General features: G+C 41.8%; 2 protein-coding genes across 4 annotated transcripts in view; both read left to right on the top strand.

Annotated features, from left to right (window-relative positions):
• Positions 1–4302, top strand: part of trim44 (tripartite motif containing 44) — a 53906-nt gene extending 49604 nt beyond the window's left edge. For both annotated transcript variants that reach the window (XM_074632263.1, XM_074632264.1), the window contains exon 6: positions 2862–4302. In XM_074632263.1, the coding sequence (XP_074488364.1) occupies positions 2862–2946 (85 nt within the window). In that variant the 3' untranslated portion in view covers positions 2947–4302. The remainder of the gene's footprint in view (positions 1–2861) is intronic.
• Positions 4303–27301: 22999 nt separating this feature from the next.
• Positions 27302–123073, top strand: ldlrad3 (low density lipoprotein receptor class A domain containing 3). Of its 2 annotated transcripts, none has more exons than XM_074632262.1 (6): positions 27302–27763; positions 62970–63116; positions 76424–76549; positions 80617–80751; positions 119155–119557; positions 120818–123073. In XM_074632262.1, the coding sequence occupies exons 1-6, from the start codon at positions 27709–27711 to the stop codon at positions 121020–121022; spliced, it is 1071 nt and encodes a 356-aa protein (XP_074488363.1). In that variant the 5' UTR covers positions 27302–27708; the 3' UTR covers positions 121023–123073. The 2 variants fall into 2 exon arrangements, with proteins under 2 accessions (XP_074488363.1, XP_074488362.1); XM_074632261.1 differs by having other exon boundaries at positions 27562–27763; positions 80620–80751; positions 120818–121170.
• The last annotated feature ends 21106 nt before the right edge of the window (positions 123074–144179 follow it).

Here is a 144179-nt window from a genome sequence, read left to right as displayed (position 1 = left end):
GTCAGACAGGAGGGACCTGCGTGAGGGCGCTGGGCTTAGCTCAATGCAGACTCTCGTGTGTTGTGCTGACTATAAAGAATGAACAGCCTGTGTGATGCTGCAGACAGGTTGAATACTGAGTCAAACTGGCGTGGTACAGAAAGTACAAGTGGTAACTTTGCCAAGAATTTGAATGGGAACAGAGTAATGTCTCGGATGTGTAGAGATGGTATAACTACACAGCAGCGGCTAATCCTGTATGAGTACCTTATACACTCTGTCCAACATCATCACTTCTTTTTGGCTGTCAGTAAGTTGGCACGTGTTGCCAAGGTGTGTTTGTATGTGTATGTGTCTGTATATGCAAATTGTTACTGCTTTGTTAAACTCTAAAAGTGTCGTCTATAACTTCACCGCGAGGCATTTGAGTTAAAGCTGCCCTTTGATGAGATGCCCTGTTGTGTGTTTGTGTTGTGATGCTGTGCTGTGATGCTCGAGGAGGTGCAAGAGGGGAAAAGGAAGCAGCTCTTTGTTTTTGCCAACAGAAGTATGTCAGACAGGAATACTCAGGAAGCAGCGCTCACAAAGATATCGCAGCCTATTAACTGACGTGTAGATTTTTTTTTTCTCAAAGGTTGTGCTGCAATACAGCAGCACGGGCAGGACACGGAGGCGGAACAGTACAGTGTTGAAGCAAGTGAGGGGGAGAAGCAGAGATGGATGGATATGTGTCCTTGACAGAGTGATAGCAGATATATAGAGACGACAGAATATTACTAAGTCAATAAGTTTATATAGCATATAAAGGATTATATACAGTATTTTTTATACATATCCGAGACAACATGATGTGTTAAAGTGAAAAATCACAAAAAAACAATCACCAATTTGGGACACTGTACATTAAACTAATACTGGAAAACATTTCACACACCATCACATTGAGTTATATCGTACAACTGACTGTTTTACGTCATGACTAGCTGTCTCATCTTCTTGCTGCTGCTACATTAACTTCTTTGTGTTTGAATGTTTTTTTTTGTCAATGCTCGCTGTGCTTGTTCTGGGGAATGATTCATTCGTTTCGCTTACTGTGTTCTGTAACCATTCGTGTGAGAGATAATAATTGCTTGCTCTACAAATTACCTGTTGCTTTATTGGTTGTCATGAACCACTCTCCCTCCAAATGTAATAACTAGAGAGAGCAAAGCATCCGCACTGTGGTTACATACAGATGTAGCTGCTCAACTGACAGTGAATGTACAAATACAGCTTCATTTTGTAACAATATCAGTTCTGGCAATAGACTGTATGTATAGATGGACGACGCGTCTCCACTTCCTCCCACTGTACAAAAGTGAAGCCAAAATATCCTGGATATGGATGCTGCCATATCCAGATTTTGATGTCATTTGGAGCCAGAGTCTCCGCGGTAGTTATCGGGGGGGGCTGAAGCCGTGGTATCGAGATCCCGCCCACACACCCGCCCGAGCCAATGGCCATGGCCACAACTTGCGTGAGCCACCTAGCTGCTACGTTAGCACCACGGTAGCTGTTTGGCTAGAAAGACACAACTAACCATAATATCTCTACAAATATATTTATGATCAAAATGACACATGTTCAATTTACACCGACTCGTGACGTTATGGAAAGTTAAATTTACATCTCCTCTCGTACAATTCCAGAGCTTCGGCCTCTGCAATTACTTCACTAAGAGCATCTGTCAATCACAGCTGTCAATCATGACGTCTCACCCCCTTTTTTATAGCATCAAATAACTAATTAAAACCTTATCAGAAAAATGAACACTTGAACATACATCAGCGTGATAAGAACTACTTAAAATGACATAAACCATTATATTTAACCACATATTTGACGTGTACTTTGACTTTGTAGTTTGGCCCATGTCCCATCTGCTAACATGGAGAGGGCGGGATTTATGACCTATACTGCAGTCAGACACAGGCGAGCGATTGGGTGTTTTGGCATCAATTTTGGGGAGCTGTCATGTCGTCCATCTTTATACAGTCTATGGTTCTGACCTTGAACTTGTCGATTGTATCGGTTCTAAATCAAAAAAGAGTGCACCGTCAGTCAAGCTGCCAGCCGTTCACTTTAATTTCTACTCTATTTTGTGCCCTATGAAGCCGTACATCAGGATGACAACAGAGATTTGAGTGGAATACACTTTGATTCTTGCTTTGATAGATGACAGGAAAATTCACAAATATAAATGCAAACTAGCTGTCCAAGGTCACAGGAAGTGATTGTTTTAAAAGAAACATTTGAGTGGGGAAATTAGATGGCATAGCTCTAAAGTGAATTGAATCTCATTGAATTAAACAGCAACACCCCCCCCCCCCCCCCCCCCCCCACCCCCACCCCACCCCATACAGTAAGTGTGTGTTTAGAAAAACATGCTGACACATCAGTCTTTTGAAAATGGTTGTGCCCGTAGACGTATGGGGGGGGGGACTCATAATGTGAAGGATGGAGGGTGGAATGAGAGAAGTTACAGCTGCATCTCAGGGAGGAGCAGTACTCTGTCACCCTTACGACATTGTCCAATTAGAGCATATGATTAGTGTAGACTGTCTCCAGTGAAATTGAATCCATCAGCCAGGCTCGGCTTGCTACAGGTCCCTGCGATTTAGCTATCACTTTGTCTCTGTCACCGCAGAGCTGCTAATATAAAACCGACAGAATGGATGATTTCTACTTAAGGCGTAGCTTGATTGAAGCTGATTGCATTTCACAAAGGTTTATTATGTTTCCGTAATATGTGCGCGTGGCGGGAGGGTGTGTGTTTGTGAGAGGAGAAGAGTTACAGTCATATAATTTGTCTGTGTTCTGTTTTTGCTGTGTTTTTTCCCCAGGCTACCAGAGCCGAGGGCAGATCCCATGAACCCACGAGACCTCGACGACAATGATTCTGGACCATCCATGGACCACGCCCCCTGATACCAGCACACCAGACTCCTACTACATCCACCTGTCCTTCAATGTCTGCTTCAGCCAGCCGTCAGCCCTGTTGAGCTGTCAGACTGGCCCTCTCTCTCTCTCTCTCTCTCTCTCTCTCTCTCTCTCTCTCTGTCAGCCATCTCCCCTCCTCTTCTTCCTCCTCCTCCTCCCGGTGCCTGCTGGCAGTGAGCTGACCTTGAAGAGCGCTGCTGCGACAAATATGGATGGCCACGTCTTTTCTGCTCTCAAACTTCTTCTCTTTTTTTTTTTTAATTCCTCGCTAGCTACTAACTTTCTTTAATTGAAGCACACAAGTTATATGCAATCAATTACCATCAGGCTCAATTTCCACAGCCAGTCAGATCCTTGGCTTACTGGCGAGCCTGGCCGACTCGGAGAGGAGTCTGAGTAAGCAGCCGAGCGGAGCATCTGTTAAGCCCCGACAGATGTCAGAAACGTGGGTATCGTGTGACGCGGTGCGCTTCACACTTCATTTATGCACAGTATCATTCTGTTTCGTTTCGACAAACATTCTGGACAACTTTTTGTCAGATGCCACAATGCCTTACGTCATCCAGAGAATATATTATAAAGGTGTTCTGGGTGTCATATTTTGATTGTAAAAAAAGAAAGTGTCTCTAGCTTTTCTATAATGTTGTCTATCATCATGTTGCCTTCACCCCTCCTTTCCCTACTGTACAACCTCTGCCCTACCCGCTGATTCTTTATGCTTGTAGATTTTGCGCGTACTTCCTTGTGTGCTTGTCAGATCTATTATCCGAAGCGGGGGACATTTTGACACCGATCGATCGGCGAATGTTGCTGAGTCTTTGTTAGATGAAAATCGAACTGTAATTTGACTGTGCAAAACAGAACTCCGGCAGTATCAGCTCTCTACGCACCGAAATGTAAAGGCTCATTACTCCTGGCCAATCTGCAGCGTATGACGGATTGCGATCCAGGCGAGTGTGCGCACTTTCTACCTTGACCCGCTCAGCCATGGCCTTCATTCACGATGTACCGCCGCAGGTCCGTCTGTGTCAGCAGTTTGTTTTTAATGTGATTGATTCTGTTGCCTTACTGTACATTTAAAAATTGAAAGCGGTGTCACCCGTAATATGTGGGAAATGTTTGACAACGACATGACTCCACTGTGCTGTAGCGCTGCACTAAGATGAACTGAGAGTCGTATACCCACCCAAGGGAGATGTCGGTGTGTCAACAGCCTATTGAAATAACTCTGTCTTTATTCTAGTGTAACAACAGACATAAGTCTGACTCTCTGATGTTTCCTCTTGTTTTTATTTGTCTATTTTTGTCTTACAGTAAATCTATAAATAAACAACCAGTTTCTTAGATTGGATATTGAAGATGATATTCATATTTTCACTTAAACCTGCAGTAGGCAGAATGTTTTTGGCATCGTTGGGAAAAAATCCCATAATAACTTTTCAGCATATTGTAATTCAAGTGTTCTGAGAGAAAACTAGACTTCTGCACCTCCTCATGGCTCTGTTTTAAGGCTTTACAAAATCTAGCCTGTGACGAGAGACTTTGGCCAATCACAGGTCATTTCAGAGAGAGAGCGTTCCTATTGGCTCATTCAACGGAGGCAGCTGTCAATCACTCGCAAACTCTGATCAAACGGTCAAACTAGGCAGCGCTGATAAAATATGAATCAATATTCTGTTACTGTAATGCCTATTTCTCGTTTAAATGTTTTCAGAAACATCTTGAAGTGTACTGTTTAGCTGTAAAATGAGAAAGTTTGCTCCGGCTAGTGGGCGGTGCTTGATATTTCCTCAACTGTGCTCAACATGGCAGCCGGGTCACAAACTTTCTTTTTACAGCTAAACAGTACACTACAAGATGTTCCTGAAAACATCTGAGGTGAGAAATAAGAATTACAGTAACAGAATATTGATTCGTATTTAATCAGTGCTGCCTAGTTTGACAGTTTGATCAGAGTTTGCAAGTGATTGACAGCTGCTCAGAGACGGCAAGGCTCCAGCTCGGCTCTGATTGGTTGTTTCCCTCCGGTCTGTGAAATCTTGCAGATGCCATTAGGAGCACCGGAGGACACCGGAGGAACATGTTTTTTTTCAGATTACCTGTCTCATGCACTACAGTCAGGATAAAGTGACCGTTTTATAAAAATCATATTTGCTCCAGTTCTACCTACTGCAGTTTTAAGGAACAATTCCTGCAGTTTTTGTGTCTCTTTGCACAACACCACAAACACCTGAAAACCATCAGTCATCCAAGAGAGTAATATAAAAAACTTCCATGATTTATGGAGACAGGAGGAGAGATGAAGTGCTGTAAAGAGGGGATTCAGGAAGGGGAGTCTTCCTTCATCAAAATGCAAAGCAGCAACCCATCCACATCAGACTGGGAATAGTAGGTTTGGAAACAAAGGAGGAGGGGGGAGACTTCTTTAGGGTCTCTACTTCTCTCCACAGATGCATTTAAATGCAGACTGGTTTCATTCCTACAGATCCAGACGAGCCAGAACCCACTTTCATCAACTCGCAGCCTCAATCAGAAAGCCTTTGTCTCTCCGCTGTTCATTTTTCTTTCCCCACTTTACTTCTCTTTTCCTCCTCAGAATCGCACACAGTTCGCTTCACACCTGCTTTCTACCAGCTTCATCTAGCCAAGAGTGCTTTCTCAGCATGTCTGATCTCTTCCGCATTGAGATATCGACTCAGAGAAACTCATTTAGCCGATGGTCATTGCTGTCTGGGTGGTGGTAACACATCTGGGTTTGCATTCTCTTGTGAGTTTCCCTTTGCAGAAATAATGGGGCTTAATGATTTACCGCGTGAGTCATTGATCCTCAACGTTCACTAAGCCACTGCTGACTGACCAAGCACCAGAGCACTCGAACCCTTTTAGAGATTCTTTTTCTTCTTGTGTGTTTTAGTGTTTCTGCGACTAAATTGATTTCAGTTCGCTGCTAGCCAGATACGTGCTATCAAAGAGGAGGCTGGTTCTGGAGAATAATCATTATCCCGTCATCTGTGTGTCGCCTCGGTCATGGAGTCCAACCTGATCAAAGAAATAATAACAAACCTGAGGGGGCACAATGTGCCTGTTGTCTGGGGAGGAAATGGAGAGGAGAGGATTGTCTGATCTAATTTAGCTAGGGAGACCACGAGGCTCCCTTTTTCTTCCACACCCAATTACACCTGCTCCTCCATGTTCACTTCACTGAGCATGTTCACACTGAGGCACAAAGACGCGCAAAATAAACACGAGCGCAGCCGCAAGACCTGCGCCTTCCTGATGAGCGAAAAAGAGACTATTTGTGCACTTGTATCGACATGAATTAATTGCTTCATGGGTCGTGAGATTGAATTAGCTACGTGACGCGCTTGCTAGTGGTGATGCGGCTTTGATTTTTGTCGCCTTTTAATAGAGCCTATTCCTCTCTGCCGTCATTTAGAAGACAGTTGGTGTCTTTGGCTTCGCAGTAATGGAGCAGCTCCACCACCCACCAAACCCACCATGACTTCTGTTTATTAGCATGCAGGAGCTGGAAGAGAAATATGAAATGCCTCTAATAACAGAGCACACATTGCTCTGAGATGGATGTGTGTGTGTGTGTGTGTGTGTGTGTGTGTGTGTGTGCGCTGCATGTTTAAGTATTTGTGAGGATGTGTATTAGCGTGTGAAAAATGACAGTTTATTTGCAGAGACCCACACCTCTTGTACCATTCAAGAGAATGTATTGCTTGTCTCATAATGCACTTTCTTATTCATCTTTCCCCTCGGCCTCTTTACACACACACACACACACACACACACACACACACACACACACACACAAACACATGAAAACAAAGGAAATAGGCATCAGTCAAGGGATGCCAGCCTGGATTTTTACATTTTTCCACTGTTTGCTTTTGGTTCAACCACCCACTGAAACCAAGAGATGACTATTACAATACATGACATCACTCACGCTGTTGTGAAAGATCTTTGAGTTTAACATTATCAGCCCTTATGTGGGTTTCCAATGTGTTTATATGCATTTTGGATATAAAGTGGGAGGTGGAGAGCAGTGATAATGAACATATTGACTAAGAAAATTATGCACATAACCCAAAAAGTGACATTTCTCAATGCAGGGAAGTGCTGTCTATGTTTTTTATGCCTCCGTAACGGCGATAGCTGTGGCCGGAGGCATGTTTTCGGGTTGTCCGTACATACATACGTATGTACGTACGTCCGGTCCATTCTCGTTAACGTGATATCTCAGGAAGGCCTGGAGGAAATTTCTTCAAATTTGGCACAAAGGTCCACTCAAGGATGAACTTATCAGTTCATTTGGTGATCAAAGGTCAAGGTCACTGTGACCTCACATCCGTCCCACTCTCGTGAAAGCGATATCTCAGGAATGCCTGGAGGGAACAAACATCCACTTGGACTTGAGGATAAACTGATTAGAATTTGGTGGTCAAAAGTCACTGTGACCTCACAAAACATGTTTTTGGCCATAACTCAAGAATTCACTTTCTAATTATGACAATTTCACAGAAATATGTAACAGGATATAATGAAGAAGAGATGACATTTTGAGCAGACATGGATATAAACTGCAACTTGACTGGTTGGCGGAGGCGTACAACCGGGAGGAGATAATTCTAGTTGTTTGTATTTTCACTCCCAACACTCACCTCCAGCTTGTTTCCATTTCATTTAATGATGCTCAGCAAAGGGCTTAAGCACCTCTGAGAAACGCCAACAGGGGATGAATCAATCTCTTCCCAGTCGTCGATTTTTGGCTCACATGAGATCCAGCCAGTGAGAAGTTTGAAGCAGGTTGTGGACCATTCCAGCCTGACTGGCGGCGGGCATCTGTCAGACGTTGGCAGGTACAGACAGCTGTCTGGCAGCCCCGGCTCATGAACAATGACTGGGTGGAGACGAGATGGCCGGGGAATCCATCTCTCCTCTAGACAGCTCCCATCACTCTTGCATTCCCGAGTCAGCAAAGACACCTTAGGGCTTCTGTCTCTAACCTCTGTGCAATCTGTTCCTGTCTGAGCATCCTACTTGGACAAGTAAAGGAATTGTAGAGTGGAAAGGGAAAAGGAGACTGAGGGGATGCTGCGATGAAAAGAGCAGCAGATGAGCAGGCTCATACCGGGGTTTTTAGAATGAGGATGAGTTTAGAGTTAAGCTTGCAACGGGGAGACATAAAACTGGTCACGTGCGAGGTGATAAAGATGGGGATCATGATGGCATGGTGGATGCGGTGGAAAGGAGCCGGCGATGCTCCGTTTCCTCCAGTTGATAATGGAGCGTGCCTCTGAATAAAATGAACATCCCGTCTAAGATAACACCTACGGCTGCTCCTTCTGGGAGCTGTAACACATTATACTCTCTCTGTCACAGCTGTGATGAATCATCCTCACAACACGGATGAATGTAGAGGAGTGGGAGGCAAAATATAGCATCTCCAAAATCTCTGCCCAAAGGTACGTGGAAGAGGAAACAATACATGTCCATATTGTAATATAAAAACGGAATATTACATTTATTGGTTGACACGAATATGTCTGCATGTGTATGACGTCTAAAATGTTGTTTTAAAATCCTCAAGATGGGAGAGTTTGGCATCCGCCTACACTACAACTGTTCACAAAAACCTGGCGTCCTGACTTGATCCACTCATGTTTTCCCCCTCCATCTCTTCCCCATCGTTGCTCATGCCTCTCATCATTCATGCTGTGTACACAGTCTGTACCTTTTCTGGTTGCCCAGGCTCCTCCGGAGCTTGTTAATTGTGTCGGTGACACAGGTCTGTGTGTGAAGCAGCGGTAGTAATTGCTCCGGCCTGGTCCGAGGTGAGGAAGGGTGCAGCCGTCTGGCCTCTAGGTCTGCCCCAAGGCTACGAGATTAGATACACACCTCCATGTTTGATGAGATGGATAGCATTAGCAGTTTTATCATGGACACTTGTACCGCTGTCTTCATTGGGTTTGCCAGATTATACTGCAGATACAGTATAAATACTGTATACTTTTTTTTTTACCAGTAGTTGGAAAACAGTTTTGAAAATATCATGATGACATTCAGATTACAGCAGGGTTATCCGTGTTATCCATCCAGTTGTATTTGTTTCTCTTCACTCTAATACGGGGAGCTCAAATGCCATCACTTTGCATAATTTGTAGACTCACATGCACGAGAGTGGAAGACTTAAACGCCTGCTGTTGTACAAATAGCTTTCCCTCAGTTAGTAGCTTAGTGTCAGCGGCCCCCATTCATCAAGCTTTTCTGGAAAAAAAGACTGGAGATTCTACCAGGGAAATTATCCTAAATAAATCAAAGGCAGCATTTGGAGGGATACCAGCGAAATCAGTCGACCATTTACATATAAAACACTCAAAATTATGCAGTTTGGTTTATTAAAAGGAAGTCTTGGCACACCTTGGTGAAAATTACTGAAGCAGGAGGTGATATTTTTGTTCCAGGAGATGCTGTCGAGTCGGGTTTTTTTTGGCACTCTCTCGTAAGGTGTGGAGAAGGGAAGCGATCCTAAAAACGACCAATGAAGGCACAGGAATTTAAAGGAACAGTATGCAGCATTTATGGGGATTTATTGGTAGAGATGGAATATAATATTAATAAGTGTGTTTTCTTTAGTGTATAATCACCTGAAAATAAGAGTCATTGTGTTTTTTGTTACTTTATAATGAGCCGTTTATATCTAGATACGGAGTGGGTCCTCTTTACAGTGTCGACCGTCATGTTTCTACAGTAGCCCAGGACGGACAAACTAAACACTGGTTCGAGATGGGGCCATTCACATTTTCACATTTTTGCCTCGACCACCGTCGTTCTCCTACACGCTTGGCACACGCGTTTCAGTTGCTTGCAATCTACAACCTCACCGCTAGATGCCGCCAAATACACACTTCACCTTTTAATCAGATTAAGGCAAGGTGGCTCAGTGGTGGCAAGTAGGTCCTGGCTTTAAACAAAGAGTAAAGAAGCAATGGGCGAAACCCTGGTGCTTTTTTGACAATAGCTGCTAGATGGCGCTGAAGTAGCGTTTTCGCCATTTTGGACTGAAAACGTCAATGAGTCCATTGCCATGAAAGATAAAGAGACGTCTGTAAATCAGAGAATAACTATTTTTGAGGTAAATCAACTTCCCAGTATGAACACTTAAATAGCCCTCATTTAAATCATTAGGTCCTAAAAGTTGTAAAATTAACTAAAAGCCGAATCCAGAGTTATTTTCCTCGTCATAATGAACGTGCATCAGACCCACAGACATATCAGGTTCTACCAGCTTCCTGCTAGCTGTATGTGGCTGTAATAATGGATATATTAGCTGTAATTCATCACTTTTATCATCTTATAATACACCCATGGGCTGTATGCTGTAAGGTTGTACCGCGGTGGATGTATTAACGTCTCTGTTCCCAAACAACCGGCTATTAGCTAGTAGTGCTAGTAGCACGACATAAACAGAATTTTGTAGTTGTATGCTATTTACTAACACACAGAGCAAAAGCACAGGACACAACCTCTTATACATCCATGGTCCGTCGTCTATTGTACATCTACAGTATTTTGGAGGTCCTTGACATGAAAAAGCTTGAGATTGCTCTCAAAATATGTGTGCTGGATTTTTCTGACTTCCATTTATGTTCATCGCTCACTTTATGCTCCTCTGGGAAGCGGCCGGTCAAAAAGGTTAAAGAAATAAGTAAGTAATAGATAATAGTATGCATATTTTTAATATTTTTTATTGTTCAACACAGGCCATTTCGGTAGAGACATTAAAATCATGACAGTAGAATAGAAATAATTTTGTTTCACTTTTGCACGGCACTTTGTAGGCGGACGTTCTACCGGTGTCCGGTAGTCACTTTCAGTCCGAAATGGTGGAAGCGTAGCTCTGCTGCTGGGCACCGACGTTGCAATGGAATGAGCAATTGACTTTCACTTCTTAGCAACATACGTTCTTTGCATTAAACCCCAGCTTGGAGGCCTTTCTTTATGGACTTTTCCTCCTACCCCAAAATACATACATGTAATGTATTGGGAATGCACTCTAATATTACCCTTGACCAACGTACCGGCCTTAGACCTTGACTTGGTTGCTCGGGGCTGCGACACAGCTGCCCACTGTTGCTAAATGGGTCAAATACAGAGGACACATTTCCTCACAGTGACTAATGAAGTATAACAGAACAGGTGTCGCTTGAGTTTTAAACTTCAAGGTTGCATGAGTTGCTGCTGCCAAGAGTAGAGTTTTTGTTGGCAGTCGTAGAAGTGGGTTTAAAGGATGTCATAGACATAGTTTTTGGAAAGTGATGTAGGAAGCCATTGTGTTGGAGGATCTTAACCATTCTCAGGTCACAAAGAAACAATCTGTTCTATTTCACAATCTTAAGGAGCTGACAGTTCTGGCATCAGAAATGAAATTTGGCATTGAAAAAGGAAACATTGGCTCTGAAAAAAGTTCAACGGAAAAATAAAAAACAGGCATAAAAACATATTTTATTCTGATATTTTTTTTGCATTCTGATGTGTGTTTCAATGACTTCTGATTTTTTCTTCATGTCACTATTTTGTCAGTGTCAGTTGTCTTTTATGCTGACAGTTTGGGTGTGGGTCCAGAAGAGTGCATGACGTTCTCTCCTTAGTATGCAGATTATATGTAAATCACGCTCTCCTCACCTCCTCCACTCCACACCAAAACGGTGACAGAAAGTTGAAACTGGAAAAAAAAGACTGAAAAAGAAACTGTCATCGTAAAAAAACAAAACCTGACACAAAAGAGTGACATGAAGGAAAAACTCATTGAAAATTGAAAAACACAACAGAATGTAAAAAATATAAATATTAGGGCTGTCAAAGTTAACGCGATAATAACGCGTTAATGCAAATTTGTTTTAATGCCACTAATTTCTTTAACGCATTAACGCAATCAATGTTTCGGACGTTGCAGCGGGCTCAGTTTTAAAGCTAGAGTGACGATACTTGCATCATACGAAACTAGAAAACCTAAAGGCTCCATTGGTACCAACCATGTCTTACTAGCTTGTCACTTGTAAAGGAGGCTAAATAACGCTCCAAACTTACAAAAAAATGTTGTCATTGTTTTGTGTTGTTAATTAATTTCCAATCGTAAATTATATTTGTCCACTCCCATGTTGATAAGAGTATTAAATACTTGACAAATCTCCCTTTAAGTAACATTTTGAACAGAAACAAAATTTACAATTAATTTGCGATTAATCGTGATTAACTACAGATAATGATGATTAATCATGATTAAATATTTTAATCGATTGACAGCCCTAATCAAAATAAAATTAAATATCTTTAATGCCTGGGTTTTATTTTTCAGTGGAACTTTTTTCAGTACCAATGTTTTCTTTCTCAATGCCAAATTTTATTTTACGATGCCAAAACTCACTATCATTGTTCTAGCTCCATACAATTTTACCACCATCTGGTGTAAAACAGCACATTGAAATTTCCATGTACTTGTTCAGTCAGTCAGGAGGAAAATCCACCACACTCCTACCCAGAATGCACCGTGGGGAGCTCATTCATTCAAGTCTGCTTTCTGCCAGGGACATGACCCTATTTCTGTGAAAACTGGTGAATCCCTCTAAAGTATTCACATTCATGCCGCTTTAATGTAAAAACAGATCAAATTAAAGCAGATAACTGACTTTAGGGATGTGTAGTGTACAACAGCTGTTATTCACAAGAGCATTAATGGGATTCTAAATTCACGGTTTAGACGGGGAAAAAGAAAAACTGTAAATACATATTTATATAGACTATAGAATTTTTACAGGATTTTATCCATTTAGTTCTTTACTGACTGACATGTCCTTGTACTTCCCGCCTACATAGAATGTTTCTTTGGCAGACTCCCCGTGGTGACTGCTTAATCACCATGACAAGCAGCTTAAAAATCACACCCTAATTGGATGCAGTGATGATAAAGCATTAACTAAACATGCGCTCTTTTGTATTTTCAACAACAGACAACGCGTTTCTCCTCGGAAATTGTGTAGAACTGATTATAGAAGAAGCCCTCTATACCTCGTCCTCCTCTCTGTTATAGCCACAGATTCTAACACCTCTCAGTTTCCTGTTTTCTGTTGATGTGTCTGTCACTTTGTCGCTTGTACTCTGAGGCACCTACACATATAACACCTGCACGTATGGCAGATGTGCTAATGACCTCTGTTCAGCAAGGGGAACTGACTTCAACACTTCCTCTGCATAGAAATCCAAACATTGCTGCTGATACTGCTGCTAAGAGACTACAATCAATACACTACAATGTTAGATAGTATTTCAGGGTGGATAGTATCGTATAGCCCACAAACTCCCAGCAGACATCCGTTCAGTACTTTTTCAAACATAGCCACAAAAGAAGAAATGAAAGAGAAATTGTTATTTATTTTCTCTTGCATTTTCGGATTTCTCCTAAACTGGAGCGGCAAATTGGCAGAGTTGATATTTCAGTCTGTAATGTTTGTGATTTAGCTTCTCCTATTTTAGGGGAGAGAATAAAGGTGTGGTCTCGAGGGGTGATATTTTTCCCGCAGAAAAAGACCGAGGGCAGAGAGAGGCTTAATAAATAGTGTGTGAACTGAGGTGCCGTTTGAAAGGCATAACAAAGTAGAGAGATAAAACCTGTAAACAAGTCATGAGGCAGGCTCTGCACCTAGATCAGAATTCTATTGCAGATAGAAAAATGTTTTATGATAGAGCTCGTAGCATAAATACAGGTGTTATTGCATTCAAGTTGTATTCAATTTCCAGCTCGGTTTCTGCAGGTATAGCCTAGGAGTCTGCATTCAATCATCCTTTAGCGTTATTGATGCATATTTTATTTGTAGAGGAAATTGGACACGGGGCTTATAACAAAAGGGCAGACAATGTGGAGATGGAGTTGAATGAAAAGTAATTCTGTTCTCCAAAACTGATTGCAGTAAAATGACACATCAGGGCTGCTGCTGTGAAACAATGGTGGGAAGCGAGCTTTGCTTTCAAGGCTACAAGAGGAAGGCTGTTGTTGAATCCAAATCATGCATAATACACACGGCGGCACAAAGGGATTAAATGTGTTTGTATTTTTCACTCATGTCCACGTACGCCACAGGAGCCTGAAATCCTGTCTTTCTTCGATTTCATTGTCTCTCCAAAACAGGCCGACATCCATTAGCGCTGGCAGGCAGGGGATTGAGATGAATGTGTTCCAATTTTAACCACCCCTCTGAGTGCCCTGCAGGGTCTCGCGGTGTACGGGAGGACTGTGAAGCGAGAGCTGGAGCTGTCCCAAGGTAGCTTGGGCTGTTTCGGAGTGGCCTTGCGATCTCTATGTGGGTGGAATACCAAAAACCGCACATCTATGAATGTGCTCGTACGATTTCATATAAATATTTGCACGGACAACTCTCTCCCCTATTCTATCTGTTTGTGTGCTTCCCCTCTCATGTGCACACACGTATCCTTGAGAGCACAACACCTCAGTCTCAGCCTCACAGGTCAGTCTCTGAATATATATGTAATCGCTTCAAAGGTGGCCACTCTATCTCCATTAACGTGGCAGGTAATGGGCATAAAGATGGCAACAATGTGCATGCAAACACTGAGAGCCCTACCTGATACCTCGGAGGGAGATGAATAAGCAGCTTGTTTTGTTTCTGAGAGCCAGTATCTGTTTATTCGCACCGCACTTGAGTCATAGTTGCACTGAATCCTTTCCTTGTGAGAGCTTTGTGTATGACTGAGTGGAATAATGAGTGGATACAATAAAACTGTCTTCCCTCCCTCATATTTAACATCTGCTTTCTGTTTTCTGTGGTTGCTTTGAGATGACGTGTTAAAGAGGACCTGGTGTGCTTATGTTCAGGTGCATACTTAGTGGGTTTCAACCAGTGGGCAACTCCGGGTCTGAAAAGTGGAGCCACTTTGGAAGTGCCTTAAACTTGCATTCTTTCTAATTTTCGACTCCTCTGGTTGCAAAAAGAAGTCTGATTGTAAAGTCTATGAGAAAATGACCCTACTTCTCACTTGATTTATTACCTCAGTAAACATTGTAAACATGAGTTTATGGTCTCAATCGATAGTTTCAAGTCTTTTTCAATACAGCTTGATGTTCATTTAGTAAACTATGGTCCCATTTAGAGTCAAATAGACCATAAAGCAGGGTATGCTTTAGGGCGTGGCTACCTTGTGATTGACAGGTCGCTACCACGGCGTTGTCCGGTCTGGGAGTTGTCCGTGTTTTTGTCTTACAACTTTTTAACTCTTTCATAGTGTGTTTTCAGTTCATGACAGTTAACTGTAACATTTTGGTCGTCTAAAAATGTCTTATTCAACGTTCGGTTGTACTTAGCTCCACCCTCTCGTGTCACTTCTGGTTGCAAAAAATGAAGATGGCGACGGCCAAAATACAGAACTCGAGGGGTAGTAGCCTAGAAGGGAGCCCGCAAACTGGAGAAACTCTTGCAAGTTTGTTAAGGTTAGGCATTGACCTTGAATAGTTAAGGTTCAGATAGGTCATTGGGCAGCTAGTCTCGCAAGAGTTTTTACAAGCTTTTGCAGATTTCAGATCAGATTTCGCAATTTGCGGGCTCCCCTCTAGACACAACCAACCAAAGACTTCAAATCGGCAGTCCACAAACTAATGGATGACGTCACATTGACTGCATCCACTTCTTATATACAATCTATGGTTACTCCTAGAGTATGTTTACATGCTTATTTATTTTTCTCATACTCACCCCCCCCCCCCCCCCCCCCCCCTCCCCACTTCCAAAAAGCCCAGTCTGCTCTGATTGGTCAGCTGGCCCACTCTGTTGTGATTGGTCCACCGATCCAAACTCTTCAGACTCCGCTCCAGCTTTGCTCTAACTAGCTTTGTTTGAGGGCGTACCAAACTAGCCTCTAGGCAGGTATTGTGCAAAAGTGTTACTTGGTGATATCACCACGTTATGGAAGAAAAGACGGGACTTCAAGCAAGGTGTTTCAGGCAGTTCAGGAGCAGTGTTTCTGTGGGGGAGAGTAACTCCCTTTGGCGTGGCCTTTGGGCTTTGTAACTTGCAGACCTTTTACATTCACAAAAATCTATACAACACACTAAAGGAAAGGGAAAAAGCACAAAAACATAATGGGTCCCCTTTAAGCCTCTTGTTGGCGTAGCGAATCAGAATGCTCATTTAACCCTGTGCCCACCTCACCGCACTGGAGGCCGCAACTCGGTGTACAGCGTTTGACTTTAACCATGATATACTGTATGGACGGCCATTAAGATAATGATGAACAAAAAAATGGCCGTCTGATTAAACAAGCATCCAGTCATGTTAATTGTTCCTATGATGAAAGGTCAGGCTCAGCATGTGTCTGAGCGCAGGCGCCACCAGCGACGGCATTTAATGAGACTTTCTCGATTAAATTATCCACAGGGAAACAAAGACGGAGGCCAGCGCTTTCTGCTCCCAGCTGACATTTATAGAACATGCTGGGTCTTAAAGGCACTTGAACAATAAAGGGCAGTTTGTCGCCCCATCAACTGTTATGGAGGATGGATCGCTCCACACCTTCTTAGAAAAAAAAACACATCACAAACACTTCAAGCTCATAAATAATCATTTCAAGCGAGTGTAGTTAAGCTGTTGCACACAAGCATTCACCAACACTCCCCCTGCTGCCTACATGCTGGATTTGGCCTCCCTCTGCCGACATGCTGCGGTGGCCCGCCTTCCTTTGAGGATTAGAAACGATCAAAGCCATGCTCATTCCACGCTCACATTTCCTCCCTCCTAACAGCAGGTGGGAAACCCCCATCAGCCCACACACACACACACACACACACACACACACACACACCTCTGTATCAGCCAGCAGGGTAAGCTTCAGGCATGCTCGAGAGGGCCGGGAGATACGAGACCAAATACTGCTAAGAAACTTTCTATTAGCTGTGCGTTCATTCTCATGATGTTTCAGCGTGTTTTGAGGTCATGTCTGTGTCAGTGGACTCATTTATAGGTGGATCACGTCGCTTCACGAGACTCTTGTTTTGAATTTGAATGGCTCCCTCCATGTCGTCCAGTCAGAGACACGTTTTAGACTCTGAAACATATTTTCTTCACACTTCAAAAGATGTCCGATATTTCAACTACGTGTCCGCTGCTATTGTTTAGATGCTTCTGATCTCTTTTTGTCAGTGTGTCAATGCTGGCTATTCCCCCATGTCACTGCGTGTCACAGCCCCCGGAGCTCCTCAGTGGCGTTCGCCCGAGGCAAGGCAACATTAAAAACATTTGTTAGTTTGTGTGTGTCTATGTGTGTGTATTTCTGTCTATACGGATGCCAAAAAAAATGAATCAGAGCTAGCTGTGAAGCCAGAAAGGGGTTGCTATTTGAATATGAACATTTCCCGTGGTGTTTTGGGGTTGGGGCCCAGCAGCAGTGGGCATTGAGCTGGTAATTCTCCACCCTGTGATCAAAGGCCCGGTTCACAGCGAGCTCCCCTACCACCCTCTCGCTGTTCCCCTTATTTTCCCCTTCCCTCCTCTGTCCTCACTGCTCCAATCAGAGCCCAGAGCGACCAGGCATGAATTCTAACCCTGTGGTGGTGTTGCTTGTTATGCCTAGCAGATCCTACTGGTCCTGCTCCGACCCGTAACCCCCTCGCTGTGCTGAGCGTCCAAACCTAGCCTCCTCCTCTTCTGGTCAATCTCCATGCTCTAGCTGCAGCCAGACTTAAACAATCTCTTTCAGCCTTTAGGCGGTGCTACCTCCCCTGTGTTTAGTCTCTCGAACAGTTTCTGAACTCCACACATGATCCACTCTATCACGCCCTTGACGAAACCTCTCTTAATGCCCATAACTTTCAGTTTAGTTAAGATATTTCATGCTCCCTTTCCTCCTAACCCCCTTTTCACACACCCATCTATATTCATGCACTTGACTGCTGAATCTTATGTATGAACCAATTCTTTCTTCCCTGTTTGCTCCAACTTTCTTTTGTTCTCAATAGCTGTCCGCCGCTCCTTCTATTCTAATTCCCACTTCAATAGCTCAAACGTGTCACTCACACGCCAGCGTGCTATGCATATCTCGTGGACACGCAGCGCTGCTGTAATATTCTCAAGGTTACTCTCAATGTTACACTCCTGCAAATCTGGGTCCTTTTATCTAACACAAATATGGCCCCGAGCACAGAGCAGTCAGATGAGAAATGCAGAACAGGGCCAAGGCATGCGAGTGGCCCACTTTGGCCCATGAAAAAACACCTGCGACAGTTGGTGGTCCACTAAACGAAGGCAGACTGCGGGTGTGAGCAGCGGGCCAAACCGAAATGATTGCTATAAAACAGGCCAAGCCTGCTGGGAGCACTGGTGCCTCTTTTCATCCCGGCCTCACTCCATCACATGACCTTCTGGCCCTGATGCCCTGATGCTGTCTTCTCTCCTTCCTTTTCAAACCCTCTCCCCCCTCTCTCTTACTCTCTCTCTCTCTCTCTCGCTCACTCTCTGCGATATTACCACTCCTTCTACTCTTCAATATTTAATGAGATTTTGTCTGTAAAGTTGGTCACATGTGCCAAGACTTGTGCACAATGGGGAAGGAAGCAAACTGTAAAAGGTTCAGTTCTTTAATTCTGTTTAATCCCATTTTACTTTTAATGTTGCCTTTGATAACCAGAGTTATTGACTTTAATGTGAATACTCTTTTTAGGAGACTACACTAGCGACACCTGGCACAGGCTAAGAAAGAAACAAAAAAAATCAAAGAAGTGCAGCAAGGAAGCAAAAAGGATGAATTGTGTGAATTGTTTTACTCTCTGAGACATCATTTTTTAATGCTTAGTTGGGTGTAATTCAGTTCTGGTGCTTGTGAGCTGTCCAAAAAGTCAAAAAATGACAAATTAGTTCATTTTTCTTGCCTTCCAAAACGACACAGATCAGAATACAAAGCTTGTGGGGAAACATTATTTGTCTGTGCCTTCCAAAACAACATGACCTTTACAAATGAGCATTTTATAATGTGCAACCTTTATGGTTACGGTTTGGTTAAAGGTTTAGGCAACTAAAACTACTTTGCTGATGAAACCAGTGCTGACTGTTATGAGACGGGAGGGTGCAAAACTTTTTTTTCTGTGGTGTCAGAGTCAGATACTTTGTATGCCCGATCGATCTCCTCCCTCGGGGGGTTTGCAGCGCCACGTCATGCTTTTTCTGAGAAAGGACAATCATTAAGGTTGGCAGTGTTGGACAGCTGGTCCACCTGTTTGGTCCAGACTGAAATATCTTGACAAAAATTGGATAGATTGACATGAAATTCCGTACAGACATTCATGGTCCCAATGGGATGATCCCTGAAGACTTTGGTTATCCCCTGGCTTTTCCTGTAGCGCCACCTTGAGGTTAACAATTTTTGGTTTCCTGTGAAATGGCTGAACAACTGTTGAATGATAGGGTTGAATCAACACGTTCTCATCCGTCACATATGGCCACTTTGTCACGCACGCCCCTTGGCATCACTTTATTTTTGTCATCAAAACCAATATAGTTACAGTTGGCGTCACTTTAGGATTAGGCAACAAAACCTCTATAGTTCGGTTTAAGAAAGAACTACATGGTTAGGTTTAAAACTTCTACGTTTATACAGTGAAAATGACACTGAACGTTGTGAACGCAGGACACGAACAGCGGTCTCCTGGACTCCTTGTGTTTGTTGGACCCATCCATCTCCCCTCCCGCCCACCCGCTGTGTGTCTTTTCGCTCTTTAAACCACGTCACCATACTCCCGGCACACTTTCTATAAGCGTTTACTGTTGCCGTGGATGGGTTTATATTGTAATGGAACGCCCGGTGGGTGCGTTTCATACCGGCGCTCAAGGGTGCCTTTTGTGGCAGTATGGAACGCTGACAGCCGTGACAAAGCGTCAGTATTTGACGCCCTAGGAATGAGAACAGGCTGGGTTCCCCTATGACTTTGATGCTCTCCTGATTTTTCACATAGCGCCACCAGCAATTCATAGTTTTCAGTAAAATAGCTTCACATCTATGATATGGATTGGCACACAGTCTACCTTCATCAGCAAGTTGACAGTTTTAGTACAGAGTGAAATGTCTCAATAGTTTAGGTTTGAGGCAGACATTTATGCTCCCCATAAGATGATATGTTACTTTTCATTTCATGCCATCATCAGGTCAGGGTTTCAATTTGTTTCATGTTTCATTTTTGAACTCATACCTGCAAAACTAATGACATTCCCCTATACTCTGCTGAATGATGCTCAATGCACCTCTACGCCTAAATAGAGCCTCCCAGAGGACAGTCTCATTCTGACAACGCCGCCCTCGCTGTATCTGCTCTCTCTAATCAACCATCATTTAAACTCAATTGACAGTAATTTCATCATTTAGAGTGACACCTGAGATTGTACAAGCAACAGAATATTTTGCCTGAAGAGAGGGGCACAATCTGAGGGATGAGTGCTCACTGTTGTCTACTAATTACGTTTAAGTGAAAGAAGATTGCCCATTGCTCAGCTGGACTTGACCTTGTTTGAGGCTGTTATTTAGAAATGCCACTGCCTGTTGTTTCAGAGACCAGATGTGATAATGGACTACTGCTGCCTTGAGAGCCGCTTCACCGCAGAGAGAGTAAATCCAGCCTCTTACAGCTTTATGTTTGGGCTCATTTGGATCTTTATCCGTCAGAAACAACTACTGACTGGTGCATCGTCCTGTTTCCTGTGCATGCTTTACTGTTAAGTGAAAAATCATTTAATTGATAAATTATTATTGCTCTCATTGCTGTGTAATGAGGGCCCATTATTACCTTTACTGGAAGGAGTTTTAAGGAATTTCGATTAACATACACAGCAATGAAAGCCAGCAGCTATTTACATTTACTCAAATAGCCCAGGGATTGATCTTACTCTCTGATAGTCCTGTATTTTCCATTACAATAATATTATGCTAATGCTATATTTGTTGTACTTATTATCACCCGTGTGTTTTGCAATTTAATGTGTAACCCGTTCCAATCTGTACATCATTTTGCCTAATTAAGAAAGTAATTGTTGATGCTTCGGGCGTTTCATTCTCAAATTGTTATTGGCCCCTGCCTCTGAAATCCCAAATCAATATCTGTTCCTCGTTTGATTCCCAGCCTGGGCCTTATGGATTGACAGTCGCACACACGCACGCACAAACTACCCTTTCTATCTCCCTCTGATTCAATTGTTGATGCCTATCTGATGTCCCTGCAGCGCCGCTAGGCCAGGCGTCAGCTTTGCTAACTAATGTCAGTGGTAGGGGGCATCGGTCACATAATTGAATGATTATTCAATTAATGCATTTGGAGGAGCATGAAGGAGACTCTGGGTGAACATGAGTGTGGGGAAGTATGCAAAAATGTATAACTGTGTGTGTCCGTGCATGTGTTTTAATATGACTGGTCACAAGCGTGGTGTTGTGGAGAGAGAAGTGTGCTTTTCTTCTTAACCCTCTGAGACCCACAATAGAATTTTGCCTTTCTTAGGGGGGTACATGGGGTCTTTTGGGGGGCGATGGCAGGTGAACAGTAGATGTCACATAGAAGTGGTGTACATCATCTGAAAGCTGGGAACCTGAAGATTAATTTGAGATGTATCTCAGCACTGTGTGTCAAATTGTTCTAGTCATAAATTAGAAATAAACATGATTTAAACAATTAATGAATTACCATCCATCCATCCATCTGCAACCGCTTATCCCGTTAGGGGTCGCGGGGGGGCTGGAGCCGATCCCAGCCGACATTGGGCGAAGGCAGGGTACACCCTGGACAGGTCGCCAGTCCATCGCAGGGCTGACATAGAGACAGACAACCATTCACGCTCACACTCACACCTACGGGCAATTTAGAGTCCACAATTAACCTGCATGTCTTTGGACTGTGGGAGGAAACCGGAGTACCCGGAGAAAACCCACGCCAACACGGGGAGAACATGCAAACTCCACACAGAAGGGTCCCAAGCCAGATTCGAACCTGCAACCCTCTAGCTGTGAGGCGCCAGTGCTAACCACTGCACCACCGTGCAGCCCAATTAATGAATTACTTAAAATAAAATGGAAAAATGTATAAGGATTTAGAACATTGTGATCGAAGTATATGATGACAATCCCCATGTTCCATTATGTCTCATAAGTTACTGCAGCACTTTTTTGGGTTGATACCATTTGTTATACAGATTTGGTGCTAAATTTAACAATTTTTTACCACTCGAGAATTGATAAAAATAATCAATAAATCCCTTCAAAATACCACATTAAGACACCAAGACCTTGAGGAACACCATTAATAACCCATGTTTTGATTTGTTATCATTTTTGAGATTCCTGCAAGAATTACATTTTTCGGCGAATTGTATGGCGAGCACTTCTTTCTGAAAACTGCTCAGATACCTCATTATTGTCAATCTACCTCTAAGCCATCCATCCTCTAAATGCCCTAGGTCTATAGTTTGTGGTTGTAGTTTCATGAGGCTGTAATTATCCTAGAGGTCACCACCAGTCATTTTATACAGTGAGGTAAAATTTTAAAAAATGGTCTACCTACAATGAAATACTATGACTAACATCATCACACATGAATACAATTGGGCTCATTGGATCCACACGAGTCTCAGCTTTCCAGTGATACCCAATTTATGCAATTTCAAAGACTGTTTAGGGACCCCAGTGTGCAGAAATATTCAAATATACCATTTTAGAATAGGTGGAAATAACACATTTATACTGCATGCAAAAAACTGCATGCGATTATCATAAAGTGGGCATGTCTGTAAAGGGGAGACTCGTGGGTACCCATAGAACCCATTTTCATTCACATATCTTGAGGTCAGAGGTCAAGGGACCCCTTTGAAATTGGCCATGCCAGTTTTCCTCGCCAAAATTTTGCATCAGTTTGTAGCGTTATTTAGCCTCCGACATGTTAGCATGACATGGTTGGTACCAATATATTCCCTAGGTTTTCTAGTTCATATGACATTTGTAGCTTCACTCTCGCTCTAAAACAGTTGTGATTGCCAAGATCCCGCTGGTCTCAGAAGGGTTAATGGGCCAGCAGAAACATTTGCTGAAATCATAAGCGCATTGTCCCTCGATGTGTGTCCTCCCACCTGTTTTTTTCTCTCTCTATTGCTTTCTGACTCACTCACAAACAAAGATGTCCTTCACATCGGCACGCCGGTTATTAAATGTGAGATGAATGTCAAGAGGCTCACACCAGAGAGCGAGCCAGTCCTTTAGGGGCCTTGGCATTTCGCAGCTACCTCGACGGCGGTCTGACATGACGAGGACATGTCATCCTGCAGCTCTCATGAGTCGTATCATTGCTCTCTCACCCTCATTTCACACTCTCATTAGATATATTAGGAACGCTCTCGCTGACAGTGGACTCTTGTTGGTTACAGTATATTTACATTCAGTGATACCGAACAGCTTGACGGCATGAAATGCTATAAAATAAGGTTTTATTCAAATTTATCTCTCCTCTCGTTTGCTATGTCTTACTATTACAATATCTCCCCTGATTTTTTCCTCTCCTCTTTATTCTAACACCCTCTTCATCTCTCACTTTCCACATCCACCTCCTGATACTTCTTCTTGCCGTCGGCTTCCTTACTCATCCTCCTTCCCTACTGCTCTGTGAGTGTTGTTTTCTCTCTCTCCACACCCACACAAACATACACTCACATAGACTCCCTTTGTGTTGCTGCTGTTACACATCTCCTTACCTCTCGCTACATATCTGGCTGAATCTCTCCCTCTCTTTCTCTCAATGCCACCACTCACCCACAGGCAAAGTCATACCAGGTTGCTACACTCCCCCCTCCTCCCTCCTCTTCGCCAATCAGATGTCGTCTCACTACCTCAGAGTCATTTTCCAAATTTGGCCACTAATTGGGTTTCTCCTGCGATTAAGTCAATAACAACCTTCATATTAGCGTTTAATGTCCCCTAATGAGTCCATTTGTTGGCCAGCGGCTAATTAGGTCTGAGCTGTTTATAGATAGCCTAAACTAATTGATGGGCATTACTGAAACGCTGTGTGTCAATCAGTAATTTAGTTGAGCCAATTTCTGCTTTTAGCTCGCAGCCCTCTCTAGTGCAGAGCTCCCCCAAAAAAAGAGATTATACCGTTGTGGTTCACGGATCAGGCTGTATAATTTGTGAAACAGCTCGGCATTAACATTAATGATAACTCCAGGGGAGCAGGATGAAATCCATTTAACATTGACTGACAAATCTCCTTCCTCCTCAACAAGCATTTACTTTTATTAGTGTTGATTGTATGCAGGATTTGTGCTGAGGAGACTTGTGTCTGCTTTTGTAAGCTCATTAAAATATTCATATCTGCCAACTGTGGACGTTTTCAAGAGCGGTTATATACGCAGCGTGCATGCACAACCGTCTAACATCGGGACTCATCACAACAGATTGAAATACATAAGGCCCTACAGGCAACAATGGGGGGACGTGAGGACAACAGGCCCTCAGCAGAAGCTATCGAGACGCAATCTTTGACAAAGTTTTAAACAGATCCGACCGACATGCCAAGACCCTCCCCTGGAGTTTGAGTCTGCACGAGGCTTTGGCTTGATAAGGCGGCGTGTGGATGAATATAAAGTGGGCTGGAGGAGACTGATATTGGGACTCATCCCAATCATATGGTTAGCATGCTATCAAAAGGAGGGGTTTGTTTGAAGGGAGGTTGTCTGTCTGCGCACAGCTGCAGCTCTATGATAAAGAGGAGAGAGGTTTGATAGGTGAAGCCTCCTGTCCTTCCATCCCTCTCTCTGTCTCCCCTCTAATTCAATTCAACTTCAATCGGCGTGGAATAAAGCATTTCTTCCTTCCTTTCTGCCTTGTAGCTCTGTGTGTCTTGGCTGGACAGTGCTCCTTCTGGGTTGTTAAATATTAAATCCCTCACTGTGTAGAAGCGACTAGAGCCGAGTTTGTATAGGAACACCAGACGTACAACTGGAGAGAAGAAGTCTCTTTCTGTGCGTCTATCTCTCACTTTCTGTGCCAACACCAACATTTATTTTGCGCTTTGATTTTCTACAAGTATTTGCCTCTTTTAACTTTCATCAAGGCAAACCATCTGTTAAAAGATTGCTCCAAATACTTTTCCCCTGTGCCATCTGTTGCCTCCATATCTAGTTTTTCACAGTTTCAAAATATTTTCATCCCTATTAAAAAAACACCTCAGCAATATCGGGGCGGGTCGCTGATTTTGTTCAGCGTGCCACACTCTGGTGAACTGTAAATATTTCTGTAATATGTACATATTTGCTAAGGAGGGGAATTGAATGGTTGTGGAGGAATGTCAAATTATAGATTGAATGTAAGAAGTTATGAATTTAACCTCCCATATATAGAAACACAGAGTGGAGGGCTCACTTTTAATCCTTTCTACCTACAAAGAAAGTGTGTAAAGTGTGTAAAGAAAGTGGACAGGATGTCAATCCAATCACCCAATCATATTTAAAAACAGCCGATGGCCTGACCATTTACAGGTCACGTGGTGTTTTCAGAAATCACTACTTTGTTGCATTTTTTCTGTGATTTCCAATGGTTACTTTGTCCCAGCAGCAATCATCAAGACTTCAATTTAAAAATGATGTTAAGCTGCTGCATTTTACCTTTCTTTATTGTTATATCGCATAGTTGACTGTTAGGTTTAGCTGCCCCAGCAAAGACTTGAAGTTGATGATTAATAAAATGGTTGCTTAATTGTCTTTGAAGGAACCAACTGTACACATACTTTTTCTTTTTACATTTAGTACACGCTGCAGCTGCCATTAGAAAGTACATACATTTGCATGCAGTATACATACAATTGGAAATACTACTTCTTCATAACATTGCGCCTTGAACTCTGACCCTCTCGCACAGAGGATTGTGGGTCAGACATAGTTCATGTGAGTCTCACAAGAAACGTGCGGATCAAAAAGAGACATGCCGATCTATGGATGCATTCGGAAAAATCATAGAAATATTACAAGATAAGGGGCAGAATAGAAATGTTTATTATTTAAGTTATCGTAGATAGACATAGATTACCTATCAGCCTTGGTAACGTGTCCCACATTGTCCAACACAAACATATTGTCCCACATTTGAATTGTTGGGATCTGGTCACCCATACTGATACTAGGATGGGTCAAATGCAGAGATTAAATTGCACTGTGTGCTGTGCTGTGTACAATGCAATGTGTGACAATAAATCACAAATCTATTATTATTATTATTATTATATAACATAACCCCATACAAAGTTGTATCAGGTATAGGCCTTGTTGTGGGGGAAAATTAGTCTGTAAATGATCCTTTTTTCATATAAAGGAAACTCATCAATAAGCTAATTGACCCTCATGTTGTAGCTAGAGGTCCTGTCCTGTCCTCGCTAACTGTCCCCAATTTCATTTCTGTTTGTCAGAATCAGGATCAGAATCAGAATCAGAATCAGAATCAGAATCAGAATCAGAATCAGAATCAGAATCATGCTTATTGCCAGGTGCCACACACACACTACTGCCCCCCCCGCCCCCACTGCCGACACTGACTCTCCCCCCTCTCTCAATATTTGCACTATCTTTATATCATGTTTATAGCTTATTTGTAATTTGTAAATTGTACATTTTTATTATTTTATTCTAACGTTTTTATCTATTCTTTTGTTTTTATCTATTCTTTTGTTTTTATCCATTCTTTTGTTATTATACTGTTTGTCTCGCACCAAAAATGCCAAAGAAAATTCCTAGTGTATACCTCTTACACCTGGCAATAAACACCATTCTGATTCTGATTCTGATATACACTAGGAATTTGCTTTGGCTTTGTTGGTGCAAATAAGCAGTATAATAATAACAAAAGAATAGATAAAAACGTTAGAATAAAATAAGAATACAAAAAAATGAAATTCTACCAATATACAATAAACAATATAAGCTATAAACAAAAATAAATTCAATTCAATTTACTTTTATATAGCGTCAAATCATAACAGAAGTTATCTCAAGACGCTCATCATCATATAAACGTTAAAAAATGTTCATAGTGTGTGAGAAAATAATCGTTTGTAAAGTGCACATTAGGTTTATTTTATAGGTTTATAAACATGATATAAACAGATAAGTGCAAATATTGCCGGTGTGCAAACAGTGTGTGTGTGTGTGTCTGCTGAATATCTGCAGGTGAGATAACTGTAACTTTGGAGTAACGGTGCTACAGTATCAAACAGCTCCAGGTTTTTTTCCTCCAGTAGGGGACCGTTAGCGGTCCCTAGCCCGCAGTTTGGGAACCGCTGCCCGGACTGGCCGACCTCTGCTCTCCCCGGCTCTCTGCCTCTCCGACTCCGCCTCCCTCAGCACCAACACACCGACCGACTCCCCAGCCAGCCTGCCTGCTGCCGCCACCCCGAAGCCCCTTCCAGCTCCAGCTCCAGCCTCCTGTAAAAACCTTCTTCCCACTTCCCAAAACCGGACTCCATACTTTCTTCCCCAACGCGAACCAACCACAAATGCACTGCTAGTTTTTCCCCCGGAAGGAAGGAACAAAAAAAAGAATAGAAAAGTAGTGGAGCTGTGTCGGGATAAGTTTTTTCTTCCTTGCCCCCAGTTTTTCGGCCCCGCGGCGGGGCAAAGACAGGACAGCAAGGGCAGGCCGGGAGGAGGAGGAGGAAAAGGAGACCGTATGATGTGGATCTGGTACCTTCTGCTTGGTTCGGGGTCAGGCTCGAGAACAGTTGGTAAGTTTTGGAAAGTAATGTTGTCACGCTTCAGTGTACTGGTGGGTTAGTAGAGGAAAGGGTTCGTTGTGTGGTGGTCGGCTACAGCTAGAGACTGTTAGCTACAATGTTTCAGATGTTCTACCTCGACGCGTTCTGGAACTTATTGTAGAAACTTTCCATGAAAAGAAGTTTTTCATTTTTCATCGACTGAACGGTGTTTTGTTTTTTTTTGCTCTTTGAAATTGGGAAGTTGAAGCAGTTTGAGAGTTTTTCGTGCATGTCGAATAGGTGCATCATGTCCCCCCCTTTATTCACTTCTTCTTCTTCTTCTGAGTGAGAATATTTGTGCTCCAGAGAGACACCCTCCCTCCATGCCATGCCATATCCATCACCATCACCATCAACTGAATGTTTTTACTGAGATGGGGGTTATATAGTGTCTCCTCCGGGTTAGGTTATGACCGAGAGGGTTGTTGACAGGAGGACAGTGTTGACAAGTCAATCTGTTTCTCTCCAGCCACCGACATGGCAGCAGCTGGGGCCAAGTGGTGGAGGAGAGGAGGACACTTTTACAGGACACTTTTTTTTTTTTACAGGAGTTTATATACAAAGGACAGCCAGTTTGCACTTTACTCCTTTTAAAACCATGCAAGCTGTATAGGTTTGAGCTGGTATTCCAATCAGTGACTTATCTCCTGGTTAGATTAGGCTGCAGTGTGCTGAAAAAACTGTCCATTTCAGTGATGGCCTAATCACATTAACAGATGTTAACAGCCTCAAAGAATGTGTGATCACGGTGACTAAGTCCACTTCTTATATACAGTCTATGGTATTGAGTATTGACAAGTCAAAGTAAGAAAGGCACAGGTGTAAGCAATACGAATAATGATGGCTGAATTCCATTTAGCTGCTTTGGTTTCAGGGTTCTGATATTGTGCATGCTAGTGCTGGCTCACTGTCACACTGTCTTACATGGCTTACTGGGACATATGAACACACAGAGTCATTGTGAATGTTATTAGTAACACCCATGCTTTTCCTGCTATGACAAGTTCAAATGTTATGCTGTGAAAAAGGCCTATTGCAACACTCGGTGTAGACAAACACAAGACCTCTGAAATTGATGTTGACTTGTTATTGAACACAGGAAATAATACACACCTATTTAGGGTGTGTTTTTTTTCCACATGGCAAGTATTTGCATATGAATATGTTTGTGTCAGTGCAAGTGAAGTGTAAATATTATTAGCCTATATTAGGTGTGGAACAGAGATTTAGTGTTGACTGCCAAACCCCACCCTTGTTTGCTCTATTGGAGCAAAGGAGCATGTACACGTGATTGATGTCAGAAAATTTTCCCACAGTCTGTTTTCTTCAGTATTGCTTATGTGTTGTCAGCTTTGAATACACAAATTGTGCTTCAGCCTTTTATTAGCTCATAACCTGACCAGGGTAATAATAATGTCAGCTAGACTCTCTGTGTCTGTGTGTCGTTTTGGTGCCCAGGCCAGAACTGTATATAAGTTAGAATAGAGCATAGCTATTACCAGCCAGTTATATTTTAATGGTTAATATTCTACCAGTAATATTAGGTCCACATTGGGTGCACATTATTTTGCATTTGACATTTAGCACAGACATTAATAAAGGTCTAATGCATTTCAAAATCTATTTGGGTCTTGGCTGCAATACCTATTACAATGATAATCACAATATTGACATTTGAAGATATGGCAACCGAAAATTACATTGGCAGAATCTCCCACCACGCAGACAGTCTGTGATAAAACATAATAATGGAAATAAAATATGTATGAATGGAGTAAAATTGACCCGGTAGATGTGCTTTGGGCACAAGCTTCAGCATCTTTTTTCCAAGTGTGCATTGAAGAATAAATATTTTGGCAGCCTAATCGCAGCTATGAATGTTTGTGAGTGCAGTTCATTTCCTGCACATACTTCACCATGCAATAACTCAGTTTCTAAATGGTCAAGAAATGCTTCAAAATTGTCATGTGGAACCTACGATTAACAACGCAGTAAACATTGTTGTGCAGGCTGTGAGCAATGGCCTGTCATACAAACACTCAACAACAACAGATTCATTCATATTAATACATGTCCAGAACAGTGTCCAAAATTACTGCAGTTCACAATGTGGATTATAAATTGTGGGGCAAAATTTTATTTGGCACGACTGTGGCTCAGAGGGTAGAGCAGGTCGTCCACCATCGGAAGGTCGGTGGTTCGCTGCTCCGGTCACATGTCGATGTGTCCTTGAGCAAGACACTTAACCTCAAATTGCTCCTGAAGGCATAGCCATCAGTGTGTGAATGAGTATTTAGATTAGATCCTAATGGGCAAAGTTGGCACCTTGCATGGCAGCCTCTGCCATCAGTGTATGAAGGTGTATGTAAAGGTGAATGCTGACAAGTAGTGTAAAGCGCTTTGAGTGGTTGGAAGACTAGAAAAGCGCTATATAAATGCAAGTCCATTTACCATCCATTATAAAACCTATTAATGAAATAAAAGTGAGCCTTGCAGATCAGACAAAATAAGTCTACTAATGACTATGACTGTGATACTCAAGATGTAGATATGTTGTAGTACTACTTTGCATACTTAATGAGCCATACAATATACAGGATCATGTATCATCTGGCCCAGGCCAGTTTCAAGACTAAAAAGACATTCACAGTCTGTACTACATTTTGGAACTTTGCCAGAAATATCTGGGTAAGATGCACAGCCTCAGAAGGTTCCCGATTTTTCATCTCAGCAAGTGTCGCTCCTAGTTTCCCTTCTTTTACAACTTTATTTATGTGTGCTTTAGGTTGATAATTTGTTTGTTGTAGTTCTTTCATTTGTTTTGGCCCAAAACAAATAAAAAGTGCCCAAACCTGGCAATATTGAGATATCAAATCTAGTAAAGACCACACTTTGTACTCCTTTCAAGATGATGCATACAGACTTTGCTTTGTGCTGGACTGGACTCCTAGTCCTGCAGCCTTGCACCCTTGCAGCCTTGCAGCCCTGCAGCCTTGCAGCCTTGCAGCCTTGCAGCCTTGCAGCCTTGCAGCCTTGCAGCCTTGCAGCCTTGCACTCGCCCTCAATGCTGCAAGAGATAAATCAGTGCTATTGTGTAATATGAGATTCTGCCACACGACCCACTGACGATGGAATGTTGCAATGCAGTTACAAACAAGGCAAGTTTATGGTGTTGTGGTGTGCAGCCTGAAATTATATTTAAGCTGTTCAGCTGGTCTGCTAGGCCATGCACCAGGGGGAATATTGATATAAGTGAATTTAGGTACATTGTCGGAAAGATGAATTCGCTTTGTTTCAGTTATTTCCCCCTTCGGCGGAGGATGATTATTGCTTGTTAAGGTTCAGCATTGTAATATACTGTAGCCTATATGGCAACCTTATAAATGTTTAATTGCATTACTCTGACACACAGGGGTGCATGGGTCTTTTACAAATACATGTTCAAATATACTGTAGTCAGATTCTTTTACCAGCCATGACCGCGGCGCTGGTATTGTTTTCACCTTGGGAATCTGTGCAATCTGGAGACACCTACTGTAGCGGGAACTACCACAGAAGAGATTTTGAGTACTTTGCCAGATGTTTATATTTCTGTCTGTCTGTGGACAGATTTTGTAACAGTGATAGCATCACAACCATGCAAGATGCAGTCACGAAACTTTACAGGTGTGTAGTTGAGATCAAAGTGAAGGCAGAGTTCAAAGATGGGTATGGTCCAAGTAGGGGTGGGCGATATGACAAAAATATCATATCACGATTTTTTCAGGCAGGATCACGATTTTTTTCATGCTGGTTTTAAAGACAATTTTGCAAGTTACTGAACATTACAACCAAACTAATTTCCCCATTTAAAAAAAAATAAATACAGCCCTATAAGCTAATAAAACATAAGGGAAAAGAATAACAGATCATTAAGGCCAAACAGATTTTAATGGGCAATTCTGCAAAGTATGAACATTTAACAAGAATTTTGCTTAAATCCCATCCCAAAATGAACATTGGTTTCAAAAGGTAAACAACAGCACTCAAGTAAAGTGCACTCTTGCTACATAACATTAAAGGAATTGAGGTGTAAATTAGGTAGCTTATTAGACACAGATCCACAGGTGGAAAATAGACAGCCATAATAATTACTACTGTCAGCTTTCTTGGCAGATAGAAGGGTCGACACATAACTGACAGAGCTTCTAAATCAGGGGAACAATGACTGTCAGTGATTTGGCTGTTTTTACACCAGCCATTATGCACATAAATACAGAGACTGTTCCCCGTTGCTATAACTGTACCGCAGCACAGCAGCATCAGGTATCAGCGGGTGAAGCCAGGTCTCCGTTATTAACATCACGCAGCAGTCCGCTAACAGGCTTGTTATCTGCCATCTGTAGCTCCAATTCGTCCCTTTTGTGAATGATGGATCTGGCGTTAGAGAGAAAGATGCTTGATAGGTGGCTTGTGTGGATGCATCTTTAGCCCAGCCAGCAGCCTCACCCGGCATCCCCGCCTGCTTCCTCTCTCTAGGTCGCTTCTCGGAGCCGATAACAATCCACGTAGACCCCGGTGATCGGGACATGTCCGCCGGTATGTTGCGCGTCCTTTGAAAGTCGCTTGTAACGGCGGTACTGTGCTGTAATCCAACGTTGATCAAGTCTTGACGACTATACACATACTTTGCCTGACAAAACTCGACAAGCAAATCCAGCATTCACACAAATAAGCACCAAACTAGGAAGCGAAGAGCCGTCTGCTTGAAACTACCAGCAACGGCAACAGGTAGATTGTACACTGTATCACGGTTCTCGATCTCGCTGTAAAGGCAGATCGCAGAGACATTTTAATCGTTCACGATCTAATATCGTCATATCACACACCCCTAGGTCCAAGCAAGGGCTTCGGAAGTAAGGATGTAGGAAATTGGGAAGGGGCCATTTCCCCCACGCTTTATGCCCCTGGCCCGATTTGGTGCCACGAAACTTTACAGTTGTGTAGTTGAGATCAAATGGAGATTGCGTTAGAAATTGTGTGTGGTCTGAGTCAGTGAGCCGGAAGTAGGGGGGTAGGAAGTGGGAAAGGGGCTGCTGTCCCCTCCACTTTACACCCATGGACCGATTTGGCATCGCGGCGGGTGTGATCCCATCTCAAGTTGGTCTCTGGTTTAAACCATTTTTTAAATATATTTGAAATCCCTGCTTGCTGCAATCCCACAGTTTAGGAGTACTGATATCAGATATTACACAAAAGTTCAAAAAGCATGTTCTTGTCTGCCACTCGGTGCTTGTATGTGAGCGTATGAATGTCAGTGGGACCATTTCCCTTTGATTTATATGCACCAATAAAATGCAGGAGTGCGTTTGAGCTTGTTTTCATGTTTTCAAGGTCTAAAATGACTTGTACATTTGTATTAACATCCTCTCTTGACTTTTCTACTATTCATCTTGAATAAGTAATCTCACAGAGCTCTGAAAGCCCCTGATTTGCTTCCCTGATGCTTTACATGATGCTGTTATACTCACCAAGCATAACAGTTCAGGGGTTAGTTCACCCGCTCGCCCACCAGTGCAATCTGCAAAAGGACTATCAAAGCTAATGTCTGAGCTACTTAGTTTTTCTAGTGTCTTGTATGTGAAGAGACATACCGTAACTGTGCACACTCTCTTGTCTCTTAAATGGCTCAGTTAGACAACTGACATAGCCACTTAAGTATCTCCTCAATCAACATAGATGTGCGCTCCATTACCTGCTCTGTGTTACCAGGCCACACACACACAGGCCAGGTGGTTGGATATTTCCATTCAGAATCAAAGACAGACTATTCGGGTCATTTCTCCCACTGAACGGGGAGACAGAATCACATTGTCTCCTGCTTATTATGCTTTGTATTTCTGCACTGTGGCTTCTCAGAGACGGGCCAGTTGGCCCAATAAACCTCTGTGTCCATGCTTATCTTTGCGTGTCTTTGGAAGAGGAAAGAGAGAGAGAGAGAGGAAGAGAAAGAGATGTTGTGTTTTTGCACTGGCTGACATGGTTGATATGCTTCCAGCCATAGTCACACTGAGAAGGCCAGGGATTAAGGAGGGGCAGCATGGCTTTAGTTCCCATAGTTGTTAAGCAAAGCCACATGACTGGAGTCTCGTTTCAGACTGTGATAACAGTGCAGCTTTAAAGGTAGGGTTGGTCGTCACCTTCAAAAACAGTTTTGTTTAGAGCTGCAACAGTGAATCGATTAATTGATTGGTTGTCAACTATTAAATTAATTGGCAACTATTTTGATGATTGATTAATCCTTAAAAGATTCTCTGATTCCAGCTTCTTAAATGTTAATATTTTCTGGTTTCCTTACTCCTCTATTACAGTAAACTGAATATCTTTGAGTTGTGGACAAAACAAGACATTAGATGATGACATCCTAGGCTTTGGGAAACACTGATCGTCATTTTTCACCATTTTCTGACATTTTATAGACCAAACAACTAATCGATTAATCAGGAGAATAATCTGACAGATGAGTCGACAATGAAAATAATCGTTAGTTGCAGCCCTACTTTTGTTAGAGTTGTTGAAATTCTCCTTGACATGCTCTGACAAAAAATAGAAAAAGAAAATCTGGTATCTGTGGCTGTCGCAGGACAGTAATAAGCCAATCATTGGATTTGGCCTGAATGAAATGATTGGATGACCTGCCTGCCTGTATACCTGCTAGAGCTGCAACTAACGATTATTGTCATTGTCGATTAATCTGTCGAATATTTTCTTGAATAATCAATTAGTTATTTGGTCTATAAAATGTCAGAAAATGGTGAAAATGACAATCACTGTTTCCCAAAGCCCTAGATGTCGTCCTCAAATGTCATCTTTTGTCCACAACTCAAAGATATTCAGTTTACTGTCATAGGGGAGTAAAGAAACCCGGAAGCTGGAACCAGAGAATTTTGACATATTTTCTTAAAAATGTACTCAATCCGATTAATAGTAATAAGAGTTGACAACTAATCGATTAGTGCTCCTAGCTACTTTCATTGGAAAAGAGTTGGCAACACTGGGCTCAGTTTTTCATATGGATAATTTATACAATCTATTCTTTCTAGTTTCTCCAGATTACCGACCCTAGCTACTGCAAGCACATATTGTGTGGATTCTGTTGCATTATTTATCAGTCAAATGTAACAACACATTAAACATGTACTTCATGCTTTTGACCAGTAAAGCCTATTTGCACATTAGGTGTAAGTCATATTGTATTTTACTCTTGTGTGGGACGTAGGTTCGGTGTCCATTCTCTAATCTATAAGTCATGAAGCTAAATGTTTCATGAACCCTGGGAAGTATGGATCGAAGGAGACGGAGAGAAAAAGAGAGGAGTAAAATGTACTGGAAAAAGTTAGAAAACAGCTCATTACATATTGATTTGGGATTGATCTTAACTAATTTGCCATGCAGTGATGCACAAACTTTGTTAATCCCCTGACGGTTGCCTTATATCGATCCACCGCGTCCTTGGATGCCGAGATCAAACATCAGTCAGTCTGCTTATCTACTGAAGAGAGTTGTTTTGAGAATACATTAGGTTTTTTGCATTTTGTCCACTTGCGAATATATGGCACTCTTGCTTTTCACCAGTACATTGTATACTATCTATAGTTATTCCCAATGGAGGTAACCATGAGGACGGTTTGTGCTAGACATTGATTTTAACCGTCTACAGTGCCAGACCTGAAGGGTAACTCGAGATGGGCTGAGAGACGTTTGTTTTCAAGCGAAGCCCAAGCAGAGAATGTTTTTTGGAGCATTTTTGAAGATTGCTGCAGTCTCTCTCAGTGTATTTTTACAACACATGCAGGTGCACACATACCCATACTCACTGCACACGTACTGAATGAGAGGCAGAGCGCCCAAGAGAGGGCAGGAGATTTACCATCACTGTCAAGTTTTACAGTGGACTGTAAGGTAGGAAGATTGTAAACTCTCTTCAGTTTTACTGGAAAAGAGATGGAACTTAAAAACCCCATTCTGTTTTTTGGGGAAATCTCACCCCTCTGCACCTCTTATCAAGTCACACAGCTCCTTTCTCCTTAACTGATATCCCATTGTTTTACAGTTTAGAATAATCGACACCCTGTGCATGCCAAGATAGTAGAGCTGCAGCATCCCATTCATTGTCTTCGTAAAGCACTCGTCGGGCGGAACGGAGGGAAAAGTTAATTTAAATGAACTGTGACTGAAAGAGATGAGAAATTGCAATGCGGTGGGCGACCAATTACATCTGCCTTTTTCATTTTTTATTTCAACTTTATTGAAAGAGAGCACATCAAAATGTATACCAAACACGAACAAGGCATTTTCAGGTTCAGCCTGACAGCCCCATGTGTCCCCATTGTGTATGTCCTCACTATTTAATGTGAAAACACCTACATCTTGTTTCAATATGAATTAAATATTAATGACAAACTTCATGTACTTTCAAATACTTCAAATACTGAACAAGCATACAAGATGTGTCCCAAGAGCTGTATTCACAGAAAGACAGTTCATGATGAATGGGATTGTTACTTGCCACACCCGCTCAGTTTCTTGATGCTATTTAGTTTAAAAGTTGAATTAACCGGTCCTGACAAGTCCAGAGGATGTCCTGCCAAAGCAATTTAACACTTAATTGTTCATTATGTTGTTATATACTATTTTATAGCTGGAAGAAACGTATCCAAGGTTGGTTTGCCGGTGCTAGTGCAAGGCTCTCACAGTAGACGATGTTGTTGATGTTGAATATTTGAAATTAAAGTCTATAAAGTACGAGCTGTCTGCAGCAAGCTGGATTTTTTGTCAGTCTACTGAGTATTGAGTCTTTATAAATGTTTGACCTTGAAGTGTTGAAGTATGTTGTGATGTATTCAGTCTAGGAGTGCAGACTGTGGAGGATCTGAATGTTGCATTGGGACGCAGCTACAGAGTTATGGATTATTTTGTTTAGAGCTTACACTGCACATTTGCTCCTTTTTGTCCTGACCAGTCACCTTGGATTCCCCTCTTTTATCTTCATCCACGGTGTCCCCTCTGAGAGAAGAATGACCTGCTCTATGTGTCCCCTGTTCTGCTTCGCCTGCTGTCGGACAGGGAACGGACCCTGGCAGGCTGACAGCTGGCTCCCCTGCTGTCCCCCCGTGATCAGCAGTCATTTGCTGTACTGTGTCTCACAGCCACCGTGGCAGCCGGTCTGGACATTGACAGGCTATTTTGAACTGAAAAATTCCAGCATCCCTCTGTCAAACCAAACAAACACCACCTCAAAGGCCAACAGAAACCCAAAGAGGAACGTAGATTGCGTTAGGGTTGCTGATCCGCTGTGTGAAAATACACCTGGTGTGAGTGTGTTTTTATATATTTGGCTATCCATATGACATTGATTTGAGATGACTGAGATGATGGCCCCTGAAAATGGACTCAATACTCAACTCAAAGAATCGCTCATTTTGTCTTTAGGTGACGAGATGAATTCGAAAATAAATGATCTCTCATTGATTGACTGTTTCAGTCTATATCGGCCACAGAGGATAAGGCATAGATTAAAGAAACAGTGTGTAACATTTCAGAGGATCTATTGGCATAAATGGAATATAATATTCATAACTATCTTTTCATTAGTGTATAATCACCTGAAACTAAGAATCGTGTTTTTGTTAGCTTAGAATGAGCCCTACATATCTAAAGCAGGTCCTCGTCATGGAGTCCACCATGTTGCTCCGCCATGTTCTACAGTAGCCCAGAATGGACAAACCAAACACTGGCTCTAGAGAGAGACTTTCGCATTTTTACGTTACCTGAAGGCCACCGTATTTCTCCGACACGCTTGTGAAACTGCAGTAATATGAGCTGCAGAGTGCAGAACCGTGCTACCGCTGTCTGACTTTGTTGCTCCTAAAGTAGTGTTTTTATGGTAAGGATGTCCTCTGAGGGAGGCGAACAGCGTTATCACTGTTTTGCACTCGGCGGCTCACGTTAACCCAGTCTTGGAAAGGGAGGAGTGAGCGGAGGGGTACTCAGTTGGTTGCAATCTGCAACCACATCACTACATGCCACCAAATTCTACACACTGTACCTTTAAAAGGACATGTTGCACAAAAAAGTGTCCCTGATATCTTGTACATTTACAGAACATTGATGTGTTTTTTTTTTCATTGCTGCCCAAATCATCATCTGCGTGGGGAAATTGTACATATCAGCAGCCAAATGCCTGCGGTGATAATTATGCAGCACTAAACTATCGTGTGGACATACCTTTAGCCTCGTGCATAATTGTTTTGTGATTGTGATACAGCTCTGGCAGTCTCCTCATTCCAACTCCGTCCACCTGCTTTGGATGCTGTAATTAGATGCAATTTTCCAAACATCTAATCATAAGTAAAACGGTTACACAGCTTTTTGATTGCAATCACAGAGACATTTGTTTTCCCTCGTTTCTCTCTTTTGCGTGCCAAGTGCGATTACGTAAGCATTCAGTGTCCTGTGTGATAAATATGCAAATTATCTTAATAGCAATGTAGGTGAAACCTGTTTTAGAAGCACAGCGTCGCCGCTAACGCATTACTCTGCAGGATTAGATTCATCTTTAGGATTACAGAGACCTTTTGTGGAACTCTTCTCTCCTTCTATTACACAACACAGTGATTTAGGATTGCTTAATAGGTCAGGGGTAAACTCTGAGTCCGAGGCACACACGGCAGAAATGCTGGCTCATGAAACGAGCCATTTGCCGAAGTGAAACTCACTTCTGTAATTGAGGCGCCGTAGAGTGTGAAATTTCAGTGATATGCAGACTGCGTTGAATTTTCTTTCCCCCCGCTGAAAGTAATATAGCTGTATGTGTTATTGATAAAAATCTTGACAGATTCTTTTGCAGGTTTAAGTGTGAAGATTGCATGCCATAGTTGTGCCATGGAGATTTTTGCATGCCAAGATGATGTGTCTTACTTCAGTAACCTTATTCTGAGAGCACTGAAAGTATTTGGCCAGGCATGACGGAGCGATAGTAGAAGAGAGATAAACCCCTCAGTTACTCCTATATCCACGGGGAAAAGTACAAGGGATTGATGTGACCCGCCCTTCGCTTCGCACCAGATTGACATTTAGTTGACAGTGCCAATGGAATCCTCTTTCACCTATTATTGCGTGCTCACTCACACGGACACACGTCTGATTTAGCGAACCTCTCAGGTGAAATTCCAGTCTAGCGATGCAGAAGCTATCATGCACTTGAGGCTACTCCTCCAGGCGAGCGCATAAACGAACAAATAAGATCAATCTCAATTCGGCCGACTTGAAATAATTGCCTATTTGTCACAATTAATTTCAGGGTTTTGACTCGAGACCCCTTGATATTGATATTGAATTTCCCATTATTGCATACCTGAAAAACCTGCTCATTAAATGGAGCTGAATCTAAAGAATTAGTCTCCGTGTTAAATGGATGATAAAAGGGGTCAAGGCAGGCGGAGATAATTTGAAGGAGGTGAAGTGATGCAGAAGCAGGAAGTTAATGTGTGGCGGAGACATGACTCAACCTCTGTCATGTCACAAACATGGCTTAACCCCCCTTGAGCTGTCAGCCCCTTGCTCTAAGTGCGCAATCTCTTTGAGTCCCCTATGCATGCGTGTCCTCTTTTCTTCTCAGTCTGTGTATATGTGTGTGTTTGTGTATGTATACGCTGCTGTATGTATGCACAATATATATAGGGTAATCCTCTCTTGGACAGGGCCCAGGGGAAGCTTATCTTCACAGGAACTAATCACCTGATCCCGCCTGCTGTTTACAGAGGCAGTCTCGCCAGCCAAAATCAAATGCAAAACCCATGTTAATTGCCTTAATTCTGCTTCCCTGTCAACCATGGCTTGGCAGGAGCCCTAGGCCGCAAAATGAATTCTTTTCACTCGTTCAATGAATACCAAAGAAGACGAGAGGGGGCTCCTGCTCCTCAGGAATGAAAAGCAGAAACCCAATTTTTTTTTACCCTCTGATATTTTGAACAGGGGAGAGCAGAAGAGAGGGCAAATGAAAGTGGAGGCTGGCTCGTCGTGGAGTGGGGGAGAGGGCAGGAAGTTCAGGCCTGGCTTGGGTCATTATTGGGCCAGAGCCATTAGTCTTGCCAGGGTCTGCTGTGTCAGAGATGGTAATTTGAGTCCGTCTCTGTGCAGCCTTTTCTAATGAGAAGCTGCAGGCCTTAGATTTGACTAATTTCTTCTATGCCCTGGACGATATGTCAGCCCGGCCGTCCTGTGCCTAATGATGCCAGATACTTAATGAAGGATTGGTGGGATTTCCGAAGACTCTGATGGAGCTTTGTATTAATGTACTTCAAAAGGTAGTGCACTCTGGAGACTTGTGCCAAGGCTTTTGATGTCCTTACAGTGCACTGTGCTGCGGATCTAAAGTGGTGTCTGTATTATATATATATTTGTATTTACACATGTATTTTCCTAAGTATTTTTTATTGATTTCTGACCTCCTCCATGACAGACATTATAATTTACCATGTCATATATTTCTAATGAAATGAAGAGAGGATGCCAGACAGACTAGTCTTCCACTTTGTAAAGAAGATGGACAGTGTCCTCATATACCTTTGCAACTAGGAAAACAACATTATTGTTAAGGGTAAATATTGCTTGTTTGAAGTAAATGAGCAAAAATGTTATCTTAATTCCCATGGGTGTTAATTGAGTAAATTAAACTAAAATGGAATTGCCAAAACGCACATATTTCATGCCGACATACACCGAGAATGGCATGTCAATCACTCCATCAAACAGGTGATCTTTCTGGTCCAGCTAAATTTCCCAAGTGACATTTCCAAAAAATTATGAATGTGCGTCAGCTGGAAAAAATGTCGCCTCAATAACCACATGCGTTTGTAGATGCCTCGACCTGCTCGTGTTGTCTACGCAGCCCTCCGATATAGTTGAAAATGTCTTCTCCAGAAACAAGTCAAGCTGGTAAACATCACATTTCACCCTCATGTGATTCTCGTCTCCACCGTGTCCGCCACGGGTCAGGAGCGCGGCTGTCCTGAAGGAACGGCACTGCAGCTGATTATGATGGATTATGATAGATTCCTCCTTGACTGACCTCTGCAGCCAGCCACACATTCTTCACTGCACTAGCGCACGCTCACACACACACACACACACACATAGACACTCATATGGACACAGAGAAGAAGTGTAAACACACAGATAAATGTTGACACACAAAAGTGTCCACAGGGGAAGGAAGGTACATTTATCCAAGGACAGACCTACAGGACATACAGTCACACATATGGACGCACGTACACACTGTAAGTTAAGTCTGCAGGTCTGTTGCTTGTAACTGACCCTCTTGCAGGTTAGCTCAGATCAGCACCAGTGAGAGTATTGAACCAAACCCAATTACCTCACCACAAACCCACATGAAAGCAAATAAACCCACCAGGAAAAAACACCTCTAAAAAACCAAGCCCAAAGAGTGGGAGCTGCCTTCAGAGGGGAGGCCATTTGTTTTCATTTGGTTTGGTGTCTTTACCGGTGCCGTGCAGAGCACTTTGAGCAGTGTGTCTCTGTCAGACCGGCCACCTCCGCCCGCCCCCGCCCACAACCACCACCACCTGTCGTTCCATTACCACAGATAGCCCTGGTGTAGCCGCAGCGAAGAGAAATGAGGTGTACGGCATTAATCGCTGGTGCAGACTGATGCGCATCCAGTCGCCTGGTCAATAAGCCACTAAAGCGCTGCTCTTTACATTTTCTCCTGCTTAGAAATGGAGCAAAGACCACGAGTAACAACAGCAAAGGGGAAGAATGTCAGAGTAGATGGCGTATATTGACCCCAGCGGATGCTATAGAGGTGTCAAGGCTGCCGCAGCTCTGAGCGTGAGTCTGCATGTGATGTGGAGCAGCAGGATCTGTTATGCAGTGTGAAGGAAATGGTTGGCCCTATGAGCGCATGAAACCGTTTCTCAATGCAGTGTGAGAGTACTTTTTAGCCATTACCATGACAACATAAAAGGTCCAGGGCTCTGTGTGAGAGTGAGTGCGTAACAGAATTACGGGTCTGAGTAATGCAGCCCATGATCTCTCGGAGGGGAAGTGAAACCAGATGAAGCAGGATCATCAGCGAAGATGAATTAAGTTGCGACCAGGAGACGCGATACCGTCATCACGCCGACATGGATAAAGATGAACATAATTCTGTGCGCGCAACACGGTCAAACACATGAGCGCCCAGCAACACACACATCTCCCACGCATCCACTTTTCTATCACATAGACGGCGCAGAGAGAAGAGCTTAACAGAGAGAAAATGAGACTTCACTATGCTGTGAACTCATCGCCCTGACTGTAATTACCAGTCGGAAAAAAAAATTGGTCACCAAGTACTCTCGTGACCTTTCTCATCATCGTTCATGTCTTTTCCTGTCACGTTGCCTCTATGTCTAAGTTGGCCTTTTACAGACAGCACATAGACTGGAATCTTATTGGAATGACCTTTAGTTACAATATCACCTGCCACTGAGAACTATTCACACACCCGCTACCTTTTAAACCAAGGCCCTCCATTTGACTTATTACCATTTTCACTCATTACCATTCGGTTGAGTAGATATTATACTATACAGCGAAGAGGAGACAAATATAGAGAAAGAGACAGAGAGCACAGGCAGCGGCCACTGGCACTCTTCACTCATCTGCATTCTGTTGAAATAAACATTTCCATTGTGATGCCCCCGCCATTTCCCCTTTACCGCTTCTCCTTAATGTAGTGCCTCTATCTCACACTCTCCCACTCACCTTATGCTCTCTCTTTCTGTTCCTTTAACGCTCTCTTTGCCCCAGTGTTTTTAGCCGATATAGTTCATTTGCACTGCTTTTCAACCCCTGCAGTGACTCCATGGCCTGGCTACACAATTAGGAGCTCATTACTTGCTAATATACACAGACTAGAAGACAGACAAAGGCAGCCTGTGCCTTTTTTGTTGAGCGCTCCCCACTTCCATCCTTTTATCTCTCTCTCTCTCTCTCTCTCTCTCTCTCTCTCTCTCTCTCTCTCTCTCTCTCTCTCTCTCTCTCTCTCTCTCTCTCTCCCCCGGCACTTTTTAAGTAAAAGGGTGCAACTTCTCTTCCTCCTCCTCCTTCTCACTCCTCTCATCATATCCTCCGCGACAGTACATCTTCTACACGGTGCATAATGAGCCTGCCTGTGCTAAGAAGAATTGATAGTTCAATTTCCATGTCTTGAGCATTGTTTCGATCAAAATAAATGTGCTCTTGACTCATATGAGTTTCTGCGTGCCATTTCCTGGCTCATTTAGCATCTATAAAGCTAGTTATAACTGCTTTATACATTTTGTTTACCAATGTCTTATTAAGAATTCGATCGCAGATGTTTTGGCTGTACGATCACGGCCAAAATGATAATCACGATTATTTTGACCAATATTGACATCATGATTAGTTATCACAATTATTCCTAGATTTTAGGGACAAAATATTTGTATTTGCAATTTCACATTTAAAAAAACAGAGCGCCGCTTTCACTGCCATGTTGTGCTTCATTCCAACCACCAAAAACTCTAAATGCGATCCATTTACTTTGTTACTGTCATTTAATAGTGGTTATTTGCACAAAAACACAAAATTCAACTGATTAGGAAATAAATGATTGTATTTTTATTTACATATTTTTTTTTATTATTTTCTTTTTTTGACATTTGTATTTCTAATTATATATTATAATCTGCTTAGAGCTAGTGTTAGGAAGTTAATCAGGTCATAATCCCCTCTCTAATATCTATTTTATATTGCTGTGAAAACATCTCCTTCAAACAACTGGAGTTATTCAAGTTTCTCGCCAAAAAGTACATTTTACAAGATTGCATTTCAACGCATCGTGATTGCATTTGAACACATCGTGATAGCCTTATAATTTACCATCGCCCAATGCTCATTTTTACTGATTAGAGCTTGAACGCACCTCCAGCTCCATGCTGTCGGCAGACGAGCTGGTCACTGTGATTACTCTGAGCAGCATCATGGGAATGAATTACAATATAATAAGTGTCTGATTAAGTTAGTTGTCCCCAATGTTTTAAGGTTGTTCCTCTGTGGCTTATTTTGGACTTGCAGTTGATAGAATCTGCAAGTTTTATGTCTTCTTCACTCACACTGAAGAACTTCCACACCGACAACATGATTTGTGTGTGTGTGTGTGTGTGTGTATGGGACGTTATTGACTGTGGCGCTGTGTGACGATGTAAAACCATCATGTTGTGGCTGCACATGGGTGTTTAACCGGCAAAAAAACGGATATACGAGACAGCTGAAAACCAGCCAGCTTTGATCGGCTGCTGATTGATGGTGTATCTCTAGCCCATATCGTAGTCGATCATGTTCATTAAATTGTGGGAAGCCACAATCATGATTGCGATTAATTGTGCAGCCCTACCTCCTGTCATGTTCAGAGATCAGTGTGACCAGAAGCAAACACGAGTCTCACAGGTGCAACAGAAGGTCAGCACTGGTAGCGTCCCTCTGTGCCACTGTTTGCATCGTTTCTCACTATCTGGCTGGCTCCGCGGTAATGCCAGTTTGCTCAGCGAGGGGTCTAGCGGCGTGGCGGCGGATGAAGGGCGCGTGTGCTGTTTACCGGTGTGTGTTCTGCGACAGTCGGCTGCATGATGAAAGAGACGCAGGGGAGTGTTGACATTTAGTTTTGTGCCGGTGAGGGGCCAATGTGGAGAATCAGAATTAATGGAATAGATGTGTTTGTTTGACAGGAGAAGCTTCCTCCTCGGGATTGATGAGGAATTCAAGCCCATAAGAAGATATTTGTCTGGCTGGCCTTGTGCGTACATCTCTATGTGTGCATTATTGTGTCTATTCCTGTATGTCTATGCTGTCAAACAAGGCTGCTTTTTGTCTGAGTGGCGAACGGCTTGCCCGCAAATCTCATTTTTGTCGTCGTTCTCCTCCTCATCCTTCCTCCCCCCTATCTCTATCAGCTCCTCCTCTCTGTGAAGGTAATCCCAAGGTGATGTTAATAGGCTGGGATGCTGCTGAAAATGCCACTGTCATCTCTTAGAGGATTAGATGGACAATTGCTTCTCTGAAATCCAAGCCAAGTGGTTAAAAAGAAACTGCAACAAAACAACTTTTTCTGAAAGTGCCCTATACTGCCAGCGTGCAAGTATTATGTCGCTTTTTGTACCATAACAACATGGATTTTATGTCCTCGGTATTGAGCTTGCATTGTAATGTCTTTATGTTATGATCGCCATTTTAATTTAACCACAGATGGACTCATAAACAGCCAAGAACTATAGGATTATAGGCTCAGTGTGATCTGTGATCCTACATTAATTGGAGAGCAGGGTATGATTAATATGGCCTTGTTTAGCCATGCCAGGCTAATTTGGCCAGTCACCGTTCCAGAAATTCAAAGGCAGTATAAGGGAGTCGTTGCAAGGTCTATTATTCTCATAGAGGAGAGGCTGCTAAATGAATACTTAATAATACTAAGACAGAGGCCAATGAAACAATCAGTGCTGTGCTCATGTTGACAAAGTGCTTGTTTGTTTGCAAATTATGCATTTTTATGTTTCCATTAACCTTTATGTGTCCATACGTAAGAAGACAGAAATAGCTTCAGGGAATCGTTTGCAGGGAATTACTTGAGCATACCTCTGCAATATGTATATTATATCAATAACATATACAGCCACTACTGTATACTGTATGTTATATGCTCCATTCAGAGGAGAGAAACGCTCATTTTAATTTCTCCACTGACCTTCCTCCCATCACCCTGCATGAGTTTACATTTCACTTTGCCACAACCTTTACCTAAGATTGTATGCATGCATGCTTTATTGGGATTTTGTGAAATCCATTATCAGTGGAATTTAATTTAAGTTTTCAATTTAACCTTTTTAACTCCATGAGGACGCCGGCGACCTTGGCCCACTTTACTGTCTTTCAGAGGCTGTAGCAGGCTCAGGCTCAGGAGCTAGAGTGAAGGTACTGTTATCATATGAAAACCTAAGAATTCATTGGTACCAACCATGCCATGTTAGCTCGTGGGGAAGGAGGCTAAATAACGCTCTGAAGTAAGGCTACATTTTGGTGAGGGAAAGACTGCCATGGCCATATTCACAGGAGTCCTTTGACCTCTGACCTCCAGATATTTGAAACAAAATGGGTTCTATGGGTACCCATGAGTCCTCCCTTTACAGACATGCCCACTTTATGATAATCACATGCAGGTTGGGACAAAAACAATGCAGTTGTTTGCATGCATAATGTATAAATGTGTTATTTTTGCCTATTCTAAAATTAGTTTCTGCATACCAGGGTCCCTAAACAGCTTTGGAATTGCATAAATTGGATATCACTGTAAAACTGAGACTATTGTGGATCCAATGAGCACAAAGGATGGATGGCTTTCCTAGGTATATTGACAATAAGGGGGTTTCTGAGCAGTTTCCAGAACACAAGTGCTCCCCATCCAATCGCAGAAAAAATGCAATTCATGCAGAAATCTTCAAAAGATTTTGATACCAAATCACGTCATGGCTTTTTTCTATGGTGTTCCTCAAGGTCTTGGTGTCTTAATGTGGTATTTTGTAGGGATTATTGATCATTTTAATCAATTCTCAAATGGTAAAAAATGGTTAAATTTAGCATCCAATCTGTGTAACAAATGGTATCAACCCAAAAATTGCTGCAACAATTTATGAGACATAAGTGAGCATGGGAATGGCCATGATGTACTTCTATCATAATGTTCTAAACCCTTATACACTTTTACAATTTATTTTACTTAATTTGTATTATTTATTGTTTTTTTCTGATTAATGACTAGAACAACTTGACACATTGTGCTGAGCTGCGTCTTAGTTATTTACGTTGCACTATACGTTATGTGTTTCTATAGTGTCTGTGAAATATGCACATCTATAAATCACATTTGTGTTATTCAAAATCACGGTTTCTGTCTCTGACATTTTGCCTCTTCGAGCTGGTGCTCTCTTTCTCTATCTCTCTCTCTCTCTCTCTCTCTCTCTCTCTGTCTCGCTCTGGTACGATTTCAGCCCACAGATGCACTATCAATAATGCATCCTCTTTAACAGGGCTGAGGCTTTTAAGACGGTTCTCTGTGCCCCACCCCACCCCACCCCTTTGCCTGCTAGTCGCTGGGTGGCCACATCCTAGTGGGAAAATCTTCGATTTTGTTCTGAAACCAGAAATGAACTCGCTGTTAACAGACATGTTATACTTAATTTATATTGTTGTCAAGGCTTTTCCTTCTGAACCTCGCAAAAGCTGGAAAGCCCTTAATGCTGGCAGGGCAAGAGGTCATTGTCTCGCTAAAGAAGTACAGAACTGAGCACCAACTGCATAGCTGTTGCCAAAAAATTGAAATGGTAACTAAAGAGCAAGCAAGAAGGAAACACAGCCACTGTATCACACTATAAAGTTCATATTGGACTTGAACATATTTTGTTTACATTTATGCAGACAACAGAAGTCTTGGAAGGGCATTGCAAAGCACACACAGCTTGATGCTGCACTGTAAGCGAACTACCTTCAGGCAAACCCAGCCGGCTTGATTTTGTGTGGAATGCGTATACCGTATTATGTGTGTGGGTTTGGATTAGTTACAAGGGGGTTTTGAGGAAATAAAGGATGTTTGTTTTCGGAGTAATGATCCCTGAAATCACAGTTATCCCTCAATGTCTGTGATAATGCCATAAGCCATAGGAGGTTAGAAAACTTCCATTTATTCAGGCATGTTGACTGTAAACATTGCTGTGTTTGATGTGAGTCCAAGAGAGTAGATCCAATGCAGAAAAACAAACTTCTGAGAAAATGATTTGTGTTGGTATGTTGCCATATTATCCTTATTTTCAGAAAAGCATAACATGAAGAAGAATCAAAAGCCAATGGCATTTTTTAGGCCATTAGAGAAATGTGACTGTTCCCAATCCTCACAAATGTTTTGTCCTTTTAGTTCACATGCTGTACTTTGCAGTTCACATGCTGTACTTGTGTGCCATTTATGTTACTTACAAAGGAAACATTATATAACTTCACACTAATTGGTCTCAATATTTAGTGAGTTTATGTAATATTTCATGTATCATCCTCTGCCTTCTTTTGATCATAATACAAACAACAAAATATAGTGAGATGCTATAGAAGAGAATGTTTTGCACATCGCTCGGCTTACATCCTGTTTTCCTTCCTTTGGGTATTTACTCTGACTTTCTGCCTTTAGAGCTAGTGTCCTTATTTCATTAAGTCCCGAAGACAAACAATTGTCTCATTAGTGGCTCTGCTTCTTTAACTAGAAGGTGCAATTATTAATAGCACGAGAAATAAAAATATGGACCATATCCCTTGTCTCTTTATATGACAACTTGGAAAAATTATACTATTAGAGTTAGGGCTGGGCGATAATTCATAATGATACTTTATCGTCTTTCAATGGAATTGTATCATGATGAAATCATATACCGAGATATCTAGATATCCAATTTACGTTGTCTAGATTGATAATAAGCATGAACTAACTCAAATTTCTCAAAAAATCTGATCAAACTCAGTTAGATCAAACTATTGTCTTAATCTGATTAATCTGTGTTTGTGTGCTTTGGGGATGTGACAGTGAGGAATTTTTCCACCGGTTAATAAACTCATGACAACACCAGTGTTACCGATTACACTGGACATTTACAAGAAAAGATGGTGCTCAATATATGTAGAGCGCTTACTTTGATCTTTAACATTGCGTGGCTGGGTGTCTGGCCTCTCCGGTAGAGCTTCCGCTGCGGGGCCGCAGGTTTCCACCCGCCGATGCTCTGCAGCGCACACAGGCATTGACCGCTCCATCCTCCTCACAACGGTTATCTCATTAACGTCATGGTTCCCTTATAGCATTGGGTTTAAATCTGAAATATTGCCAAATCTGCGCTTTTGCTTTTCGTTTCGCATCGTCTTGTCTGTCAACTCTCCCTTGTCCCGTGTGTGTGAAATCTGACTCCTGCTACTCTGTGCTGAGACTCCGTACAGAGCAGATGCATTCACTCTTAGTTTGAAGCATCCGTCGCCCGACTTTGTATTTTTTTTTCTTCATAATTACCTCCGCCAAGGCCGAAAGTCCGCGATGGATTTGAATTAAAGTTTTTGGAGGGGTGGGGTGTGGCACAATGAACAATCCATTGTGGCGATCCGGGGGGGGGGGCAGCAGCGACGTACATGAAACCTGCCTCTCCGAGTGCACTTCTAGTTTCACTTGAAACTGTTGTTTATTTTGTACTAAAGTTCTTAATTAGATGCAAAAATACTTTTCATTTGTCAAGTATTTAATTCAAACAAGTGTATACAAAATAGGCTTTTCCATGTTATTTCATATAGATTATTTAAAAACATGCTATATTGTGATCTATATTGTTATTGAGATGTGAAATTATCTGTATCATGACTGATAAATTAGCCATATCGCCCTAATTGGAATGCATATTTAAGTGTAACTGTCATACTGTCTTGATCATTTGTAACGTTGTCTTTTGGAGGACATTACTATCTCCGGGTCAAAGTGTGCTCATCAGTGAAATAGGCTAATGAGGTTTCTGATTGGAATATCTAATACCCTTCAAACTGTAGAAACGTTTTTTAAAGATTAGAAGTATTTACTTATTTTATTTTCATTTCCAAGCATTAGCGTTCAATCTTGACCTTTAGTATATGGCATAAGCTCAAAAGTCCACATTTAGGTGATGACACCTGAGCCAATTCCATTTGCTGAACGAAAACCGCAAGATAGGTTTGAAAGCTCTGACACCTATTAATATGTTTAATATGTAAATCTATCACAGGCAAAATAATCATTCAATCAAGATATATTTTATTCATATCAAAGTGATTATTTCTGAATTCTCAGACTATTGAAGCAGTGAAGTTAATATATTATTGAGGATACCTGGAGTGCTGAGAGGCCCTTTATGCTCTGGCACTACTTCTGTGTGAGTGGGTTAATTTAAGTGTGTTTCAGTTTCTGCATATTTTTAAATTACAGGGAGGCATCTTTAAATGAAATAGAAGTGAAACAAATTAATTGTGAGATAGGAAAACACATTAGTTAAGGGAATAACAACAAATTACATGTATTTCAGTAATTTAATTAACGACAGTGACGCATGTTCTGTGGGTTTCTTCGTCTTTTGAACCGCGGCCTATTTTGCTCCTTTTGGCGATAAGGTCAGGAGCGATACTGAGCTGGGGAGCTGTTCTTATTTGGTCCAGTACTTCCCCTTTTGTCAAAGAATGACCTGTATAATGAGAATCTATTCCACCAATTCAGAAAACAATAAAGCAACAAACAACACCCAAAGGACAAGTTCCTGAGAGCTTGAAAATCAAAACCAAACCCGAGTATGAAAACATCCCAGATGCCATTTCAGGCAAAACGCATCAAAGTGTTAAATTGAAACTGTAATTTCCTGATAATGGCAGAGCCATCACACTTTATAGTTTATTCTAGACCAGATATTTTGTGACTGGCTGCAAAACAAATTAGTGTGTGTTGCTATAAAATAACGTACCTGTGTCTGTCACGCCCTGATGTCCACAGTTCGCCTTTTGTCTCCTTCCTCTTCAGGTCATATTCACATTGTAAACAGAGCATTCTGGATGTCTGCACAGATAATAAATTGTGTTTATGGGTTAGGGTTAGGGTTAAAAAAAAATTTCTGCTTAAAGGGACTGTTTGTAAGAATCAGAAATTGCTTGTTAACAGCGACACCTGTGGCCGTTAAGTCAACGAAAGGCAGATACTCGCTGCGGAGCCCCGTCACTTCACAAGACACGGGAAACCTCTGTTGGTCTGGAGGAGCTGCAGCATTTATTTCTGCACAAGCGTCCACTGTACATTCACTAGATATTCTCAGAACTAAACTAACTCTTCTACAGTGTGTAGTGTTTATATTCTCATGCTGATGACCAACAGTTGTACCTCCCAGTCAAGCGGAGTGACAATACAATAGTGCATATAAAAAGTGGCAACAGCGTTATCGTGCTGCATGGATGGCGACTAATCCTGCTTGAGCCTTTAGAGAGGACAAGATTGTGGTCCATTGTTTGTTGCTCTCCAGATGCACACAGTGGGATTGGGTTTATGCCCCACCTGTGAGTGCTGTGGCCGATCCTGTTGAGAATTTTACCACTCTCTCCTTATAAGATTGGTGCCAAAGGCTTTTTAGATTTGGTGAGACAGTGGGTGGTTTTTGGGACGTCTTTGGACTCTAATTCCTTTTCCCGCGGTGGTGAAGTCAGCTCAAGTCTCTTTCTTTTTTTCTTTTTGCAGTTTACAGGGACCAGCTTATCTACTTGTTTAAGATCTCCTCCAGAGTCATTTTAGTATTGCATTGAATAATATTTTGTTTAATATGTTTTTCCACAAAAATGTGTTCAATAATCTACTGGAAAGGATTAAAAGTACATCAACTCCTTCATTCATATCAAAAATTCCCAAATCAATGAATATGCAAAAATGGATATGCTTCCAAGCACAGTGGCGCACCATCACACCCACCACTGTAGTGTTGCTGGTCTGATTATACTCCGATCTGAACAGTAACTAAGTAACTAGCTAACAAGACTTCAAAGATGAAGATCTAAGTCTAAGCATGTGTGTTGCATGTGGTCTGTGATTGTTTTTTAGCATTAAATTTAGCATGATTGGTGGGTTTAAAAAATCGCTTTTCTTTTTATCAATTTCTGATTCCTCAGGATGTTGGCACACGTGTACTGAAATTTTCATTTCATTAGTTGTTCAGACAAATGTGTGCATGGCTCAGAAAGAACAGTGCTGTGAATATTTTAAGTGTTTTGTGAAATTGGGGAAAAGCACAATATTGCTACGCCGCTGACTTAAGTGATGGAGGAGGATCCTTAGACATTATTTCCTCTCTTCAGCAGCTACCACGCTGCTTTTGTTTGACTCTCTTGCTCAGTATGCCTCCTCCGCTCTGTCTATACCGCTCTCTGGCTATATTTATATGCATGGTACACCGATAGAAATAAAATGTATGAATAAAATATATGAATGGACATTTCCATTTCACAGGCGTGCTCTACTTCTGTGTCAACACACATAAGAGGAAATATTCATACTGGTATATAATGGTACTGTACCAATAGGCACCATCAGGTCCACCAACAAAGTGGCTTCACACACAGAGTCTGACAGACCTAATTAACACCCATAGTGTTCCCCTGCTTAGTTTAGGAAATAAAGACAGACTCTATAGGGACAGAAACAGGAATTGGGTATTTCCATCTGGGAGAAAAATGAGTGAAAATCACAAAATTAATAAAACATAATTGTTAGTTTTCTTCATCAGCACTGTTACACTCTTATTGCATCAACACATTGTATCATGTAAGCGAAACAAAATTGTTACGCCTAAGTCTATCTGTCTGTATAGTGACTATAGCTGCACACAGTGTATCAAGTTGATTACATACAGTAGCATAAGTAACAGAGTTTATCATTAAAGCTGATTGTGAAAGACTGAGATAGAACATGGATAAGATGGAACCAAGCACTTAAGACATTATGGGTCTTTGGCTCATTTGTTTACAGTCAATACATGTTAGATATCTAATGGTTGGTGTTTGTCTTCGCTCAGTGACCTGGATATTAAATCATAACCTATAAATCATACTTGAAGTCTGAATCTTAAGCGGTAGAAAAGTGCTCTACAAATTAAGAGCACAATTAGCTTCAGCTGTCCGTCTGTCTGACTGACTTACTTATATTTACTTCCTTTGTAAACACAAGTGATGATGACCAGATGAGAGATCAATATGTCTCTATTACCGATCCCCTAAAAATGCCTGCAGCTTATATGATGTGATTTAAAATGACAAACCCTGCTGCCCTGGAACAGTACTTTTAGATTAATGCTGATCAGGATTACATAACAAACTGTATGCTCATTGCTCACAGCTGTCACTGCTAATAAAGCTATCTAGTGTAGCAAAGGAGGCAAAGATGATTTTGTTTCGTTACTTTGAGATTGGTAAGGTGACCATTGGCGATCTTCACAGTTTCTGTCATCAATCCTAATATTCACAACCAATTTTGTCAGTGAGATATTGTGCAGTGATGGTTTTAATATGGTTTTAATAATATATTATAAAAATGCGCTTAGTTTGGTAGTGAAAATCAAGGTGAAAGTTAGAGTTGTTACCCAAATAGTTTGCTACTCACATGTTTAACTTTGACCCACTGCGCCTACCATAGTTTTACAAAGTAGTGCATGATTTTATCAGACATTCCAGGTGTTTTTGTTTTCACCTCCAAATATGTGCTTTATACAACTGGGTAAATCTGGGATTTGTTTAAAACCTGTGTGGTTGTAGGATTACTCGTGTTGGTCGCCTTGTTGGGCGTAAAGCTGCAGCCACCAGTGCTGCTGTGTCCCTAGCTGTGTCAATGACACCGGCCAGTGAAATACAGTATACGTGTGAAATAAATGGTAAAATTAAAAAAGACTAAAAATGTAATTCAAATATACAAAAAAATGCTTTATGGACGAAATTGTGGTTAGTGCTGGGTTCTTGTTGTCAAGTTGATATCAGACGTCTATCAGAATAATATGGAGCAGGGAAGATGTCAGCTGTCTCGGCCTCTCATATTCACGTTCCTCTACTCTGGGAACAACAGAGGCTGTGGCAGGAAGACTGACTCACATCAACCCCTTGTCTATTTTTCTCTTGTGGGGAAGTCTTATTTTTGGAGTGTGCTACACATTAGAAGCTGCTGCAGTAAAAGATACGGCCTACATAAATCGACTGTACCCATCACACTATACACAGAATGGCATTAAACAAGATGCAGCACTGTGTATACATGACAAATCAAAGCATTTGTCTAAAATGATAGAAGACCTATTGCAAATAAGTGTAGCTTGAGTGGATTCATATTTTCATATATGCAGAAAATTGGAGAAAACTATTGTATTAATTACAAATTTAGCTTGAAGTTGCCCCGATGATTAGCTACTGCTAGATCACTAATGTATGTATAAGAAGTATTTGAGGTTAAGGGAAGGATTGTCAACAACCCCCAGCAACAGAGATGCCACAATCACATACAGTGCATATTGTTATCTCTGCTCTTACATTTTAATGCCATGTCCACATCCAGTAACTCACTTACAATCTATTGTTTTGCTTGCTGGGTAATTATCCCAAATTGCCAAGCTTTTTCCTACTCTCATTGTTTTTCTAACAGATTATCCAGAATCCTGCTGTTTATTTATAAAGCAAAAAGAGCTTTTGATTTACTTCTCCTGGTGTCATGCTGTTCTGCTTATTCCCATTTCCTTTAGCTATTTCCTGCTGTTCTTTCTTTCAAATGCTTCTTACTTTGCATCTTTAAGGGGATTTATCTGATTTTTTTTGCCAGGAGAATGAAAAACAACATGTTATCCACTACACATTACCTCTTAAGATTATTATAATCACTAATATAGTTTACTGAATTACTCAAACAAAGGACCACAGTCAAATTTCTCACAAACACATTACTCCACTGCACCAAATCGTGTATGTGTGTGTGTTCATTGAGAAATTAGTGATCAAATATCGCTAATATTTGTGTCTAATAAGGATGTCTTCATAAGGATGTATCACATTTTAGTAATGTGAGTGAGTGTTCCATTGGCAGAAATGGAATATAATATTAATAAGTATGTTTTCTTTAATGTATAATCACCTGAAAATAAGAGTTGTTGTGTTTTCGTTACCTTAGAATGAGCCGTTTATATCTACATAGGGAGAGGCTCCCCTTCACGATGTCCGCCGTGTTTCTACAGTAGCATAGAACAAACAAACCAAACTCTGTTAACCGGAGTCAATAACGATACTCGCTCCCGTTGCCGCAGCTCTCTCTCTCTAGCTTCACTACTCACTTCCTACGTACACACACACTCTAAGCACTCTACTCTACAACAAATGGCTCTAGAGAGGGCCATACGCATTTTCACATCAGCCACCGTATAGCTCTCCTACACGCTTGGCTCACGGGAGAAGTTGTTATCTGCAACCTCACTGCTAGATACCGCCAGATTCCTCCACACTGCTCCTTTAAGATCTGCTTAATGACTTATGATTTTTGCTCTATTTCAAAGCTTAATTGCCTTCATAATCTGCTTCTGTTTTTGTCTTTTCCTCATTGGGTATTAACACACTGTCTGTTGTGGATTTTATGGGGATTTGGTTATTGACTGATATGAGTGAGCATAGCATGCATTTGTTGATGTGAAATTTGTATAATAATGAAAATCTAACTTTACCTCAGCCTCTCTTAAAAGCTGTATTCTTCTCATTTTATAATTAAGTTTAAAATGAACACTGTGGGTCTTTGGCTCAGTTGCTCATTTCGCATTGTTTTGGACATAAATGTGCAGAGTTGACACCACGAATAAAGTAACTACATAGCAGGTGATGAAGCCTGCGGCCCCTTCCCCTCTGACACACAGAACTTCCTCCCACATGTCTGTTAGAGGCTGAAAGAGGTCTAAATGTAGCCAGTATTATTCGAGTTTAACTGTCTTTTTTCATGCATGACTGCCGTTTCCTCCATCGCTCCCCATTAAGTCCTTGCTTGCTCTGTTGCTCTGCGCTTATCCTGGCCTGCCTGTGTGTCTGTCTGTCCGTAGGGTGTCTTTAATTGATGCAGACCAGGTTCTTTACACTTCCGCTTATTTATACTCAACGCTTCAGTGAGCTGAAGGAGCAGGATGGAGAATCTTTTTCCTCTCTCTGTGAAGCTCTTTTCATTCTCTCTCTCTGCCACACACACACACACACAATGGAAGAGACAGCCAAATCACCTCCACCCCCGCTGCGCCTCAGAGCCCGCTTATGTAGCCAGCCCATTAAGAGCGGTGTGTAATTGAAAACTAAGTTTCTATCCTTGAATCTGAAAACGCTAGTTTTTGTTCAGAGCTAGGCCATATTGATTCGCCCCTCTTATCCTCCGACACGAGCAGACCTTGCTGTCCATGTTTGTTTTGACATTACGAGGCTGTAATGTAACTTGACTTGCTCTTTTGAGAGCTCTTTTGTTTCATGCAGTATGGTGTATTATTGAGGACAAACACACTTTTTTTTTTTACATACTTCTCCGATAGCCTTTCATTTCTTTCTACTGTAGCTTACAAAGTATTCAAAGGCAGCTCAATCCATTTGCTAGTGCTGTTTCATACCGAGGCTCAACCTTTCACCCAGGGCTGATCAATGCAGGTCAGAAATCTCAGCCTGCTGAGGCAGGGTTAAAGCAGTAACAGCGAAGCCAATAGTCATCTCAGATATAGATTTATATCACTGACCTTTCATTCGCAGAGCACAGGGACTAGAACTCGCTTAGGGCGGCTATTACGACGAATCTGAGGGTAGAAAATGATGTTACTGTCCACTTCTCTGTTCCTTTTTTATTGCTCCTCCACCTTTTCCTTCCATGTGACTCCTTGTCCAGCTGTATCTTCATCTTCATCTTCCCTCCCCTCGCATTTGTTCCCCTTCATCTACTCATCTTTGCCTCTCCTTTTCCTGAGTGAGCTGACATTTATGTTTTCCCGACATATACTGCCGTGTTAACAATTCATGGCATTTTTTTTCGGTTCCCCCCACCACGCGGTACTTTCCTCCGTCTCCCTGTTGAGTATTGTAGCAGCAGTTATAGGGCTGCACAATTAATCAAAATTGTATGGCAATATGGCCTACTTCAGTTTTCAAATTGATGACTGCGCAATTATGTGTCAAAATACCATTTTCAATGAAATATTGTGGTGCTGCAGAGATGTGGTCTACACATCATGTTCTACAGACTTAAGAAAACATCTTTGTTTTCTACAGATCCCTGCAGAAATCACACCATGATCATATTATTAATATGTTTTTCAATGAAAATGAGAATAATGCTGTAAAAATGATTATTCCCTCCGATATTGCAAATCACATCGTAATTGCAATATCCGTCAAAATAACCGCAATTAGATATTTTTTCAAACTCGTTCAGCCCTAAGCAATTACGTCCAGAATACCCAGAAGGGGTCTTATAAAGGAAGCCATCTATACGCTTAAAGGTTTATTAAATTTTCAATATGTTCTGTCAAGAGCAATATAGATTTTATTACCATATTAGCTGTCCAGTGTTGGGGTGGCACGTTGACATTTGGTATGAGAATATTCATGTGGGTGGCTGGACCGTAGGCTGCCTCTCGCGGTCCCTGTTTGCATATTCAGAGAATTGCTCAGGGCGCACTGAAGTCTCCAGGCTGCCATTTCCAGAATCATTATGGATGAAGTGTACCCGTGGAAAATCATGGAATAACAGTTGGAAGCTTGCCATTTAATGGCAACAGTGGTCAAAGATATTCAATAATTGACGACCCTTTTAAGAGATTGTGGGAACGCAGATCTTTCCAATTCCAATTATGCAAAAAGTAATCACCTTTTAAAATAAATGCCAAGATCATGTACTCAAGAGATAATTAGACGTCAAGAAGCAGACCCATCCCCAACATTTTAATTTCATGATTTTATTTGAATGTGGGATGAGTTTGAGTGTATTCCTCGCTTTAACCCAGAAATGCCTGTTTTGATTAAAGGTGCCCTGAGGAATTTTCTTGTATTTGTTTTTCTCATCTGACAAACATGTTGAACGGTTTCCTCATAAAACATTTGCAAAGCCAATTTTTTTTTTTGTTTACATCTGTGTTTGCTGGCTTGTAGTCTTCTTCCTTGCCTTTGCAGGCACATTACTGTGTTTCCTTTTGCATTACCACCACCATCATGTTGAGCAGAGGAGTGTGTGCATGCACGAACAAATCCCTCTAGTAAAAGCATTGCTCTATAGCACTACTAGTGGTCAAAAAACTGCTCAGGGTATTTTTAAAAATGCGTTTTTCTTTTTATCACTTCTCTTGGATGTTTGACCTTCACTGTGCAGAAGGTACAGAGTTTGACGCTAGAAGGCTGTCTTCACATTCCGCTGAGGGAGGAATGTTTCGCTGTGCTCACCTTGAATCTAATATCACACAAGCAGGATTTTTGTGATATCATAACTAGTTTGGAAGCCAATAATGGACAAATTTGCAATTTACAGGAGTGTGATGATGTGAAAAATTGTGGACTGGAATGGACTTTTCAGTGAAGTAGGAGAAATGTGTTCTGCACTTGCAATTTTGAAACAAGACATATTTCCATATTGAGTAGATTTTGAACAAAGTAATTGAACATTTTGGTGGGGAAATCATATCAGACATATTATCATTTAATGCAGAGTATTTTTATAGGTCTTAAAAAATATCTGATCTTTAAATTATGTATTAATATCTGAGATGTTTTCCTTCATTAGTGCCCTTATGTTGTGAATATAATCTAACACAGCACAACAGTCATGCTCATATTGCATGTTACTTATATCTCGAAAGATTGCATTAGGGATGATTTTGCCTTTTAGAAAATATTGAAAAAAATATACCAAAAGTGATTTCAGTATTATTCAGAACCACTGGGAAATTAGACTCATGTTTATGCTTGGAGTTTGTTTTTGTTTTCAAATTATAATTGAGGCAAGAGAGGTGCACACTCTATATACTGTACCACCAGCAACAGCAGCTGAGCGAAAAGACGGAGAGGGAAGAATTTCACCCCGAGTGAACCGGTGAAACTTCTTGGAAGTAGCGCAAATGTAAATGCTAATTAAAAAAAAAAGTATCCAGCTGATGCCGGAAAGATTCCACGCTCTATGCTTTAACAGTCTAAATAGGGCCTTAGTGGACACAGGCATGGTGGAGGGTGGGGAAGGGTGGGAGGCAGAGGCAAGGATGGTATAGTCAATATTTACCCTGAGTAATTGGTCTACACTTCCCCCAGCGAGATACACAGACGTCCAGCGTCATCCCTGCCTTATCTCCTCCAGTTCTCCCTCACACACACCGTGTGACCGCCGTTGCACACAGCAGTTTTGTGCAGCTGTGCTCCGAGATATCCACAACGTAATGGTTCAAAGCAAACAGGATGAATGAGTGAGTCACCGTGCATGGACACTGTCATGTCCATTAAAGTTCTCCAGGTGGCCTTGCAGTGCCTACAGAGAACAGTAGTTAACAAGCTCATAGAGCAGCCTCTAATGAGTGGTGAAGCCACAGTTACTGTGGTAATGAGGTGGCCACATTAGTTACCTTAACGGTAAACCGCTGTTCTCTATTGATAGAATGACAGCAATAAGATGTGTCGAGGCTACCACAAGAGGAACTCGGATGCAAGAATTGTCATAGACTCATGGGAAAAGTTCTTTATTCACTCTTTTTGGCCGTCTCTCAAACACACACACACAACCCATACAGTCCTCTCTCTGTGCTCCCCGTCTTTCACTCTCATGCTCTCAAAGCAACTCTCCAATTAACCTGATGCCTCTCGAACCGCCAGCTCTTTGAAGTCCTTTCACATGGCTCCCGCCTACGCTTGTCCTGCGTGGGTCTGAATGGACATTTACATAGCATTTTGTTTAGTTGTTATGTTGACATTGCGTGACCCCAATCACATTTGTCTGTGTGTCAATTTGTAGGTCTGTAAACCCTCATGAAGGCCGCTGGCTGATGAGGAATCTGTAGCATCTTCCAACTATAAAGCGAGGAATCTCTGTTTGTCCCTCTGTGTGTCCTTTGCACATCTCGAGAACCGTTCATCTGATCGACTTCACTCTTGGCGGGTGTGTTGCTCGGGACCCAATGGAGTGCAGTGTCGAATGTGGTGCGATTTCACCAGATGGTGGCGCTATAACAATGAATTCATGTTTTAGCCTGTAACTTATGAACCATGACTATCCGAAACAAACCACGCCCATTTGCGTCCATATTGAATTGTGTCCTAATCTGATTTTTTTTGCTACTCCTCCTACAAATTTTTAGTAATTGTCAAGCCGGAAAAAAAATCTTTTTTTGATTGTTGATGTTCCATACAGTTTTGCTATAGTTGGCCCTCAACTTTTATTACAAAAAATGTCATATCTCCTGAACGCTTTCTGCTATTGTGACCACATTTGGTGGACATATGTAGATATGATGTTTGAGTGACCATGACAAATTTGGTTCCATTTGGCCAATAGGTTGCGCTGTAGTAGCATCATCTAACTATAAAGCAAGGAATCTCTGTCTGTATCAACTGCACACTTGGCAGGTAGAAGCAGCCAAATCGCGGTTCTCGACAACGTTGCAAGCAATCATCCCGTTCTGGACGGGTGTGCGCTCTGAATGGGCACTGCACTAGTACATAGAAATACAAGGTTACATTACCAAGAACAATTCAGATAGAGGTAAACAAGTGTCCAACATTACTGTGTCCTTGTTCCTCTCTCTATTTCTCTCCAAAGTGTGCATCTCTACGTATTTCCCTTTGTCAGAAAGAGCCAAACAAACAAGGACAGGAGGGGAAAAGCCAGGGTAGATTGTGCGAAGATGGTGGTGTTTTTTCAGATTAGATAACAAAAAATGACATTTGGTTTCTTTCACACATATCTGGAGGCCTGTTTATATATATATTTAAGAGGCTCAACATGGTAAATTGCTGTCTACAAGAAATGGTGTCTGCAACACCACTGGGATTGGTGTTATTCTGTTTACTGAAATATTACACCACACAGGTGTAATACTAAAAAGCAGGCACACTATTTGTTTTTTGTGAAGGCAGTGATCCCTAATATGTATCGACAGTTGCGTTTGCTGGGTCCTCCCACCAGTGAGAAATGATAATTGGAATGCTTTCCTCATAAATTACAAGAGCCCTTTCTCTTTATCCCTCACTTCCCCTCCTGTATATTGCAAGAGACAAAAGAGGGGTTTGCATCATCCCGACAGTCAGAGGATCAGAAGGGTCGTGCTCTCTCATGAGAGGATCTATCTGGTTTCCACCACCTGCTGCGGTAAAAGTGCAGCAGAGAGGGATGATGTAAGGACGATGATTTCTATGTGTCAGTTATTCAGCTCCACTCTGGGAACTGGCTACATCTACTAAGAGAATATCAACTAACTGTGAACCTGTGAGATCTGGTTATGAATTTTACAAGCACTCAAAGGTTAAACCTTTCCATTTGTACCGCAGTACAATGAATCCCTCAGTAATGCACACTGCCTCGTCGAGAATGTGTCTCTGTAATGATTAAATAGAGAAAACAAACCCTGCACAAAGCGAGGTCATTTATCTGATTTATATTTAAATATTGGAAGAACAGAGGCAGCATCTTTTCTTTGAACAGCACTATAATAGGACGATATTTAAAGGGGAAATATGCCCATTTTCAAAATTCATACATGTTATTCCTATGGACTAAGACAGTCAAAAAAATATTAGTCAACATGAACAATTCTCTCCCAAATCCAAAAAACTTGTGATGTCATAGGGTATAAAGTGTGGAACAGCTCCATAGACAATGAATTAGGAAAAATGTTATAGATGACACTGAGAGCACCCAGGGGAGTATTCTGAGTATACGGGGACATTTTCTATTTCACAACTGAGAACACTTCAATAGAATAAAGCTCATTTGGGTATAAAAAAGCAAACAATCATTCGGTGGGTCCATAAAATCAGTCTCCCGTTCTTTGTCTGTTGAGCAGCTCCAGACTTTATACCCTATGAGGTCACAAGTTTGAGACTTACTTCTCTGGTTTCTGGCTTTGAGAGAGAGGAGCTCATGTTCACAAATATTGATTGAACTTTCCTTACATATGTAGCGTAATATATTGGAATTTAACTAAATTCTTAAATTTCCTTTTTAATCTCTTTGCATCCCTATGAAATATGATTTAAATGGTCAGTTAGTAATGATAATATGGATATACTGTAACTGTTCAGTGCAGCATCTTTTCATGCCTCCACGCCAGCGACAGGCATTATGTTTTAGGGTTATCCGTCTGTATGTCTGTATGCCCGTCTGTTTGTCCGTATGTCCATCCGGTCCAATCTCATGAATGTGATATTTCAGGAATGCTTGGATCTTGATGGAATTCGGCACAAATGTCCACTTGGACTCAAGAATGAATGAGTGGTCAAAACGTTTGGTGAACAAAACACACTTTTGGCCATAACTCAAGAAATCATGTGCTAATTATGACAATTTCACACAAATGTCTAACAGAATAAAGTGATGTAATGATGACATTCTGGACAGACATGGATGTAAACCGCAACTTAACTGGTTAGTCGTGGCATACAATCGCAAGGCGGTAATTCTACTTTTTTTTAAAATCATTTTCACATCACTGCTCTTTACAATCAGTCATTTAAGAAAGCGAAATACAGTACATAGTGTAACCCCAAACAGTCACTTTACTGGTTAACCACGCCGTCAGTTAAGGCTTAAAGGTCCAGGTACACCTCCTGCATGCTGCTCTCAAGTGTAATAGAGTGGTCTATACCAGCTGAACCCAGTTGCAGCACTGCAGCATGAAAGTGTTCCCCGGTCTGTCCGGAACTCCTCATTACCGCTCCTATAGTTTTGTTTACGAGCTAAACTGTTCACCGCATAGTGTCAAACCTCAGCCAAAAGGCCATGTTTCACATTCCAGCCCATTATACCGCAGCTGCACTGCGTCAACTAGAAATGCCCCGAACGAGCTCAGGGCACTTTCTGCTGAACGTGTTTGTTTCTGGTGACTGTGTGTGCGTATCTGTGCATCTATATCCAAGACATACATGTGTGCTTTTGTTTGTATGTGAGCGTTCTTTGGTGTTTGTTTCCTTATCTGCCCGATTATGATGCTGCCCAGCTCTAAACTTGAAGCTTCCGCCCGCAACACTGTTAACACTGAATGACCTCCTCTGCTTTTGTATTCATGAGATCGTCCTCTGTTTATTCGCCCCGCAGATTGATATGGCTTTTTAAAGAGAGCCACTGCCTTTATTGTTTTCTATCTTTAGAGAACGGAGATAATAACAGTCTTCCATTTTTGACTGGGTTGATGAGTATCGCTGGAATGCAATATATCTCTCCACCTGTTTAATTTTCTTTGTGGAGCGAGATTGTAATAATCTGTTCTCTCTTTCTCTCCCTGTGTCATTCTATCTGTTTCTCAATCAGAGAGCCAGCTGCTCCCAGGGAACAACTTCACCACAGAGTGCAACATCCCTGGAAACTTTATGTGCGGAGATGGGAAGTGTGTCCCAGGTGGGTGGCAGTGCGACGGATTGCCCGACTGCTTCGACAGGAGCGACGAGAAAGGCTGCCGTAAGTCCAGTTTAGACTCCATTATCAAATCCTTTTTTTTCAGCCCCTAGCTTTGCCCTTAAAGCACTGAAGCCAGATACCCTATTTAGAGTCACGTCATGTCTTCTCAACTCCTGAACTCCTCTCTCACCGTCCAGCATTCTCCCGTCCCTCCCCATAGAGCCATAAAGGCCATTTAAACCTAATTCTCTGGCAATTTAAATGAACTTCTCTCCTCAATCCGTACCTCTCCCCCTCAGCGTGCACACGTCCTCCTCCCCGCCAGACTCACGGCCCCAGTTTAGCACCGGGGCAAAACTTAATACCATCAAAGCAAAGGCCGATTACTTGTGTGCGCAGGAATAGTGGCACATGCATAATTCTACTGTAAGGCTACAGTAATAGTTCCGTTTTGATCCTCACTTTTAGTTGGCTTTGATCTGTCTAGTCCGCTGCTCCTCCTCTTCCCCCTCCCATCACAGCCAGAGCTGCACACAAAGACGGGATAGCTGATGAAGATTGACTTTGAGGCCCCGCCACACTGAATGGAACCCCCCCCCCCCACACCACCATCTCCCCATATATTCATCTCTTTAACGGTCTCGCATTCTCGTTTTCACTCCTCTCTGCGCCCGATCTCATCTGATGATTTTTGGCTTTTGGCTTGTAATTTGCTTCACAGAGGCTTGTTTCCAATTAGAAAAGCATAACCATCTTCTTGCAGGGATTTTTTTCTTTTTTACACACAGCTAATTCCCTGTCAAAAAAAACCCTCCCTCACATAGGTTTGTCCTCCATTCTGTCATCTCTCTCATTTTCTTCCTTTCTCCTCCTCCAGCAGTCACTTCTCTCACTGTTCTCTCTTGTTGGCAGCTCAGGGAACGGGCTGACTACTTTCAGCAAAGTTGTGTCCCATGGCATGCCAGCACAAATACAGACACACACACACATAGCCAAACTTTGCTGTCATCAATCTTTTTAGCTGTGGTGGAATGTAACTAAGGGCATTTGTACTTTATTTAAGTCTTTTCTTGTCATGCCATTTTTTACTTCCACTCCACTACATCTCAGAGGGAAATATTGTACTTTTTACTCCACGGAATTTATTTGACAGATTTAGTTAATTTTCAGATGAAGATTTTTGCACACAAATCGTATGAATGGCTTATAAAATATGATATGATTGTTTTAAATGAAACTACCTATATATACTGTATATACAGTGTATATAGCTATTATATTTATTTATAAATATTTTTAAATATTTTTACAACAGTAAAATCCTGCTTTGACTTTACGCATGTAATAATAATCTAATGATATAATAGTCGGTCACAGGGGACATTTTTCTGCAATGAGTACTTTCACTTATAATTAGGGCTGTCAAAGTTAACGCGATAACGCGTTAACGCAAATTCGTTTTAACGGCACTAATTTCTTTAACACATTAACGCAACTTCCAATTTTTGGTTAGCGGGCTTGATTTTAAAGCTAGAGTGAAGAAGCTGGCATCATATGAAACTAGAAAACCTAAGGAATCCATTTGTACCAACCATGGAGGACCAAGGAGGCTAATTAACACTCCAAATTTACGCTACATTTTGCCAAGGAAAAACTGGCATAGCGATTTTCAAAGGGGTCCCTTGACCTCTGACCTCAAGATATGCGAATGAAAATGGGTTCTATGGGTACCCACGAGTCTCCCCTTTACAGACATGCCCACTTTATGATAATCACATGCAGTTTGGATCAAGTCATAGTCAAGTCAGCACACTGACACACTGACAGCTGTTTTTGCCTGTTGGGCTGCAGTTTGCCATGTTATGATTGGAGCATAATGTTTTTATGCTAAATGCAGTTCCTGTGAGAGTTTTTGGACAATATTTGTCATTGTTTTGTGTTGTTAATTGATTTCCAATAATTAATACATACATACATTTGCGTAGAGCAAGCATATTTGTCCACTCACATGTTGATAAGAGTATTAAATACTTAATGCACATTTTGATCATATAAAAAAATGTGTGATTAATTTGCGATTAATCGCGACGATTAACTATTTGAATCGATTGACAGCCCTACTTTTAATACTTTAAGTACATTTTTCTTACATGCTTTTATTTAAGTAACATTTTACATTTTAAATTTGACTTGTAACAGAGTATTTTCACAGTGTGGTATTGGTACTTTTACTTAAGTAAAATGTCTGAATATTTCCTCCACCACTGCTTCTTAGTTAGTTATGCCTTTGTCATTTTAAGTTCTATAAATAGGAACATTTCAAGAGGTGTCCGAGACTATATTCTTTAGGGCACCTCTATACTGACATCCCTGTAACTTAAAGAGAGTCTTACTCTACTTAGATGATGAGATGGGTTCTGTGCCCCAGATTCTCATCACTCAATGGCCTTAAACTGTCAGCCACTGTCAGACCGGGAAAAATAATATCCCGATGCATTGAGACTAATTGCCTCAGAATTAGATACATTAAGTGCTCCTGATTTAATCTAATCGCACAGCTCTTGTTTCAGTTCATTACACTCCAATTCACCTCGAGTACTTTCACTTTAGACAAGCAAAACTTTTTGTCTGCTGCTGACACTACATGCTATCCCGCTAAAGATGAAAGCAAGTTATCATAAAGCATCAAACTCAGCCTGCCTCTCTGGTTGTCTGTCAGAGGACTATTTTGTGTTTGTTGTCGACATCTACATTATCTGCTCTGGCATAAGTGGGCCTTATTATCTTCAAAAAGATGGCTAGTTGTCAGTCGATATCTCCGGCGACTGCTTTCACAAAAAATCCCCAGACAAACCTCTGGCTCCATTAGGGGCTCTGCAGGGTCAGACAGATAGGCGGAGGGAGGGAGGGGGGAGACAAGGGAGTCAGGAAAGAAGAAGCAGGGGAGCAGAGGAGGTATAGAGGAGGACTCATTATGGTTGCAACAGCAGGATGTCTATTATCTGAGGAGAACACAGTGCCTGGAAGCTTTTAGACTGCAGTGCTGGATTCTCTGCAAGAAGAATCATAATTAGACACCCCTCTCTAAGAAAACACACACACACTCACGGTTATATATATATATTTAACAGAGGGAGATGGTAAATATGCTGACTTGAAAGAGAGTTTGTTGACTCAACTTATTCTCCTTCTGTCATCGAGCTACATGGAAAGTGTTTTTCAGTGCAGGCTCCTCAGAAAGTACTAAAAAAATACTTTTATTTTGTGGAATATTGCTATTGGACTGACTTTTCATTTACCTTTTATATAACCAATTAGGAAATAACACAGTGTATCTGATGATGCCTGGCCACTGTCCTTTGCATTCACAGTCATTAGCACGGAGGCAGATCAGTGTTGACCACCACCGGATATTCAATTTCCTCCCATCTGTAATATGAGCAGGTGGCCTCTGTCATGAGGTTTCCAAGAACATGTGTTTTAATTGTCCATCAATGTGGATATTTGTAGCTTTTTTGATCACTTTTGACTAGGGCTGGGCGGTATGGCCAAGATATTCTATATCGATATAGGTCATTTCATATCTTGATAACAATATATATCAAGATATAGCATGCTTTTTTTCTAATTCAATAAATAAATAGTCTAAATTAGGGCTGTCAATTGATTAAAATATGTAATTGCTGCATGTGATCATCATAAAGTGGGCATGTCTGTAAAGGGTAGGCTCGTGGTACCCATAGAACCCATTTTCATTCACATATCTTGAGGTCAGAGGTCAAGGGGTACCTTTGAAAATGGCCTTGCCAGTTTTTCCTCGCCAAAATTTAGCCTAAGTTTAGAGCATTATTTAACCTTCTTCCTAGTATGACGTGGTTGGTGCAAATGGATTCCTTAGGTTATCCAGTTTCATATGATACCAGTATCTTCACTCTACCTTTAAAACTGCACCCGCTAAAGAGCATTTGCTTTAATGAATTTAGAGGTGTTCAAAAAAATTGTGTTAACGTGTTATTATCGCGTTAACTTTGAGAGCTTGAGTCTATATGAAATAACCACATGGTAAAACCCATTTTTGTATACTCCTGTGTTAATTAAATACTTACAGAATAGTACAGAAGATTTTCTTATTTAATTAAGAATTTATAAGTTTCAAGTGAAATTATAAAGAAAAAATAAATAAATATTTCCAGCTATGCACTGGCTATGTTTACATGCATGCACTGCACACAAATACAGTAATCAGATTAAGACAATAGTGTGATTTAACTACACTGGGGTATTCCAATAAGAAATTCAAGTTAGTATGTGCTTGTTATTATAACCAATTAGATGACGCAACTGTGTATCACGATATATGATTTAATCACGATGCAATTCCATTGAAAGATGATAAATTATCATATTGAATTATCTCCCAGACCTACTTTTGACCACTTGCTTTCCTTATTTATTCCATTGTAAGTGACCAGGGATGAAACCAGATCATTTAACACATACAGTATATACTCACACATATATACATACAACTTTATGTATTTGTGAACTCATAACATTCTCTGCTACATATTTTGCTCCAGGAGGAGTCTCTATTTTTACCACGCACATTTGCACCCGAAGGCAGCTGTAGTTGAAGAGTAGATCCCTCGTAAGCCCACGCTGTTCAGCCAGCAGATTGTGCTGATGTGCGTATCTCTGATCCAGGGAATACCTGCGCAGAGCCTGAGGTAAAGGTCACACATGGTGACATCTCCCTGGTGTCTCATTAATGAGTATTTTTGGAAACTATGTAGCTAACGGGGGAAGCACCAAGGAGAACAAATCATTTTTTATATTTGCAAATTACCTGGCGGAACATGGGAAGATCAATTTTCTTTTGAAATCTGTATGAAATTTGTAAAACTTTGATACAGTTTTGCAAAGCGCGCTGACTTGCACATACTGGGATGCATCGATCCAATCTGTACTAAAGTGCTTTGCAAGACCGAACCACCCACACATGCACTTAGAATGACACTGCCTGGCAGATTTTCATTTTTCACCAGCGGAAATAAACTTCTTTCTGCCTTTTTTGTTGACCTGACTATATTTTATTCCAGTGCTATCAATGGGGGAGGAAGTTCAGGTCTGGTCTGCATTTGCCTCTCTCCTTTATTTATTCACTTGTGTCCCAGTCTGCTACGCCTCACAGGTCAGGAATTGTCTCTCGAATGGTCAGGGGAATGTTTATTCACCTAGAAGAGAGAGGCTTCTCCCTTCCTCCCGAGCCCTGCTGCTCCTCTCTTGTTTGTTTGTTCTTCCGGTCCCCTCCAGCACAAGGGTCAACTCGAGTCATGTAAATACTTTTCGCTGGCTCTTTAATAACAGTCTGGGCTGAGAGAAGAGATGTAATAACTCCAGCCCGAGTCTTATTGAGTTAAAGATGCAGCTTATTGTATTTGCTGTCCTGCTTTCAAGGCCAGGACCCCCCTGCAGATCATTTTAATCAAGTCCAATTTTTTTGGGGTAACCTCGTCTTTGCACCACGTAACTGGATTTTAGATGAAAACATATCAGTAGCTTTTACAGTATCTCCAATATGGAGCATCTGCTCTACGTCAGTGTGCCTCTGCATATGTGTTGGCAGGTCTGAGGGGTTTTTCAAGCAAAGATTCAGTGACAGGCTGCTGACTAATTCCTCGCACAAAGAGGTCAAAAGCACCACCCTGCTCTCCGGTGTCCATAACGACAGCCTGAGAGAGTGTTAGACGAAATGGATCCTGACAGAGGAGAGAAGAAGGAGAGCTGACTGAGCTTACTGGGCCTCAGAGCCAGGATTAGCCTCTTTGCCCTTGTCTAGGCAGGGCATGAGCAGGGGAGCGAGGACAGATGCGTAGCGGGGCCGAAAGGGTGAGTGGACATGATGTTTAGAGCAAGAAGTGGGGAATCAAAGATGAGATGGACAGAAATACAGTTTGAGAGAGAGAGAGAAAAGAAAGGATGTGTTCTAAACTAGCGGTCATGCAAGCTGAGGCCGTGGCTTCTATGTGTGGAGGAAGTCATGTATTCAGAATTAAACACTTACAGACGAGTGCAAGTTCAACTTTTACTCTGCTTTTAACTGGAAGGGCCATCAGCAGGGCCAGTGGCTCTTAAAGAGCAAAGATCAGAGCACACAGAATCATCCACACAGAAGGGCTGCTCACTCATCTCCTCATATTCTGCTCAAAATGCATTGCATGTCTTTAAAGGTACAGTATGTGGGATTTGCTGACATCTAGTGGTGTGGTTGCGGATTGCAACCAACTGAGTACCCCTCCGCTCACTCCTCCCTTTCCAAGACTGCAGTAACGTGAGCCGCCGAGGGCAAAACAATGGTAACGCCGTTCCCCTTGCTCAGCATAATAACACTACTTTAGGAGCAACGGAAGTCAGACGGTGGTTGGTGGTACCACGGTTTTGCACTCTGCGACTCTTGTTACCGCAATTTCACAAGCGTGTCGGAGAACTGTGGTGGCCTTCAGGACCCGCTCTTTAGGTAGATATGAAGGGCTCATTCTAAGCTAGAGAGATTAAGAGAGAGACTGAGGTTGTGTCCGAAATTCCATACTAACACGCTATTTAGTACGCTAAAACAGTATGTGAGATATTTTAGTATGTTCGAAACCTTAGTATGAAACCAATAGGGCACGAATTGCATACTACTTCCGGTGAAATATTACAATATGCAACGCTGGTCACTGCGGAGGCATAAATATACCACAATGTATTGTGCTAGTAACGACAATGTTCATAACAGACAATGCCGTTTTGCTCACATGAGGTTGGCACAGGTTACCGTGGTTACAACTGGCACGGAGGCTCTCAGGAAGTGACAACGTAAATTACTGCTCAGTGCGTCTGAAAAGATACATACTACTATTCACACTAAAGTTTGTTTAACAATAGTACACACCGATTGAGTATGTAATACATAATGTACGATTTCTGACGCAACCTAAGATTCTTAGTTTCAGGTGATTGTAGACTAATGAAAACATAGTTATGAATATTATATTTCATTTCTGCTAATAGATCCCCTGAAATGCTACACACTGTTCCTTTAATCAAGACTAATGTGCCTGTCTTGCCACTTGCTCAGTATCTAATTGACATTACCAGTAATCTTGGGGATTCCAGTCACAAACAGGATGTTCCCTCATTTTCTTTAGAGCAATGGTCCCCATGGACCCCCCCCAAAAGGGGTCGCAAGATACATCTGATGAATCACACGATGATAAATAGGATGAGTCAGAATCAAAAAGAGTTTTCTTCTACAGAAATTCGTTTTCCGTGACTTCATTCTAACGATTCCCCCTTTTTCTTGTGAAATAATGGATCATTTTAGCCATTCAGGCTTTAAAGCAAGAAGATAGAAGAAATAACACAATCTTCCACTTCAAATGACACGTTGAATTCATAAGCAATAAAATGAGCCATTGCTCAATTCAATGCACTCTGGGGTTTTTACTGCAAAGGCCTTATTTGGTCCAGCAGCAGCTAATGGTAGCCAATGTTAGCACACTTTAGACGACTATTGCTGATATTGCCGAGTCAGTTCGCTGACTTGATGACTCCTCTGTTACTTGAGCTACACATTTTAGAATTTACCATTATTATTCTTTAATTGTCACTTGTGGCCACAGGGGTACTTTTCAGCAAAAGTGATATTGTCTGGCTTTTAACAAAACCATTTATGAAGGGGAAAATCACCAACACTAGACAGATTAAACCTTTGACCCGCCTTCTTTATGCAATAAAATTTGCTGCAACCTCACCTATTTGTATGTGTAAAGCGTAGGAGCCAGTAGCGACTCTCCCTCCTGGCTTGCTTTATTCAATCACTCGGAGACACACAGGAAGGACAGCAAATTGGAGGCCCACACAAGGGGGGTGATGTTTTTTCAGTTAGTTTAAAAGTCTATTAATACTTCATAACAATGAGGGATATAACCATTTAGAGTTTTCATTACCCGATGCACTGTTTATTGATCCTGTTAGCTCTTCACAACGTTATGAGCAAAATGAATTCAGTTCAGTGGATTACTGGAATATTATCACATTATTGCTCTCTGCAGTCATAACACAGCCGGAGCCTCGAGCAACATCAATGGTGCTTTTTTCGTTTTTCTGTGTACTGACCTCCACAAAAATGCCCGCGGGATGTTGAGTTCAAAAGAGCCGCTAAATGCTTATCAACAACAAAGTTCTCTTAGACAGCAGGGGTGGAAACAGCTAAAAAGACTCTTGAGACAGGTTATGATTTAGATATAGAGGCTCACACTCAAACCCACCACGTGTACGGAAGGGGTTGCGAAGATTAGGAGCGTGTGTTTATGTGATAAGAACAGTGACCAATGCACTCACTCGGAACACAAAGAGCCGTATACTGCTGACAGATAGGTTTTTGTTCTTCTTCTGTTGTCTTCTTTTCACGCTCTGCTTCATTGTGCATAGGTGTTCTTTGCTCTGAGATCGGAGGAGTTTGGGAGCGTGTCTCGGTTTATGCGTGTTGTTTAAGTCCCAGCTCAGAAAAAAAACTCTAGAGAGCAAAATAGAAAAGAGAAGAGAAGGAAATGAAGAGCAAATGAAGAGAATATGGAGCACTAATAGCAGGAAAAGTTAGAAAAGCAGAGGAAGTTTAATGGGACTGAGTCGGGGTGCATCCCCATGTACGTAATGGTTGACTGATCAATGAGCTGCTGTAATTAATACCAAGGAACAGGGATGAAATATTGATTAGCGTCTTACATACAGTCTCTTAGTCTGATTCTCTCTCCTGCTGTCTCTTTTTCCTCTTCCAGTTTTGTCTTTTAGATTGAACGCCATCCTCATCCAATCAATAGTCACAAATTAGACAAAAACGATTGCTTCGAAATCTTCAAAGGAATAAGAAATGCAGCCTTGTCATTTTTACAATGCAGCGCTGGGACGCTACCAGTTCAAACAAGGCAATTTCAGCAGCACGTTGCTTTCTGTGATGAATATTGCAGCAGGGCTATTATCTGGCAGATCGCTCGCTGCTTTCTCACTGTACGTCCTTGCTTTCCCTCCCCTTTTATCGGGAGTTGTTGAATTATTGCTGATATTTTGCACACGCGCCCGCTTGTATGGTATACGAGCCACTCTCGCTTCCTCATCTTGCACGAAGTTTGATGGCTTTGCAGAGCGCCGTTGGCCCGTAAACGCTTGGCCCTCGAGATGAAGGCAGCTTTATAATGTTGCAATGCCTCTTCCTGCACACGGAATGTTATTGCATTGCACAACTAGCGTGCAGGGCTCAGACAGTGAAACGTACAGAATGATTATTCTGATCCCCGAGCCCTCCAGACTGAAACTACCCTTGCCCTTCTTGCTTACACCCTGACTCCATTACCTATTGATTTCCTCCCCTAAGAAATGCTCAGCAAGGTCAGAGAAACCTTTGAAGCCCTCAGCTGTCTCCGCTCCTTCGCGGGCTTCTATTCTCTTCCACTCGCTCCACTCGCGCTGTTTGCTTTCTTGTTAGTCTCTTCCTCCAGTCTTTCTCCTCACTCCGTCAATCATGCATGCCCATCACGACGGATCCTACCTGCGCCGAACAAGTTATTCTGTTCTCTGGGGAATCGAGGAGAGGGAGAAAAGGGGAGAAGTGTTGAGAGAAGGGGCAGAGAGGTGCATATTTGGGGAAGAGCAAAGCACACTGTCTGCAACAGGAGTTACGCTGTCAGATTCAGCCTGACATGAATGCCAAAGCCACAAGGGAGATACAGACGGGGAGTAGGAGACAAACATTCTGTTTCAACTTCATTTTAGATTATCAAATGATTTACTTTTAAACCCAAAATATTGCCACGGTGCTACACTCCCCGGTCTGGATGTGAACGTTATTTTTCCTTTTAGATAGAATCCTTTGAGTTGTTGTTGTTATTTTAAATCCAAGATAGTAAAAAAAAAATGAGGTATGGATGTTTGGAGAAAGTACAGTGCAGTGTTTTCAATTAAAAATGTTCCTGCGGAAGAAATGTTAGGCAGATGTCAAACTAGGCACCTCAGTGTGTGTGTGCGCCTGTAATTGTGGCCGTAAAACAGATAGATAGAGAGGGAGAGAGGGAGGGCATGTTTATGTGTGTGTTAATGTGACTTTGTTTGTGTGTCCCGTCCTCCAACTGTGCGTTTTCGGTGTGATCCAACCATGTTTTTCTGCTAGTGATAGTCTCACCTCAAGGAATCGAGCTCGACTGCTAACCTCATTCGTTTTCATTTATGCTGCTCAGCTGAACACTGGAGGACTAAGTTTGGAAGCCGCCCAATAACCTGCCTGCTTTTTTCGTAAACAACCAAAGGCTCAGAGAAGAGAAAGAATAGTTGGCACGGGACTAATGCAGTTCAAACCTAGAAACCGAGCGATGGTTGTAGAGTAAGGCAGAGGTGCTGAAAATAATCAGCATTACCTTGGATTTGAAGTCCCAGACCTGGATTAAAACAGGACACCTTCACAGTGTCATCAAAGGAAAACGTAATAAATTTGTGTCTTTACCATTTCTTACACCCTCAAATTCCACCTAATTAATTTCTTTCCTCTTCTTGCTCTGAAGACGGCTCAGCTCGGGCTATAAAAGGGGCCACACATCCCCAGAATACAGCTAAGCACATTAGCTCTATATGCTTCCAAACAGCGCTGTCTCTCTCCCACCCACGACTCTCCCTTCATGAGCTTGCCCTTCATGTGACTTTTGAGCTAATTTGGAACACAAACACTGGGTCAGATGAATCCTGCCAGCAGTAGAAGTGGTAATGAGGATTGGGATGAGAGAGGAGGGAGTGAATGAGGAATCTCAGAGCAATAACAGAGCTGTCCTTCTAGCCGAGCCTGCCAAGCAAATGAAAAAAAAAAAAAGTCAGGATCCATGGCCATGCAGAGAAGACGATAGTTGTATTTTCCAAAAGCAAACTTTATATTTCCAGACCAGAATATGTTTCCTTTATTTCACAAAATAAGTACAAAATAAAAGAATGTAGAAATAGAAGCATTATTATTATTATGATATTGCCTTTGTTTGTGGCCAGATGAATTTCAATTTACCCCTCCACAATGGCATGTTTTTGTATTTTTTCATTTATATGTTGCTGAAGCTCAAAGCCATGTCTGTGTCTCTCCCTGGACTCTAATGAATGTGATATACCATGCAAAATGAGATTTGGGTGGTTAAGGCCTCTGCTGTCCAGGTAAACAAAGGCTTTCCAGACTATAGACACAGAGATCGGGCACTATCCCAGCTTCCTCCCGCGTTCAGCGGATTACATTTCATCCTGGAGACAGGGCGCTCCAAACCATCGTGGTTGTTATGCCTCGCCCCCCCCCCCCTCGCTACACATAATCGCCGCAGCTTGAAAGAGCTCATAAATCAGCCCACCACAATACATTGTAGAGGGAAAAAATGTGCGCCCCTGGCATTTGAGACGGCACAATGCCAACCTATGAGCAGGCCAATTCCACCCTTTGTGTTCAGCAGAGAGAGAAAAACAGAAAGACTGTTGGGTGGCTTGCTTTGAGATGTCTAGTATGCCCACTCGCTCTCCCCCTCTCCCTGTGTGTTTGAGTGTGTGGGTTGTTCCATCCTTTTGTTGTTCTGTAATGTTTAAAATGTTTATAATGCTGTTCCCTCACTGGCATTACCCTCTAGTCTTATTTAACTAATATCATCATAATAATGTCTTAGCTGTAATTGGTAGTGTTTCCTTTCTTTGTCTCCAATAAGAATGATTACAACACGAGTAGCTCTCACTTAAAGGTTTAAGCTTTTGATTATAATGCAATTTACTGGAAGGGAATAATCCATAGGGCTGGGTATCGGTACTGGATACCTTTTAATGTATTGACCAAAAATAACCTAGTACCAAGTAGTATTAAAACTTCTCCAGTCAAACGATTCCTGCTTTCAATCCTTTTTGTACCCAGATCTAGAAAAAAAAATGCTATTTTGTATGGTTTTGCTCGGAGCCAATCACCGCAAGCGTCCTTTGATTTAATGGGACTAGGGATGCACCGATACTGACACCGGATCGGATATCAGGCTGATTCAAATAGCCAATTTGTTTCTGCATTAAAAAAGTTTACACTTGAATTGTAAAAGTCTGATTGGTGCATCTAAATGTGACGTGTAATTGGCCCACTAGCACAGCAGGTACAACCCATACAGTCTGTGGAGTGGTGAAGTCGAGCGTAGCGTATTTAACGGAGTTGGCAGTTCAGCATGCCGAGATGCCACCAAAACGTTTTAAAGTATGGCTATAGTACACACCTATGGCGTCTGATGAAAATAAATGTGGCGGTGGTGGCATTTTATGCAACTGAAAGCTTCCATTCACTTGATTGATATTGAATGAAGAAGGGGAAAAAAGGTATCAAATGAAATACTCTATCTGTATCAATATCACTTTAAGGGTACTGGTATTGCTATCATCATTTTTTAAACGATACCCCGTCCTCATAATCTACAAGTAGTTTAACAAAGGCCATAGTAGAGAAACACAGGTCTGAGAGATGATAGTGTATTTCTCACAGATATGGCTCATTATTATAAACTATAAATATTGATGGCTGTAGTGCAATGTCTTTTAAATGTCTTTTTTTGTCGCCATCGGGCTTTAAAATTCTATAAGTTCACGGTGATCGAGCTAAACCGAGGTCCTTCATTTTCTGATGTCTTTGCCTGCATCTACCTGCAGTCTTGTTTTTCTCCTTCTTCCAGGGAAGATCAATGTGTTTGAGTTAAAACTAGGGGCCAGTGCTAAACGGAGGATGCCAGGCATTGATGTTCTGCAGGCTCGTCACTCAGTCTCAGTCAGGCCTGTCCGGGGAGATAAGACCAGTGGCCTGCTTAGGCTGATCAATGGCATAATCCATACAAACACTCTCCCACACGATTTGCTCTCTTTGTCTTTGTCATTAACTTGTTTTCTTCTCCTATCACTACTTTGTGCTCAGGATCTTACCCTTTACTTGTCATACTTCAGAGAACAGAAAGATAAGCATTACAGAACAAAAGAAGAAGGGCTGAGTAATTAATTGGTCTCTGTAACAAAGCAGCTGTTTGACTGTTTGAACCTTGTACAATGGTTAACGGTTGAATGGGTTTGCTGTTTTAATTTTAGAACATGCAGTTGTGCCTGTTACGTTATTATCATAAAAACGTTAATAAAACTTAGCCGGTCGTAGTGGCGGGCGGGTCCCTCCCTTCCATTGTGCATAACGGCCAAGGTTAATTCTGTCATAAAACATAATGTAGTGCATTAACAATTGCTGCATCATCACACATACTAATCCATTGTTTTTCTTTCCCCCCCAACCCCTCATCTGTCCTTAGCTAAGGTCAAGTCAAAGTGCGCCCCTACCTTCTTCGCCTGCGCTAATGGCGTCCACTGCATCATCGGACGCTTCCGCTGTAACGGCTTCAGCGACTGTCCTGACGGGAGCGACGAGGAGAACTGCAGTGAGTCTCACACCACAACTAAGTCCAATAAAAGCAATCTGTCTCATCATGTCATGTCCACCTAGAAGTCATGGTCTGTTTGATGATGTACTGCGCCCCAGTCATAACAATTTATACTGCAGCTATGTACCGGTCATATAGCCAGTGGTGGGTGAATATGTACTCAAGGACAACTGTAAAACTGAGCAAAGTATTAAAGGGGCAGTCCGGCAATTTACTCATCGTGTACTACTACTATGGCCTTGTTCAGATTGCCAGCCTATATCTTTTTTTGGCATATCCAGATTGTATCCTACAGATTATTTTTAGAGAGCCAGAGAAGTCTGGACAGCAAAAAAAAACATGAAATGCGATTTTTGCAAATCGGATCCAAACCATATTTGAAGGTGGTTTGAATCAGATTTCTACAAATGCGTCACAGTCCGTACGCTCTGGTCGCTCAAATCGGATTTCGGTGTCTTTTGCGACACAACGACAACGTAGTTACTATTAGCAGAGCGCTATGGAGCTCACCATGGAGGAGAACAACAGTCCGAGGACAGACGCTGAAATAAATTGTCATGACTGCAACACGTAACATCGCAATGTATACCGGCCTCCTCCATCGCTGAGTAGAATTGAGGGCGAAATGATGGGCCTCCACCTAGGCTACAGCAACCCTTGCAGCCAGGTTGGTGATGTCACAAATTCACACAAATTCAATCTGGTCACTTGCAAATAACAATGCAGACATAACAGTGTGGTCTATCTTAAAGATCGGATTTGAAAAACTAATTGGATTTGCCTGCAGTCTGAACGTAGCTATGACTGTATAGTGTCTTCTGTGGGTTTAGAGGAGCTTTTTCAACTCTGAGAAAAAAAACAGTCTGATGATGTCATAGTGATGTAATCAGGGTAATCTCAGTTTGTGCTTGGAGACTGTAAATGTATAACAGAAAGCCTGAATTACAAACAGAGGGTGTGGAGTTGGAAAGATGTATCCATTAACCAGGCAGGGAGAGGTGTAATAAAAAGATGCTACTGGTTGGATTATGGGAAATGTAGGACCAATGCTTTTGGAGCTCGACCCCGACTAAGAAATAAGAGTATCCCAGCCTCTGTTGTTTCAATTGTGACAATTATTGTGTAAATAATCTGTCTCTTTTGAGTCCCACAACATTATGGAAGTGCAATACTCAACAGCTGGAGTACCTCTTTAATATGCTTCATCAAAGTATTACAAAAAAAATACTTTGCATATAGTTTGGGCCTGTGCAAAATAACGGAAAAACAAGACTCTAACTCATTTAATTTAGGAGCAGCAAAGATAGTTAGACAAATAAAGATCCTCTGTACATCTTTCACACTGTCTCTTTCCTCTCTTCTGCACTCCCTCTCCTATCTCAATTTTTCATTGTGTTTCAACGTGAACAAAACAATGAGAAGACCTTGCACGCAAAACTGAACTGACATCCCAGTCTCCATCTTTGGAGGTTGGATGATTAATTTTTAAAAGCAAAGATCTTTGTGTTTTTCTAGAGGCACAGACTCTTTTTTTTAGATTTGCTTATGAAAAGTGGGGACAGGTGCGGTTCGAGATTGTCGCTAGAACATTTTTTTCAACCTTGTTACTTTTGTTCTACTTTACTTTTTGTAATGCCAGAGCAGTACTTTCTGAAGCGTGAAGCAGGTATTCTTTATGTCCCTCCTTTCAGAGGAAAATGAAGGAGAATGTCATTCTATTAAGAATGCAATTTCTGTACCGTTGCTGTCCCCTCCACTCACTATCAAATCCTGCATTTAGAGCAGATAATAATAGTGTTGAAAAGATGTGAATGGTGAATACAGTAAATTCTATTACCTTTTCAAAAAAAGTTTGAGTCATCTTTATTTGTTTGCATCACCTGTGACTCCTGACTCTGCACTCTTTGTATAGTGGTTGAGAAGAGTCGAATGAATGCAAAAGCCGCAACACAAATGCAAAAGCCAAGCAGCAACAACAGCCTCAGGCACACTGCGGCTGAAACTAACTTCTCTTCAACCCACAGAGAAGAAACTGGCGGAGAACCACCAAGTGCAAGGTTCACACTAACTTTCAAAGCAATTTAGTTTATTTCATTCGAAAGTTAAGATAAATCCTTTTCCCCAGTAGCCTCAGACTTTTTTCCTTGGAAAGCTGCTCTTGTTTTCTGTTGAGACAATTCGTAAAACTGCTTGTTGGCATTTCTGACTGGCTGCTGTTTCTGATCAATAACGAGACCTAATTAAAATTTGACTGTCAAATTTCTAACTGTTGCATTTGGCATTTCCGATTGGCTGCTGTTTATGATCAATAATGACACCTAATTAAATTTCTAACCGTTGCATTTGTTTAACAATCATAAATATAATTGCTGTTCACGTGGCTTTTTTTCCTCCCTGGGAAACTAATGATAATGATATTCCAACTGTCCAGTTAAATCAAATCTGTTATTTGGCATTCAATGACAGGATTTTTTTAATGATATAAACAACATTAATATTCAGGAAAGACAGTTAGCCTACAATTTATTTGATGGGGGGGCGGTAAGGGACCTGGATTATGGATAGGGGGATGCTGGCCCAAAAAAGGTTGAGAACCACTATTTTAATAGGTTTTCTGTCACTATATAATGACTTCTTGGACTAAACAACAATACTTCTCTGGTTGACAAACATCAAGTTAGGCTTTTTTATAATCTTTATTTGTTGATTTATTATTATATATTTGTTTGTAAGTATATATATATATGGAAATGTATATATATATTTGGAAATGTGTGTGCTTTTGGCATTGTATTCCAATCCCTTGTTATTTTTGTCTGCCTTTTAAAGGCATTAAAATTATTATTATCAACCAAGCAAGATATGTTTGTTAACAGATTAAACTTGCACATCATACTAATAGCCTACCATAATCTAGCGTTAAATGGTACAATTATACAGAAAATTGGTGTTTGTGGCCAAAACAAAGAGCCAACAGCCAGGCGTTTCCCATCATGCCCTGGGTCAGTCGATAGAGAGCAGTTGCAGTGCCTGGCTCTAAAAACTGCAGCCGCCTCGATCTTGTGAGGTAATCGTTGCCCAGTGTGTGCATGATGTCAGAGCGAGTCGGGATCAAGTCGGACACAAATCTAACTGCCGTGCATTTTGCGGTGATTGCCGGTGATCAATTCTGTGCAGGCCTGGCTCGTCTCCAACGAGCCTAATAATAGTCCGCCGTCAATAATAGTCGGCCCGTTTCATTGTCTAAATCCGTTGTTACTCACTTCTGGCTTTTGTATTTACGTTGTGGCTTTTGCATCTGTTTCGCCACCGTAGCTTTTTCCTTTTTTACAGGTGAATACACATGTTGTGTTGGAATGAAGGACAAGAGGAACAGGTGTAGTGTGTATTATCAGGCATATAGTTTGTCCTCACATGACCCCATCCCTGCTTTCCCAGAGGGGACCTGCATCAAGCCGATCACTCACCATTGTCAGAGGCAGTGTTCCTCGCCTGCAGGGCACCGCGCTCACAAATCTAATCTAGCCATTTAAATGGAGCTTTGCTGCTCGCTCCCAGCACATACTGCGTCACCACTGTGTAATTGTCTGGATCTTCTCACAAGATAATTCTGCCTCATTCAGCCTCAGAAGCTAAAGACCAGAACATGTGCTAAAAGAAGTCGATAGAGCTGGGCAGGATTTTGAATGTTTTTCATATGTTTTTCTTTTTGTTTGATTTTGATCAGACTCCCCAGATCAAATGCTTTACTACTGTAACTCACGCTGTTTTTAATGTTGAATTTCTACTCTGAAAATCCCCATGAAAATATAAAACCCATGTTTTTCTCTTGAATTTTATCCAAGTGTTGTAAATGGGCAAGTACACAAAGCAACTACTAACAAATGCACCGCTACAGAATATTAATTTAATTGCCTTTAAATAATTTGTTTATGCTCTGAAGTTTGTTTCTCAGAGTCTGTCACACAGCTGCTTGTGTTTTTTAAAGTACCTTTGCAACCTCTCACTGTAACCTTGTTTGAACTAACACTTGACCCTTGACCTCTGCCCTGACTCTACCACAGCAGGCAACCCACTGGTGTGCTCGGAGGCTCGCTTCAAGTGTCGGAATGGCCACTGTGTAGACCGCAGCTTCTTGTGTAACGGCCAGGACAACTGTCAGGACAACAGCGACGAGGAGCTCTGCCTCACTACAGCCGGTAAGTCATTCAGTCAAATGTATGAGATGGTCATGTGTGCAGAAAAGAAAGAGGTAATGAAACGTCACACAGGGACATGCTGAGGATGATTTAGCAACAAAGGACAGTGAATTGTAGCAGAGCAGAGACGTTCCTGATCCCTCTGTTTTTGGTTGGTTAACTGACACATTTCACCAAAAATCAAAACACAGAAAAAACCAACAGGCGATAAAATACTGAGGAACTTCAAATACAAATTAAGAACATGTAAAGTAGGACTTTTTTTAATTAGTAGAGTGCACTCAATAGAGGCAAACATAGCTGCAGGACAAAAATAAATGAATGGCAAATATTGTCAGTATGAGAATGCACAACATCATGCAAAAATATCAATATGTGTATGCAATAAGTAGCAAATTAGAAAGATACAAGAATATGAAACAGCTATACCTTACATTCATATATGATATGTACAAATACGTATATGCTATGACACTATGTTTCTGCTACACCAATGGTCTACAATGAGCTATATAGTGTCAGAAAGTGTAAGGGCATTATCGCTTTGATAAACACTTACATACACTCTTTAAAGGAGTATAACATACAAAAGTGAAATTTGTGTCAAGGATATGCACAAGTAAGGGGTTTACTGCATGAAACACATGATTTGCTTAAGCTCAGGAGACGGACGGTTAATAACATAATAAGAGTTAAAGGAATGTCTTAAAATAAATAACAACACTAACAATCACCTGATGTGGAGATAACAGTTAGCAGACCTTGTCACATGTACTGTAATTACACAATACCAAGAATGGACATGCAGATGATAATCTTTTATTTAAAAAAACAATATATACGGCAAGGGCCGGCGCGTCCATATAGGCGAATTAGGCAATTGCATATGGTGGCACTTTGGCAAGGGCGGCGAAATGTGGACCAACTATTCCTCATGAGCAAAATAACAATAATAACATAATAAAAAAGTAACCAATAGTAGTAACTGCAGCTTGACAGCACAGCATACTGAGCCAGTCCAAAACTTCCAATATTGAGGGGGGATGCGAGCGGCCCCTCTCAATTTGGACTGATCCTCGTTTTTGTTGAAATCTAATTAACTCAGTCATTTCCATCGTGAACTCGACGAACTATGACTCGTGTTCCAGCTTGCCTGGCCAGTCTTGTTTTGATTCATTGCAGTGGTCAATCAATCAATCAATCAATCAAATTTATACAGCACATTTCATACGACTGGCGTTGACTCAATGTGCAAATGGTGACGTGCTTATACAAACTGAGGTGGTGACATCCACTATGAAGTGACTTGGAGGTCTTCAGCATCATCAGGTTCTCTTTACACCACAAAAACTGTATTAGTGTTGGAATTACTGCCAAACATTTTGCAGCTCGCACCCTCTGGGCACTCGCATGAATTTCTGTCCCAGTTCGTCCCTGTTGCAAATAGAGGGGCGGCATAATTGTTTTTCGCCTAGAGCGGCCGAAGTGCATGTGCTGTTCCTGTTCAATGCACACTAGATGCCTTAATGTCCCTAGATTCAGTGTGTCAGAAATAACTGCAGAGACACCAATTATTGTGCATGAGTTAGATATGTTTTCTTTCACAATTAAAGGTGGAAGTCCTTAAATAGTAATCTCTATATTCATTCACTTATTCGATTAATTCAGAGTTCATCCACAACAACAACAACAACACACACGTGAACAATTTAAAGATGACACCGTAACGTTTATCTGTTCTGACAAACTGGAGTTTGACGAATTTACATGTAATCCGGCCGTAATTGTTGGAATTATTGGCAGGGTGCTTTGCAGCAGATTTCAGAACAGGTGGAAGCTTGCAGATACAGTATTTGCAGCATTTCTATTAAACTGGATAAAAAGATGACAGTGGAGTTGGAAGATTCTGTCACTCAATATGTCACATCATCTGATATTTCTGAAAACATCTCTTAGGAAATGTTTCCTGCAGCCTGTTCATAGAGATACAGCAGCAGAGCTACTGACAGATTCAACTTTATGCCAGAGAAGACTGCGCTGTTGTCAACATTCCTCACTATGCCTGTTTGACACACAGAAACACAACCACGGCATCATTAGTGTGTAAAATCTAATGATAGTGATGACATTGTGCTGACTTTGCATTGTAACACAAATAGCAGCAGCATCGTCCCTGACAGCGAGTCTGATGTCTTCTGGTATAGAGCGTCTTATTCACTGGCAGGTACCATTTACAGTAAATCTGGCATACTGTTCTTATTCCACTGGCAGCTTCACTTCTCACAGGCAGCTGCTGCCTCTATGGCACACCAGTCAGCTTCTGTCAACACTTCAGCTGTACGTTCCACTGGCAAGCCGACAGGACTCTGATGTGGACTACTGTCAGTGTTTATTCTTCTGTTCAAAAAACAATCCTGTGAGTTCCTATCCTTCTGTCTAGGTGCTGCTGTCACATTGATTTACTCAGAAATAACAAAACAGGCGGAGTAAAACAAAAAAAAAGTCGGTATCTATAGCCCACAAGGCAGTAATGTTATTACCAATGCTGAGATACGCAAAGTCAGCAGAAACTTGATCAAAACTCAAGAGGCAAAACGTGTCTGATAAACAGGGAAAGTGCTCTGAGGCAGTCGCACGTTAGACTTCAGAATATGAACACAGTAAATCCTGGCGAAACTTTTCGACACCATTTATTCTCTAAAATAAAATAAAGCTGTTCTTTTCTTTCCTCAGCTGTTAAAAAATGGCTCTGATCTGACACGATTGACAAACTACAGTTCGGATAATTGTCGCAGGATACAATTATTCCGCTCGTTATAATTTAGGCTACTAATGTATTACCCCACAAATCTAAATTTGATAATCTATCTTTTTATATTTTGCCTAATTAGTGAAGCTGATTTAGTCAAATTATTTTATACCCGTGTCTGTTTACAAAAGAGACGGAAAGAAAGAGTCCAGCCATCATCAAAAGGCCGTCCTTCTCAGACTCCACAACTCAATGCAGAAAGCTGAATAGAATATCGATTGATATCTGTGTCCACTACGCTGCATTTCCCTGTCGACAAGTGAACAATACCAAACTCCAGTGCTGGCAGAATATAGCTGCATGTTGTTATTGCATCTAAGGCAGTGGATCTCACAACGCAGTCTTCACAACAAATACTGGATACTGTATGAACAGCTCACTGTTTACAGAAAACCTTGGATGATTGTGAGAAATGTTTGCTTATGTTAAATACAATTAAAAATCAGGGTAGACATAACATTCAGTAATAATCACCTGGCAGAAAGCATTCTCAATCTATTGCAACTCGGATATATTATATCATAAAATGTTTATGCACCTCAGCAGGGGCTCAGTGAAGATCTAAGTGCTTTATGATACATAATATTGCCAGTCCTGAGTACAATTATTATACTCCATTTCCGACAAAAAGAAAGTGTTCTGCCTTGCAGCGATTTTATTCAAGGTACTGCTACGGTTGAGTGAGAGGCTTCTCAGACTGCTTCCATCTCTAAAATGTTTTCAGGTGTCTAATGATAGAGCACCAAGTTATATATCTTTTTCTTTTCATAAAAATGCCAGATTTTTCAGCTGTCCAGCAGAGTAGTGTGCATCTTTTCAATTGAGCTTCCACCGAAATATACTAGTGCCAGAGTGTGTTTGGTGCTGTTGTTATATTCCCAAAGACTCCCTGTCAGCACAGATTTTATAGTAGTTATTTATATGTATGGAGAGCAAATGACCCAAATGTTCTCCGGCTTATTCTGCTGCTGAAAACTTGTGTAGCGCTGCGTAAAGTACAAGAGTTGAGAAGCTCCGTGTTGTTGTGACCTTCAGAACACATCAAGGAAGAGCAGCTCAGTTTTTTCTTTCTTTGTTTTTTTTCTAAATTTATTTATTTTTTATCATCAGCCTCTGCGCTTTCGGAGGGACTGAAGGCATCGCTGTGGTTTGAAACTCTGCATTTCTGTCTCGTATGAACTCACACACACATTCTCACCTTACATTCTGCTCTGACTTTCTATAATGAGCAGGCACAGACCTGCAGGTGACAGATAAGGCATACAATATCCGTTCTAAGCCACCTGAGCACAGCATCTCCTTCCTCACTTTCTCTCCTGTACCTCCTCCTCTGTTCAACTCCCTGTCCTCCTCCTCCTTACCCATAATTACTTGCTTACTTGGTTCCTTGATTTGAAAAGTCTGGTGAGAGATCAGCACACAGCCTGACAGCGGACAGATCATCATGACATACTATATAGAGTAGCGTTTGGTTGTCCTGCCTTATAGGTGTCAGATAATTAGATCTACAGAAGCAGTACCGTCCTCTTAGCCTTTTTTATGCCTCCAGTGTTTTTATTTCCCATCAGAGCAATCTTAAACAATTTGCCACGGTTAGACACAAACAGCAGCACAGAGCCGCTTTTACTGTTTATCGTTTTATTTGATGGGTAATTGATTTTTGGAATAGCGGCGAGGTGGCAAAGTGGCAAACAGTGCAATGTAACAATACACAATCTCCTATAAATGCATTGGTGCAATCATCGCACAGCGAGATAGAAGGAGTGGGATGGGGGAGCCTGTAACGGATAGCAGAGATAAAGAAACGGAAAGCACACCGCATAAACATAATATAGTGAACCGGAGAGGGAGTCGCGAGGGGCAATGAATAGCAATGGGCAGGAAGATGGAGGCACGCAAAGAGAGACAGGTGATTTGGTAGAGAAAGGCGAGGATTTGGATAGAACTGAGCGAGGGGTAGCGATAAGCCGAGGGGGGATGAGAGCAGCATCCATCTCGAGTCGAGCCCCGAGGCCGAGCAGTGTAACTCCGGAAACAGAAATGACATGAAAGCTAGTTTTGCAAAGCTGAGCTTCTCCTTGCTCTCCCCCGGTCTGCTGGGCTGCTCATAACAGGGGATAGAGGGTGCACTGACGGAGCGCATGTTTGCCCCTGCAACGAATTGTTGTTGAAACACTGCCGCGGGGCTCGCAGGATTTGGCCAGATGCTGGTGGGAGCCCTCGCTGAGAACAAGAGAGCCTTTGCATATCCAAGGAAGCATGTGCATGAGCACTCACACATACACACACACACACACACACACACACACACAGTCGCAGTCACACACACGCACACACAGAGTCACAGTGCGATCTGACAGTGATTGTTCTGCATATTAAATTGCAAAAAATAACTCCAGAAGAAACTTCCTTGAAGGTCACGGCACTGACAAGTTTAAAGACTCGGTGCAAAAGTGACGAGCACAGAAGCTTTTTTTAAAAGTGGCTGAGAATCCCTTTAGAGTCGTTTAAGAAAAGTAATTGATTTAAAATGCACACATCAGCGTCTCTCATTACGCATTAATTAACACAAGTAGACAAAGGAGTATCAGATGGTGTGGTGACTGTGGGAGTGTGCGGGTGATTAATTCTCACATCTCCTCTATCTCAAAGAAGCTTCACGTTGGCCTTTTTCTGAGCTGAAGTTGTTCCGAGAGAGAAAGAGTGAGGGGAAGTGTAAGTGTGTGAAGGTAGGAACAGAGCGCCAGAAGATGGTTCGAGGGCATGAAAAGCTCCCACTGGCTTTGTGTGTTTTGGAAGATAAGGTATGCTTTGTGTAGCATCAAACGCGTTTGTTTTGGTTGTGTGTGTGTGTGTGTGTGTGTGTGTGCGTGTGTGTGCGTGTGTGCGTGTGCGTGTGTTTCAATGTGCATTTGTTCTTTCAGTGGACACACACATGTCAAAATTTTGTTATGTTTCTGTTAGGGCTGTCAAAGTTAACGTAATAATTCGTTAATGCCCATTCTTCTTAAAGCCACTAATCTCTTTAACGCATTAACACAATGGATCTCTAACGAATCTAATGGAATCTAAGGAATCCATTGATACCAACCATGTCATACTAGCTTTTCGGCAAGGAGGCTAAATAATGCTCCAAACTTGCGCTAAATTTTGGCAAGGAAAAACTGGCATGGCCATTTTCAAAGGGGTCCCTTGACCTCTGACCTCAAGATATGTGAATGTAAATGGGTTCTATGGGTACCCACGAGTCTCCCCTTTACAGACATGCCCACTTTATGATAATCACATGCAGTTTGGATCAAGTCATAGTCAAGTCAGCACACTGACAGCTGTTGTTGCCTGTTGGGCCTGAGTTTGCCATGTTATGATTTAAGCATTATTTTCTATGCTAAATGCAGTACCTGTGAGGGTTTCTGGACAATATTTGTCATAGTTTTGTTCATTAATTTTCAGTAAAAATGTGTATATAGACATTTGCATAAATCAAGCATATTTGCCCACTCCCATGTTGACAAGAGTTTTAAATACTTGATAAATCTCTCTTCTAGGTACATTTTGAACAGATAAAAAATGTGCAATTAATTTGCGATTAGTCCCGATTAATCGTGATTAAATATTTTAATCGATTGACAGCCCTAGTTCCTGTACATAGAAACGATGTGAAGCTGTGACAGTAAAGCTCTGCAATCCTGCATTAAGTTTCATGATGTGCTTTAGCTTTTCAGCATCACATGAGGAAGACATATGCTTTCACTGCTGCGTCCTCCCTCCTCTAGACTATTTATTTTAATATTTGTATAATAATAAGCAAATTGAAAGGCAAATAAATCCTTAAACCCGTGAAAACTGTGCCGCCAGTGGCTCATAAACACTTTGAAAGCATCCAAACATCAATTACACTCGAACAAAAGGAGCAACATCAATTCTGCAGACCACAATGGTTCAGAAATGTTGACATTCAGGACACCTCTAGGAAGGCATTCGCATTGTTTGCTGGATAAATCCATTTACATGTGATTTAAATTACAATGCTTTGTAAACAAAATTATTTATAGTCTGTCTGCTGCAAGGGTATCTTGTATCACTCTTACAATGACAGAAGCACACACAAGGGTAGGCCTCTGTTTACATTCTGCCTCAATGTGTGCTGTATAGTATGCAGATAGTAATGTCCAGTCTCCTGTGGAGACAAGCAGAAAGTCCCTCAGCAAACTAATGATTCAGGAAGTCAGTGTTGTAATCAAGACCACCTAAACCGAGACCAAGACCAGAGTGTATTGAGGCCGAAACGATACCAAAACCTTGACAGGTTGAGACCTCGTCAAGACCAAGACCAAAGCAGGGCGAGTACCAGCACTGCTGCATGTTTTTAGGTAGCCACATCTCCTCCCAGACAGCCACAGCTTCTTCTTCCTCTGTCCCCCGTCTTCACTTTCTTGGAGTGCGTGTGAAGGGGAGTGGGGAGGCGTGACAGCCGTTAACAGTAGCACAAATTTCAAATTAGAAATGGGTCAAGATATTAGATGCATTTGAAGCAGGAAGTTTTACATCCAGTCGCAGTAACGATGTTAACAAATAAATCAGACAATACAAAGGCAGTGATATACTTGCAGTTGTGGTCTTGACCAGTCTTGAAATAAATTCCTGAGTCCTCTTCGCCTGAGGCAGAGACAAGGCCGAGTAAAAAATGCGATCGATTCCAAGACGAGACCTTCAAAACGTGGTCTTGAGACCAGTCTCGAGTACTACAACACTGCAGGAAGTATAACTGCCACAACACATTTTGTTGAACTGTGTTTTTTTTTTACCAGTGACCCCATCAAAGTAATCATTGGCCTCGAGTTCCTCAGAGAACTGTCAGTCAGATTGAGACGTTGGGCAGCAACTGACAATTAACATTAGTCTGCTACATGAGTCTACTGTCAGAACATTGGCAGCCGACATCATCCTTTGACCCTGATTGGTTTGATGAAAATTAAGCCAAGCACTAAACACGGTCTGCAAAATAAAGTGTCAGCAAAATTATTTTTAGGAAACATGACTGTGCGTAATTAAACTTGCCACTTTCTTCTGTACATTTTGAGAAGCCTGTCAGCGAGAATCACTCATTTCACAGTGATAGCCAAGGGAATTTGGCTGATTGCAACAATGTATATTCAACTAAAACAGCTTTATTTCAGCCACAATCGCCACAAACCCCTCTCTTCTCACCGACAGCACAGTAAATAGTTTTAACCTTCTGGTTTGTGTGCGGAGCGCTACTCCCTGAGAAGTCAAATCCCTCATTTTAAACTCCAGGGATGCTCCCCTCCCACAGAGAGTAATCTGCAGCTTTCTATTTGGTATATCCTCCTTAGGCTGTGTAAGAACTACTCGATAGATCCACCAGCACTGCATCTGCTGTTTTGCATAAGCACTATGTATTCAGCAACCTCAATTCACAGCAGCGCTGCCATTTACAGCGCCAATAAACAGCAGTAATTCAGACGGGGCTGTATATATACAGCGACTGTCTGCTGACATCCAGCAGTAACTCCTGCCTCTCCATTAGCGTCACCAGTAAACTAGACATTAATATGTAGTGTCAGTCTGATATAGAAAGAATAAAGAACGTCAGAGTGATTAAAAGTCCCTCAGATTGTATTCACTTTTGGTATCCTTTTTAGCTCGCTAATAGTTTCTCACACAGCCACGTCCTCCCCCAATGATTGCTGCCAGACTTTGGGCCCAAATAACACAGGTGCTATAGATTAAAATGACAAGTTAATCCATTTGCAATTTTTTTGTGGTAGAGATGTGTGTGACGCTGAGATGTTGGTCTGCTCATGCCCTTTGTCAGTAGCACTCAGAGCGCTGGCAGAGAGAGAAAGGTGCGGGAGGGAGCGTGAAATGGCGTAGGGGAATATAATGGCAGTAGACTGAGGTGTGGGAGTGGAATGTAATAGTGCCAGTTTATCAGAGCCAACGCACACTTGACAGGCACAAATAGGGGAGGTTGCACATGTCGCCGCCCATGGATTTGAACTCTGGGATAGTTTCAGGTTTTCGCTTTTGTTCGCCCGGAGCATGTTCACAAAGCAGCGTTGAGGGGCTCTCGGCTGTTGGTCCGCGAGAGAGGAAGGCCAAGCAGTTGGCAAGATGCTGTTAGCTGCTGCTGGCAATGTTGAACTGAGGGGGTGCAGCTTCCTTTTTCTGTAATTTAAATAGATTAAATTGCTTTCCAGTATATTAAGAGTGCATTTTAAATTCTGACAGTAGCATTTAGCATTCATGGTTTCTCATGGAAATGAATACCATAGATTATGTTTGTCCACCCATCTGTCGTTTGTGTCTTCTGGGCTTTATATGAGAATATATCCTCGTTTGTTTCATCTTTTATTTCTTGTCATCCCTTTCCTCCCTCCCTCCCACTCACCAAGGCTAAGTGTCAGTCTTTTCAGAGCTCCTGTTGTTTAAGGACCTCGTTGCCATTAGCTATGGCCCCACAGAGGGGGGCGGTGACTCCCGGGACCCGGAGTCTTCATGAATCATCCCCGTCCTTGAATCGGAACCAGTCAGCCGTTGCTGTTCAGGCTCCTGTAAATTAACAACCTTTCCCTCCTAAACCTATCCTCGCTCAGTCACCATGGTGATGGTGGTCAAGTGACGACCTGCACCCACAGACTCGCGGAGGAATTTCACTCCCGAACAATAGCTCTACTGTTGCTACTGGGTAGAGTTGTACTTTGAGCGAGGGGGCTTTTTTTTGTGTTGTTTGCGTGTGTTCATGTATGTGTGCGTGGGTGTACTAGTGATTGTTTTCCATCACTTCTTGTTGCCATTCTTACTACACTTCCACTTAAATAGCTTTGTGGATGGATGAGTCCAAAGAAAGGTACCATTTGGCAATAATATAGCACAAGTGGCTTGGTCTGTGATGGCAACGCACCAGCCAAAAACAGTGAATCATGATGAATGATCTGACCGTTAAGTGGCACTGTAAAATGTAAAAAACCCTCAAAAAGGACAAAAACAAGCTCATTAGCTCGCTGATTTGTGCTTCTACGAGCATCACATTTGCATTAGAGTGTGTTAAGCCTGGCCTCAACTGCAACATTTCCCGACACTTGGCTTGAGAGACGTGCCCCTCGCTGGCCCCTCAGTACACACTGTCGCTGGTTGGCTGACAGCAGAAAGGAGGTGAGATCACCATGTAAAGCGTGTGGTGCTCAAATGGGGCTCCCTCTCTCTAAAGCCTTTTCTTTCCATCTCTGCATCCAAATCAAATAGATAATGATAATGGTCATTAACCGTACCTCCACTCTTTTCACAGTACACTAGCTATTTTAGAAAATTGCGCCTCCAGTCTGCATTGTGCAAAAACTCCAACGAGGCTCCCAAGGTCATTATCTTTCTAGAACAATACCACATTAAATAAAGACCAAGAGGTGTTGAGGCTGCACCAATACTCGCAGATATTGACAGCTCATTAGTCACCCTGCTAAACTCCTCAATAGCTGTGAAGTGCTTTGACTACTTCTTTTGAAAAGTTAAGAGATTAATAATGAAGTCTTTAACAGGTTCGGCGTGCAATAAAAAGAACTTAAAAGGAAAATTTAATCACTTCTTGTTTTTTGGTTTCTCTTAGAAATGTTTCCATGAGTTTGCACAAGAGACTTTTTTTTTTTTATTATCTCCGTTGGCCCAAGAGAAGGGGGGAGAAAAATGCTGTTTTTGCATTTTTAAATTGCATTAAGTTAAAAATGGGTAAAATTATGAAACCAGAGCAAAGAGGTACACTGAATTATAATTCCATTCTCTTGGATAGCTTTGATGAATGTTGGAGACATTTAGACACAGTACTTTCAAGAGATGGTTATGTGCCCAGAGCTCAATTTAATTTCCCCCACACACATACCATTTTTTTTTACCATTATTATTTTTTCTTTGGGCATGTCTAATGCAGCCATCCATAAGTAGCAGAGTCATTTAATAGCATTACTCAACTTTAGTCCGCCTCACAATTTTTGCAGAAAGACTGGTGTATTAAAGCAAATAACAGAAGCTGAAATATAAATATAAAATGGGAGTAATAAACATTGGCATCAGGTGCATCTTGTCAAAATAAGTGGCTCCCTGAATGCCACTCCTTTAGGCTCCCACTTATTGGCTGTTGCAGGCGGTTTGTATCACTACATAACATCTTCTCGTCTCATTGCTGAATGGTGTTTTACCTTTTCATGCATGATTTCTCCATGATTACCTGACAGTAGCTAATTCGGTATTAAATATTACTAAGAGGCAGCATTATCCCCACATGCATCTACCGAAGCGGTGATGGACCAGAATGGTGTGCAGCTATTAGGAGTAAACAGATGGACACCCTTGAGTGATGCATTAGCTGTCAGTCAGCTCTCGCTATAATGGGCCGGGTTATTTTCTGCAAATGCTTTTTTCTGCCAATACTGTAAGTGTGCATCCACCCATGATATGGTTGAGCTGAAGGTGTTCCTCGACAGACAAGGAGCCACGCCAATTATATATGGTGTGATAGAATGCAGATGGCGATAATGGTGAGTGTGTAATGGTGTGTGTGTGTGTGTGTGTGTGTGTGTGTGTGTGTGTTTGTTGTGCATGTATCCATCAGGGAAATGCAAAAAGAAGGCAGGCTTAAGTGGAACGGAGGAAAAAGTAGAGTGCCCCGGAGAGAGGAAAAGAGGGATTGCATGTCAGAGAGTGCGAGAGGTAGAAATGTGAGAGGGGTGAGGGGGGTAGAATATGAGATGAAAAAAAAGGAGCAAAAATGTGAGTGTGAAGACGATGGAGCGGAAGAAGGAAGGAAAGCACAAGGGAGAGAGTGGTAGAGAGAGAGAGGGACGCTGATGGAGATGAAGGATTAGGGAGAGTGGCAAAGCCATTGAGGAAAAAAAAAAAAAGATAAAACCCCTCTGGATTCATTGTGTAGAAAGACAGGGAATCAAGGGGGAGGACAAAGAAGTGGAGGGAAACGGTAGGGAGATGGAAACGGTAGCTTGGGAAGGGGTCACTAAGGAGTGTGGAAGACAAGATTAGAAGGTAAGCAGGAAATAAGGTATCTGCAGAGATGGGGAATAAGCAGACAGAAACCCTGCGAGACAGGTGCAGGAAGCAAAGGTAAGAGCAAAACAGAGGAGAGCGCCGCATGGGGAACAGGAAACAACAAAAGTGAGTGATCTGGACGAGTGGATTGAAGTAGAGCCAGAGCGGTGAGGTGGGAATGAAACAAAGCAGGGCAGATAAAAAGAAGAGAGAAAGTAAGGGGTGAAAACAGCAAAACAAAATTGAGGACAGGGGTTGTGAGTGATGACAGGGAGGAGAGAAAAACTACAGGGTATGAGATTTTTGAAGGAGGTCTTACTTGAAGCTCAGAGATTGAAGAGGGGGCTTAGATTAGTCACTGCATGCAACAGTGCTCTCATTCATGGTAATTACTGGATTCTGCACCATCTCTCTCAATTGCTGCCTTGTCTTTTTTTTTGCTCTTATTGCTCTCTCTCCTCTGTCTCTCTGACTCATGTACCATTAACCTCCCATCTTCTTTTTTTCCCAGTTTTGGCATTTGGCTCCCATCTCCACCCTTTTCTCATCACTTCTCTTTACCATTTCACCTCCTCATGCCCCACTGTCTTGTCTCCTCTCATCATGGGCTTTCTCCTCCTCGCCTCTATTCTTTTGCCGTTGCTTCCTCTGGCAGCCTGCAGTCGCTTTGTTCAGATGGGCAAGGCTTAAACGCAACGCTTGAGATGATAATACCACTCTGTTGCTGCACTTTCTTTTTTTTTTTTTTGCATGTATTTTCACCATTCCCTCCCAACACCCTCCTCATCCTTTTTTTCTTTCTCTCCGGCTCTGCCTCGCCCCATTCTTCTTCTCTTTATGTTGTTCTCATTGTTTGATATTGTCTAGAGGCATGTTAAAACTATGCTGGAGATTGGGAAAGCCAGAGGATAGGGAGAGAAAAGGAGCAAGAGATATAGCAAGATACACTGAACAATAGAAAGAGATTTGTGTGGTTGGGTTTCACTTTTTGGTCCTTCTCTTAAGCAGCTTTGTTTGATGGAGAGAATGCCGCAAACAAGCAAGGACAAGTGTGCCTGCAGGACAAACGTGCGTAGAGGAGAAAGAAAAAAATATATTTTGCGCACAAAATGCATTGCTCTGAAAACACCAAGAAAAGGCTTTAATTATTGTCACATTCAAAATAAAAGTCTTATATTAAACAGTGTAGTTTATAAAATACAAATCTTTTGTTGATTAATATACAAATGATAAGCAATATGAGCCCCTAGGAAAGTGATATTGACAGTCAGTATAGTCCATCAATATATATTTGTCCTCTTCTAAATTAGTATTCTAGTTTTTACCAGTATACTATACATGGGAACAAACAGTAGGCTACATGCATATTATTGAAAGATAGGTCATATAAAATTGAACATATATGTACCATCTGAAGCAACAGTGGTTACTTATCATTTATCAGTATGGCATGGCAATTACATTTTGGTCCGTGGTTTTAATAATCTCCCGTACTGCTTCAATTTCTTATCTGAAAATGACATCGCAAGCTGTTCCATAGATAAGCTCAGCTCTTGAAGCATGTAGCAATGCATGTAGCGTTGATATCAGTTTGCTGCCTTGTGTGAAGCACTGTAACCTGGGTTCTCATTACAGAAATAGAGCTGATAAAATGATGTGCAAATTCATTTTGACCTTTCTAAAACCTCTGGTAGGCCACAAGCTAGCCAACTGACATATCCACTCCGATGGTCTGGATGAATTAGTTGACGTTATCCACTTAAGACAGCATTTTGTTACATTAAATAAGCACTGTTGGCGCTGTAGGGGAGCAGAAGAGAGGCAAGCGACTTGGGAGAGCGCATAAATGCCACATCCTTTGGATTTTCTCTAGTCCTTTACATAGAAATCAGTCCACAGGCTGTTATAGGCAACCAAGAAAGTCAGGAAGGTCTCAGTTTTTAATGTTATGTTACAATCCGTTCACACATTGGCAATACAAAACGATTGATAACTTGTCACTGGGGCGGTCAATCGATTCAATTATTTAAACGTGATTAATCGCATGATTGTCAATAGTTAATTGCAATTTTTTATGTGTTCCTCATGTGATGCTGAAAAGCTACAGCACATCATGAAACTTAAAGCAGGATTGCAGAGCTTTGCTGTCACAGTTTCACATAGTTTCTATGTACGGGAACAAGGGCTGTCAATCGATTCAAATATTTTAATCACGATTAATCGGGACTAATCGCAAATGAATTGCACATTTTTTATCTGTTCAAAATGTACCTAAAAGAGAGATTTGTCAAGTATTTTATACTCTTATCAACATGGAAGTGCGCAAATATGTATATATGTATGTATATATTTATTACTAGAAATCAATTAACAACACAAAACAATGAAAAATATTGTCCAGAAACCCTCACAGGTACTGTACTTTAAAAAACATGCTCAAATCATAACATGGCAAACTCAAGCCCAACAGGCAACAACAGCTGTGAACCCCTTTGAAAATGGCCATGCCAGTTTATCCTCGCAAAAATGTTGTGCAAGTTTGGAGTGTTAATTATCCTCCTTGGCAACAAGCTAGTATGCCATGGTTGGTACCAATGGATTCATTAGGTTTTTCTAGTTTCATATGATACCATCTTCACTCTTGCTGTAAAACTGAGCCTGCTACAACCTAAAAATCACAAGTTGCGTTAATGCGTTAAAGAAAATTAGCGGCATTAAAACGAATTTGCCTTAACGCGTTATTATCGCGTTAACTTTGACAGCCCTACCTGTTACATATAATATCTTTAGTATTTAAGTTGAAAAGGAAAAAAAGAGTTTCTCACATGTTTTATAGCTGTGCATTCATTCTGTTATACTTTCTTTCTTTTTCTCCATTTCTTTTATCTTTTTTTAGTATTGAATACTGAATGCACCAGACTTTGGTCATTGACTTGTTTGTCAGTTGATTGAGTAGGGAATAGGGCTGCAGAAGTGCAATTCAAAACTGTTTCATACACTATAAATGTTGAGCGAAAACAACTTACTGCACAAGTGGCTACCTCTGCAAGGGAAAACCAAAATAGAGTGAAATTTCTGCCCTCAATGAGAAATTCTTACATAGCTGTCATCCAGATGTGTGGGTTCGAAATCCAGCCTCATTGCCAACAAGACTCTCAGATGAAAGTATATGAAAGTTGAAGGCGGACGCCAGTTCTCTTTTTTCTCAAACTGCAGGATTATTGCATTTGGAAAAATGGCCATCTTTCAAATGTTTAAATAAAACAGAAAACCACACACAGTGTAGCTCCATAGTCCTTTAGAGAGCGTTCTTTCAGCAGGGTTATGTGCCATGTTGCAAATGTTTGACTCTTATTGCCTGTAAAAGTGCCTCACACAGGCTATAATGTGCATTTATTCACTCTTTAATTGTGAAACACGTCTTTATGAGCCTTTGCTTTGTATGCACTGAGCTATAGGCGATTTCCTTGTAGACCACGCACAATAGATGTGGATGTTTAGACCGACTGGGTTTATTCCTGGGAGACGGCTTTCTGAGCGGTGTTTTATAGTTGATAGCCTAGTTTCTCAAAGCAGCATCTCACAGCTCTGCCGGTCTACTGGGAAACCTTTTAGCTGTGTTTGTATTCACAGAAATATCATCAATTCTCAGAGCTGTGATTTTCTTTGACTTGTCTTTTTTTTTCTTCATCAAGTTTCATTTTCTCTCCAGGAATGTTTTGAAAGGTTAAACGACTTCTAAAAAACAGGGCTGAATATGACATAGTGTGTTATTCACCTTTTAGGAAGTAGTATTCATGTCTTTAAACTCATATCAACCCCGTTGGTTTCTAATGATACTATACAGATGTTTTTTGCTGTTTGATCAGTTTAAGCTGTTAGACTAACTCAGCTTAAACTGATCAAAGTTAACCCAACTCTGACAGTGTAGTTTCTGTTTTTTTCCATCCAAGAATTTGTAACTGGTGTTTAAAGGACCAGAGTGTAGCATTTATGGAGCGTTCTATTGGCAGAAATGGAATATGATATTAATAAGTATGTTTTCATTAGTGTATAATCACCTGAAAATAAAAAAATGGTTGTGTTTTCGTTAGCTTAGAATAAGCTGTTTATATTTACGTAGGGAGCGGGTCCTCTTCACGGAGTCCGACATGTTGCACCGCCATGTTTCTACAGTAGCCCAGAATGGACAAACCAAACACTGTTAACTTTTCCTGCTTGGGCCGGAGTCGATAACGTTACTCGCTCCCATTGCCGCCACTCTGTCTCTCTTGACATATTGCCATTTGCGTTTTTGCGTCGGCAAGGCCACCGTAGTTCTCCTACACTCTTGACACACTGGAGAGGTTTCAGTTGGTTGACATCTGGAACCTCACAGCTGGATACCGCCAGAGCTTACACACTGAAACTTCAATGAGCATTACTGCCACATTTGGTCACTTTTATGGCCTGCTGTGCCTCAGTTCCATACTCATTTTTAGAGTTTTGAGTTTGTGTTCCTTTGTGATTATCTTTTGAATTATCCCACAATACAGTAAATTGCACATGCACAGAGGAAATGGAGGAGCTTATTACTGCTGGGCAAATAGAATGATGTTGGTGAGACAGCTCCAGAAATTAAGCATTGAATGTTTGAAAAACCACTTTGGCTTTTTCAATTGGCTTTCCAAAGTCTGAAAGTCATTAAAATATAATTTTTTTCTGTTTGTTAAAATACAAAACTTACACTAACTGCAAAAACATATTGCTATGAAATCAATTATTTATGTACTGTGTAGTTTTAGTGTGAAGTATGGAATTGGGACACAGCCATATTTGTGTTCCTCTGTGCCTCAACACACATACCCTCCACAGTAAGCTACATAATCCCCCTCCCTAACACAATATCAGACGACTCCCTCCGGCTACTGATGATGCATAGCTGGAAGCTGCATTATTAATTAGATGGGCATTGAGTTGACACACTTGCACTGTGTGCCATAGCTTGATATGTGGTCTGTCTCATCTGCGGTTGCGTGGGCTAGAGATTGTGTTTCTGTGTTACAGAGTATGTGCGTGCGTGCCTGAGCCTGGTGCTGATGGATGGGGATCATGAATAAATGTGCATATTTTCAAAAGCATTAATTGCAGTAACGAAACGAACCTGTGTGTGCGAGTGCATGGACGGGGATCAATTACGTTGGAAATGATGCAGCGAAAGTGTATGTTAACATATACTGCGGCTGGCTGTTATTGATTTGGAAGAACCCATTAATGTAGCTGTCTAACCTATTAAAAGAGGCTCCTGCTGAGAATAAGGCGTAGAAATGATCAACAGGCATAGAGAAAGTAAACTGTTTGATGTGAGCTGGGAAACAAAGGCTTATGGGAGGGGGAAAGCAAAACAAACATTCATTGAGCTTTTATGATCAAACAAAGGAAAGAATGCTGTCGATAAAGATGGACAAAAAAACTAAAGCAGGGGAAATTTGAGTTGAATGAGGAAACAGTATTGAGCAAGTAGGCTGTATAGCAAGGGTATAGGAAGAAAAACGCATAGGTTAAACACACACTGAGCCCCTCTGCTTCAATTCTGCCGATAAGCCACAGGGCTCTGGTGCATATAGCACATACAGTATAGTACATGCATAATTGATTTTTAGAAGCATTGATCTTAATTGGCGGCTGTGTTGTGTTAAAGTCTTTCCCTCCTGCAACAAGAGCAGTTTTATTTCTCCTGGGTAATGAAGCTTTGGTGTTGTAAATAGCCAGGGGATGAGGTGCCAAAAGGATGCTGTTTGTCACATCTTCGCATTTTATCGAACACTGCTGTTCAGTCTTTTTGGTCTTCAAGAGGACGTCAGTCAGCTATTTCCAGCTGTGGGCTTTACACGATGTGCAGGAAGATGCAAATGGATGTGCAGTGAGAGAGAGAGGATGAGAGACAAGAGAAAGATTGGCATGCGATAATAGCTGGGGAGTATGCAAAAGACCACGCAGAGATGGTGACACACTTAGCATACCTTCTGGTGAGGCAAACCAAGATTCCTGGTGGGATATTTTTTTTTTTCTTTCTATCCGCTCCTCATTTTCATCAGCACAGCTCCCCATTGTTCGTTCAGACCGCACAGCACGCATGGCCGGCGTTCTTTGCTTACTGGCTGCACTTTGCCTTCTCATATGTAAAAGGTCACAACTTATCTTATAGAGAATGCTCTGGGAGCAGCCTTATCTCTGACCTCCAGATACCGGCCTCCCCTTAGGCTCTGATCCCCAATCTCTCCACGCTTCCTCAACCCAAACCGTCACACTCGGAGCGAGTGTGTACCAGCTGCACAACTGACCATCATGCTCCACTTCTTATCACTCAGACAGAGGCCATTGATTCCACTCTAGCTGCACACAGAGATATGAGCAGGAGCCATAGACCTTCAGCACACGGGCTGCGTTCGCTCTGTTGTTCGACTTTGATAAAAGACGCAGGGGCTCCTCGCGCTTTTACACCAGCCTGACCAGGCCTATTGTTAAAGGAGAGGGGATTAGATGGGTGGAAGGGGCATCAGGGGTCTTGCTCTGTTTCTTAACCAGGAGAAGAACAGGGCAGGACTGAAGCCATGGGAGGACTAGCATTGTATGGGGGCACTGATATTCAGTGTGTGTGTGTGCGTGCATATGGTGTCTGCATGGCTTTTTTATTTTTCTTTGCAGACAACTTTTTTGCCATTTCCATGTTTGCGTGTCTGTATATCCGTTACTGTGTGTGTGTGTGTGTGTGTGTGTGTGTGTATATCTTTGCAGGGTTTATCCCACTTGATCTGAAGCCAGAATCCGGGCCTGACTTCTCCGCGCCCCTCTTCTCTCAGAGCTCAGACTTATCGTAGCATGGCCTGCCAGGATAAAGTGGGCCTGTCGTGCGGGGGCGGGGGCGCCACTGTTCACTGTACCTTTAAAAGATAAGCCTTGAGCAGGCCGGCCTTCCCTTTAGCCTTGAACAACATTGACTGGCCCGTTTGCATACTTATCGATGCAGACAGAAACAAACATACAAAAGCGTGTACACAGACGTTTGCGTGTTTCATTTCCAACTCGTGGCTTATTTTCTTACCCAAAGTACTTAAGCAGGCCAGATTATGCAGCAGAATACTGTGTGAGAGTGACGAATGTATGGTACTCTTCAGTGGTTTAAGTGATACAAGTTTATGCACAACAGTTGGAAAATAAATCTAGGTAGAAAATACCTGGAATTATTCTACAACTCCTTTTTATGCATTGTGATTAAGAAAGAGGTTTTTATTAATCCTGTCTGTGTGAGTATGATCTCTGCTCTGAGAAGTATAGGGATGCACCGATACCAACACTGGATCGGATATCAGGCCGATACTGACTCAAATAGCTGGATAGCAGTGACAATGCTGCCGATCTTTTCAATTCAATTTATATACTATATACATTATATACTGTAATTTTTTACCAAGTTGCCAGTGTTCGATTTATTATTTAATAACAATTAAATATACTTATATCCATGTATATATTTATATACAAAGTTAGGAAAGCAATGTTTAAGTCAAGCCAGATGTTGCCTTACACATAAATGAATGGTACCAGTCATTTCCCCACAGTGAGGCTTACAGCTTATTAATTAAACACTAGAATTGGATCCGTACTCGGTATCGGCCGATACCCAAAGCCCAAGTATTGGAATCAGTATCGGGACTGAAAAAGTGTGATCGGTGCATCCCTGCTGAAAACTAAATCGAATGCTTTCAACTGGAACTTCACTCACCGAAACACAGTCTCCTGTTTCCACCACTTCTCAGTAGATAATGTCACCAAGAGGAATCGCTATTGCTTGTGTGCTCATGCATGTTGTTGCGTGTGTTTGTGTGAATGTTCTTTTCTTGAGTGCACTGTTTTGTGTGTCAGAGTTACACCTGAGCGTGCTGCAGCATTTACCTGCAGTGCTATGAAAAATACCAACCTAAAAATTCTGTTGTACAGTTTGTCTTCATTATTCTGTGTTGCTGCTGTGTGTGTTCAGATTTTATTTAATTTACACATGATGTTGTGTATTTGCAAAGGCAATGCTTTTGACACATGCTGAACTGGGTTACATAAATTTACTCAGAACAATATTAAAATGATTGGATTTTAACTCCCAGTTCAAAGTGTTGCAGCTGTTTACACAAACAGAAAAAAAACATGTCACGTAATGCTCACAAATGGATTTGTTCTTTCGCTGTATAGATGAGGGCTTAAAAACACAGACTGACACTGCATTTTTGTGTGTCATAATGTCAGCACACTGACACAAAAGGTTGCACCACTTCAACCCTGTTAACCAGCTTTAATCTCATCGTAGACCTGCCAGCCACCTGTGCACTTTGGGACAAACTCAGCAGGTGAACCTGTGAATGGCAGCCTGAGAAAGACTGATGGTTTAACTGGCACTTATGTGATCAATAAAACTGACATCTACACGGGCGGCTCGCACACTCAGCTTAAAGCAGGCAGCAATAACCACGCACTACTTTGATCGCTACCGTATGTGGATGTGGGGAAAGCTCCCTTTGGAGAGTTGGATAAGCACTAGCAGTCTAACTACGAGCTTTTACACAAGGATCTTGTGACGAGAGTGACAGCTATAGCCTACTGTTTGTACATTTACAGCAAGTTTATTCTAAAGGCCTATAACAAAGTTTTGTTTTTACAATTAATAGTCCTTTCCTGCACACCACTCATTACTGCGGACCATCTTTGTAAGCAATGCGTGTTTTAGATTTCCCAGCAAAACAAGACCTTATCAGTTTAGTCAAGGACGCTATGACATTAGAAATTAGAGAGTCAGCTGCTGAAATGCAGATGTTTTAATGCAGTGCCACCCAAATGTTGTAATTGAAAGGCTAAACGCCAACAGATATGGACTGAAGCAGAGTATTTTGTTTCGATAAAAACATGTTGTGGATTTTGGAAATTATTATAGCTGTCTTTTTTCAATTAATTTCAACTTTTGGACTGAGGACTAAGGCAATTACAGAGACAGACGGAGTGCCACAATCTTGCTGTGTGTGTGTGTGTGTGTTTGAGTAAGAGGAGGGAAGAGAAGGTGGAAAGTAATGTTTTTGTAAGTTAATAATAAAAATAATAATAATAATAATTAGAATGTCAACGTTATGAATTAATTTTCAAACTACTCGGTGCAGCCCTACTTCGTCATATTTTCTTTGGATTACTGTCAGCTGAGCACATCTTGTCTTGTTCGTCTCAGAAGCATCGTCTGTTTTTCTTTTTGTCCCTGTCAAATATCTGTCAATTCTGTAGAATACCTGTCTGAATGAACACCGTTTCTATAGCCGATTTGTTTACTGCTCACAATATTCACATCATCCTATTCATGCCACTTCTATTGGCTTCTTCCAAGGTTTGTCTCTCAAAAACATAACTCCTGGATGTTTCAAATGAAGATTCAAATCATTCCCTATTCACAATTTAATCACCATGCAACAACAGCAAGGGATGACCAAAAAAAAAGACAAGATTCATTGTGATAACAATTTCAAATACGCCTCCGGTCTCCTCAAGTATATTCTCTTCAAGCATTGGCAAGAATGAAACCTCCTACAAGAAAAGGAAATCATTCTTAAAGCTTACATGTTTTGGAAAATGTGCCCACTTTGCAGTTAATGACTTAAAACATTCAAAACCACCAGTAAGGTGCTTGAAATGTGCTTTTAGAGTTGCTTTTCACAATCTGGGGAAAGTTGCATACTTAGTTGTTGGTTTAGGGCAGGAGCACATGATTAATGTTGAAAAATCCTTTCAGTTCAAGCTCTTGATAATACATAGATCGTTTGAAGAGCTATGACACAAAGGTTTTGGTTAACAGTTGGACTTAAATTAGTGGTGAGCAGAGCAAAAAAGACCGAGACACAACGTCATACTGTAGTTTAAACTCTGGTATGCTGGCAGTACAGCGCAGTCCTCACCGCTACCCATTTATGAGAAGACTAGTCCTGTTACAAACACCATGCTGCTGCTGCCAGACTCTCAGTAATAGGGCTAAACAGTCTTTCTCCTTTACTGGATGCCTCTGAAATAGTTGTTTTTCTCCAAATAACAATGTGACACCATCATTTGCTGATCAACTCAGCCTTATCCTCCTCCACATCAAACACAGTCTTTCATTATGTGTTTGGTCAGATCACCTCTGGTACCATTTACCTTTTCAGTTGACCTTGTACCTGACTTCTAATAAATCCAGCTTATATTAGAGGCCGGCTGTGATGGAAAGAAAATGTGGTGTTTTATAGTTAAGGCTGCTCATCCACAGTCCTTACATAATATTGTCCTCCAGGACACGCAGCAGATAAATGTGGTATTTAAATGCACTACTGCGCTTACATAATTCTGTTCTCACCGATTTTAGCGTTATGGCACACTTAAATCATCCTCATGACGGGAATATATTTCAGAGAAGAAGAAAAAACAAATCCATCCATTTAATACAATATTCACATTCTTTATTTTTCACATTTGAGCTTAATAAACATCCTAATTCTCTGTGAATGTCAGTCAGAGCTCTTCCTCCACGTTTAACCCCAACTCGTGCTACTTCTCTATTGTATGAAAGTTTTGTAAGTCACTAAAACCAATTTTCCCTCGACTGTCAATCGTCCCGTATCGGCCTCCCTGTCACCGAGGCTGTCAGATGAGTCTCCTCTGTGACTCCTGCATGTCATCCCACCTGCTGTTTTTTGTCGATTCTAGCTGCAGGCTACAGTTTATAATAGTCTCCTGTCACTCCTGAGGAGGCCGATCGAAGCCTGCAAATGCACACAGGCCTGAATAAGACTCGTAATCTCCACCGTCTTATCACTCAGCTCCATCACATCTCAGCTTTGGGGCGTCATCTGTTTGTGCGCATGCGTCAGGCGTATGCGAGTTCTGTTTGTGTCCACTCTCAGCTTAGCCTCCTCCCCCTTCCCAACTCACCTTTCGGCCCCAAAGAACAGTTGCCATGGTGACCGTACCCGTCAGGTTTGGTGGGAGGGGATCTTAGTTAAAGGCTCTCAGCGTTCCTGAGCAACCTCTCACCCTTCCCATTCTTCCTTTTCCTCCAGGCAAAAAATAGCCTATCCTTCACAACCCCTGAAAGGGTTTCTAAAAGAAGAAAAAAAAAACTCCCACTTCTGTGCCTCAGTTGAAACATGCGACATGTTGCGAATAGAACGATGAGTGACGTGTCTTTGTTTTTGCAGATCCTACTGAGTCTGATTCCCTGTGATACTCAAGCAAAAGTGGTAATCATAGCACATCTTTTCACCAACACGCAAAAGCCTGTTATTCATGAACATACCTTAGAGTCTCTCCCCGCCGCGCTACAGAGGCTACTCGTCTGTCCCACTTCTCCCCGCTCTCCCATGTTTCCCCATCAGCAGCAATATTAAGTCCTTTGTACTGCAGATCCAGTTGTGGAAACTTTCTTGTTTTTTTTCTCTCTGCACACAAAGCTCCCTCCAGCAGCCAGTTAGCTTAGCTCAGAGTACAGACTGGAAGCAGGGGGAAACAGCTAACCTGCACTGCTAAAGCAATAATTATTTGCAAATTTCCCCACTGCGGGACTAAAAAAGGAATATCTTATCTTATCTTATCTTATCACGTTGTGTGTTGTTTGTTTAATCCATACAGAAACCAACATGAAAAAAAAAAAATTGGGGCTTTTAAGTGGATAATATGCTGGACTATTTCTGAGACAGGTGCAGTGACCTCAGTGAGTCTCAGCTGGTTGCCTGGCAACCTCACAGTGATGAGAAGACACCGTGACATCACTGCGCCTAGCCAAGAAATACGCTGCCTTCACATGGAACTTTTGAGTTTGTAGTTAGGTCATGAGAAGTCATGTACACAATATGCTTGGAGTTCAATTGGTAAAGTCGTGAGAACAATGCTGCTAAGCGAGGGCATTGTTACGTTACTGTCGTCGTCTAGAAGCCACAGAGGTTTAGCAAGCTAGCAAGTGGGTAACGTAATGCAGGAAAGGCAAAAGCATTATGACAAAGGGAAAAGATGAGGCCGTTGGGAATATCAACATTTAAAAAACTCTATACGATTAAAATTACAATATATTAACTTAATATATTTACTTAACTCGAAAATTCCGCCATTTCTGACAACGTCAGCAAACACGTCACAACACATGAACTCTGAGCTTTCAGAAAATGTCTACTTACGAGGTTGTGAATACCACAAGAGGAGGGCATTCATACAGACTCTTCTCGTGGACACGGTAAACATCACCCCATTTGAAGGCAGTGATAGTCCAGCACATAACACCCCACAACATGTCACACAGACACGAGAGTGGTATCGATCTTCTCCTCTAACTCTTGGCAAGAAAGCAAATAAGCCTATTTCCCAAAATGTCAAATTATTTCTTTAACGAAATTTACTTTTGTGTCAAGACAACAACCCACAACCTTTTGAGCTATAAGACACCATTCAGCTAGATAATACAGAGATGTGCCTATAAGCACATACATACTGTACTGTATATGAATATACGTTCACATATACACATACAGTATGTCACCTCAGTTTAACGACTTCCAAATGCTGCACCATACATAAAATATGAGAACCAAATGTAGTCAACATTCCTAAATATTAGGCATTATGCAGCCCTCTTATGTCTGTCCCAAGCTTACAGATATCATCATTATAGGAAAGCAGTCACAGTAATCTGCATTGTTGTATTGTTTTGTTTTTTTACAGATTATTTTTGGGGCGTTTTATGCCTTTATTTGATAGTGATAGTGGAGAGAGACAGGAAATGTGGGGAAAGAGAGTATGGAAATCGAACCAGGGACTCGCTGCTGAGGATAGCCACTCGGCTCTCACATCTTATTATTACAAGTACTTAATGTTGTACTACTCACTTCATTCATCAGCTGCACTACTTTTTGTTAGCCCCATCCTTGCTCTCTATTATTTTACAGTCAACGTCTAACCTTTTTGCAATAGCTGCTCCTTAAATGTATCAGTCAGTTGTCTTCCTTTCACCTGCCCTTCAACCTCCATGTCCTGTCCTCCCCATCTATTCCCCACTCTCCTCCTCCTCCTCCTCCTCCTCCTCCTCCTCCTCCTCCTCCTCCTCTTCCTCCACTGTGGATGTTCTCCAGATGCTGAAGTCATTCATTAACTTTAACCCACCTCCCCTCTGCTCTGCTAGAGGCCCACAGTAAGCTGTGACTGAGTGTTATGGGGGGGTCTGATAGTGGCAAGCAATGGAGCGGACAAGTTATTACAGGACAGGCAAATAGAGGCCCGATGAAGCATGAAAACCTCCCTTCCCCAAAGCGCCACTCAAACATACACACACACACACACTGAGAGAGATACAGACAGACAGACAGAGAGACAGAAGGACACAGTTGGAGACAGACACAGGCTAACACAAATATACAGGCTCTCCTCTATGAAACCATGAAGACATAAAGAAGTTCTTAATAAGAAAAGAAGACAGGCAGGCTTATAGAGACACACACACACACACACACACACACACACACACACACACATACACACAGCCTGTCCATTAATGCCTTCTCTCTCTGTGCATGCTAACGAGAACAGACATATAGTACATGACGGGGCACAGCAACAGGAACAGGGTGACAGCACGGGACATGAATATTAATACCGGGATGCCAAAGGGATCTGGAACAGTCTCGACGCAGAGCAGTTAACATGCTTTGCTTCCCAGTGTGGCTTGGCAGGGCGGCTTTCAATCAATCAATCTTTTATGTCCCACTAGGGGGACGTTTGTTGGCAGGGAGGGTTTGTAAAAACAATATCACAGAACAGAGGACAATGAGGGTGATCACACGCTAAAGTAAAGGGTTCAGACCCTAAGAGAGAGAGGGAGAGAGAGAGATGAAAACGCGTATTTAGAGAATAAATAGTCCTAAAAACTCTACAACCAGCGTCTAATTTTCTTAAATCCAAGAGCGAGTTGAGAGCTCTTGCGCTCTTGTTTAAAATGCAGGCAGCCTGAAATGATTGCATGAAGGCAGTTGCTCTAAAGGCTTTGGCAGGTCAGAGTGATAAAAAGTGTTTAATTTGCTGCAAAAACATTGTGTCAAGCAGCAAACTAATGAAAAATCCAACATCCTTTCATTGAGGACAATGGACCTGTACAGACTTTGGTATAACATGCAGTGAGAACATCAAGTGTTTCCAGGTTGCTGTTAGATGAAATACACCTTGGTGTTTCACAGTTTCTTAGCCAGGATGCCTGTATCAAAAGCTATTTATCAGTGTTGCCCGGGTGGATATGTCTCGTCTGTAAGGTACAGCACACAAACAAACATCATAAATCTCAAGTGCAATAGTGAAAACATGTGAGCTGGGATGGGAGGTGAGGCACGGACGGCGTTTATGCTCTGGAATTAAAGTTTGATCTTTATCTGGATGTCTTATCTAGATAAAGAAGGTTGTATGTTAATGGAAGGTGCTAATCCACACTAACACTATCAGCATGTGGCTGAATCAGCCAGACCACCTCTGGAGTTAATCGGGCTTGCAGAGTAATTGGATGGCGTTGGACAATGTCTGCTCATCAAAATCAATATCCCGAATACCATTTTTTGGGCTTCAAAGCTTCGGTGAGAAATATTCAAAGGTATTCAAAGCTTAAGGACGGTGCTGCTGCCGCACTACTGTACACACACACAAACAGTGATATCCGTCTGAGAATAACTAATAATAGTTAATGTTGAATATGGATAATTTTCATCCATCCATCCATCTTCAACCGCTTATCCGGGATCGGGTCGCGGGGGCAACAGCTCCAGCAGGGGACCCCAAACTTCCCTTTCCCGGGCCACATTAACCAGCTCTGACTGGGGGATCCCGAGGCGTTCCCAGGCCAGAGTAGAGATATAATCTCTCCATCTAGTCCTGGGTCTTCCCCGTGGTCTCCTCCCAGCTGGTCGTGCCTGGAACACCTCCCAAGGGAGGCGCCCAGGAGACATCCGTGCTAGATGCCCGAACCACCTCAACTGGCTCCTTTCGACGCAAAGGAGCAAGGACTCTACTCCGAGTTCCTCACGGATGACTGAGCTTCTTACCCTATCTCTAAGGGAGACGCCAGCCACCCTCCTGAGGAAACCCATTTCGGCCGCTTGCACCCGCGACCTCGTTCTTTCGGTCATGACCCAACCCTCATGACCATAGGTGAGAGTAGGAACGAAGATTGACTGGTAGATCGAGAGCTTTGCCTTCCGGCTCAGCTCTCTTTTCGTCACAACGGTGCGGTAAAGCGAATGCAATACCGCCCCTGCTGCTCCGATTCTCCGACCAATCTCACGTTCCATCGTCCCCTCACTCGCGAACAAGACCCCGAGATACTTAAACTCCTTCACTTGGGGTAAGGACTCATTCCCTACCCGGAGTAGGCAAACCACCGGTTTCCTGCTGAGAACCATGGCCTCAGATTTAGAGGTGCTGATTCTCATCCCGACTGCGTCACACTCGGCTGCGAACCGATCCAGTGAGTGCTGGAGGTCGCAGACCGATGATGCCAACAGGACCACATCATCTGCAAAAAGCAGCGATGAGATCCTCAGCACACCGATCTGCAAATAATTTTGTGGGATTATTCCTTATTTCATATTTTGGGATTTATATATTATAATAACATACTTAGATTTAAAAAAAAACGAAGCATTCGAATACTGATTTGGAGGTCTATTACCATGGCAACGGTTGAAGCTTCGAAGCTTTGAAGCATTCGGGTCAGCCCTACAATTCTCATCTCCAAAAGAAAACATTGAACCATTCTCAGTTGCTGCAAAACAGAATTGCTGTAAACAAACATGTGGTTTTTGGTTGCTTCCTGTAGAGACAAAAAGGTGCAGTAACCTCACCTCACCTCACCTGCAAGTTTTTTGTTAACTCCCCACCTACTCACCTACTTTGCATATTGGGTGCATACAAAATGTGACCAAAACGCAATGCAGGCAGAATGCAGACAATTGCTCGGAGTAAATACGGCGGCGTGGTTGTGTTATATTCCAGATGCAGACGTAAATTTTAATAGCATGCGCAAATTGGGTCAAAAAGATGGTAAAAGCGGTATAGTTTCAGTTTTATATTCCTTTTTAGCAACGTTTATTACAGCCATAGCCACCACAGTCAAGTTTAAGAGTTTGTTTTTCACCCTTCAGACTCTGCTGGTAGTGCAGTCTGAAGAGAGTAAAGGCACGAGTGCACCAAACAACCCACAAGTTGCTGTTTGTAGTTTCCCCCCCTCAATTTTTTTCAGATTTCTCCACCATGTGGCATGGGTTTAGTTAGCTCACTCTGGACCAGGATGAAAGGATTTCTGGGATTTTGTTTGTATTGCCGTTTTTTGCTCGCATGAGCATCTGAGAGCAGTATGTGTGTGCATGTGTGGGTGTGTTTGAACTTTTTTTCCTGATAAACTTACTGTATGGTGGCATGCTTGCGAATGTACGTGCCTGGTTGGCGTGCACGCTGTATATGGGGACTCTATGGTAATTGCACGTGCGTGCGTTTGTTTGAGGGTGTTTGAAGCCAGATGGCATGTCCCCCCCAACAGACCCCTCAACCCAACGCACGCCCTCCCCCAGTTCTGGATGCCCGCCCAATACTAACGGATGAAGTGTGAATGTGTGTGTGAGTACATGTGTGCGTGCTGCCAAGTAAACATGAGAGCTGTCTGCCCCCTAGTGGTTTCATCATTCTCTTCTCTTCTCTTCTCTTCTCTTCTCTTCTCTTCTCTTCTCTTCTCTTCTCTTCTCTTCTCTTCTCTTCTCTTCTCTTCTCTTCTCTTCTCTTCTCTTCTCTTCTCTTCTCTTCTCTTCTCTTCTCTTCTCCTCTCCTCTCCTCTCCTCTCCTCTCCTCTCCTCCTCTCCTCTCCTCTCCTCTCCTGTCCTCTCTTCTCCTCTCTTCATACTGGACTTAATGTGCTGTCACTGCTTCTGCACCTCATTTTATCACCCTGTGGTTGTGGGCGTAACTGTGGCAACAGAGCTGCCAAATGAACCAGAAGCCCCCACACCTGTAATTAGCGTCAGACAAAGTGACTCTGCAATAAGGGAAAGCACCGCTGTGACCAAGCTCAATCAGCTGAAGACAGCCGTACTCGACACGTAGCTGCAAACCCTGGAATGCTGAGAGGAAGAATTTTTTTTTTTCCACCCCCAACGCTTTGGACTCTTTTAAAAGATGGCACTTTGTGAATGTGAAATGAGTCTTCAGTGCATAGGGAAAGTACAGCACATCTGTGCAGGCCCTATCTTTTCCCTCAGGAATGAGCCAGAGGGGGGGAATATCTCCATTCCCTTTATTCAGAAGCGTTTTAAGTGTGGCAATTAAGATATGTGGAGTCTTTTATTAGCCCGATTTCTTTTCATTTTATTTTGCTCATTCATCTTTGGCTGAACGTATCCTGACAGTTGTTAGTTAGCATATTCAGTGGCAGGTAGCCAATCGGGATAAAGGAATTTTGCTCCATTAAAAAGAAAGAGCTTGTATCTCAGCAACCCAACGACATGTCTGCTGTTGATCTGCAGCATAGTTTGATTAAAGACGGACAAAGGAGTGCTCCAGAGCTTGTTTTAATCACTGCATGCTCAATAGCCTATTGTGCACTAACATCGGCCCTCACTGTGCTTCAGTAGCTGCATACAAGCCCACAATGTGTGAGTGTGTGTACCGATATTCTCATCTTGTTCAGTAGCACCTCTCAATGGATGGAAGAAATATTTTGATTTGAAAGCTTATTACTCATGGGCTGTGCTATAGTATAACGTAAATCTTGGGGTTGTTTTTAGAAGGTGGTGTCCCACAGTAATACTGTATCTACCACCAGTAAAACACACAGACACACAAATATATGGGTGCAAATGGTTGTGCTCTTAGACAATAATTTAGATTGTATCATGTGGACAGTATCATGATATACTATATATATGATTTCATTGTTTTTTAATTGATTCATTTGAAAAAGATGCTATTTATATGGAGCTAAAAGTATCTGAATTTTTCAAGCCAATATCAATATAAATGTTTAAAGGTAGGCTACAGTGTGTAGGATTTGGCGGCAATCTAGTGGTGTGGTTGCAGATTGCAACCAACTGAGTACCCCTCCGCGCACTCCTCCCTTTCCAAGACTTCGGTAATGTGAGCTATCGAGTTCAAAACTGTGGTGACGCTTTTCGCCTCGCTCAGAGGTCATCCTCACCATAATAACACTACTTTAGGAGCAACGGAAGTCAGACGGCAGCTGGCGGTAACACGATTTTGCACTTTGCGGCTCACATCACCGCAGTTTCAGAAGCGTGTTGGAGAACTACGGTGGCCTTCAGGTAACGTAAAAGCGTGAAAGGCTCTCTCTAGAGCCAGTGTTTGGTTTGTCCGTTCTGGGCTACTGTAGAAACATGGCTGACTCTGTGAAGAGGACCCGCTCCTTATGAAGATTTGAAGGGCTCATTCTAAGCTAACGAAAACACGATTCTTAGCTTCAGGTAATTATACAGTAATGAAAACATAGTTTGAAATATTATGTCCCATTTCTGATAATAGAACCACAAAATGTTGCACACTGTTCCTTTAAGAGTTAGAAATATAAACTGATAATGATATAGTTTTGTGCCATTAGTGTATACCATTAGTGTATACCATAACAAAACACAAGTGAACTATATTGATAAGGATCCCTTAAATGTGGTTATGTAAAGAAGACACAATGTAATCCTGTGTTATTTATCTCTCGTTATCTGCTAAATATGGGTCCAAAATATTTTTTTTGTATTTTATATTTCAAAATCCCTCTCTTCTCTTCCTGTAAAACATTAAAATATTTTTGCTGACTGATTGTGAACTTGGGGTAGTATAAGTTTAATCAATCAGATGTGATTTGGGGCAACCCCACTTATTATACGAAGGTCGTCTTGTAGAAGGTAACCCACAAGTTGGGAAACTCTTGCGAGATGGTTAAGGTTAGGCATTGACCTCGAATAGTTACGGTTAGGATAGGTCGTCGGGTAACGAGTCTCGCAAGAGTTTTGCAAATATTTCCTTTCAGACACAACCTTATACAAAACCACATTTGACTGTTGGTTGACCCTTATTGGTTGTTGTGGCTAGCCGAGTGACATCATAGGAAGTGTGTTTGGATCTCAGTCGGCAAAAACTTTTAAAAATAATTCTGTATCTCACCGTATCTCAATATTGCACTGTATTCGCTCAGCCACGCCTACTTTTGAGTGGTCTAATAAACTCGGAAGGATTTAAATCCCTCTTGGAACAATGCCCGTTTCACTTGGAAATATGCCACATTACATTACTGAAGATTAAGACGCTCTCACTTCCATTTCACTGTGACAGTAAGACAAAGACACTGTATGTACACATCTGGACATTTTAGAGTTGAAAGATAACGTTGTCTTTGCTTTTTGATGGGTAAGCTAAAAATAGGCCATTCCAATATATAGTATGAGCCCACTGAGTCAAGCCTGAGTCCCTGACAATGCCAGGACTAGATTTCACACAAAAGAAGAATAAAGGAAACTGTCAAAGAAAATGAGGCTTGTTAGCCAGGTTTAGAAAGGAAAGATGTACAATAGAAGAGAGCAACACTAAAAGAGATCCAGCCAAAAAGAGTACGTTCCTGGTACTGAAGGGATCCAGCAGGGGGTCTGTGTGACTCTGTCTCTTATAATAGATTTAAGGCTGGTTTGGAGCAGCGTGTGTGGAGTTCAATTTTCTTAGTCTGCGGTAGAGGAGATTAGATGAAAAAACACTATATGCCCATCTCTCCTCCCTCTCCTCCCTCTCCTTTTGGACATGTCCACATCAGTTTCTAGCTCTGTCCTCTTAAAGCTCCTCTCCTCTCTGTCCACTGTTGTGCTGTCGGTGACCTCACCATGTCCCTATAATTCTTTCTTCTCATGCAGGGGTAATAAGATTGATGCGGGCGTGGGATAATGAAATGCAAAAAAAGAGAGAGTGGTAGACTATTGGAGAGAGAAGAGGCAGTGGAAGAAGGAACAAGGCTGGAGAGTGTAAAAGGGAAAAGAAGAGAAAGTGGAGTAAGATTGAAAATCGAGATTCAACAGGTTTTTGCCGTTGATAAGCATTCCATGGAGTGCCTAATCCAGGCTGAGTACAGTTGTTGTATATCATAACAGCGAGGTACATGTCATCTCCATGACAGTAAATTACCAACGAGAAGAGTATAGAGCGGAATAGCGGGTACAGAGGAGAGGAGGGAGAAATGGAAAGCAGGGGGAGGAAGAGGGGGAAACAAAAGGCACAGGAGTGGTGAAGAGGAGGATGGGAGGGGAGGGGAGAGATGTGGGGAGAAGGCACTCTGATGTAATTAAAGTGGCTGAGTTGAGAGGCTGCACCTTGCCCCCCCCTCCCCAAGCCCCCACATATGGAAGGTTTATGAGTTTATGAATAGAGTATAGAAGCACTGTTAGAGGTGCCAATGTCACGGGAGAGCTGCAGAGTGAGGTTATTTATGTTGAACACAAGTACATCTACTATATGCAGCAACTATTAAACATGCAGCTCCACTCAGAAATTCTCTCCAACATGTTCCTGAGGTTAGGTTTACACCCTCGAGATGAAATTCCAGATGATGAATAATGAAAAAAGCTGATTTGTTAAACCATTTATCTATTACTTTTAGTTATTTCAACCATTACCATTAGTCGAGCTTTATAAAGCTTATATCCATTACTTTTAGCTATCTATTTCAACTATTTACAGGGCTGCACATTAACCGTGAGACTTACCGTCATGCAATGAAAAACAAGTTTACATCTGATAACTTATATAAAGCTACCAGTGTCTGAACTGGACCAAAAAAGGAGCCAGTACCCTAATTCAGCAGGTGCATGACATCATCATCAAGTGTTTTGGATATATTCATATTTATAAGTATATATTGGTAATATATCCCACTTGATGTATTTTTGTATGCATTTCATTGCATACATTATGCCTACAGTACATAAAACATGCATTTACACAGTTTGTTAATATATATTTGGTTAACAAAAATGTATTGATACAAATTAAATTGTACACAAATTTATTTAAGCAAAGCGATATTTGCGATTTCTTTTTAATCTAATTTTAGGAAAACTATCATAGTATAAAGAACACACCACCATATGCATAAAATCTGAGTAAAAAAGCTTACTTTTTTTTAATGCAATCACAAAAGTGGGATCTGCATTTGTATTTATCACAGTCCTGTAACATCCAACATCATAACACTACTTTGAAAGGGCACATACACCGAGAGGGCGCATCTCTTTGCCAATTAAAAAACGTATTGACTGAGTTCATCTTTGCATGTAAACTATTAAATGAAAATCAATACAGTGTTTTCAAGAATCGATACAGTATCACAAAACATAATATCACAATATTAATTATTTCGATATTTTCTTACACCCCTAATGAGAAAGAATATCAAAGGCATTTTCAGCATTAAGCTAGCTATGTGTTTACACAGAGACGCAGTTACACACAGGTGTTTAGGGATGCGCACCTAGACTCACCAGGAGGTGGCGGTACGCAAAAAGAAGTAAGTGTACTCATGGAGCAAAGCAAGCAGCTGACAAATCTGCTTGCTTGCCTATACCTTGACAACTGCAAAAGTACCCTATGGCGTACAAGTACCCCTGGTTGAGAAATCACTGATCTACTTCAACTTGTATCCTGACTGACAGCAGGCCATGCAGCGGATCTTTAGCATTCCAGTTGTTGTTGTTGTGTCACACAAGACATGTATGAAGCTAAATAAGCTAAAAAGACTTCACCCCTTGTGCGGTCAACAGTGTCCAAGCACTTCCGACAGCACATATGTAGCCTACTTTAGCCTTTCAAGTCAAGTTTGACGAGACAGGAAAGCCTCTAGTGAACTTTGATGTTCAGCTTTGATCATGACAGTTACATCAAATGAATTTGGTACAAAGTAGCACCGTCAGAGATGCTAGCAGGACCAGGCAATAGGCTACTCTATATGTAGTGTGAGCACACCATCACGAGAGATTTGGGTGACGGTAAAAGTTTGAAAACCAGTCAAACACAACGAAGGTAAGTTTCTTAAACACAATATATGTCAGTCAGAACGTTACTGATTGGCAATACGTACAGGATTTTTTCATCCATACAATTTAAATAGAATGGTTTAATCATGAGTGTGTGGCTTTTCCCTTGTTCCTTTGATGTACCTTAAACACATCTCAGCTATCCAGGACTTTGATGTGCGAATCCATACTTCACAGAAATGAAATTTCCTTCCTTCAAAGGACATACAGTGTGAATGATACGTCCGTACGGTATGATTAGGACTCTTTTCTTTTTAATCTGAATCACCATCGTTATTGTGCGACCCCCCCCCCCCCCCCCCTCCCCCTCACCTATCTTTGAATATGGTGATCACACCTTTCTTTGTACCGTAACTACAACTAACAGCTCAAAATGGGCTGAACACCGAATGCGGAGCTCAATCACACTCACAGCGGGGAAGGGGTGCAGACACACACACACAGGACCTCTCGCCTCTGACAGAAAAGAAGCTTGCTTCAGTCTCTTTTTCATTTTCTCTCTGTCTTTTCATCTCCTGTGTGATTTGAAGCAGCCTTTCACAGCCTCTATCGCTAATGTACCGAATAGGCTCCCATTGTTAATGTTACTGCATTATGAGTTCCTTTTGTGTGTGTTTCTCTCTGCTCCCGGAGGACTGCACTGAAACCTGATAGGCGGCAATGGGTGGCAGCGGTGGGATCTCTTTATTTGTGCTTTCTTTTTACTAGGTAATTATGGAAATAATTCTTCTTTGTTTTGGCCTTTCTCTGCTGAGAGTCCAGTTCATAATTAATTGGTAGCGTGAAAGACTGGCCAATTTTAAATCACAAGGGAGGGGTCGAGGGGGCTTGTTTTATTGGCTGGTGGCTGGTTGGGGCAGCGGGCGGGTGGAGCATCTGAATTAGATTAGATTTAATTAAGGCATGGGGCCTCCGACTACACACTGGTACATAAATAGGCTGTATGCCAGGCTGGTCGTTGTTGGGAATTCAACAGCATGTGTGCACACACACTCTCACACACACACTGCTGAAGACTCCCTCAGGCCTTCAAGGTCAGGTAGACAGAGGAAACATGCAGCATGGTGTCTGGAAGAATGAGAAAACAAGCTCAAAAGAACTCCTCCTCTAATGATAGCTTGTTGCTTTGTCAACACAAATGGTCTGACTAATACTGGGCTTTGATAGTCTCTCCAACCCCCAGCACCTTTCACTTAAAGGAGTAGTTTGTCATTTTGGGAAATACACTCACTCGCTGCTGAGAGTTATAGACAAGAAGATTGGTACCACTCTCGTATCTGTCAGTTAAACATGAAGCCAGCAGCCGCTTAGCTTAGCTTAGCATAAAGACTGGAAACAGGGGGAAATAGCTAGCCTCCATCTGTCAGAAGCTAACAGAACCACTTAAGTGCACCTCTAAAGCTCACTTATTAAAACATTATGTCTCGTCTGTTTAATCTGCACAGAAAACTGAAATATCAAAAGGACACATTGCAGTGTTACAGGGGATGTGTGCCAGACGATTTCTGGAGGCGCAGTCACTTCCTGGAGTTTTGCCGTCGTCGTAAGGTTTCCAGGCAACCGGCAGGGATTCCAGGAAGTCACTGTAGCCCGGCCAAGAAATAGTCTGTAACCCAGATGAAGGTGAAACGTCAACTTTAAATTGAAGTATTAAAGAAACATAGCCAGGCTGCTTCCATATGTCCTGTTTTTCAGTCGGTGTGCTAAGCTAAGCCAGCCGGCTGCTGTCTGTAACGTCATATTTACTGTGCAGAGTGGTGAGTGGTTTCTCTGCAAGAGAGTGTATTTCCCAAAATGTGGAACTATTCTTTTACGTACACATTGTGACCTCTATCAATGCAGGATTTGAATTCCAGCGCATATGAAGATATATTACATAATCTACTTGGAATCAGAAAGTTCCCTTTAGTCGGCGTAGCTTTGTAAATCACACCTACAGGGTCTGAAATTAGCACCCACCACCAACAAAATGCAGGTAAATTGTTGGCAGTGGCGGATAAAATCGTCAGGACATCCTCCACTTTGGCAGACAAATGCCAGGGATTGGAACAGAGAATCAGTTTCCTAGTTGTCCAATTCCTTGGCATGTCATGCCTCCGTGACTATTGATTCCTCTTCAGTGCTTTCCAACAGTTACGCATGCACAATGACGCATACGCACGCTGTATCATGTTTCAGTTTGTTTGGGACAACAACATTGCGGAGAGAAAAAAAAACGCTTAAAAGCACCCTATTTGTTCCCTGATAATGCGACACTGTGAACAACAAATCTGTGTTGAAATCAGCAGGAGGAGAGTTAGTAACGTTACCTGTTAGGAGCCAGTGGGCACTACAGACCTGCTTTGTTAAATAACAGGCTACTGGTGTTAACGGAGGTGCCATTACATTATTAGGTGTTCAAGCTCTGCTCAGTAAAAATAACTATTGAGCAAATGTAGATTACAACGTTATCATGGTGTGTTCAAATGTAATTTCGTAAAATTAAGTTTTTGGCAAGAACCTTGAATAACTACAGTTGTTTGAAGGAGATGTTTTCACAGCAATGTAAAATACATATTGGAGAAGGAATTATGAACTGTTTAACTGCTAGCTCTAAGCAGCTTATAATACATAATTAAAACTACTAATGCCAAGATTTTTTTTAATCAAAGCAAATATTTAATATAATCATAAATATTTGAATTGTGTTCATGCAAATAACCACTATAGATGACAATAACAATGTACAGTACAGTCCTCCCATCCCCCAAAAATAGGGCTCTTCGGAAGCTATGGTGTAATTTGAACACTGTAATTTACCATGTATATGTTTTTTATTTAAAATATATCGGACATTGAAGGACATCAGATCTAAAATGTTATTCCTTCATTTGTGGCAGACAAAAAAATACACTTGCTTGCCACAGTGGCGGTCAGTTAAAAAGTTAATTTCAGTCCCTGCACACCGATAACTCACCAAAACAGGGTCACACTGGTTGACTTTTTGTGGAGCTCTGCACATCTCGTTTCGTTTCGTTTCTTTCACCCTGTAGCTCTAGCTTGTACATGTTGGGGGGAATCTCTACCCTGTGCTAAACACAATATCCCCCAAGAGCCTGTAAGTCTATGTAAGCCTGGAATACTTCAAAAAGCTCCAAAAGGTCTTGCCTGCTTTGCAGTTTCCGGGGATCTAATCCTTACAGATGGAATCATTTTCGGACTATTGATTCAACCTCGAGATATCTGGCAATGGTCACTTCCTGGCAAGCTTTATGGGCAATATCCTCAGCATGATGTCTAGTGGACAGAGATGTGAGTCGTTTAAAGTGTATATTAGGCGTTAATACACACTGTTAAGCAGCAACACACAATCCTCGAAGACAGAGCATAGACAGTACTCCAAAGGGTGTTTTGAACTTTTAAGAGGCACACAGAGGTTTGATGTTTACAGCCCCCTGAGGCATTAGTGTAATTTGAACTGAAACAGCAACTGTAAAAGACTTTTATGTAGCTCATTCCTCATTAGCACAGCCCATACTGCAGCTCCGTAATAAATAGGATTCCTTCCACTCTCCCTCCCTCTCTCCTTAGTTCAACAGTACTGTCTGCCGGTAAGCAGCAGAAACACCATTTACATGAGCCTCACCCCGAGTGCCTGATTGAAATTCTCACGCTGTAATATCAGTCAGCGGAAATGTTTAAGTGCTATTCCCTCATCCCATCTGGAATAATAAGCTGCAGTGCTCTCTGGCATTACAGTACTCCCTTTCCTCATTTCAGGCAGCGAGTTGGCTGCTCTGCGTTTCTCACCACCGGCCACGCGAACGTTAAGTCGCCTGGATTCCTAGGTAGTTCGCAGACTGCCTGTTTCCCTGCGACAAACATGGTAATGCGTGACGGCCTCTGGTGCCTTCTCTCATCCTAAACGCCGAGCAACTCAAGTCGTGTTTTATCGAAACTTGCTGTGAGCTGTTTTGTCCTCACAAAGAATTATTTAGCCTCTCTGTTCTTTCTCTTTCTTCATAATAAGGAGTGAGGTCTCTTGCTTGTGAACTGTGGGCTCAAACTAGCCTCTGCACTGAACACGCCGCTGCTCCATTTGTTCTCCTCGTCTCTGGAAGCTCTCGGGGAGAGTGACTGCTGTTATGCTTATTATGTAGTGCTCTCATCTCATCTCCAAGAGAGGCTGCCTCTATTGAATCACACAGAATGAACCTGAAAACAATTTACTGCTTGATATTCATGCCCGTCTCCCTCACTCCCTTCTTTATTCCCCGAGCCGTGCAACGCCACCACTCATCCTCCTGTTTCCTCAACCACCTATTCCCTTAAATTGTTTCCCTCTCCATTCCCCTCTTTGTCGTCCTCGCCACCACTCATCCTCCTACATCATCCACCCTCAATTTGCTCTCCTCTCCCCCACAGAAGCTCCGGGGCAGGACTTTGTGACACTGGACTATCGCCTGCGCTACTACCCCAGCATCACCTACGCCGTCATCGGCAGCGCCGTTATCTTCGTCCTGGTGGTGGCGTTGCTGGCCTTGGTGCTCCATCACCAGAGGAAGCGGAGCGTCCTGCTGCCCAGAGGCGTGAGAGGGAGCTCGCACCACCACCACCACCACCAGCCCCTGCTGCTGTCCCGGCTGGTCATTTTGGACCGGGGCCACGTCCATCCCGGCGGTCCAGGTCTCTCCCCCGGGTCCCCCACTGCAGCGGGCCAGTACAGCTCAACTCCTCAGGCACTGCAGCTGCTGTCTGGGACCCTTTACCCCTCCGGACTCTCCATGGACTCACCTCCATCCTACTCACAAGCTGTTCTGGATGTCAGGTGAAAGAAATACTGATTCTAACAGCTGTACGGTAGTTTATAAATCATTTGGCTGTATCCGTAGAGCTAGCTTTGCACTGTAAGCCACGAATAAAGCAGAAATACTGGCGCTAAAAGTTGTCTCTCTAGCCAAGTATAATCTAATTTAGTGTATAATTTTAATACAACGTATTAAAACTGTAATTTAATTTGCTTTTAAGCCCATTTTCTCTCATGTAGTTAATTTTCATACACAGACTAAATCTGTAGTAAAGGATGCAATCAGAGATATCCGTACACATCTGTCTCAGTGGTGCTCTTATGGGATTTTGCATTTAAACCTGCAGTAGGCAGAATGTTTTTTGGCATCATTGGGCAAAAATTCCATAATAACCTTTCAGCATATTGTAATTTAAGTGTTCTGAGAGAAAACTAGACTCCTGTACTTCCTCATGGCTCTGTTTTCAGGCTTTCAGGAATCTAGTCCGTGACAGGAGACTTTGGCCAACCACAGGTCATTTCAGAGAGAGAGTGTTCCTATTGGCTGTTCATTCAACGGAGGTAGCTCTCAAACTCCGATCAAACAGTCAAACAAGGCAGTGCTGATCAAATATGAATCAATATTCTGTTACTGTAATGCCTATTTCTCTCCTCAGATGTTTTCCGAAACATCTTGTAGTGTACTGTTTAGTTGTAAAATGTGAAAGTTTGCTCCGGCTGGTGGGCGGTGCTTGGTATTTCCTCAACTGATCTCAACATGGCTTCCGGGTCACAACCTTCGGTTTGTGAAATCTTACAGATGTCATTAGGAGCACCGGAGGACACAGAGGAACATGATTTTTTTTTTTTCAGATTACCTGTCTCATGCACTACTGTCAGGATATTGTGACCGTTTTATAAAAATAACTTTTTTTTAATCATATTTGCTCCATTTCTACCCACTGCTGCTTTAATGCACAATCAATTAACCCTCTACTCTACTAGTTACTCATTTACTATTATATATTATTTATTTAATTATATACAATAAATGATTATACAGAGGATTGCTACTGTTTAAAATACACACAGAAATGTAGTGAACATTGATGTAGAGAATGATATTCTGACATCACTTCACTACCAGCTTCAGAATGATTGAAGGGGTGTACATCTTTAGTCTTTGCTAGCTGCTGGTCCCAGTGAAAATAATAAAAAATCATAGTACAGTCCTTATGTAATAGCTCATGGCCCTGACATCACATTCTTCCTCTCTCTGTTTCTTCTGTTTTTTCCCCCTAGTCGGCCTCCCTGGTTTGATCTCCCTCCTCCCCCATACCTCTCAGATGGGGAACTTCCATCAGATGGCGAGCTGCCTCAATACGAGGGCCCACAAGACCCTTTGAGTCATCCCAGAGCACATCCCTCTGCACCCTCCACACCCAGAACTGTGCCCTCAGGCATGCAGCCGAGTTCGAGCTCCAGAGAGGAGTCGGACCAGCTGTAGCCTCGCTCTCTTGGTAGAACGAGTTAGAACTCTGCAGGACTGAAGGACCAGGCTGCAGGGCCACGAGGCCCAGGACAGTCCACAGCAAAGTCCTGCTGAGGAGAATCAACAAGGACTAAGAGACTGTAGACTAAACGGTGTCCTAAACTCATCGCCTACGCTTAGGCTTACTGAAGCACTGGACTAAGACGAGCTCATCCTGCTAGACGGCTCTTGTATGCTGGCTCCCCCTGCTGGGGTCACGGCTCCACTACACCTTAACCAGTTCCACCTCCATTCATTTCTCATCTGTTTCTTGGAGAAATACTGTGTAATGATACCCACCAGTGACCACAGCCTGCATCTGCAAAGAAGTAGGAGTTCCTTCATTATATCATACGTGATAGCAAAATGTGGCACCTGAAATGATCATTGTATAGTATAGACATGACAGAGCGGTGTAATTCTCACACTTTGGCAGCACTTGAGTCAAAGTCATGCACCATTTTGCAACCCTCCTAACTGTACTTCACATTTCACATCTACAATGTTATTTTTATTGTGTTCAAATACCTGAATGCTAGATAAATTCTGTACTGTTGAGGATCACTGCTACATTTGATGATTTACTGTACTTAGATCACTTTAGCAAATCACATGTTTCAATCAGCCTTATTCTTACTGAAGTTGATACACTTTTAAAAGTCAAAATGAAGACGATACAGTAGTGTAGTGTAATTTTGTAATAGTTTAACAGAAACACATACAGATGTGATGTACAAGAGCAGCTCAATCAGCGGTACTCAAAATGTGTTTTCTTTTTTTTAAGAGATGATGTGAACAATGACCTGATAATATGGCTACAGTGGACTGGTTGTAGTAAAAAAAATAACATTTTGTAACTTCGTCTAGTGGTGCTTCAAACTAAACCCATATTAGTGAAGTGTTTACGCTGAGAAAAATGGAAGAGAGATATCTAGATGAGCAGTGGAGGTCTTGCGCTTTTTTCACAATATTTTACACAATATTTCTTTTGGTTGAATTCAAGATAAAAAATGTGAAAAGGACCATTGAGATTTTTTTTAAATAATGCTGAGTAGAAATGCTTTATATACAAAAGTATATATCCTTACCAAGTGAGTTGCATACATCATTCCTCTAAGCAAAAGAATCACCTCTGTTGGCAAAGATAACTTTTTTATTACATTTCTGTTTGAAGACCAATCATGTTTTTATGTAGACACAAAAAAAAGAAATCAAAATGATTTTGTTGAGGCCTTATTGTGTGCCTGTTTGGCCCATAGTGCCTTTGCTTGTGATATGTTTGTGGATACAAATCGCCTATTTAGAACCTCTAAAAACAACGACAGCCTGGTAAGCTCACATGACAATGTACATTTAGGAATATCATCTCTTAGATAATTTTTTAATGTATATAACTATGTCATTCTGGAAAATCATCCTCAGTAGTATTAGACAATGACCATCAAATCCATATCTGAAGGATCTGTTTTTGTAAATTTACTATTGTCTTTTGACCTTTGTTCGTTCATTTCAAAGTGTTCAACACTGTACATACAAGATAGGGGAAGTAAAGAAATCTATTTAAAAGTAGAGTTGAAAGTGAGATGTGAATGTGTAAATGTAGTTGTGCTTTACATCTTTCTTTTCCTCCAGAGCCAGCAGTAAAGTGTGCAGGCACAAGAAAAACAATCAAACCAAAGATAATCATTATTAACCTTAACCCAAGGATATTACCCTCCAAAGCAATGATTATATGTGTCACAACAACTATTTGTACCTTTATTATATTAAAATGTACAAAGGTTTATTGAGTAAATCAGAATTCATGTTATTTGCTGTAAAACTGGAAAACATTTCTCAGGACAAAATTTATCCCAGTCTGTCTGTTCTGTTGTTTTTAATGTTGGTTTTGTTTTAAGGAATGTTTTTCCTATTTTTCTGATTTGATCTCATGAGGTTAGTTATTTACATATTTGTGACGTTGCCATCATGATCTTGTTATCCCTTGTATTCTGTACATTGAAAGTAATATAAAATTCTGACTCAGATCCTGTGTGTATGAGTCTTCCTGGAGATCTAATATTACATTTTCTCAGCAACTTAATATATTGTCAAAATGTTTATTGCAAAGTCTGGAGCTTTACCGCCAGCCTGTGCCCCAGACAGACACACCTTATATCACAGATCCTCAAATAATAAAGATTTAGTAGCAGGAATGCCATCTGAGTTTATACTGTGGACGGAGAGAATGAAACATTCTGTGGTGAAAGCATTCAGATCTCTTGCTTAAGAAAATTTACCATACCACAATGTAAACATACTCATACGTACTTAAACTCATGTATTTATGTATGAATCAATATGAATATCAAAATATGTATTTATTTTAAAACTAGAGCCTAGAGGCTTTTAAATACAAATTTGGCATAGACGGACATCTTTTACTTCTGGTAATATATTATAGTATGTTGGCACAGTTCAGGCCATCACATTGATTAAGAAACTTTGTAAAAAAACAAAGGTACAGCCAGAAAAATCGAGCCCACAGTGCATTAAAATGTTTTAGTGTAAAGAGTACTATACACAGCGACTGCAAATTCTCGCTAAACAAAGCTCAATGTTTATGAAAATAAATGACAACATTTTGAGGTCATGGTAGATGTAGTGCGGTACATTTCAGAATTTTATCTCAAAAACTGCATTTTGGACAATATTTTTAATTCTATTCTCATGTAAACCAGTGCAGTGAATGGAAATGGAGCATCTTTAAACATCAGTTATGCAGCTATCAATCTTTGTCAAAATGAATTACAGGCATCTCTATGTTGTCTAAGTGAAGTGCGCAAATTCTCAGAATTTTGTCTTGATAACTGAATTTTTAACACTAGTTTGAAATCTGCCTTTACATGCAACCCCAAGTCATAGTGTGAAGTCAGAGTGTAAAGTAGTAGTTTCCCCAGGCAGTAAGCTTACCAGGATAGTGACTTGCCCTTGGTATGTGAAGTTGTGAGTCCGAGACCTGGTTGAGGCTGAACAAACATGCTAATGCCTTAAAGGTGTAATGATAACGGACAGTCCTGCATTTCTCATTGGTCTTCCTCCTCTTCCTTTTTTCATCTTCCTCCTCTTCTTCCTCCTCCTTCTTCTTCCTCCTCAAAATGCCCAGCCCCGACTCACAGCTGTGCAGCAGCTATAGTTGTTGCATGGCCTCAATGGAGGACATCTAGGAAGAAGAAGAACGTTATATAGACCAACTGAGAGAACATCTTCTCTGTGCTGAAGGTCTGAGGTAGGATATTTTTCTCATTACCAGCCATGTGCGTTGTGTTTGTTGTTGTTGAATATTGAAAACGTACAAAAAAAAATTAAGTTCAGTGACCTATTTAGCTTCGTTATAAACTTCTTGAAAATTCATGAAGTTATAGGACATGGTCTGTAATAGACATGGACATTCAGACATCATTCAGTGTGATTTACACTTCCCATGAATATCATTATCTCTAATGTCCAGAGTTTCAGAATACCTCAAGCTGACATTACAGCCCATTTAAGGAGCTCATTTATCTTCTTTGTTGGTTCTCAGAGAAGAGACACAAGGTGTTGGGGGAGGAGCAGTAGACTGGATGGAGACGAGGACATCAAGGTGAGGAGAGGTGGACCTGAAAAACAATACCATCTGTGCATAGGTCTGTAATGTGTTGTTTTGCATCTCCGTCCTCCAGTAAAAGCTGGAGTAGCAGCTGGATAACCACAGGGAGGCTCATCAGAAGCAGCTCAGCCACATCCGAGGCGAGATCTCAGACAAGCAGAGGATGCTGGACAAACTCAGAGTAAGGAAACATCATTAGAGTAAAAGTATTACAGATACTTGGATTATTGTTTCAGTACATAAAGTATGTCATAAAAATGTCATATGAAATCATAGAAATATCATAATTTAGCATGTCATAAAAATGTCAAAAAATCATTAAGATATTATAGTATAATATGCCATAAAGGAATCATAAAAATAGCAGAGAATAGTTTGTCGTGAATATGTTGTAAAAAAAAATCATAGAATAGTATGTCATACAAATGTAATTTAAAAAGTCATTGTATAGTATGCCATAAAAAAGTCATAGATATGCCATAAAAAGCTATAGTATGCCATAAAAAAATTAATAAAAAGATCATAGTATGGTAGGCCATACCATAAAAATGTCATAAAAAGTCATGCTATAGTATATCATGAAAAAGTCAGTGTGCCATGAAAAAAAGAAATTCATGATATAGCATATAATATATGCTATATCATGAATTTCTTTTTTTACATATTATGTCAGAAAAAAGTCATACTATAATGTTGAAAATAGTAAAAGTCATAGTATAGTATGTCGAAAAAATCTAAACGCCATAGTATAGTATGTTGAAAAAAATCATACTATAGTATGTCACAAAAAAATTTAAAAGTCATAGTAAAGCATGTCAAAACATTTTACCAAAAAAAGCATAGAACAGCATTTCAAAAATTGTCACCAAAAAAAGTCATATTGTAGCATGTCGAAAAAAACACAGAGTATAGTATGTCTAAAAACTTAATGAAAAAAAGCCAAAATAAAGCATGTCAAAAAATGTCACCAAAAAAGTCATAATATAGCATTTAGAAAAAATGTCATGAAAAAAAGACATAGTAAAGCATGTCAAAAGATTTCGCTAAAAAAGTCAGTGTAGTATGACGAAAAAATTCATAGTATGGTATGTCGAAAAATGTCATGAAAAAAGTCATAGTATAGTGTGTTAAAAATATTTCATAAAAAAAAAGTCATATTATAGTATGTCGAAAAATTAAAAAAAGTCATATTATAGTATGTCGAAAAATTAAAAAAAGTCATGGTATAGTATGTCGAAAAAATTTTAAAAGTCATAGTATAGAATGTCGAAAAAATTTAAAAAGTCATAGTATAGAATGTTGAAAAAATTAAAAAAGTCATAGTATAGAATGTCGAAAAAATTAAAAAGTCATAGTATAGTATGTCGAAAAAATTAAAAAGTCATAGTATAGAATGTCGAAAAAATTAAAAAGTCATAGTATAGAATGTCGAAAAAATTAAAAAGTCATAGTATAGAATGTCGAAAAAATAAAAAAGTCACAGTATAGAATTTCTAAAAAAATATTATAGTATAATATGTCGAAAAAATTGTGGTATAATATATCGACAAAATAAAAAAGTCATAGAATAGTATGTCCAAAAAAAACAAAAAAAAAGTCACAGTATAGTATGTCCAAAAAAATAAAAAGTTATAGTATAGAATGTCAAAAAATAAGAAAGTCATAGTATAGTATTTCGAACGAATAAAAAAAGTTATAGTATAGTATACTATGTCTAAAAAATCAATAAAAGTCATAGTATAGTATGTCAAAAAAAATCACAGAATAAGGCATAGTATAGCATTTCGAAAAATGTCGTGAAAAAAGTCATAAAATAGTATGTCGAAAAATTTAAAAAAAAGTTGTGCTATAGTTTGTTGAAAAAAATAAAAATAAATCATAGCATGTTCAAATGAAGAAGTCAGATAGAATTACAAACACTACATCAGAGTATCTGGTTAGATAGCTCAGTGAGGTAGATAACTGGTTGGAATATTGGAGGTTGTGGGTTCATAATGTGTATAATAGGTCGAAAAAATTAAAAAAGTTATAGTATAGTATGTCAAAAAAAGTAATGACATAGTATGCCGGAAAAAAAAATTGTATATGGAAAAAGAATCATAGTTTAGTATGTTGAAAAAAAATAAAAAATTCATATTATCCTATGTTTAAAAAAAATCTTAGTATAGTATGTTAAAAAAATAAAAACATAATGGTGTAGTAGTTCGAAAAAAAAGTCATAGTATAATATGTCAAAAAAATAAAAAAATTATAGTTATGTATGTCAAAAACATTCATAGTATAGTATGTTGAAAAATAAAAAAGTCATAGTATAGTATGTAGAAAAATAAAAAAGTCATAGTATAGTAGGTCAAAAAAATAAAAAAGGTCATAGTATAGTATGTCAAAAAAATAATATAGTATGTCAAAAAAATAAAAAAGGTCATAGTATAGTATGTCAAAAAAATAAAAAAGTCATAGTATAGTATGTCAAAAAAATAAAAAAGTCATAGTATAGTATGTCAAAAAAGTCATAGTATAGTATGTCAAAAAAAATAATAAAAAAAGGTCATAGTATAGTATGTTATAAAAATTAAAAAAGGTCATTGTATAGTATGTCGAAAAAAAGTCATAATATAGTATGTTGAAAAAATGAGAAAAGTTACAGTATAGTATGTCAAAAAAGCCATAGTATAGTATGATGAAAAAAAGTCAATATATAGTATATCGAAAAATAAAAAAATTCATAGTATCCATATTTTGCCTCCATGCATTAATGTTTCATTATAGTGCCACTGGCAGCTGAACAGAGCCCCGCAGTTCTACATTCCCACCAATAGAGGTCACCGTGTCACCATAATGGACAAACCTCAGCGCAGAATTGTTCAATGTGCAAAACTGAAGCTCTTCATTTCTGTCCTGCTTTGTTGTAATCTAATATGGCAAATTTAGGTTCTGTCAAAGAAGCTATTGATAAATATGTTCAAGCTTTGAACAATGTTCAAGATTTGCATATATCTTAGATTCATGGCAACTATCTACATCTCTTATGACACCTAGTTCACTGAATACATGAATATTATGAATATTATCTCACCGGTCGCCCCCTATTTTCATTGTAATGTCTCCCAAAACCCTGCATCTCATCTTGCCCCTCCCACCCCAATATCCGCATCACATTATGATACATCAGATATGAACGTGTGATACCATCTCTGACAGCACACACCCATCCCCTCTCCTGCCCTTCCCATCGCTCTACCTGCCCCTCGCATCCTAATAGTCCTGCTCATCTTTTATTTGCCCGCACTCATACATCTCTCATTTTCACTCCCCTCACCCCTCCTTCCTCCTCCGATGTTAGGAGCTTTTCTCTCATCGCCCCGCTCTCCTTTACCTCATCTTAAACTCTGATGCCGGAGGCCCATGTTTGCTTAGCCCGAGCCCTTAACTACACAGACTTTAATTAAAAGCCTGCACGCTTCTCTTTTGCCTCTCTTTTGCAGTCTGTCCTGTCTCTGTCTGCCCGGCAGCTGGTGAATTGGCAGAAGGGATATTTCTATATATGCTGCAAAATAGTGTGTTGCTGGACCAGAGTATGCTGCCCCTTGAGTGATGACCCCACAGGAGATGAGACCAAGAACCATTACTCTTAAGTCAGTGGACCCTCAGTGGACGAATGATGCAGAGAATAATAAAGATGACGCAAACGATGACCATAAGGAAGAGGAGTAATAGTGGTAGTTGGCTGTCACAGTGAGGAAAGTGGTGACGTTGATGTTCATGTAGATGAGGATTATTGTTAGCAGACGCCATGGCAATATTCCAAGGTGACAGAGAAGAGAGACTGCTTTTCCTCTCTTGGGGGTCTTTCATTTGACATTACCGTAGCCGTTAGCTATTGGATACAGTGCAAGTGCGATAAAGCTGGCTAATATCCCACTGACAATAAAGACCTTAATTCTTTCAACTATTGCTGAATGAGACTCTTGAGGTTACTGTATTTGATATGCTCATGTAGTTTCTGATAATGTTTCTCAACTAGAAAAAGGAAGAGATACTGTATAAAGCTCAAGTAGGGATATAAATATAGTAGGGCTGTTAATCGATTCAAATATTTAATCACGATTAATCGCATGATCGTAATCGTAATTAATCGTGATTAATTGCAAATTAATCGCACATTTTTTATGTTGAAAATGTATATTAAAGGGAGATTTGTTAAGTATTTAATACTCTTATCAACATGGGAGTGGGCAAAGATGATTGCTTATGCAAATGTATGTATATATTTATTATTGGAAATATGCTCAAATCATAACATGGCAAACTGAAGCCTAACAGGCAACAACAGCTGTCAGTGTGTCAGTGTGCTGACTTGACTATGACTTGCCCCAAACTGCATGTGATTATCATAAAGTGGGCATGTCTGTAAAGGGGAGACTCGTGGGTACCCATAGAACCCATTTTCATTCACATATCTTGAGGTCAGAGGTCAAGGGACCCCTTTGAAAATGGCCACGCCAGTTTTTCCACACGAAACTGTAGCGCAAGTTTGAAGCGTTATTTAGCCTCCTTTGTGAGTAGCTAGTATGGCATGGTTGGCACCAATGGATTCCTTAGGTTTTTTAGTTTCATCTGATGTATCTTCACAGTATCCAGTATCCTTCCAATATCTAGCTTGAAAAGTGAGCCCGCTACAACCTAGAAAACGCAAGTTGCATTAATGAGTTAAAGAAAATAGTGGCGGTAAAACAAATTTGTGTTAACGCGTTAATATCGCGTTAACTTTGACAGCCCTAAAATATAGATTTATCCACATAAGTGTTCAGTTGCTTTCACTCATGCAGCTCTCTCTCTCTCTCTCTCTCTCTCTCTCTCAAGGCCACTTTTACTTACACATATACTAACACGCACGCTCCCTTGGCCGGTGTGCCATAGCTCCAGTGAACTGGAGATAAGACCCAGTGTTTTCACATGTAAATGGTGTGAGCGTGGAGAGGAAGGAGGGTGTATTGTTAGCATGGAGAAGCTCTGAGGGGCTCTGAGGAGCTCTGCTGAGGGCTCGGCCAGCGCGGTCCTTATCAGATGAAGAGCAGGCCTCCGAGGGAAGGAGGGGTCGGCGAGGGACGAGGGCTGGGTAGGGTTGAGGGGGCCAACAGGAGAATAGAACAGCTGGCGGAGTCACGCGTGCAACCGCAAAAACACACAGAGCCCAGACACGCTGAGCACGGTGGGAATCTCCTCAGCTAAGAGATCCACAAACACACGGCCTCTTGTGTCATTATCAGCCACCAGCCAGCAAGTCTGAGCACATAATCACACACACAGCAGCAGCACGAAAAAGAGGAGCGTTTCACACAATCACGGAGGACAATCACAAAGATTTCACAAATACACATTTCCATAGAGGCGTCTTTACACATCATTAGGTTAACACACACAGAGAGAGAAAATGAAAGACTACGGTCACCCCAACACACTGCTAAAAACACCATTGAATGAATAAATCCATCCTAGTTTCAGCTGCCACCTGGTTTCAACTTCCTTGTCTCGCTCGTGTTCAAACTTTAGCATTAATCCCAGAATAGGACAGATGCATTCATCTTGCCTTTCTATGCGATTCATGCCATGAAGTCAAGTCACACTGATTCTGCACGTCTGACAGCAAACAATATGTATTATTGCTCCTGGATCAGTGGATGTCACAGTCTGATAACCACTGAAGGAACAACACATAAGTTCAAAAGGCCAGCCGACCACATTGTTAGGAGGAAGTCAAGGAAAGGTTCATGAAATGCAAACCTAAACGCCTCATGAGATATGACTTTAATAACTGCAATGCAACTTTTACTGCATAACAATTTTACCTCAAACAGTAGAGCTGTCATTACGTCAGTCAGCATACCAACAGAAACAAAAATTCCACTCATATCTATGCATGTATGCGTATATATACATAAGTCAAACCAGCATTAGCAGCTGAAACAGTAACACTTCCCTGCTTAAGAATAGACCAGGGTGCTGGCTCTTGTCCTTTCCATTCAGGCCAGAGTTAAACACACAGACTAGCATGCTAATGGGTAATCCCTGAGGACCAACCACCTTTGTCCCAACCCTAAGAGGATGTCTCTCTCTGGGCACTGGGTGACAGCCACCAGGCTGCCGGCTACTGGACAACCAGCATGTTGCCAGATACTGATCTCAGTCCTCCAGAGGGATGCCAGCAGGTTGCCAGGCCCTGATTGGTATCTGATGGGCGGAAGATTGGCGTCTGTCCTGGTTTCCTTTTTGTTTGTTTCCTGTCCGTGATGCACCGGGAGGTTTGCTATCTTTCTTGATGAGAGGAAAGTGAAAGTGTGGCGTAAGGGCATTTCGTCATGCAGCAGGTGGTCTGTATGTGTCAACAAAGACCTCCAGCTAATCTGATAGAGTACAGTGGGAGCAACCTCATACTTAATGTCTTAAAGGACCATTCAGTGAGCTAGACAGCGATCTGAAGCATTTCAAACAAGCTTTCAAAACAAACAACTGGTTTACAAGATAAAGGAGCAGCAACAGCAGATTCTGCTACTGATAGAAACAGGTCAATGACATTAAATTTATATTTGCCATTCATCTGTCAAATGACAAGAATTTCAGAATCTGAATGGTGTCAGGCGGTTAAATTGGTGTTTGATTTTATGCAAATGACTGAAAGGTGTTCCTGTGGTTATAAACACTTGTTAATGTATATCTATGGATTAGAGCATTCCACATCGCAAGGTGGACAGTGGGAGAGGGAAGCGAGCGGAGATGCTGGCTGTCATTGATTTGCTGAGAGGACATTCCACAGTGCAAGGTGCAGTAAGGAGGCCATAGGAGGAGGACAATCCCTTGGGAATACTAGTATTCCTTAATCCTATATGATGTGATGAAATAAAGAGGTAGATGCTCTGTAGATTATGCAAGAAACATGAGCACGGAAGAGCAGAATGAAGCTTCAAAATTGATGACAACATCATGTACCGTGTGTGTGGTAGTTGGCCAACGGATCGCCATATGATGATTATTTTAAACAATTTATCCAGGCCTGTTTCTGTACTGTCTATGATGAAATATTGTGGCCTCATCCCAACTCTGTACCCTCATCTGTCTTTTCACCCCCAGAGAACTGAGCTCCACATATTTCAGCACCCAAGTATGCACACATACACTACGGGCACACACACACACATACTGGCAGTAGGCAGTGCAACACACTATAATTTCTATTCTCTCCTTATTAAAAGTACCAAGTATTGTATTTTAAACTTTCAGATGTAAGTTAATATTTATTAAATGATATATCATGAATATATTGGATATTTAAGTGCATCATATATAATATTTTTTGCAATAGTGGCCTGTATTTATCAACTTGAGGGCAGATCTGCTTTTTTTTGCAGATTCATCAGGGATGCTGGATCCCCCACGATGCTAAAAAGCAATTTTTTTTCTTCAGCATGTACCCTCAACTCCAACAATTCCCCACCCGCAGCAACATCCTTCTTCACTCGTCCTCGTCCTCATCTATACATCCCGCATGGACCCCTACACGCTCCTTCTCACCAAGGCTTGCGCCCCCCATTTCCCCCGTCCTCCCCGTCCTCCCTCACACTTCCATCCACACTCCTTCAAAATGAAACACACACAACATAGAAACCATAACCCCCCCTCCGCCTACCTACCACCCAGGGCCACCCCATGCCTCGCACGTTCCTCTCAGACAGGGAGCACGACACTGGGCCTCTCCATCCCTGTCCCTGCGCCCCCCCACCCCCCAACTTGTCTATGCCCCCTAGTTCCATCCATCATATCTGCCCCCCGGCCTCCATCACGTCCCCACAAAGGCAGCTAACCCAAAGAAAAGAAAAGGCAAAAAAAAGAGGGGAGAAGAATACAGCCGCTACCATGCAGAACAGTGCTGGGCCGGAGGACCGTCTTTTGTCCCGGGCCCTGCCTCTCCTCGCCTGGTCTCTCCTGCAAACACACCCTCTTCTCCGAGGGAACAACAGCCCGGAGGCTTGGGGGATGGAACCGGGGTGTGGTGCTATCTAAAGCCGTATAGTTTGGCCCCCTCGATGGCCCCCTGGTCACCAGCAGACCCTGTGTGTTGAGCTGTCAAACAGGGCCGCCCTGGCCCTCCCCTCGTGTCCACGGGCACTCCCTCTGGGGGGCAGTAGGGGCCCCTGAACTCCTGACTCAGGGGCCCACAAGCCGAGGCTCACCGTGCTCTGCTGACCTGACCACTGATGCTCTGTGAAGTGGAACGGTAACACTCAGGTGTGGAGGGGGGGCTGAGTGCACATCTGCAAGGAACGGTTAAAGAAAGATGGATAAAAGTAGGAGATTTGCATCAAAGACACCTTGGACTTTTGTGTGATATGCACCCAACTGTAATGCTTCTGGAGCACAGATCTTATTTCTGATAGCTAAGAAAGAAAGAAAGAAAGAAAGAAAGAAAGAAACCTTTTATAGCACTGCTTGTGCGAATAGAAAAGAAGACAGAAACCCCAAATAAAAAGAGTTAAGATTGAGGAGGGGTGTGTATAAGTGAATGGGCAGCATCCTTTAAGTGCAAACAAAAGCGGGTGCCTTTCTGTTGGTGCTGATGTTCTGTTGCAGACCATCCTGCCTTTGTGGCCCAAGGAAGAGAGGGAAGTCCCCGCTTGGTCACGTTCACACCCTCTGCTGATAGAGCACCTCTCACTGCCGGTCATGGATGTTAGAAAAGTCCTGCAGCTGCATGGCCACAAATGGAAGTGACAGAAGAAAGACAGACAGTGAGACAGAGAGAGAGACGGGACAAGAGCAGACAGAAAAGAAATAAGAAATGATAAGTCAAAAGAAAACTAGTAAAACACACACCAAGCGTCGTGGATTTCTAACCGATATTCATACAAAGGAATAAAGTATACTAAAAGACATAGAAAAGTAAAATATAAAGAACAATTGAAGCTAACCTGGAAAACTGTTGAGGAAAAGGTTTATGCAGAAAAGGTTAGAAGACGGGGACATTATTAATGAGGAGAAAGCCCTGGTCTGGGGGAAACAAAGCACATGTTGGATTGTCCAAATTCAGTGTGCTAGTTTATGAGACCCCAGAGACCTGTAAGGCAGATAGTAGACTGGTGGAATGAGAGGGGCCTGGAGGGGTGGAGAGAGGGAACGAATGGGGTTATATGTGGCACCGCTATTGTTAATTAGCGCCTAGCATCAGCATGAAGAGGAGTGGGGGCCATTGCGTCTTATATGTTATATGTATTCTACTATTGTCAATATTAGTAATGAAATAAATACAATATTTATTCTTTCAAGACGTTAGACGGACGGGGGTGCGATATGGAAAAAACTGCAAGACCGGAGAAGACAAGCACAAAATTAGACATAGTAACACAACAACACACACACACACACATAAGCACACATCAGTCCTCAAACACACAGCACCCTAATGGAACCGTGACTGACCACGTTCCAGCTCTATTCACTAAAAGGACAATAGTGTGCTGAGGCTGCAAAAAGCCAGTTGAATGTGTGTTTATGTGTGTGTGTATGTGCTGGCCATGTATGTATGCGCGTGTGTGTGTATGTGTGTGTGTGTGTGTGTCTATATACGTCGGCCTGTGTCCGGTCCTCGGGTGCACAGATTGTGATTTTCCCAGGTGAACAACGCCATACGGAGCCCTGCATCTTCAAGCTCATTAAAGGCCATTCTGAGCCATTAGAAAGCATTCAGCAGGGTGTGCATTCCCCCAGACTCCGGTGTCAGGGCACGGAGCCATGCCTGAAGGCCCCAGGGTGGAGACCTATGCTAAACGGGCCGAGGGAACACACCAGAAGGAGCTGATCCTTTTTCTTCAATGAGCACTGGTTGCTGTGTGGATTGATAGGAAGGCGAGGGGGCGGGGGGGGGGTTATGTGCAACAGCTTGTTGAGTTCCCTTACTTGGGGAATTCAAAAATTCATAGTAACTGTTGAATAGAGAGATGGATCAGTTTCCAAAAGAATATTTTATTTGGTCTCATTTTTTCATGCATGTAATGCCAAAAGGAAAAACAGTTTAAAGATTATTAATTATGCAGCGTCTTAATTTTCAGGCTAAATCGAGACATCTGAATGAATAGAAGATGACATAATGCTGCGGGGATTGTGATGATAGATCAGCAAAGACAAACAGTCCCCCTTGTGGACAGCAGCCAGATCCTCAAACATCAGCCGTCTATTGATTCCGCTGACTATAGAGTTGGACCGCGGAGCAGTGTGATGCCATTCAGTGCCGAGCGTTGCTAGGTAGAGTGCACTAGTCCATAGTTTGTGTCTCTGTGTGTATGTGTGTGTGTGTGTAACAGAGAGAGAGAAGGAGAATGAGCTTGGTGGAGAGGCAAGCAGAGGCAGCATCCACCGCTGATGGTTATAAATGAGAGTCATGTCAGCAAAGGGACCCCAGGCCATCTGTGATACTCACAGATGATCTCATGGTGTGTATGCCTAAAACACACACACACACACACACTCAAACACACACTCAAGTGAAAGCTATCCCCTCGGGACACCATACTGCGAAGAAGAGCAATATATACACAGATTTCCCAACTGTCTGTGACAGTGGTGCCAAGACTTCGGTAAATATGACAACCTCTTTTCTAATTTTGTCTCAGAGGATATTTTGGATATTTTTCAACCTGGGTCTTATTCTCATTGCTGTGGCCATTCTGATTATGGGTCATGCTAACTTTGCACTCACCACCTCCGTTATAGAGATTTGGGAAGACACAACTAGTTTGGTTGGCCGGCAAGTTGCTCCGATCCCTATGGAGTTATAGCTACAATTGCTAATCTAGGGAGGTGGCTTTCTGTGTTTATTTTTAATCCGACTCGGAGGAAAGAGTTTGAAGTGATTTATGTAAAATCTAAGTTTATTTGGAAAGCCTTGGGAGGCTCACCCTACTTTCCCTGAATCACGTAGTTTTGTCTGGGTCGTGTATCCTAAATCTCTACAAAAGTAAACACAGAACGCAGCCTTATGGAATAGCTGTTGTAGCTAAGAGCATAGGGATCTACTTCTGGCCGGCTAACCGAAGTGGCCACAAAGTTGCGTTTCTCGAAACTCTGCAATGGAGGTGGCGACAAGTGTAAAATTGGCATGACCCACGGTCAGAAGTTGAAAAATTGCCCTTTAACTAGTCGCTAGAAATAGAAAAGAGAGACAGAGATGGGAATACACTGAGAGAGAATGGGTTTCTACAGCCATACATGGCTCAGTTCAAAGAAGAGACTGCAAAGGAATGTGGGAAGAAGCGGGGCAGGCTTTAGCGGCGTAATGTTTCACTGATAACAGGCTCAAATTTAATGCTGAATAAGATGTTCTGTAGGATACTAGAGGAGAGGCCCAAACTTTTTCTAGGTCTCCCAAAAAACATGATCTATGTTCTCTTTAAGTCAATTAATCAGACGGCTTGCCACCCTGTTCCCTCTGGTAAGGAGAGCAGGAATAGGCAGAGAGCCTCTTCTCACGGTGAGGGCCCGAGGAAGGAGAGTCAAATATTTATAGAGCTACACACCAGGATTCATTTCTCTCTCGTGACATTCCCTAACTCCTGCTTCAGCGAATAGCGCTTTGGCAGCCATCTCCAGGTAGATAAATAGCCGAGTGTCCAATCAGATCTGAATTTATTTTAGCTCTTAGAAGTCAAATATAAACATCAACCGGCCCATATAAGAGAGGAAATCATGAATCATACCCAGAGGAGAGAAATTAAAAGTCAAAGTGACCTTTCGGGGAGCCACTGGAGAATACTGGCCATTTCCTCCAAACTACAGTAGGGTGGTTAAAAGGAAAGGCAGTTGCCAGGGTAACTTGTGGCGGTATGTTTTGGTGAAGGCCGAGACAAAGCAACACGTGACAGGCTCGCCGTCCCCCTACAGCTGTGACCTGTCTCCCACCCTGGAGAGGGACAGAAGAACAGGAAGGGAGACGAGATGGATTGAAAAAGGGAAAGAAGTGTGGAGGACAAGTGGCCCGTATGAATAAATGAAAGTGAGGAAGAAGAGGAAAAAGAAGATTGGATGTGATCAGACAGTAGTGGAAAAAAGTTAAGACGACATAACAAAAAAAAGCAAGAGAAGTAAGACATATGTCTGCGGCAACACATTTACCCACCAGCTCAATCTGTCCCGCCCACTGCTACTTCTACCCCTCCCAACAATGAGGAAACAAAGAGGTCGTAAAATAGCACAGAGTTGTAAAATACAAAGAAATATAAAAAAATGCTGTAACTGTGAGGGGGTCAAAGAAGCAATGGACCGAACTCTTGACCTCCCCTGTGTCCGAGAGCTGCCACCCAGTTAAAACAATACGCTCATAATCTCTCCCTCTCTCTCAGTGTGTGTGTGTGTCCGCTTGTCTTCTAGTGCCTATGGATTGAGATACCTCCTGGTGGGCGTCTTTTAAAAAATGTCTTCTTCATCAATAATCATGTCTCCCATCCTCCCTCCCGTCTGCTCCTCTCCTCCCCCAAACCTCCTCCATCGCAGACCCTCTCCAGCTCAACTCGAGTGGGTTTGCCTCCAACCAACAAAAGGCATCTTCTCCTCATCCTGCTCCGAGGAGACAGAGGGATGGATGAGGTGGTAGAGGAGTATCAGCTCATCCCTTTAATCCAGGGTAGACAGAGAGACTCTTCAGTGAAGAGGTGGGAAATCCACTGATCAGGGGCTTAAGATGCAAACTCTACAATAGACCTGTGGCTCTCTTTGAGGTCATCGCAGCAGGACGGGACACCAATCTCTGTCTGTGCATTGTGGAGCACACACTCTGGCTGCAACCGCAAAGCATACTTGAATCATCAAAGTGACGATGCACATTATGCAAATACGAAGATTAACATAGCAATGCTACCTATATCTTGCAACATATTCATACATGTTGTTTGTTTTTAAATACTCTGAATCATTCATTTGGACAACATCATTTTGTAAAACAATGAAGTAATATGATTATATCATCAGCATACAATTATACTAAAAGCTGATATACAATAATATGTAATTATCACCCAGCCTCAATTAACATATACTCATTTCGGTCAGTATAATGTTGTACACAAAGCACACATTATCATCATATTGTTCATAAAGTGAGTTCTTTATAACTTGTTAATGGAGTTAACAGTGTGCCATGACATGATATTAATTTTGTTGTTTTTTTGTTTTTGTATGTTTGGCTTTCATATAAAAAGGCCTGGTTCCATCTAAACTGGCTCCAGTCCTTCATATAAATAACAAATAAGTCTAAATTCCCTGTGAGAACAGGCTCACATTTGCATGAATTATGAAAAGTTAATAATTGTGTGTGCATGTCTTTGCACGAGCTACACATTGCATTTCTGCGTACGTGCACATGTGTATCAGCATGAGCATGCGTGTCACTATGTGCGTGTGTGTCATTGTGTTCCCCAGTGTGTGCGCGGAACGGCGGTGAGTGTGCGCCTGCATTCAGCATCTCCCTGCAGCTAATGAGTGGCGGCCCACCTCTCCAGCAGGCCTGGCAGTCCTTGGCTATGGGGCTGGAGCTGGCTGTTTTCTCATGGTAATCACACACTTTGTCCCGGGGTGGATAATCCTGCACTGGCATTGTCTGGGCCCCAGAGGAGAGCCCCACAAGGTCGACCCCGCTTCACAGAGAGCCACAAAGACCCAAACGCAGTAGCAGCACCCCACTCCAGGCCTACGCTCCTCAGCGCGCACCCGTACACGCCTGCAGACACACACTAAAATGCATGCTTGCACAGATATGCGCGCACACACCCGCCGGCACACACTCATTAGTTATTCTCAATTTCAACAGCGAGGCCTGGAGTCATTAAAACGAGCTGCTTGTGCAAAAGCACAGACACGCTCGGTCTCATACACGCGTGCACATGCTGTGCATATGAGCAAAAACATACATTTTAAATGCATTTACAACCGTTTTTTTGGGAAAGGTTAATTGGGATATTGCAAGCCAGCTAACATTAGCTTCACTTGTGCCACAAAGCAACACTCCCCTGCAGCAGAGTGAAAACAACTAGACAAAAATGTATCATCGGAGATCATTCTCAGCAGTATTTATATTATTATGTGAGCCATACATGCATAGTAAACCTCTCGTGGTTCCTTCAGTAACAACAGATGACTGTATGTTCAAAGTATGATTTAAAAAAAATCTAAATATATATTAAAATGATCTTCTTTGATCAAAACAAATTTTTTCTGCACTTCTTCCACCAATTGGCAGCATTCCCCTCTCTATAACCCTGATGTGTATAAATAGGCCGTATTGCTGGGAGGGGAGTAACATGTTCAGGGCTTGGCGTGGCGTCAGGGAGGATCAGCTCAGTGGAATATCTGGAGGGGCAGAGCGAGAAGATGAAGGCTGAAGCAAAGGAGAGTGGAAGACAGGCTCCCACAGGTCTCTCTTACACTCCGTCTACTCCCGAATCATTAATGAGCAGGCCTGGGAGGAACGTATTTAAACCACCACCTTGTTGATCTCTTGAAGCATTAGAGCAGCCAGTTGCACACAGCGCCCAACAGCAACTGGAGCTCGCCGGTCTGTTTCCGGGCCTTTAGCATCAGCATTAGCCTGCCAGCCATTAACTTTTGAGAAAAGTCTAATATCTGTGGTGCTTTAGAAACCCTACACAGGATAGCTCAGAATAAATGGTCGTTGCTCAACAAAAGCCTTTTTAGTAACTGCAACTTGAACTTGTCAAAGCACAAATAAGCAACATAGAAGGAAGAGCACACATATTCAAAGATATGATTTTTTTTTTTATTTCCCTGATTTCATGGTGATCAGCCTCTGCTTTTTGAAATGTTTTTATGTGGAGGAAATATCAGGGATGAGCCCAGATCTGAGGTCTATTTGAAGGAATGAATGTGTCTCACTGGGTCATTAGCCAGGGGGAGTGGAGCACTGTGGGCCAGTGTGAAGAGGCAAAGAGAGGGTTTGTAATCCTCTATGGCCAATGGGACACAGCCAAATGTCTGTCTAAGGACACACTAGGACATTTTTGTTCCACAAACAAGTGAGACACACACACACACGGCCACGCATACATACATAACCGCACACAGACGCACACAACTCTAGAAATCCCACTGCTTCCAGTCTGGTAATCCTCATTGCGTATTCTGACGGAGTTTTGCTGTGGACACCAAGTTGACAGACAGAGTTAGAGAGTAAAAGAGGGAACAGAGGGAGGGAGGAAAGGGAGAGGAAAAAAGACAAAAAAAAAAACATCCCCCTTCTCCGCTCCCCCAGCCGTCATTGGTTGATGGCACAGGGTCTTTTCTTTCCTTTTTGCTAATTGGCCACCCAGGCATTGACTCTGGCGTGAGTTCTACCCCGAAACACGTGCATGTCCCTCGGTCTCATGAAACACCCCCTGGCTATTCTCCACTCACCTTGCCATTTAAATGACTGGGGGGAAGCTTGTTACCATGGCAAATGGAAGCAACTCCCAGAGGAGATGGTGAAATAATTTTGGCATAGGTAGTAAAAATAGTCATCACTATAATTCTGTCAGCAGCCTTCACTGAAAATACCCATACAGTGCATACGGTTTTCACTTGACTGTCGGTGCGAACAAGATGATGAACGCCAGAAGTTGAGGGTTAAGCTAAGTTGCTAAATATACTTCATATTCATTTGTAATTTTAAATGTATATTATGTAACATGAAAAGGTGTATTATATTGTGCTGCACACCAATTTTCTAAAAAGGTTTTTCTATGGAGGTCTGGGATATGTGACCTCCTGAGGGTCTTCACCTTTAGAGCAAGGCATTTCCCCCAAAATTCTTTAGGGCTTGATGGACAAGGGGATGATCTCATTATTTCATTAACTTATTAGGAGCGGTGGAATTTGGTCACATCTTCCACTTATGGCCTCCCTGCTTTGGGGTGGCGAATGCAAAGGTCTGCGATAATTTCTTTAAGAAAATGAAAGAAAGAAAGACGAAGGGGGGGAGGAAGAAAGGAGAAAAAAAAAGTAATTTGATTGTCTGGAGGCTCCATATGGTTCCATGGCTTTTTGGTTCACCCTGGCTGGCTGCTAGCAGACTGAGGCCTTTCACTGTTTCAAACCGATGACAAACTTCCCTATCCTCCCTTCATCCACCTCTCAATATCCCCTCCCCATCCCCACCCTGAATCTGGTTAGGGGAATAATAGAGGAGGCAAACAATGAGGGGGCATGAGGGGGGTGTTGGATATAAGAAGGAGGGGGGTGTCAAGTGACCCGCAGAAAACACTATCAAACAAGACTGGAACTCTAAGGGGCTGACAATAGAGCGGCCTGCTCTTTTCTGTGCTACGCCACTGGTGGGGCAAGATAAGGGAATTCCTCAATACAGCAAAAAGGGAAGAATGGGGAGCACTGCTTTTGAGAGATTCAGACCTCAAATCCAAACACTCCCCCCATAGATTACAGCTTGTGTGTTTTAAAGGGTGGCTGAAATAAAGCAGCACTTTGTTGGACAAGTTAGCCTTGTTGGTGTTGATCTGCACTGCCATTGTGAGCGGTGGTTTTATGCAGTTCTATGCAGATGACGGGAGATTAGGAAAGGCCTTGACTACACAAGGCCTTTAAAGTTCTGATACAGAGATCTATCACAATAATTCAAAAGGTAACACAATGGCACTAACTGCTGCAGCTGTCTGAATTTATTGAGCCTTAAAACGCTATAGAATAAACAGCGGATTTAGCTGTTGGGCCGGGACTCCTTATCAAACCTCTCCGTGCACTCTGTTTGACTTATGTGCTCCGAGCCAGAACGTCTGCAGTGTTTGAAAACCAGAGCTATGGTAATGTAATAGATTGACTGATCTGAAAGTCAAATAGTGGGCAAGATAGTAAAGTAAGCCCTGGGCCATGTGAAAAAGGAACTTGAAGTTGTGGAGAAAGCAGCGCGTCAGAACGTTTAGATTTACACTGACGCATCGTCAAAACACTCCGCACGAAGCCTGGAGCCGTGGTACGAGCCTGGCTGCTCCACGCCAAACAAGGTGAAACATTTCACTGAGGTTTGACCATGCCAAGTAACTGTCACACACGCAAACACACGACTGTCCCACTCATACACACACACAGTGCATGAGATCCTTTTATTGTCAGAGAATAAACCACTGTCTCTCCTGGCACATCATCAGAAAGCGGGCATCATTACTACACCACAGAGAGCCACAAAGACCCAAACACAGTAGCAGCACCCCACTCCAGGCCTACGCTCCTCATTACTACAACACAGTGGTGTCTCACCCTGCCCTCTCTGCTTAGGGTGAGACTGATGGACCTGGACCTCATCCAACCAGCTGACTGACTAAAAGACTAAGGCCGCAATGCAACATCATCCGAAATGATACCAGTGCCGTGTTTCTACAGTTTACTTTGTGATTGTCACAATGAAAGATAACGTAATTGTTGCCAAGATAACTTTCCAGAGTTGTAAAAATTCAGGCTCAGAATATTTTAAACTTCTGTGCAATGTTTTGGCATCTGATAAGTAATCAAACTCATGGATCTTTTGGTCAAAGCGTCCTTCCTGGAACATATTTCCTGTCTCATTGTCAACTAAAGCAGCATGCCCCCGACCTAACTGACTGGTGGGTTGATTACCTGGCATATTGGCAGGTTGTTTAGCTGACTGGTCTGGATGAACAGGTGAGAAACTGGGCTGTTTTGTTGGTTTGTTTTAATCAACACTTTCTCAGCTCAACTCATCACATACTGCCACTTTGTCACACCCCTTGGCGTCACTTTAGGTATAGGCAGCAAAACCACTTAGTTAGGTTTAGGAAAAAACAACATGGTTGGGGTTAAAACTACTACATTTGTAAAGTGAAAATGAAACCGAACATTGTGAACATGGGACACGAACGAACAGCTGATTGTAACATGAAAGTGAAAGTTAACCCCCGGGTACACAAACAGCAGTCACCTGGATGAAAGCCTTGTGTTTGTTCGGTTGCCCGCGAATGGGTTTACATTGTAGTTAAAGGAGCAGCGTGTAGGATCTGGCGGTATCTAGCGGTGAGGGTGCAGACTGCAACCAACTGAAATTTCTCCCGTATGCCAAGCGTATAGAAGAACTACGGTGACCGACGCAAAAATGTGAAAATGCAAAAATGCGAATGCGGTATCAAACGCTGACGGATGTTACAAAGTGACAGTATTTGAGGCCCTGGGAATGAGAATGGGGTGTTTTAATGCAACGATGGATGGATGAATGACACGCTGACTTGCTGACTGACTACCCTGTTCACAGATGGTCCTCAGATTTTAGTTATACATCAAAACACCCCAGAAACCACTCTGGACATTTTTGGGAACACTACATTAATCAGAGGAGTGCTTTTCTGAACATTCATTTGAAAGCTTCTCTAAAACATGATGCTCAGGTAGTAGGGAAGGGGAATGAGAAAAAGAAGAGGGAAGAGGGAAGAGGAAAAGCCACAAAGAGAGCAGGGAAGAAATGATTATAACCAAAATTCAAAAGGGAATTATCTCTTCAGCCAGTGTTTTCCATCATTCTAATCTGCAGTATCTCTTCTGTCACTCTCTGTACTGTCTGCAAATTTCTTTCCAGTAAAAGAAAAATGTCATAACTCCTCTCACCCTGTCTCTCTGCAGATACAGGCGCTGATAAGCTAAACTGCTGTGAGATAAGAATTCCACAATTGTCTCTAATCATTCCCGATGCCAGTATATCCAGCGTGATTTTTATGCAGCTCTGATGGAAAACAAAATGCCATGAGCGAGAGCCAAAAAAATTGACCGTTAAGACATCGCTCCCTGAATGAAACCAAGCCCAATGCTTATCTCAACGTTTGGGGCAGAAGGGGCTTTACTTTGGAGCGGAGCTGCTCAAATATGCGCTATTTGCACAGCGTACAACTTCCCAGTCACTGCGGATTAGGCAAACAATACAGCTCCCCCATACTGCCCCCTCCGCCAAAAAAACCTCCACCCAAATTAGTCTTTCTTTGGCCAGTTATAAAGACCTGAGTATGAATGAGGGCCTCTGTTAGTCCAGGGAAGATAACACACACTCACTCACAGCGAGGGGGAACTAACGCTGTTTATTCTGGCCCTCCTCGACATCTGATTGGCGAGAAATGATTTATCTCGACCGACTCGCTGTCCTGATTGGCTGATAAGCATAACTGACCGGGGAATGTGTTACACCTGTCCAACTGTTTCACGGATGCTTTCATGGTGTGTGTTTATGTGTGCACAGAGGCTGCACACATACATTTATACGTGTATGTGTGTGACAGAAATGAAAAGACCTCTGCTACCTCCTGATTAGGTTTAGAGCTCAGAGAGTTTGGTCATTAAGCCATGACAACATGCCAGACTTGTACCAGACTTGCAGAAAGACAGAGGAGCCCGAGCCAAGCCACAAACACAAACACATACACAGGAGCCAAATCACCAAAGTTGAATGGCAACAACCAAAA

This window comes from Sebastes fasciatus, chromosome 4, assembly GCF_043250625.1.
Source record: "Sebastes fasciatus isolate fSebFas1 chromosome 4, fSebFas1.pri, whole genome shotgun sequence".
Classification (NCBI taxonomy): domain Eukaryota; kingdom Metazoa; phylum Chordata; class Actinopteri; order Perciformes; family Sebastidae; genus Sebastes; species Sebastes fasciatus.
This window is presented reverse-complemented; position numbering and strand designations above follow the sequence as displayed.

Bases quoted from the DNA above. Each gene is read 5' to 3' on its own strand.
- ldlrad3 (XM_074632262.1), top strand. From the start codon at position 27,709: ATGATGTGGATCTGGTACCTTCTGCTTGGTTCGGGGTCAGGCTCGAGA. The intron at 27,764-62,969 runs GTAAGTTTTGGA...TTTCTCAATCAG, and splicing joins GTCAGGCTCGAGAACAGTTG to AGAGCCAGCTGCTCCCAGGG. The intron at 80,752-119,154 runs GTAAGTCATTCA...TCTCCCCCACAG, and splicing joins GCTCTGCCTCACTACAGCCG to AAGCTCCGGGGCAGGACTTT.